Genomic DNA, 144,179 nt, shown 5'->3' on the forward strand with positions numbered 1-144,179 from the left:
AGCGCCTAGAACCGCTCGGCCGCCCCAGCCGGCATAGCTGTCCGTAATTGGGATAGTGTTGCCTGTGCAGGGTATCGTGTACGAAGTGATCTCTCGATTACGTTCCATAAATGTTCGATGGAATGCATCTCTGGCTTTCTGGGTGGCCAGATCATTCACTCGAATTGTCCAGAATTTTCTCCAAAAAATCGTGAACGATTAAGAGTCGATTACATAGCGCACTGTCAACCATAAAAATTCCGTCTTCGTTTTGGAATATAAAGTCCACGAATGACTGCAATTGGTCTCTAAGTACCCGAACATAACCATTTCCATTCATTCATTCGTCCAATCCATGTAAACACAGTGCACATCATTGTCGAGCCACCAGCATCTTGCACAGTGCCTTGTTGACATCTTGGAACCATGGCTTCGTGGGGTCTCTTCCACACTCGAACAATACCATCAGTTATTTACCAACTGGAATCGCGACTCATCTGATCAGGCCACGGTTCGCTAGTCGTACGGGGTCCAACCGATATGGTTATGAGCGCAGGAGAAGAGCCGCAAGCGACGTCGGGCTGTTAGCAAAGGCAATCGCGTCGGTCATCTGCTGCCATACACCATTAACACCGACTTTCGCCGCACTGTCCTAACGCATACGTTCGTCGAACGTGCCACATCCGTTTCTCCGGCTATTTCGTGTAGTGTTGCTTGTCTGTTAGCGCCGACAACGCTACGCAAAACGCCGCCGTTCTCGTTCTTTAAGTGAAGTCTCTGATTTGTCAGTGATAACCCCTGAAATGTGATATTCTCGACATAGTCTTGACGCTGTGGATTTCGGAACATGGAATACCCTAACGATTTCCGAAACAGAATATCCCATACGTCTATCTCTAACTGCCAACAGCCTTGCCGCAGTGGTAACACCGCTCCCCGTCAGATCACCGAAGTTATGCACTGTCGGGCTGGGCTAACACTAGGATGGATTACCATCTGGTCTGCCGAGCGCTGTTGGCCAGCGGGGAGCACTCAGCCCTTGTGAGGCAAACTGAAGAGCTACTTGATTGAGAAGTAGCGGCTCCGGTCTCGTAAAGTGACACACGGTCGGGAGAGCTGTATGCTGACCACATGCTCCTCCATATCCGCATCCAGTGACGCCTATGGGTTCAAATGGTTGAAATGGCTCTGAGCACTATGGGACTTAACTTCTGAGGTCATCAGTCCCCTAGAACTTAGAACTACTTAAACCTAACTAACCCTAAGGACATCACACACATCCATGCCCGAGGCAGGATTCGAACCTGCGACCGCAGCGGTCGCGTGGCTCCAGACTGTAGCGCCTAGAACCGCTCGGCCACTTCGGCCGGACTCGCCTATGGGCTGAGGATGACACGGCGGCCGGTAGGTACTGTTGGGCCTTCCAAGGCGTGTTCTCACGGAGTTCTATTTCCCACTACCATTCGCGTTCAAAGTCTCTTAATTGCCGCTGTGCGGTCGTAATCTCGTCCGACATCTTGACACATCAATCACCCGAGTACAAATGACAGCTCCCCCAGCGCACTGCCCTTTTATACCTCGTGTACGCGATACTACAGCCATCTGTATAAATGCATATTGCTCCCTCATGACGTCTGTCACCTCAACGTATAACGGAATTTCTGGCGAACTTTTGATGAACACTACAATAAAGTAGTCATCACAGAGAATATTTTAAGCAAAAAAATCGATTTTTTGAAATTTTCAAAGATTACCTTCCTTGAATGCGTTAGAAATTTAATTAAAAAATATGTTGAATTAAGAACTGTTATCAGGTTCTTTGTAAACTTCATCTCTGGACAACATTTTCAAGCTTCTTATAAAATATTCTGTTGTTTTCGCATTGGTTACCCTCAGTGTTTCTGTAAATGTAGTTAGGTAATGTAACGTGGCTCAACATGCGTTATTATATGTCGAAACAAGGCCCCGGAAGTAGACAACATTCCATTAGAACTACTGATAGCCTTGGGAGAGCCAGCCCTGACAAAACTCTACCACCTGGTGAGCAAGATTTATGAGACAGCCGAAATACCCTGAGACTTCAAGAAGAATATAATAATTCCAATCGCAAAGAGAGTCAAGGTGGTCCAAAAGTCCGGAAACACCCTCATAAAATTCAAATGGCGTAGCAAATAAGGAAACAGAGTCCCTACACACGAAGAACGGGAAGGGGGAAACTTTATAGGCTATGCCACCAACAAGGTGGCCATCTTGAAAGCTGCCATCTTGGATTCAACTCCAAAATTCCAAATGGGAATGTGATCATGTGAAATATCATAGAGAATTTCACCAGAAAAACAATGCCATTGTTATTTTAAACATAGCTATATTCATTCTCGGGTTATAGCCAGTTACATGTGGCAGCGGTGGGACGCTCGGCAGCAGGTGTGTTATGTGCTGAAGAGACATTACGCCGATGTTACAAAGTCCCGAGAGACCATCAACAGTCATAGGAATGGCTCGATATGTTGTCCATTATGATGAATTGTTAATGCTATCCTCCGAACCCAGTCCTGATGAACTTTGACCAACACATCTGGCTGAATTTGACCACATGCATCAACAATGCGCTGCTTTAGATGATGCAAATCCCGTATTTGCACAGAATAAACCAGAGCTTTGACATGACCCCAAAGATAAAAATCCAAAGGAGTCAAATCTGGTGAACGTGGTGGCCACTCCACAGCACCCCTACGACCAATCCACTTTTGAGGGAACTGCACATCCAGATATGCTCGCACATTGTGCCCATAATGTGGTGGGGCTCCATCATGCTCGAAGAATTCCGGAAATGTCCCGTCCTCCGTTAACAACGAGAGAAACACTTCTTCATCCAATAACCTCAGATAACCGTTGGCTGTTAACGTACCACCAATAAAAAAAGGTCCAACGACTTTGGTACCCTACACACCACACCAAACCATCACTTTCATCACTTTTTGTGAGTCGACCATTTTGGAAGTATCAATCCATTGCGGATTTGTGTCGGACCAGTATCTGTGATTCTGCTTGTTCACTTCACCATTGATAAAGAAGTTGGCTTCATCACTGAACAGCACCTGATAGGGGAAACGTGGGTTTATCTGCAGCTGCTGTGTCACCCATTCTGCGAACTGTACCCGACGGTCTGGGTCATCCTCGTTCAGGTGTTGGAGCAGCTGCATTTTGTACGGGTGCCACTTGTGCTGCGTTAAATTCGCAGTATGGAGGTACGGCTAACCCTACATTCTTGTGACAGGCGACGAGTACTCCCTTGCGGACTCTTGCTAAATGGTGCCAACAAGCTCACTGTTGTTGCTTCATCGGTGGCGGATTTTGGTCTTCCAGCCTTAGGTTTATCTGCGACAGAACCTGTTGCTCGGAATTTGGCCAAAAGCTTGGCAACTGCGCTGTGAGTGATGGGCTGTCTGGTTGGGTGACAACTGTTGAAATCCTCAGCAATGACCCGTGTGATTCTTTCTCGTGATATCAAGATGATTTCAATGCGTTCTTCATGTGCTAAGGACATTTTGTAACCTGTAAATAAGGAAACAATGATTAAAACGTTAGCATGAGTAAATGATACCTAACAGTTAAACACATGTAACATATCAGGCATGGGATAGTCACTTTGCACCGTTTCAGACTCCATTTTATGACTTCTCAGTACGTAATACTCACGCTGCCAAGTGTCCCACTGCTGCCGCAAGTAATTGGCTATAAACCGAGAATAAATAAAGCTATGCTTGAAATAACAACGTCATTGTTTTTATGGCAAAATTCTCTATCTGTTTGACATGTCACATGATCACATCCCCACTCGAAATTTTGGAGTTGAATCCAAGATGGCGGCTTTCAAGATGGCCGCCATATTGGTGACGTAGCCTACTTTTGATCTGAATCTTATCGGGGCGACAGTTATATCTCACGAAGTTCTTTGGAGTGGAGGAGTCACAATTTTGCTGCAGAGGTTGTTTGTGATATTTGTGGTGGAACTTCAGAACTCGCTAAACTCAGACCCTCATGGAGAAACCACATTCTGCTTTAATTGGTGCTATTGCTCTTAGCGAATGCATTGCTAGTAAAGTTTTTTGCATTTATTTACAATTAGTCATTCTAGTTCCCTCGTTTCTTTCATGCAACTGGAGGTTGGTGATATGTAAATGGGTTTGAGCCTCACGGTCTGGACTAGGATATCCTCTCAATCTTTAAGTTATCTGTTACTTTATAATGTATACGTAGCCTCTGTCAGCTCAACGCAAGTCAGTTTATTACTTTGGAAATTCCTGTCGTATATTACCTTCGAGTGTCGTAAATTGACGCGGTTTGATACTTGCCTTGCTTTATGGATCTGAAGACGACGTGTATGGATAGAAATGTATGGATAGATGGGCCAAATATTTCGTTGCCCCCTTGTATTGCTTTATCGTGAAATACGTATGCTGTTAATGAATATTTTCTTGTTCTTTTTGTTGTTATAATGAAGTAACCACCTAACATTTCCATTATACTGGACTATCATATTCCTTTTTTTCATTACTTATACGCCAGTTTTATTTTGTAAAATGTTACCGGCAACCATATCGAAGCTAAAACACAACTCGTCCAGGTGTGAGGAATTTTTCCTCAGATTCCACTTATCCACGGCATTAAGAAGCCTACGACGGGCACTTTGACACAGTTTAGTTGTATTTTTCTCTCCTGATGTCTTGCACTAGTAGCTACGTAGCTAACTCCTTAAGCATCTGTAATTTTGAGCATTACAAATTAAATCGATTAGCAGTGCATCCAGGGACTACGTGCGGTACAGTTCTTTTAAGGCGCGTACACACTGCCAACAAAGGCCAACGAACTGTAGTCAAACTGATTCGTTGGTCGATATTTGCTTACAAGGGAAACTCCACATCGCATCCTGCTCAGATTTAGTGGTAAGATGGCCCAGTGAATAGAGCGCCAAAAACTGAACACTGATCTAGTATAAAAACAGGAAGAAGATGTACTGAAGTGTGAAAAAAGAAGCAAAGTAGAAACAGTGAACGTTCCAAGCTCAAGATACGTAACACCATACGATTTTGAATAGTGAGGGGGTCGTGGTTGTGTGGTTTCGGTGTTGGGCTGCGAAAAGGGGAGATCCATGTTCAAATCTTCCTCGTGCCTCGTGCCCCTCTTTCTTTTTTTTTTTCTTTTCCACAGAATTATGAACTGTCCGTCCAGTCATTGACCCGTCTTTTCGCTGTATTGAAATTTGCGTTTGTGTCGTAGTGTAACGTCCGTTTCCAACAGTGAGGTGTAAGGAAGGGACATCCAGACATATGTACCGCCTACACATTCTACACAAGTACCACACGTTATGACTCTTGCATTCCGTTTTGGAAGTTTTGACTCATGAATTCCTTTGTTGTCACAGTGGTTGTTTTATGTTTCTGTGAGGGGTCTATAAGGCATCTCGCCTGCTCTCACTGTTCATCACATTTACTTGTGACGATAATATATTCTTATGAATAGTATGACTACAGAAGGAGAAGAGACACGTCCATGACTGGGCGAAAAGCGCATAATTATGTGGAAAAAAATGGAGCACGAGGGTGATTTCAAAACGGATTTGCCGCTTTACAGTCCTACACCGAGATCACACAACGACGACTCCGTGGTTGTAGCACATCTTCAGCTTGGGCCGTCCACTGTTTCTATTCTGCTTCATTTTTCACAGTTCAGTACGCCCTGTTTTCGTGCTTGACATGTGTTTAGATTTTGACGGACTACCCATTGGGCCACTATACCACTGAATCTGAGGGGGTGCGATGGCGGCGAGTTTTCCTTGTTAGCAAGGAGGCAAATCGGAGACAACGAAGCGGTTGGCCTCGGTTGCTGTTCGGTCTGCTGGCGGTAGCATCAAAGCGTTGATGGTTTTTCGCCTTGGGAACCCTCTTCTAGTGTGGACGCCGGATCGAATTGCAAGACGGCGTGGTCTCCTGACCTTCACTGCTTACATATTCCGCCCTCACAATCATGTTCCGCACATCAAGACGCTTCATTCGAACCCAAACTTGATAAGATAAAGTCAATTTTGTATGAATTCATGTGAACGATATGAAATTGACAAGTGAGCACACCGTGGTTGAAATACTCGAGGCTGGCGTGCACACATGCATTCCACACACGACGGTCACAGAGGCTTTTAGTTCGGGAGAGCAGCCGCACAACGGGACGCCAGGCCCTTCAGAGGACGACCAAGCCCATGTTGGCCAGTGACTGCCCGTAGCACACAGTGTGGGCCCGAGTGTTCGGCATAAAGGCAAATTCCGCTACATTGTGTGGGAGCGGCCAGCCTACGCATTCTTTACACATAGCAAGCAGTTTCAGAGATTTTCACAGGGAGACAGCAAAAGCCAAACGCCAAAGCTATAGATTTCCGGATTCGTCGCCTTAAACGAAACGTCATTCTCCCGTTTTAGAAGAGCAACGCTGATTGGCAGACGATATTTCTGACGCCTTGAGCTGAAGGAATAATGGAAGAGACCAAAAGATATACCCCTTCACATCTGGCATGGAGAGGCGCGGTTTGTCGCTCTTGGAGCGAGAACACGTAACGAGAGCGTGTGCGCTCGTACGTGTACTCAAGGAGCGAGGAACAAGTCTCTCCTCAGTACTTCACTGGGAGAGCACCTCTGTCGAGAGCAAATCAAAGGGCGACTCTATATTGAGTCCTTGCGATTAAGCGTTGTTCACTGTGTTGACTGACACACTTATTGTGCTGTGTAAATGGACAGAGTTATAGTTAATCGCCTGCGTGCGAATTTTGAGTGTCATCGCGATGGACTGGTTATCTGACCGGTGTACCACGCCAATAGTTAGACTAGGGGCGAATAGGAATCCTTGACTTCATCAAGGCATAGGGAGAGTTTGATTGGCGAAGGTCAATCCAGATAGAACGAGAGTTATCTTATTTGTCAGCAGCGAGCGCCGCAGACAGCAGTCATCGCAGCTTATGGTATTGTGCGCTACAGCTATTGCGAGCCCCATATTTCCTCCACAACAGTACACTTCATTGCATTTCACACGTGACAGCCTCGACCGTACCTAGCAACACTCTAAAGGATAATTATTCAAGTTGAGTAGGCGCGCCTCTCAGCCATTCTGCCAAGGCAACAAGCATCTTAAACTTTGTATAGAAATTTCATTAGCGAATCCTATTTTTGAAAGGTAACTTCACATTCCGAAAAGAACTAGGATATAACTTGTTCAATTCATAACTAAAAATGTCATTGTGATTTCTCAGAATTTTTGCAAAATAAATAATAACTTTCGTTAGTTTCATGTTTTTCTTACACAAACTAGCACCACTCCAGTACCCAAGTGCTCCCCTAGGTACGTAAGAAATTTTGTGAATTTTTCTGTCTTTTCCTTACAGCAGACGACTCCAGAAGATATTTATTGCTGAAAGTTGTTCAGGCATTTCCCTTTAGAACGTTAGGAGCGTCTGTCTGATTTCTGTAGTAGTGTGGGGGGTGGAAATTGCATCTTGCAGGAGCCACAGGGTAAAGGGTACATCTCAGATTAATCCGTTGCGCAGAATAACAGAATAATAAATCAACCCCACACCTCAGAGAATGTTCGCTGGTTCAGTGCCGATTCGCTGTTTCTAGGAAGAGTGTGTATTCGCATTTTTCAGGACAGCCAAAAGTCGCACTTACTATGTTTTATTGACCGGCTTCGCTCTTTAATTTACCGACAGTATCATCAGAAACTCTGGAATTTACAGTTTACATTACAGTAGTTGGCCATCAAGTTAAAGAGCGAAACCGTTCGATAAAACATACTGTGTGTGTTTTGTGACTGTCCTGAAAAACTTAATTTCGACAGTCACTGTTTCCCCTGCAGACAATGCCCGCTCTTACTAAGGGTGTGTTTAAAAATACTGGAGCATGGAGCATTAAAGCTGATAGAGTTTGATCATGAACAGGAATGGGCCGCTACGAATTGCGATTATGAAAGCAAATTGAAAATATTAGAAGCTTGGCGAGAAATTAGTAAGCCGTTAGAAAGAAATGTGAACTACGTAAAAGAGAAAATGGAGTCTTTATTGACATATTTTCGCCTTGAACGGCAAAGAGGAACAAATAACATGGGAACTGATAATTAATCTTTCTGCTGCAGGTATAGCTCTGCTAAAAGAGGTCATCTTTGAAAACTTTTGGGTCTACAAAATTCAATAACAATTCCAAATCTGTAGATTTCATTCGGAAAAAATTCTGAAATAACCCATATTCCATTTCAGCTTTAAGGTAGACATTACTTTTGCCCCTCCACAGAGTTCTCACTTCTTAAAAGAGAGTTCGTCCACTGGTTGAGGAGGAAGAAACTTCCTCATCTTCAAAGTAAATTATAGTCACATCAGTTGTTTCTGTAAAAACTGCACAAAAGAAGATTTCAGGAAATGTAGCATCTTTTTTGTATCAGGAGTACTGATGAAACACGCAAGACCAACTGACGATGGCACAGTTGTTAAGGAATGCTTGCCGGCAGCTAGTGAGTGCTTGTTTTCCATATTTAAAAACAAATTAGATGTAGTATCAACCATCAGAGACATGCCTCCGTCATGCAAAAACTTTTCAGCTGCAGAAATTAATTGTGAAACACTTTCCTCTTACACCGTCAAAACTACCAGACCAACGAAGATCAATGGATCAAGAAGCTGGAAAGTTGTATATGGTAAACCTTACAGCACTGAAGACAATGGAACCTCTTCTAGTTTTCATAATTCCACCTATAAGTTGGATGTAGAAGACACTGTAAGTAAAATGAGCCCTCTTTTCTCTTGTACTGAGACTAAACCTAGGGCGGAAATAATTGATTGCAAAATGACATTTCCTTAAAGTCAGGATTCAATGAAGGTAACTTTTGGAAATTATTAACCATAGAAACCTACTTTAACACTGTAAAAGTGGTAACATCGTATGTTTTATAGTTTTTTTGGATTGGCTTATCTATGTGAGGCAGCGTTCTCAATGATGAACACAGTGAAAAGTAAATAGATTGTGTAAGGTTGGCTCTGACAAATTATTCACCAGATTATAATTACCTTGCCAATGATATACAAATGCAAGTATCTTACTAAACTTGTGTCAACCTTTATAGTGGTGTATATATTAATTTTTTCACTTGTATAGTATCTTGAAAATTGAGTAGCAGGCAACTTTTGATGGGAAGAAAATTACGTTTTATGAGTTTTGTGTAATTAACATGATTAATTTTAGCTGTGGTGTTGATTTGTGCTTAAACCTTTATGAATTTTTAAGTCAGTAGATCTCTAAACGCACTATATTGTATGTAGTAGATCTCTAACCTAAAAATTTTGAGAATCCCTGAATACAACATTTTTACTTTTATGTGATTTTTATCATGCGAAAAATGTTTAACATACGACTGGTGAGAATGTAAGTTTCATTTCTGGCATATTGAGCTCTACACAAAATGCCTGTATTATTGTTTCTACCGAGGCTGTTGAAACTGTAATATTAGACTGTTGAGATTACACTTGTACCACTTGAACACAGACATTATTATACCTGCATCGCACTACGTCAGATGTTAACACGGAGTAAATTATTACTACAGAAAACGTAGGGAAATATACCCGACGCAAACGAGATTAATGTGTATTAAACAAAAAGTGTTACTATTGTTAATGCGACTGTGGGAATGATTCCAAAAAACTTCACGTTGTTGCTTTCCAACTTGTAACCGCATTTTGTGCCATTTATGAAGATATGGGTTTTATCATATTGGTCTATTTGATGTCCTTTCTCTATTTTATTTAATTCGTGGAGATTCCCTTTAATATTTTGGAATGAGTGTACTCTGACGCGAATACAATTTGACTATTGCTGGTTTGGAATAACTTTTTGTGAGATATAGACTGATATTTTCACTGTACCATATTTGAAAATCTCTCTCAGTTTTGAATGCAGCGCTTAACATCTATCATAAATAATATTGTTTACTCCTAATTGCGTGTTTTTTATGTGTGAGTGTGTATGTTACAGCTCATAATGTGGTGTAGCTTATTTTGTGTGTGTAAAGCAATACTGATGTGTGGCGTGAATATATGGCCTACTTTGAAATAGTTTTCGAGTGAAGGGTATGAAGCCAGTAGATTTCTTTTTAAAGTTTTCTGCAGCAATTGGTTTCTTGTTCCTTTCACTTTCATCTATCAGATTGTCTGCAAGAGTGCCATCATACCCACTGGCTTCGGGCATTTGTCAGATACTGCTGAGTTCCACCAGCTGCCCATTTTTATTCAATGATATACTGTTGTCTGAGTGTCAGTGAGTAACCCATAAGCAGCATGCTAGCATGTTACTGTGTGACGAGATGAACTGTCTATGGTGGTGTCAGCAGTTATATCTTACGTGCGGACTCTTTCGATATATTTGTTTTCCTTTTCGATGGTTGAAAAATTCAGGATACTCAAACTACTGTCATATTCTACAGCAACTTTTACATTAGAGCATTAGATTTGTTGTCAAAGTCATCAGCATCAACTTGTACTAACCTATAACAGTACAAGTGCAATAAGAGTGTAATCAGACAAAAAAATTATAATTATTGAATGAGAGCTGTGATCATATGTTGGCGAATCGCATCCTGCTAAACTAAATATCGTTAACAAAATACGACAGAAGAACATAAGTATGTTGTTTACAACACTCGTAAGAAACATATGGATAGCCGCTTCCATATAACTTAGATTAATTCAACAATATTATGTAAAGACATTCCATCCGGGATTTTCCATTGTTAGATTAATTAAAGTTAATTTCTCTGGTACTTACAATTACTTTGTGCCCTTCACTTGCGATAATGGCTTTTCTGCTTTTACTTAACACAGATTAAAAAACACTCTTACATGTCACGACCAGCGGTTTTTTCCGGCTTTCTGGTTTTTCGAGAAAAGCTACAGTTCCTAGCAGACTTGCCGAAGCGTGGAGTATGCTTACTTTGTCGTCGGTCTCCATTAGCTCTCGAAAAGCAGTCGTCGGCAAACGGAGAAGCCTCTTAGGGCTTCAGCACAGCTACAGCTGCGGCGCCTGAAGCAACACAGAATACGAGGCATCCCTCCACCCTTTCTGCCCCCACCCCGTGCTGTTCCCCACCGACAAGATGCTGATGCCACACGGAAGACGGGGCCACTCCATCAACGAAAACGTTCTCCGCTTACGGGCAGATATTCTGTAGAAATTGCGACGGCGCGTTTTCTCCAGCTCCATTCCAACCTCTCCTTGAGCTCACTTAGTCTACTAAGCTCCACAATTCGCTTACTGGTACAATTCAGGTAATATAAATGTAAATGTCGGGTGACTGGGGCCTCCCGTCGGGTAGACCGTTCGCCAGGTTCAAGTCTTTCTATTTGACGCCACTTCGGCGACTTGCGCGTCGATGGGGATAAAATGCTGATGATTAGGACAACACAATACCCAGTCCCTGAGCGGAGAAAATGTTCCACCCCGCCGGGAATCGAACCGGGGCCCTTAGGATTGACATTCTGTTAACGAAAGCAGTAAAACTTTGACAGCACAGAATATGTCCCCATATTGCATTCTCTTGACCGTTAATGCCGTACGTTCCTTCTACACTTTAGGTCAAACTTCACTAGCAAACTGAGGTAAGCTCTTTGGAGACTAATTGTGTTATATTTAGGTTTCCGAGAACATTGTCAGCAGGTCTGTACTAACAACGAGTGTACGTTTTTCCAACGCGCAGCTGTCGGTACAAAAGTTATAAAAGCTACTTTTTCTTAATTCAGTTCACTCAAACTGTACTCGCTCACTCACAATCACCGCCCACGTCGAACCAATGACCTTTCGATCAGAAACCACATTTAAAATCAGTTTGTTTACGTTAAAAATATTCACACGGTGCTCATGAATATACCGGGTGATCAAAAAGTCAGTATAAATTTGAGAACTGAATAAACCACGGAATAATGTAGATAGAGAGGTAAAAATTGAGACACATGCTTGGAATGACATGGGGTTTTATTAGAATAAAAAAAAAACTAAGTTCAAAAAATGTCCGACAGATGGCGCTGGACAGCAAAACGTCAGTGACTGCGCATGAAAATCATGTATAAAAGGAGCTGTAATGAGAGAGAGAATGAGATGCGCCAGCAGTCGCAGCATGTTGACGTTACCTGAAAAGGTGCTTTTAGTGAAGCTGTATTATCAGAATGTGCTAGTTCAGCGCTACGATCCTATCGCCATAGGAAGGGGATTCGAACGGGTAAAGGTCCGTTGACAAATACAGCTGTGGCGAGAATGATTTCGAAGTTCGAAGCCACGGGTTGTTTAGACGATAGACCCCGTAGTGGCCGACCTAGCACAAGGCGTAATGCTGCTGAGACAGTTCAGAAAGAAATGGAGGCTGTAGCGGGTTCGTTTATTTACGGGGAAGTCAGCGCTCGTGCAGTCACACGTCGCACCGGCATTCCATACACTACTGTCTGGTTGGCACTTAGGCGTACCCTCCGATGCTATCCGTACAAAATCCATCGGCATCATTAAATGTTACCTGGCGACTTAGTGAAGCGGAGGGCATTTGCGGTGTGGGCGTTTCAAAAGATGGCGGAAGATGACTGTTGAGTAACGTGTTGTGGACCGACGAAGCTCATTTCACGCTCCGAGGGTCTGTCAACGCCCACAACTGCAGAATTTGGGCTACCGAAAATCCTAGAACTGTCGTGGAAACTCCATTGCACAACGAGAAAGTCACGGTATGGGTTGGATTTACCTCATCTACCGTTATCGGGCCTTTTTTCTTCGAGGAAATGCGTGATACTGGTTTTGTAGCTGCTACCGTGACGGGTGAGAGGTACGCCGAAATGTTACAGAATTGCATCATCCCCAGCCTGGCTGATAAACATCTGCTGGAACGTACGACGTTTATGCAGCATAGCGCTCCACCCCATATTGCTAGATGGGTGAAAGATCTCTTGCGCGCGTCGTTTGGTGATGATTATGTGCTCAGCCGCCACAATTTTGAAATGTGCCCTCTCGACTGAGAAAGTCTTTCAAAGGAAAAATCAACTGTTTTAAAGTTTCGCGTACGCATTTTGTGCCGCCAAGAAGGCACATTCCAACGGCGATGGGATTATATTTTATGCTTGTAAACTGCATGAATTCCTTTTGGAGGAAGCCATTTGCGATCTCAAAAGATAAAAAATGTCAGTAATAATTATTCCCATCGCCATTAAAATTATAACATCTCAGCGTAATGCGTTCTTGTTGTCTGCCCTCACTGTTCAGTGACTCTCGAACGTGAAAGTTTAATTTAGTTATTTATTTATTCGTTCATGTGGCATTTACGAAGACATTCATCATGTAATTTATTAACTAAAATAATGTGATAACTCCATACTGAGTTACAACAATCTTACACCGAAAAAATGAAATTAAACAGTTAGATAATTAATATTTACGTGTTATTCCACGAGCATGCAGTACAACCACAACGACAAGACAAAGAGTAACTAAGTACGGAAGTGATAAGTGAAGTTTAAAACAAGAGCTCGATAAAAACAAAATTATGTTGTCTACGGCAAGTCTCTCAGGCTCGTCTTCTTCAGATATCGAACGATTGACGTTTACTGTTTCTTTTGATTTCAAATACCGCTTATGTAAGAAAGATAATTCTGCTACTAATTTGGTTTTTGTTTAAAAAGTCTGAAAAGCCTGAAAACATTCTTACGGTATTCAGTGAACACATTCTTCCGCGCACCAAAATACACTGGTGTGCAAAACGTAAGGACAAAAGAAACTTTCGGATGATGTGTCACTGCCAAGCAGCATAGTTCGAACATACTTGGGCCATACATAGAAATAAATGCTACAATATAGTACACAAGATAACTGAAATAAATATGTAATGAGGCGAACAAAAAAATGACATTTTCATTCAAAGGTAATAATTCTACTGAAGTAATCGCAATTGATGTTGGTCCGCCAAACGGATGTGTGGTCACTAGACCTCGGACTTTTAAGCTCTAAAAATCTTGAATTCGGTACCTAAAATAGGTTCTATCACTTACAAAAATCATCATCACCACTTAAGACTGATTATGCCTTTCAGCGTTCAGTCTGGAGCATAGTCCCTCTTATAAAATCCCTCCATGATCCCCTATTCAGTGCTAACATTCGTGCCTCTTCAGATGTTAAGCCTATTACTTCAAAATCATTCTTACCCGAATCCAGGTACCTTCTCCTTGGTCTGCCCCGACTCCTCCTACCCTCTACTGCTGACCCCATGTGTCTCTTGGGTAGCCTTGCTTCTCCCATGCGTGTAACATGACCCCACCCTCTAAGCCTGTTCGCCCTGACTGCTACATCTGTAGAGTTCATTCCCAGTTTTTCTTTGATTTCCTCATTGCGGACACCCTCCTGCCATTGTTCCCATCTACTAGTACCTGCAATCATCCTAGCTACTTTCATATCCGTAACCTCAACCTTATTGATAAGGTAACATGAATCCAGCCAGCTTTCGCTCCCATACAACAAAGTTGGTCGAAAGATTGAACGGTGCACAGATAACTTAGTCTTGGTACTGACTTCCTTCTTGCAGAAGAGAGTAGATCGTAGCTGAGCACTCACTGCATTAGCGTTGCTACACCTCGCTTCCAGTTCTTTCACTATGTTGCCATCCTGTGAGAATATGCATCCTAAGTACTTGAAACCGTCCACCTGTTCTAACTTAGTTCATCCTATATGGCACTCAATCCGTTTATATTTCTTTCCCACTGACAATACTTTCGTTTTGGAGATGCTAATCTTCATACCATAGTCCTTACATTTCTGATCTAGCTCTGAAATATTACTCTGCAAACTTTCAATCGAATCTGCCATCACAACTAAGTCATCCGCATATGCAAGACTGCTTATTTTGTCTTCACATATCTTAATCTCACCCAGCCAGTCTATTGTTTTCAACATATGATCCATAAATAATATGAACAACAGTGGAGACAGGTTGCAGCCTTGTCTTACCCCTGAAACTACTCTGAACCATGAACTCAATTTACCGTCAACTCTAACTGCTGCCTGACTATCCATGTAAAGACCTTTAATTGCTTGCAAAAGTTTGCCTCCTATTCCATAATCTCGTAGAACAGACAATAACTTCCTCCTAGGAACCCGGTCATATGCCTTTTCTATATCTATAAAGCATAGATACAATTCCCTGTTCAACTCATAACACTTCTCCATTATTTGTCGTAAGCTAAAGATCTGGTCCTGACAACCTCTAAGAGGCCTAAACTCACACTGATTTTCATCCAATGTCTCCTCAACTAATACTCGCACTTTCCTTTCAACAATACCTGAGAAGATTTTACCCACAACGCTGATTAAAGAGATACCTCTGTAGTTGTTACAATCTTTTCTGTTTCCATGTTTAAAGATTGGTGTGATTACTGCTTTTGTCCAGTCTGATGGAACCTGTCCCGACTCCCAGGCCATTACAATTATCCTGTGTAGCCATTTAAGACCTGACATTCCACTGTACTTGATGAGTTCCGACTTAATTTCATCCACCCCAGCTGCTTTATTGCACTGCAATCTATTGACCATTTTCTCCACTTCCTCAAACGTGATCCTATTTCCATCATCATTCCTATTCCATTTTCACCTACATTGAACAACTCTTCAAAATATTCCCTCCATCTGCCCAAGGCATCCACAGGATTCACCAGCAGTTTTCCTGACCTGTCCAAAATACTTGTCATTTCCTTCTTACCTCCCTTTCGAAGATTGCTAATTACACTCCAGAATGGTTTTCCAGCAGCTTGACCCAATGTCTCCAACCTGTTTCCAAAGTCTTCCCAAGATTTCTTCTTGGATGCTGCAATTATCTGTTTGGCTTTGTTTCTTTCTTCAACATAACTTTCTCTGTCTACCTGAGTTCTAGTATGTAGCCATTTTTTATACGCCTTCTTTTTCCTTTTACAGGCTGCCTTGACTGTGTCATTCCACCAAGCTGTTTGCTTCCTCCTACTTTTACACACTACTGTTCCAAGACATTCTTTAGCCACTTCTAGTACTGTGTCCCTGTACCTTGTCCATTCCTTTTCCAATGACTGTAATTGACTACATTCAACTAACTGGTACCTTTCTGAGATCGCTGTTATGTACTTGTGCCTGATTTCCTTATCCTGAAGTTTCTCCACTCTTATCCTCCTAGCCGGCCGCAGTGGCCGTGCGGTTAAAGGCGCTGCAGTCTGGAACCGCAAGACCGCTACGGTCGCAGGTTCGAATCCTGCCTCGGGCATGGATGTTTGTGATGTCCTTAGGTTAGTTAGGTTTAACTAGTTCTAAGTTCTAGGGGACTAATGACCTCAGCAGTTGAGTCCCATAGTGCTCAGAGCCATTTGAACCATTTTTTTTCTTATCCTCCTACATATGGACCTGACCTCCTGCACTTTCGGCCTCGCAATCCCAATTTCACTGCAGATTAAATAATGATCAGTGTCATCAAAGAATCCCCTGAATACACGTGTGTCCCTCACAGCCTTCCTGAATTCCTGATCTGTTACTATATAGTCAATGACAGATCTGGTTCCCCTGCTTTCCCAAGTATACCGGTGAATGTTCTTATGTTTAAAAAAGGAGTTTGTGATTACTAAGCCCATACTGGCACAGAAATCCAAGAGTTGCTGCCCGTTCCTGTTGGCCTACATATCCTCTCCAAATTTACCCATAACCTTTTCATACCCTTCTGTTCGATTTCCAATCCTGGCGTTAAAATCACCCATGAGCAGAACACTGTCCTTGTCCTTTACTCTAACAACTACATCACTGAGTACCTCATAAAAACTATCCATCTTATCTTGATCAGTCCCTTCACAATGCGAATATACTGACACAATCCTAATTTTCTTGCTAGACACTGTCAAATCTATCCACATCAGTCGTTCGTTTACATACCTTATTGCAACTACGCTGGGTTCCATTTCTTTCCTGATGTAAAGCCCTACACCCAATTGTGCTATTCCTGCTTTGAATCCTGACAAGTATACCTTGTATTCTCCCACATCTTCTTCTTTCTCACCCCTTACCCGAATGTCACTAACAGCTAAAACGTCCAGCCCCATCTTACTTGCAGCCTCTGCCAGCTCTACCTTCTTCCCATTGATATTAATAGCTCCCCATCTCATTACCATTTGTTTGCCAAGTCGTATCTTAGGAGTCCCTGGTTTGTCAGTTAGAGGTGGGACTCCGTCACCTCCAAAGGTCCGAGGCATTTTGCTCTAATTGTTGCCAGCATCATATTTAAAGTTCCAGGGAAGCAGGTTGCTAGCCTTACTTGCCCTGAGTCCCACTGGGTTTTACCCCTACCGGCTGAGGGACCAACCGGTGGATTTGGTAGTCTTTGCCGTATGAGCACAAAGGTGACCACGACTCAGAATATGTCCGAGATGCCCAGCCTTATTCCGAGGTAACTGGTATCCCGACTGTCGGGACCACTTACTTGGCCACTCATACGTTGCCCGTGGTTCATGAACTAGGACATGACTACAGGAACAAACACCATGAACTATTATTAGAATAAAAAAAAAACTAAGTTCAAAAAATGTCCGACAGATGGCGCTGGACAGCAAAACGTCAGTGACTGCGCATGACAATCATGTATAAAAGGAGCTGTAATGAGAGAGAGAATGAGATGCGCCAGCAGTCGCAGCATGTTGACGTTACCTGAAAGGGTGCTTTTAGTGATGCTGTATTATCAGAATGGGGAATGTGCTAGTTCAGCGCTACGATCCTATCGCCATAGGAAGGGGATTCGAACGGGTAAAGGTCCGTTGACAAATACAGCTGTGGCGAGAATGATTTCGAAGTTCGAAGCCACAGGTTGTTTAGACGATAGACCCCGTAGTGGCCGACCTAGCACAAGGCGTAATGCTGCTGAGACTGTTCAGGAAGAAATGGAGGCTGTAGCGGGTTCGTCTATTTACGGGGAAGTCAGCGCTCGTGCAGCCGCACGTCGCACCGGCATTCCATACACTACTGTCTGGTTGGCACTTAGGCGTACCCTCCGATGCTATCCGTACAAAATCCATCGGCATCATTAAATGTTACCTGGCGACTTAGTGAAGCGGAGGGCATTTGCGATGTGGGCGTTTCAAAAGATGGCGGAAGATGACTGTTGAGTAACGTGTTGTGGACCGACGAAGCTCATTTCACGCTCCGAGGGTCTGTCAACGCCCACAACTGCAGAATTTGGGCTACCGAAAATCCTAGAACTGTCGTGGAAACTCCATTGCACGACGAGAAAGTCACGGTATGGGTTGGATTTACCTCATCTACCGTTATCGGGCCTTTTTTCTTCGAGGAAATGCGTGATACTGGTTTTGTAGCTGTTACCGTGACGGGTGAGAGGTACGGCGAGATGTTACAGAATAGCATCATCCCCAGCCTGGCTGATAAACACCTGCTGGAACGTACGATGTTTATGCGACCGTGTGGGCTGCAGATTCCTCGACTTGCGCCATAGGGTGGTGGGGTTTCGGGTTCCGCTGGATAGGTCAGGAGTCCACTACACGCAACAAGCGGCTACACGGGTAGCAGGGGTTGTGTGGCGTGGGCTGGGCGGTTTTTTAGGTTAGATGGCCTTGGGCAAGTACAGAAAGGGCAACAGCCTCAACGGGTGTGGGGCAAAGTCAGGACATGCGGGGACCAAGCAGCAATCGGTATTGTAATTGTCAACTGTCGAAGCTGCGTTGGTAAAGTACCGGAACTTCAAGCGCTGATAGAAAGCACCGAAGCTGAAATCGTTATAGGTACAGAAAGCTGGCTTAAGCCAGAGATAAATTCTGCCGAAATTTTTACAAAGGTACAGACGGTGTTTAGAAAGGATAGATTGCATGCAACCGGTGGTGGAGTGTTCGTCGCTGTTAGTAGTAGTTTATCCTGTAGTGAAGTAGAAGTGGATAGTTCCTGTGAATTATTATGGGTGGAGGTTACACTAAACAACCGAACTAGGTTAATAATTGGCTCCTTTTACCGATCTCCCGACTCAGCAGCATTAGTGGCAGAACAACTGAGAGAAAATTTGGAATACATTTCACATAAATTTTCTCAGCATGTTATAGTCTTAGGTGGAGATTTCAATTTACCAGATATAGACTGGGACACTCAGATGTTTAGGACGGGTGGTAGGGACAGAGCATCGAGTGACATTATACTGAGTGCACTATCCGAAAATTACCTCGAGCAATTAAACAGAGAACCGACTCGTGGAGATAACATCTTGGACCTACTGATAACAAACAGACCCGAACTTTTCGACTCTGTATGTACAGAACAGGGAATCAGTGATCATAAGGCCGTTGCAGCATCCCTGAATATGGAAGTTAATAGGAATATAAAAAAAGGGAGGAAGGTTTATCTGTTTAGCAGGAGTAATAGAAGGCAGATTTCAGACTACCTAACAGATCAAAACGAAAATTTCTGTTCCGACACTGACAATGTTGAGTGTTTATGGAAAAAGTTCAAGGCAATCGTAAAATGCGTTTTAGACAGGTACGTGCCGAGTAAAACTGTGAGGGACGGGAAAAACCCACCGTGGTACAACAACAAAGTTGGAAACTACTGCGAAAGCAAAGAGAGCTCCACTCCAAGTTTAAACGCAGCCAAAACCTCTCAGACAAACAGAAGCTAAACGATGTCAAAGTTAGCGTAAGGAGGGCTATGCGTGAAGCGTTCATTGAATTCGAAAGTAAAATTCTATGTACCGACTTGACAGAAAATCCTAGGAAGTTCTGGTCTTACGTTAAATCAGTAAGTGGCTCGAAACAGCATATCCAGACACTACGGGATGATGATGGCATTGAAACAGAGGATGACACGCGTAAAGCTGAAATACTAAACACCTTTTTCCAAAGCTGTTTCACAGAGGAAGACCGCACTGCAGTTCCTTCTCTAAATCCTCGCACAAACGAAAAAATGGCTGACATCGAAATAAGTGTCCAAGGAATAGAAAAGCAACTGGAATCACTCAATAGAGGAAAGTCCACTGGACCTGACGGGATACCAATTCGATTCTACACAGAGTACGCGAAAGAACTTGCCCCCCTTCTAACAGCCGTGTACCGCAAGTCTCTAGAGGAACGGAGGGTTCCAAATGATTGGAAAAGAGCACAGATAGTCCCAGTCTTCAAGAAGGGTCGTCGAGCAGATGCGCAAAACTATAGACCTATATCTCTTACGTCGATCTCTTGTAGAATTTTAGAACATGTTTTTTGCTCGCGTATCATGTCATTTCTGGAAACCCAGAATCTACTATGTAGGAATCAACATGGATTCCGGAAACAGCGATCGTGTGAGACCCAACTCGCCTTATTTGTTCATGAGACCCAGAAAATATTAGATACAGGCTCCCAGGTAGATGCTATATTTCTTGACTTCCGGAAGGCGTTCGATACAGTTCCGCACTGTCGCCTGATAAACAAAGTAAGAGCCTACGGAATATCAGACCAGCTGTGTGGCTGGATTGAAGAGTTTTTAGCAAACAGAACACAGCATGTTGTTATCAATGGAGAGACGTCTACAGACGTTAAAGTAACCTCTGGCGTGCCACAGGGGAGTGTTATGGGACCATTGCTTTTCACAATATATATAAATGACTTAGTAGATAGTGTCGGAAGTTCCGTGCGGCTTTTCGCGGATGATGCTGTAGTATACAGAGAAGTTGCTGCATTAGAAAATTGTAGCGAAATGCAGGAAGATCTGCGGCGGATAGGCACTTGGTGCAGGGAGTGGCAACTGACCCTTAACATAGACAAATGTAATGTATTGCGAATACATAGAAAGAAGGATCCTTTATTGTATGATTATATGATAGCGGAACAAACACTGGTAGCAGTTACTTCTGTAAAATATCTGGGAGTATGCGTACGGAACGATTTGAAGTGGAATGATCATATAAAATTAATTGTTGGTAAGGCGGGTACCAGGTTGAGATTCATTGGGAGAGTGCTTAGAAAATGTAGTCCATCAACAAAGGAGGTGGCTTACAAAACACTCGTTCGACCTATACTTGAGTATTGCTCATCAGTGTGGGATCCGTACCAGGTCGGGTTGACGGAGGAGATAGAAAAGATCCAAAGAAGAGCGGCGCGTTTCGTCACCGGGTTATTTGGTAACCGTGATAGCGTTACGGAGATGTTTAATAAACTCAAGTGGCAGACTCTGCAAGAGAGGCGCTCTGCATCGCGGTGTAGCTTGCTGTCCAGGTTTCGAGAGGGTGCGTTTCTGGATGAGGTATCGAATATATTGCTTCCCCCTACTTATACCTCCCGAGGAGATCACGAATGTAAAATTAGAGAGATTAGAGCGCGCACGGAGGCTTTCAGACAGTCGTTCTTCCCGCGAACCATACGCGACTGGAACAGGAAAGGGAGGTAATGACAGTGGCACGTAAAGTGCCCTCCGCCACACACCGTTGGGTGGCTTGCGGAGTATCAATGTAGATGTAGATGTAGATAGCGCTCCACCCCATATTGCTAGACGGGTGAAAGATCTCTTGCGCGCGTCGTTTGGTGATGATTGTGTGCTCAGCCGCCACAATTTTGAAATGTGCCCTCTCGACTGAGAAAGTCTTTCAAAGGAAAAATCAACTGTTTTAAAGTTTCGCGTACGCATTTTGTGCCGCCAAGAAGGCACATTCCAACGGCGATGGGATTATATTTTATGCTTGTAAACTGCATGAATTCCTTTTGGAGGAAGCCATTTGCGATCTCAAAAGATAAAAAATGTCAGTAATAATTATTCCCATCGCCATTAAAATTATAACATCTCAGCGTAATGCGTTCTTGTTGTCTGCCCTCACTGTTCAGTGACTCTCGAACGTGAAAGTTTAATTTAGTTATTCATTTATTCGTTCATGTGGCATTTACGAAGACATTCATCATATAATTTATTAACTAAAATCATGTGATAACTCCATACTGAGTTACAACAATCTTACACCGAAAAAATGAAATTAAACAGTTAGATAATTAATATTTACGTGTTATTCCACGAGCATGCAGTACAACCACAACGACAAGACAAAGAGTAACTAAGTACGGAAGTGATAAGTGAAGTTTAAAACAAGAGCTCGATAAAAACAAAATTATGTTGTCTACGGCAAGTCTCTCAGGCTCGTCTTCTTCAGATATCGAACGATTGACGTTTACTGTTTCTTTTGATTTCAAATACCGCTTATGTAAGAAAGATAATTCTGCTACTAATTTGGTTTTTGTTTAAAAAGTCTGAAAAGCCTGAAAACATTCTTACGGTATTCAGTGAACACATTCTTCCGCGCACCAAAATACACTGGTGTGCAAAACGTAAGGACAAAAGAAACTTTCGGATGATGTGTCACTGCCAAGCAGCATAGTTCGAACATACTTGGGCCATGCATAGAAATAAATGCTACAATATAGTACACAGGATAACTGAAATAAATATGTAATGAGGCGAACAAAAAAATGACATTTTCATTCAAAGGTAATAATTCTACTGAAGTAATCGCAATTGATGTTGGTCCGCCAAACGGATGTGTGGTCACTAGACCTCGGACTTTTAAGCTCTAAAAATCTTGAATTCGGTACCTAAAATAGGTTCTATCACTTACAAAAATCATCATCACCACTTAAGACTGATTATGCCTTTCAGCGTTCAGTCTGGAGCATAGTCCCTCTTATAAAATCCCTCCATGATCCCCTATTCAGTGCTAACATTCGTGCCTCTTCAGATGTTAAGCCTATTACTTCAAAATCATTCTTACCCGAATCCAGGTACCTTCTCCTTGGTCTGCCCCGACTCCTCCTACCCTCTACTGCTGACCCCATGAGTCTCTTGGGTAACCTTGCTTCTCCCATGCGTGTAACATGACCCCACCATCTAAGCCTGTTCGCCCTGGCTGCTACATCTATAGAGTTCATTCCCAGTTTTTCTTTGATTTCCTCATTGCGGACACCCTCCTGCCATTGTTCCCTTCTACTAGTACCTGCAATCATCCTAGCTACTTTCATATCCGTAACCTCAACCTTATTGATAAGGTAACATGAATCCACCCAGCTTTCGCTCCCATACAACAAAGTTGGTAGAAAGGTTGAACGGTGCGCAGATAACTTAGTCTGACTTCCTTCTTGCAGAAGAGAGTAGATCGTAGCTGAGCACTCACTGCATTAGCTTTGCTACACCTCGCTTCCAGTTCTTTCACTATGTTGCCATCCTGTGAGAATATGCATCCTAAGTACTTGAAACCGTCCACCTGTTCTAACTTAGTTCATCCTATATGGCACTCAATCCGTTTATATTTCTTTCCCACTGACAATACTTTCGTTTTGGAGATGCTAATCTTCATACCATAGTCCTTACATTTCTGATCTAGCTCTGAAATATTACTCTGCAAACTTTCAATCGAATCTGCCATCACAACTAAGTCATCCGCATATGCAAGACTGCTTATTTTGTCTTCACATATCTTAATCTCACCCAGCCAGTCTATTGTTTTCAACATATGATCCATAAATAATATGAACAACAGTGGAGACAGGTTGCAGCCTTGTCTTACCCCTGAAACTACTCTGAACCATGAACTCAATTTACCGTCAACTCTAACTGCTGCCTGACTATCTATGTAAAGACCTTTAATGCTTGCAAAAGTTTGCCTCCTATTCCATAATCTCGTAGAACAGACAACAACTTCCTCCTAGGAACCCGGTCATACGCCTTTTATAGATCTATAAAGCATAGATACAATTCCCTGTTCCACTCGTAACACTTCTCCATTATTTGCCGTAAGCTAAAGATCTGGTCCTGACAACCTCTAATAGGCCTAACCCACACTGATTTTCATCCAATTTGTCCTCAGCTAATACTCGCACTTTCCTTTCAGCAATACCTGAGAAGATTTTACCCACAACGCTGATTAAAGAGATACCTCTGTAGTTGTTTCAATCTTTTCTGTTTCCATGTTTAAAGATTGGTGTGATTACTGCTTGCGTCCAGTCTGATGGAACCTGTCCCGACTCCCACGTCATTTCAATTATCCTGTGTAGCCATTTAAGACCTGACATACCATTGTATTTGATGAGTTCCGACTTAATTTCATCCACCCCAGCCGCTTTATTGCACTGCAATCAAATTAGCCACATGTCGACCTTGTCTGTCAGTTGTCTCGTCGACAGAGATCCAGATGTATGCATTGCCAATGTCTTCCCCTAGTCCACTCGTAACACTTCTCCATTATTTGCCGTAAGCTAAAGATCTGGTCCTGACAACCTCTAAGTGGCCTAACCCACACTGATTTTCATCCATTTTGTCCTCAACTAATACTCGCACTTTCCTTTCAACAATACCTGAGAAGATTTTTCCCACAACGCTGATTAAAGATATACTTCTGTAATTGTTACGATCTTTTCTGTTTCCATGTTTAAAGATTGGTGTGATTACTGTTTTCGTCCAGTCTGATGGAACCTGTCCCGACTCCCACGCCATTTCAATTAACCTGTGTAGCCATTTAAGACCTGACATACCACTGTATTTGATGAGTTCCGACTCAATTTCATCCACCCCAGCCGCTTTATTGTACTGCAATCAAATTAGCCACATGTCGACCTTGTCTGTCAGGTGTATCGTCGACAGACATCCAAATGTATGCATTGCCTATGTCTTCCCCTATCCTCCTCAATGTATTATCATATAAAGTATCTAAATCTCAGTGTGAATACTGATGGAATGCTGCGGTGACAGTATTTCTCTAGAAAACTTTTGAACTGGCTATTTGGAACCGCACTGAATGGTATGTTTTCTGCAACAGTGGCTCGACACAGGTCAAGATGAAATTCGTTATTGTTTGTTGCATTTGGTTTAGTTACAAACGTTTGTTTCAAGTTTATTTTATTTTTTAAATTTGCCTGGTGTTTAATCCCTGCAACATGCTGACTTAAATGCGACCTCTGTTCAGAACATGCCTACAAACAAAAAGAAGTGAAAAATACTTTCTTGAAGTATTTACGTACGAGATCTCCTTAGCAAAATCAATCTACATTAAGGGTTTAGAAACAACATTTTTGGATTCACATGTGTCCAGCCCAAGTTAACTCGAGAAAAACAGTAGCATCACTGTTCTCTGAGTGGTTGTAGCAGATCAAAGATTAACATTTTACTTACGTCTTTGTTGCAGACATCGCAGTGAATAAACTCTTCTGTCTGTAGAGAAATCAGGAAATTCTTGTAACCACTGACGAATCAGAGATGATTTGGAGCTGACTACCTTCGGCAAGCTTGACTTTCCACAAATACACTGTCGCTGTGAAATATTTCATCACATCCAAGCAGCACGCTGACCGACTGAATGAAGACAGTGCAGGCGTTTTAAACAGGCTGTTCCGACAGGGCAGGAAGGCGCCCGAGGCAGACCACAAGGCTCCTCCGTGCCCTGCCGGCCCATTTGACGGTTCACAGCGAACGAAAAGGGCGGCTTGGTAACGGCCCGGCGTATGCTATCAGCGTCTGACCCGGGTTTGGCGTTCACGCATGCAAACAAACCAGTTATCATTCCATTTCTGTTTTCTAAGTAGCCGGGAAGACCAGAAGAGTACTTTTAGTCATACAAGTTTTATTTGACTGGATTTTTAAAAATTAGATACATCAGGTTCTATCATGAAATTATGTATTTTTAGGATTTTTAAAAATGATGAACAATGAGGTTCTATCGTGAAATTAGGTGTTTTAGGTACTATAAAAGTACAATTTTCGATAAAATATTTGCGTAGTTCTTAGCTGCGAAGACCACGAGAGAATGTTAGTCATAAAAATTTTTATTTAATTGGATTTTTTAAAATTTAGGTACAGTTAGGTACTAACCTGAAATTAGGTATTTGTAGATGCTATAAAACTAGAGTTTTCGGTCATAAATTGGCGTAATTCGTATATGTACCACTTTTATTGCCTTTATTTAAGGAAGAATAAAATAGTTTTTTTACCTAAAGTCCGAGATCTAGTGATCACCAAGAACGGCAGTGCACGCTCATCAATGTGCTCCCATGGTGGCCACAATAGTGGTAAGGAGATATTATGGCAGGGGGCTCCATTCCTCCATTAGCGCGGTTGGCAGCTGCTGGATAGTCGTTGGTACATGTGGATCTCCCCATTCTATGGGAGTTAAGTCGGTGAAATGCGCAGGCCGGTCCATCAGCCGAATAATCTCTCGTTCCAAGATCTCCTCCACCTGGGCTCTTAAATGCGGTCTCTTGTTGTCATACATAAAAATGAATTTATGACCGAATGCGCCACTGAAAAGATGCACGTGGGGAAGCAATCACAATATAGTTGAGTGGTGAGTATACCTGCCCGCATCTCGTGGTCGTGCGGTAGCGTTCTCGCTTCCCACGCCCGGGTTCCCGGGTTCGATTCCCGGCGGGGTCAGAGATTTTCTCTGCCGCGTGATGGCTGGGTGTTGTGTGCTGTCCTTAGGTTAGTTAGGTTTAAGTAGTTCTAAGTTCTAGGGGACTGATGACCACAGATGTTAAGTCCCATAGTGCTCAGAGCCATTTGAACCATTTTTTTAGTGAGTATACCATCTTGAAAGATTCGGAGGTCAGTACCACCAATTCACTTTATGTCTCCCCACACCATAACATATGGACCACCAAAACAATCGTGTTCGACAATGCTGAACGAATCCTCACGTGGAGAGAGGTGGGAACATGTAAGGCAGGCAAGAACACTTGACTATGCTGGACATGCTGTCATTGGCGAGAGGTGGGAACACGTAATGCATATAGGAGCATTTGAGAGAGGACAAGTTGCTCTCTTACCTATTTTTCGTATACAGAAAATTATTAAAGATTTTGTTACAACCTGACACACCTTGAGCAACACTCTAGAAAGTTAATAACCTGAGCAGACGTTGGTGGAGCCTGGTAGGGCACTAAAAGCGTGAGGTATTTTTATGGTTCTTAGCTCGTAGAAATGGGAGTTGAAACCAATTGGTGGCGAGCCTGTCCCTCAGTAAATCTTGACAGACAGGCCCAAAGCCATACAGGGCAGACAGAGCAGCCCCTTGTCGAGACAGGTCTCCAGCAGAACAATGCCGCTATACCTGCATTGGCGCCAGCCGAAGGCTGGGCTGGGGCTGACTGAAGGGATGTGTCTACACAGTGGAGTCATAAACCAGGCATTGTGTACAGAGCCACACGTAATAAAAATTCATAAGTTTTCATGTTCGCCAATACTGGAAATAGGCCTGACCCATTTCCATAGCTAGGACTAATAAGCTTCAAGGCACAGGCGATTTAGATAAACGTCTTTAATATTGTACCTGTTCACTTGTTGCCGCAGGAAGTGATGCGGCTGGTCCCGGCGGAGGTTCGAGTCCTCCTTTGGGCATGTGTGTGTGTGTTTGTCCATAGGATAATTTAGGTTAAGTAGTGTGCAAGCTTAGGGACTGATGACCTCAGCAATTGAGTCCCATAGAATTTAAAAAAAAAAAAAGTGATGCACCTTCAGAGAAAAACATCTTCCCCCTCTGTGTAAACTTTAAAACAGCCAGTAATTGGTGGTTCTTCTTTTCTCGGAGATGCAGGTTTCTTAACTCTTGCCCTGGTTCGACAGGAGTTTGTTCTGTCATGTGGGAAGGGAGATTTAGCGCCTCTAGATTGGCTCAAGACGGCGAGAAGGCCGTGTCGTTCGTGCACTTTGCGAGAAAACGGATTTTTTTTTTTTTTTTTATGAAGAGGTGTGAGGCTCTTGGGTGCTGTACTTTGGTCTGGTAAGAGGACTTCTGGTCGATGCTCTGGCATGTGTGGTTGCTGCTTGAGACCTGTCCTGAGACTGACTGCACTTGTGAGTAGTTTAGACTGGGGAGCCTGTGGTGAAGTTCTTACTGTACTGACAGTGAGACTTCAAACGTCTCGGACTACTTGTTTGCCGAGGGCACACTTATTCGTTTTTGGGTTTACGAGTCTTGTCGTTTGGTGTCCTTGTGCACTCTATCGTAGAAGTGAGCCAAATTGGGCCTTAGTACGACCAGCGAACGGGTGTGTCACACACTGAAATCTACCGTGACTTCACGGCTCTGGTAGAGAGTAAATTGCGATCCGTCTGCCTGATCGCTAGACCGTGAGATTTTTGCATTTCTTTCGTGGCCGCGATCGATTCACAGGTGCCGTCTCACGTCTCGCCTCCACTGCACACATCTCGCCAGCTGCAAGTTGCATCGCTGCATGAAGCAAACAGGGTAACGTACTGCTGCTCCGGCCTCGTCAGAGCACACAGTTGTCAATCGCCACATTTTTTGTCAGAAACTGTATCATGTTGGTTTTTGAAATATTTAAGGTTAGGCTATTTGCAGTGAACCATTTGTGTACTTGAGTAGAGACTGTCATGGCTGTATCCTGCATTGTGGAGTTGGGTCCTTTTATGAGGATACTTGTGTCGTCGGCAAACATTACAATTTTTGTTCTGTTGTTAACTGTGATTGGTAGATCATTAATGTAGATCAGGAAAATTAATGGCCCAAGAATTGAGCCCTGTGGGACAAATTTACATTTCTCTTCTCCTTTTCCTGAACAAATGCTGGTAGCATAAAGAATTGTTCACCTCCATGTTGAGAGCCACAATACAAGCATCCATTAATTTAGTGATCTCAGTTATGGTGTCAGATACGCTCTTGTGAGTGTATAAGTTAATCAATATTTACAATTAATCTGGCCTATCTCAAACACACTCAGTCCTCAGATCTACACTCCTGGAAATGGAAAAAAGAACACATTGACACCGGTGTGTCAGACCCACCATACTTGCTCCGGACACTGCGAGAGGGCTGTACAAGCAATGATCACACGCACGGCACAGCGGACACACCAGGAACCGCGGTGTTGGCCGTCGAATGGCGCTAGCTGCGAAGCATTTGTACACCGCCGCCGTCAGTGTCAGCCAGTTTGCCGTGGCATACGGAGCTTCATCGCAGTCTTTAACACTGGTAGCATGCCGCGACAGCGTGGACGTGAACCGTATGTGCAGTTGACGGACTTTCAGCGAGGGCGTATAGTGGGCATGCGGGAGGCCGGGTGGACGTACCGCCGAATTGCTCAACACGTGGGGCGTGAGGTCTCCACAGTACATCGATGTTGTCGCCAGTGGTCGGCGGAAGGTGCACGTGCCCGTCGACCTGGGACCGGACCGCAGCGACGCACGGATGCACGCCAAGACCGTAGGATCCTACGCAGTGCCGTAGGGGACCGCACCGCCACTTCCCAGCAAATTAGGGACACTGTTGCTCCTGGGGTATCGGCGAGGACCATTCGCAACCGTCTCCATGAAGCTGGGCTACGGTCCCGCACACCGTTAGGCCGTCTTCCGCTCACGCCCCAACATCGTGCAGCCCGCCTCCAGTGGTGTCGCGACAGGCGTGAATGGAGGGACGAATGGAGACGTGTCGTCTTCAGCGATGAGAGTCGCTTCTGCCTTGGTGCCAATGATGGTCGTATGCGTGTTTGGCGCCGTGCAGGTGAGCGCCACAATCAGGACTGCATACGACCGAGGCACACAGGGCCAACACCCGGCATCATGGTGTGGGGAGCGATCTCCTACACTGGCGGTACACCACTGGTGATCGTCGAGGGGACACTGAATAGTGCACGGTACATCCAAACCGTCATCGAACCCATCGTTCTACCATTCCTAGACCGGCAAGGGAACTTGCTGTTCCAACAGGACAATGCACGTCCGCATGTATCCCGTGCCACCCAACGTGCTATAGAAGGTGTAAGTCAACTACCCTGGCCGGCAAGATCTCCGGATGTGTCCCCCATTGAGCATGTTTGGGACTGGATGAAGCATCGTCTCACGCGGTCTGCACGTCCAGCACGAACGCTGGTCCAACTGAGGCGCCAGGTGGAAATGGCATGGCAAGCCGTTCCACAGGACTGCATCCAGCATCTCTACGATCGTCTCGATGGGAGAATAGCAGCCTGCATTGCTGCGAAAGGTGGATATACACTGTACTAGTGCCGACATTGTGCATGCTCAGTTGCCTGTGTCTATGTGCCTGTGGTTCTGTCAGTGTGATCATGTGATGTATCTGACCCCAGGAATGTGTCAATAAAGTTTCCCCTTCCTGGGACAATGAATTCACGGTGTTCTTATTTCAATTTCCAGGAGTGTATGAATCGTACAATTTGTCAAGGCGACATTATGAGGATTACATACTGACAAGACAGACAATATTGAAATACATAACACACTCTGTATGCCATTAAGCGATCATTTAGAGTGCCAGCAGTATGCTGCATGGTCAGATAGTGATTCTGACGGTATGTTTGCCTGCGTTTTCCATTTAGTACCACAGATTTGTTCAGAAAACATGTCTGAATGACATCACACATAATCAGGTTGTAAACATGGTGAAGGCTAGTCACAATCAGTGCAAGCTGAGCTGGCAGTTGAAGGTCACATGTAATGTCATTTCATGGATGTGAAGAATACTACAAGAATAGTACAGGCAAGGCCACAAATGTGCTGCATCCCAATGCCAGTACAGTCATATTGTCTGAAGTGTCAGAATATCACAGCATCTGCCAGGACTAGAGACTTTTTGGTCCCACATTTTTTGTGAGATTGTACACTGTCAGCTTAAAGAGATTTTCCACCTTCAGCAAATTAGATGCATTCCTCTTATGCATAATGCACCATGTATCCTGGCAAACATGATGTCATTCCCAAAACGAGTGGCCTCACGAATTCACTGTTCACACATAACTCGAGATTTAGCTTGGAGAATAATTGTTGCTTTGTGTTAATCTTGCGCAGCCTCAACATGTTACAATCCCTTGAGAAAATATATGTATATGATGATGCCAGTCATCACTAGTGGGATGGCACCATGACTGAAGCACGTATGCAACTGCAAGGTTTCCAAGAGTTACTCTGATGATTGCAATCTGTAGGGATGACATCTTCTGTAGGTTATCAATCAAAATCTGCTCAGCGTCAGATCAATTCAGATTGCGTTATCCACATTTTTAGGGCCAGAGTACTTGACTCACTTCTGCCACCCAGGATCCTTGTCCACTGTGGTTTCAAACTAATTGTTAGTTGTTTACGGTATACAATAAAAACTTGTTTAGCATAAGTTACGTCTGTCTTTGATCTGGGAAAATAAATGCTGTTAGTAAACTAAATTTTGCACACATTCTCAATCATTTTTATATAGTCCAAACAGCGTTACCTTTCACATTGTCGAACACGATTGTTTTGGCAGTACTTGTGTAATGCTGTAGGGAGGCATAATGTTGCGTGGGCGTACTGACCTTCAAATTTTTGAATGCTGTATACTCTTCAGTCAACGTCATTGTGACTCTGTACCCCTTTGCCATGTGCGTCTTCTCAGGGATGCATTCGGATCTGACTTCATTTATACGGGTGGTACGTGCGACCACACCGAAGACCGCAAGTGGAGATGCTCTTGGAACGAGAGGATTTTGGCTTTCAGGTGAGTAATGCTTGAAGCCTTCAATGACCACCATCGCAGAATACTATCGAAACATGTTTCGCAAAATCCAAAGAAATTCTAGTCACATGTGAAGGCTATTAGTGGCACCAAAGTTGATGTCCAGTTACCCACGAGGGGGCGGGAAATGAAACTGAGGGTAGCATGCAAAGGCAAAAAATGCTTAACTCTGTTTTCAAATGCAAAGCAAAACAAAGAAGTATAGCGCCATTTAACTGTCGTACCACTGAAAAAATGAGTGTAAGGGATAATAGTGTCAATATCTTTAAGCAAAAGCTAAAATCGTTAAAACCATCCAGATCAAATATTAACTCTCATGTATATTTTATATCATGCTGGCTGGCACACTGCTTCTCACCTGAATACATGCCTCAACAGTTCACTATAATTTTTAGAGCAACGAGAGATACATCTTTCCCTTGTGAAAACAAGATCACGACTAATCGGCAATTATTCTGCTTTGTCAGTCTACCATTTCCACGGCATTTGACCGAGCGCTTTTCTCACTGAGACTGTTTACGACTAATTAGAGTTGTTGCTGCCTGCGTTTAATTGTGTGCAGTCCCTTGTCACCCCAGGGCCTACGATTATTTCCGAAACCGGGCAAAGAAAACTTGGTAATGGCGCCCTCCACCTCTACCCCCCTTCGAGCGTTTCAGATAGGACATCAAAAATGTTTAAAAAATCGATTTTTCGAAAATATGTTCCTTTTCTAGTGCACATCTTTTTGAGGAGTTTGATATAAAGATATATGTTAGAGGAAATATGAGGCATGTTGTTTGGTCTGAAGTGTGCCAAAGCGCAGATCCACGCCTCTTCACACAGCATTCTTCTGTCACACGTCACTGTATTTCGTTCTGTGGTTTCCAAACGTGTATATTTTGTAATTGAAGGTTTCAAAGTCATATTCAGGAGAGCGCAAATTAAAATGTCCTGCGGTGACCCGCCTGCTCCCAGTAAGCCGTTTGATATCCTACCTCTCTTTAAAAAAGTTCACAATTAATACTGAGCGGGTTTATTTGTGACCGGGAAGATAAGAACTCTTCAGACAATTTACAGCCTTTGTTGCCTATTACCTAACAACTTTCTCTCTTGTGTGACATAATATTAGGTATAGGAAACATAAAAGCAGTAGACCCAAGCGACAAACAAGACAGTACACATTTCAATCCTTAGGCCCCAGCATTGTTTTCCTCTCTCTCTGTCTAGTCTTGCTGTAGCTATGCACGACGCGCTTTTCTTCCTTCAAAAGAATCTATTACATCATCTAAGCTCGTCAAACGTTTTGCTACATGAAAAATCAAAATGTCGCTGTCGATTCTGAAAAAGCTGTTACTACGGATACAAGGCTAATCTGGAAAATAACCACTACAAGAATTTATTGAAGTACAAAAAATGAATTTATTTTAATAAATTTAAATGAATGGTACTATAGGTCTTGTAACATGTATTGACATAATCACCATTCACCTCAATACATTTTGCCACCCTTGGGACGAGTTGTTTGAGTCCTGTGCAATAGACGTCTCCCGCCACCGTTTTCAGCCAGTTCTTCATTTCGATTTTCACCTCGTCATTGTCGGAAAAGTGTTTTCCACGAAGGTGTTCCTTCAATTTAGTGAACAGGTGGCAGTCACTAAGTTCGAGATCGCGGCTGCGAGGGGGGGTGGCTTAAAACATTCGAACCAAATGATGTAAATAACTCTTGTGTTCCGCCGGCCACAGTGGCCGAGCGGTTCTAGGCGCTTCAGTCCGGAACCGCGTTGCTGCTACAGTCGCAGGTTCGAATCCTGCCTCGGGCATGGATCTGTGTGATGTCCTTAGGTTAGTTAGGTTTAAGTAGTTCTAAGTCTAGGGGACAGCTGACCTCAGATGTTAAGTCCCGTAGTGCTTGGAGCCATTTGAATTTTTCTTGTGTTCCATCAGCTGTGTGCGGACGCGCATTGTCATGAAGGAGCCAGGCTTCCGTTTTCAGTATCCAGCGACGTTTGTTTCGTACGGCTCACAATTTCTTGCAGCATTCAATATTTCACCTCTTTCCAGATTATCAACTCCCAGAACCCCTTTTCTGTTCCAAAACACAGACACCGTGATGTTCCTCGCTGTCTGCTGAGTTTTGAATTATTTTTTTTTTTTTTTTTTTTTTTTTTTTTTTTTGCTGAAGGAGAATGAGTATGGCGCCACTGCACTGATTGTCGTTCGCTCTCTGGAGTATGGTGATAAGCCGATGTTTCATCTCCTTCAGTGTAGAGTTGAGAAAAGCCTCGCGAACAGCACTGATTGCTCATTTTATGTGCTTCAGTAAGCATCTTGGGCACCCATCGCGCACACAAATTGCGATAATTTAGTCGATCAGTTACGATTTTCTGAGCAACAGTTCGTGAAATGTTTGAACAAACTGCAAACGAGTCATCAAATTCTAACGGCAATCAGAAAGAAGATGTCCTTCAGTTTTCTGCACCACATCATCCGTCACAACACAGAGCTTCCGCTTCTGCCTTCATTGTGAATTTCCTTCCTTCCTGAATTGAAATTCCGTACCCATTTCGTCACACGCTGCCTTTACATTACGTCCTCTCCATAAACTGAAACAATTTCGCGATGAATCGCAACGGCGTTCATGTCCTTAGCATTTAGATAGCGAATTACAGCGCGCACTTCACACTTGGCGGGAGCCGGCGTGAAAACGCTCATTTGTAACAGTCATCACAACACTAATTGAGGAGATACTGATTGTTGGGAATGCTCGTTCCTTCCGCTGGCTTCCCGCTACACGGAAGTGGTATCAATTTTCCCTACGGACATTCCGTGCTAAAGCTACATGCCTTGTGACCTTAGTTTCCGGATAACCCTTGCAGTACCCAAGACTGGTGTGGTTTGTCGATTTAATTACGTCTATTTTCTCACTGTCTGCTAGATAAAACGAAATAGGCCTTTCTAATATTGCAGCAGTTGTAACGCATGCCAAATAAGCGAGACAAAATTGGTCATTTTTATCTACCTCGTTTACATAAATAACACAACAGAATACAATACACGAAATACCAATATCAAATACCTATTAGGCCTAATACAAGTAAAAAGTTTTATGTTAGGAAGTAGTTTCACATTTCATTCATATGCTCCAGTTTCTTAAGCACGAGATCGAAAAGTAGTAGTTGAACGAAATTTTTATATGAATCTGGAATCGTCATATTCATCCATATAATTTGTGTGATGTCGCCTTTCTTCTCCTTCCTCTTTCTAACAAACAATCTTGTCATCACTGATTCTGTAACTATTCCTGCCATTGTAAAAACTTACTCTCCGGTTAACTTCGCTAGCCCTGCCGCAATCACCAGTTCAGTTACCCCGCGTTTTTTCTCCAGCTAGGCGTTATTATATAAGACGTGGTATTTGGTCTTCATACAACGCGTTCTCCTCTCTATTCCTAGAATAGAATTTAAGCAGTTGCTAACAGTAGTGTAGCAATCTGGCAAAAAAATTATGTCTAAATATCATTTTCTTGGATGCACCGAAAAGATAATATGTCATCTTTCTTACCTGTTATTCCTGTTAGTCGTTTATATCCACTCTGGTAATCAATATATGGATGTCGCTAATAATTATAACAACGCTAATTATTCACACAACCAATCAATCACATAAACAAACAGCGATTGGCATTCACCCGCCCGGATTTATTCGGCTCAGCTCCTGTTGCCCCGTCCCTTTTCTCTGCGGGAAAGTTTTTTGTTTCTAGATGCGACGGGGACTCCCCTGGCAGAGACACCACGTACACTGTGCATGGATTCAAAAATCAACTTATGATTCGTTCAGAGGTCAGCTTAGAAAGTGCTCAAAAATGTTCAAAAAGAAACAGGGATGCATTTCAATATCACATGCACAATCGATGGACCAACGTGCGCTGGATGCTGGGTGCTCTGTGACACACGGTTTTTTTCCTCAAGAATATGAATTTGGCGCCCCATGAAATTGCTGTCCAGGGACAGATGCCCTTTGCCCCCCCCCCCCACTCCCCCCTAGATCCGGGCCTGCCCATTGACGACCACTCATGAACTTTAAATTACTTCTAGTATTTGGCGAAATTATGGACTCGAAAGAAGTCGTAAAAACTTTAAATAACAATGTCTTTAAAAAGCCTTTTATACAGTATGTGATCAACTACCTGATAGCGCAACATTATGTAGGCGAAATCGGGATTCGTTGGCATAAGGGACTAGATGGCAAACAGTTTCTGTTTCTTGCCACCATGGAGGTAGAGCGCTATCATCGTAGTAATAAGAGAGTGTATGTAAAGATGATCCACCCGTCTACATGGAAAAATCACGAAGAAAGGATCTTGTTTCATTAGCTTTTTGAATGGTGGGTACATTTTTTCATTATAAAGTTTTCTGTTGTGGTGAACATGCAGATAGAATAGAGGCGTTGTTATAGCGGTTTTCGAAAGAATGGTTACCCATGGCTGCATGCATGTATCATAATCTACTGTTTCTGATGTATAGGACTGTGTAGTATCTATTTTGTTGGGGCTAGTAGGCGTAATTAGTTTTGAGATCAATTAGCATAGCTATACCAACAAGTCACATCGAACAAGACCAAAAGGAACGCTCCATAATCTCAAAGGCCCAAAGAGTACCCTGAGTACATTTAAGTGACTATGGTATGGTGAAGCACCATGCCCGTGAGTACTCAGGGATGACTGTGGAAACCGATGCCAATCAAGTTCGCCTGTCAACGGTGGTAAAAAGGACAAAAGCTGAAGATGTCCAGACGAGGATGATTCAGTATGGTAATATCAAAGTAAAATCGTACGAAAATTCTGTCCATCTCTTCAAATAAACGAGCACCAAAATCCTAGATTCGTTGTTGATTTAAAGCATTGAACTAATTCTATTTGAATAACCACAGGCAACAGTAATAATTATAAGGAATTCATTATTTATTCATACACTTAAGTGCATACTGTTGTTTATATATTTATGCAGGATTTGCTTTTGTTGTATTATTCCTTCATGAGGATTTTACTTCCTTGAAGAATTTATTCTCTGAAAAGGAGTTTTTGATAGAATAAAATGTTTTTCTTCTAAAATTTTTATTTTCTGCCTAAATATCCCTATCATGTTGTATCAACTAACCCCTGTGGGTACGGCAACTGACTCCCGCATCGCTGGATAGATGGCATTGTTGCGGTCTTTTAGGAAAAATTTTTTAGGGGTTGCCTAAATACGTATTTTATTGACACGTGCAACAAGATTCTGTAGTTAATATTTGAGCTAGACACCGTAATCACCAAAATCTCTACAAGTACCGCACAAAACAAGAAAATCAAAAACCAAAATCATTGCCAACAAGCTCTGGTCTCTCCTATATATAATTTCTTATAATTTTAAGATCCATTCTTCACGTTCACTCTTTATTCAATCCAGCACGCATTATCATCGCGTAAAACTCTGCTGTTAACCAAAAGAGATGAGCAACAGAAACGAATGTTCTGAAATATTTATGATAGCATAAATATCTGACAAAAAGATACTTAGCCAGATCACTTCTATGGCAAGTATGCAACGTCACACTAGTGTATGAGGATATTATTCTTTACGTAGGATTGAATACCTCGAATTTTTCAGGAAATTTATATGACTCATCAAGTTAGATTTCAATGGTGACTTGCTATTATCATTTGAAAGTATTGGCTTACATTCTGCAAGAATCATTGTACTGGAAAAGATAGAACTGCTTTAAAGGTTGCGTCGAATGGTGCGGAAATTGCACAAAATTTCTACCACGCAGTTGCTCATCATCTTTAAGTGCGTTTGCGCTGAACTTTTTTTTATTTCTCCATGTTTGTATACAGCACTACTAGTGTGACCGATCTTACTGGATTTGTGGTTGGCCATTGTTTTATTTGTTTCACTGCATTGCACTTTTGTGGTACAGTTTTCGGAACTTACAGATCCTTGACGCCCTTTCACGATAATAGGTTGATCCCTGGGGCTATTGTACTGCTTCTGACTCTTGCGAAAAGTCCTAAAATTCCAACTGGCCGTCTTCGTAGTCTTCCAGTATGGTTAGTAGTAGTGGGATGCAGTGTCATTCTCTAGGTCTCTTTATTCCGACTGTGCTGTTTACGTTATCTTGTAGTGAATCTATTTTTCTGGTACATTCGTCGAGCTATTTACAATATTAGCATATTCATTTCTTCGTGTAATGTCGTAATGCTGATCAGTAGGTGTGCTTGTGAACTACAGCGGATTTCTATTCGTTGTAAAGCACATGCAGGTACACCCATACGTAAGTAATTATAGTATAAACGATTTACGTGTTGTTTCCACCCGCAGTTTTGTTTCCACGTCGCTGGCAACGGGTTATACAGGGTGTTACAAAAAGGTACGGCCAAACTTTCAGGAAACATTCCTCACACACAAATAAAGAAAATATGTTATGTGGACATGTGTCCGGGAACGCTTACTTTCCATGTTAGAGCTCATTTTATTACTTCTCTTCAAATCACATTAATCATGGAATGGAAACACACAGCAACAGAACGTACCAGCGTGACTTCAAACACTTTGTTACAGGAAATGTTCAAAATGTCCTTCGTTAGCGAGGATACATGCATCCACCCTCCGTCGCATGGAATCCCTGATGCGCTGATGCAGCCATGGAGAATGGCGTTTTGTATCACAGCCGTCCAAAATACGAGCACGAAGAGTCTCTACATTTGGTACCGGGGTTGCGTAGACAAGAGCTTTCAAATGCCCCCATAAATGAAAGTCAAGAGGGTTGAGGTTAGGAGAGCGTGGAGGCCATGGAATTGGTCCGTCTCTACCAATCCATCGGTCACCGAATCTGTTGTTGAGAAGCGTACCAACACTTCGACTGAAATGTGCAGGAGCTCCATCGTGCATGAATCACATGTTGTGTCGTACTTGTTAAGGCACATGTTCTAGCAGCACAGGTAGAGTATCCTGTATGAAATCATGATAACGTGCTCCACTGAGCGTAGGTCGACGAAACTAAAATGAGCTCTAACATGGAAATTAAGCGTTTCCGGACACACGCCCACATAACATCTTTTCTTTTCTTTATGTGTGTGAGGAATGTTTCCTGAAAGTTTGGCCGTACCTTTTTGTAACACCCTGTATACATTGCTGGTGACTACTTTGAAGATCAGTAAAACTTTGAAACACTTATCTATTTTGTACGAGCTCTAAATAAATAGTTGCCACTATTAAAGTTCCAACCCTCGTACATCGAGCGTAATTTTGGAATTCTTGCAAACATGTGGCGCATTTTCCATAGACCACTCGATGTTAAATTAGATTTAGCAGTGTGGCTCCTCCATAACTTCGTGCGTGATCCCGATGGACCAGAGTTTGAGGAACTGTTAACTAGTCAGGGACTGTATGACATGTCACCTTTCTTAGTCCGTGGAGGAAATATTGTGAACAATATCTGAGATGGCTTTTAAAACTACTTCGTTAGCCATATAGGCGAAGTGCCTTGGCAGCTGCGAAAAATCTAATTGCTAGAAACTGTATGTGAACGTTAATGTGTTTAGGCCTCATTGCTCATCTGGCATTGTATTTGTGATGTGGATTGTGCAATTATTACTATGTTAACTCAAACAAGTCATATTGTTGTATTCACTGAACTGATTGGAACTTACAATTAAAATTATCGATCTCAGGAACTTGTACCTTAATAATATTATCATAAATAAATACAATTCGTTTTTGAAGTAGCCACATATGTGTATATAATTGCAATTAAGAATAATATTTTAACTGTATTTTTCGGACCATAGGGAGGAGCGCCTTAAGACGACGATAAGACGCACCCTTAATTTTGTTACGAAAATTTCGAAATACTGTGTAAGTATTTTTTTTATTTTTTAGATTTTCTCGTCAATCGTTCTATAGGGGTGAGTTCATAGATTACACGCTCATCCATTTTGTCCCTTCTGCAGAACGGTACACTTGATACTGGTAAATGCAAAAGAAAAGCGGTGAGGAATGCAGATGTGCTAGAAGGTTACTATGCTCCTACAACTAAATTTCGCTAGTCTTTTATGGTCCGAAAAATAAGGTATTAAATTTGAAAAAAGAATGTACAACTTACCAATTTTGTTTTTCTCATCCATACTCTTCTCACTGAAATCAGGCACAAACTTCGTTATAATTTCTTGCCTCGGATTCGTTTTCACCACTTTCTTGCTATAGTCACCCGCTTTTGACATCCCAAATAGCAGGACGACTTTCTACTTCGCGTATTAAATCTTACATGTTCATTAAACCTAAACTCGTGGCTACAATGTGTACAGTATAATGTGAAATGAATGTTTCACGTCACTGCCTCAGAAATGACTGCCTGTCTGTTGGCAAATCTGCAGCGCTTTGTCTGTGATCTGTGTCCCAGTGCGAAAACTCCAAAGTAATACATGGCTGGCGGTGACAGCTGTGAACCCAGTGACCTTGTCCGTCACATGTGGCGAGTCGCTGCTGGGTCACAGGTGGCTCGGTGAGGCAGTGTACCGGCCCGGTGTGCATGCTCCAGTTCAAATGATGTACCTCTGTCGGTGATCGTCGCTGGTGACCACCAGTGACCCAGAGTGAAACGGGGCTGAGGTCGCCTTTAGACGACTTTCCATGCAATTCACATGTTCATGCGGCTAGTACAATATGAAACATCTTTGAAACTTATTTAATTTCAAAATCTCTGGCGTCTGAGAACGGAAAAAGCTTTTCTCTGAGCGCCTGGTGAGAGCTGATCTGCAGCGTATGCTGGCTGCGCTGCTCCATTTGCTTAGAGCCTGATTTGCACGTTAAAAGCGGTGGCTTCTTTTTCTTTTTCTTTCGGGTTACTATCCCTTGCTGTAGGGGCTTTAATTATAATATTTTTTCTAAACCAGCAAGGTAAAACAGATGCCACTACTTCCACCACATCAAGTGGATGTAGTGCTCACGTACTCACACTGAGCCATGAACACCTCCAAGTTTATCAATGGGGGATAATTGAAAATTATTATAGTTCTGCATTATTCTACTGTGATTTCACATAGTGAAAGGGAGAATGTAAAGATTAAAGAACTCATTTATTTAACAGTTGAAAATTGAACAATTATAGAATCAAATAGGGGTGGGGGAAGAAAGTATTGAGTTCAGCAGCCTGCCCCAACATACGTTCATAATAAGCCACGATGGCAGGAGAAAAAGAATTTTAGGAACTATCGCCGTATTATCAAATGGAGTTCATTTTACTAAAGGAAGAGGTTGCGGTCATGCAACGACCACCACCATGAATCAGCCAAAGACTAAGAAAGATGCTACTGGGGGTGAATCGCTAGGTAGCCTCCTGTACAAACGGAATAAAACCAGCAAGACGCGAAATTATTCATACAGGCGATACTAGATAACTTTGGCTGGCATGTTAACGAAACATGAAGGGGCGCCAGACACTCACCACGTGGTGTAGGACAAAAGGCACAAGTTTTCAAGCTAGGAAGACCTAAATTCTGAGTCACATTTTTCACGGGAGAGTTGAAAGAGCTACTGCCAGACGAAGCGGAAAAGCAAGCATGAATGTATACTCTGTAGTGCCAAGCTACAAGCTACTGTGACTAACCCACACTTCGCGCACATTAAGCCCAACTGCACAAGGAAAACCTACAGTCTTATAACCCGGAAAATTTGCGTAAACAATAATTTAAGGAACGCACATCAGTAAAATGACCTATAAGGTTCCCTCTGAGCTGCAGGGCGCGAAGCTACAGTGTACATCGGCGCTCATGTTCACCGAAACTCTATCTTCTGGAAGCAGCACCTCCAGTCTCACGCTAGAACTGCCCACTGCACGTTTGTCCGCTATCCACCCGCGGAGGGCGGTTGGCGGAAAACTGGCGCGTACCTGAACTGGCCAATCAGAGGGCCGGAATCTCACAGGGAGGCGACTTCGCGACGTTAAAATCGAGCAGAAATAGCAGTTACAAGGTTGGTAAAGCAGGTTGGGGAACTGAGAACAGGAGAAACTTTGGCCACTACTGAACGTTCAAACGACACCACATACTACCCTGCCGATCGGAAAAAAGATGGGAGAAGGGGAAGCCATCATGGCTGCTAGGAAGGCTGCTGCCCTCGCCCATAAATAAAGAAAATTCCTAGCGCCAAGCTCCTCTCACAGATCAGTGTGAGACAAACTGTAAACATCGTCAAATAAATTAGGCAACCCACAGAAATTATTAACAGGGCCTGAATTATTATATTACCGAATACCAGAATGCTGGGATTAGAGCACTGAATTGTGAATGAAGTGCACATCCTTCAAAGGACTTGCCCTGAAATGGGTAATACATAATTGTACTCGTGGCGTAGTGAATTGTACCAGATATATTTCTGAGTCCTGCTCAGTTAAATAGGAGTTGCAATTTGTGGCCTTCACAGTCTGCGAGATAGCCGCCAATACAAGAGTGATCCAGAAAGTGTAGAATAAATTTCTTTTATTTCCATCTGCGGCCACAACATTTTTGGTCCACAGACTATCGGTCTTCCGACTTGCTTTGCTAAGATCTAAATGTAGTAACTGAACGAGCTTCACTAGCCATTAACAGAGACACCACTACACGTTGGGCTTCTGAGGCCAATGTCCTCGCTGACGTTTTTGAGGCCAAATTTACACTGACAGACGACCCTTTTGATCCATATCACTTTTCTTTCGACAAGCAATAGCTCTCTGTTTTCTGGTGGCTGAAAACAACGTGGAGCAGCAATGGGAAGCAGCTACACAGAAAAGGTAGGCCTTTACGTCGGACACCTCGACATCTTGAAAGCAGGAGGCCATGGCCATGGCCATGGCCAGCTCCAAAAGATGCTGCCTGCTGCCACTGAACACCTGGCAGCAATCTGGAAGAATGTAAGAAGGCCAAAGTTATGTATTTATTTTATTTACACGTCAAGTTCCGTAGGACCAAATTGAGGAGCAAATCTCCAAGGTCTTGGAATGGTCTTGGAATGTGTCAGTACATGAAATTACAACATAAAAGTAATAACAGATAAAAATAAAATGTTTATGAACCCAAAGAAAGTCAAGCCATAAGTTTAAGCAAACGCAATCAACAATACAACAATAATCAGCTTAATTTTTCAAGTAACTGCTCGACACAATAGAAGGAGTGATCCATAAGGAAACTCTTTGGTTTCGATTTGGAAGCGCGTGGATTACTACTGGGATTTTTGAATTCTGGTGGTAGCTTACTGTAAATGGATGCAGCAGTATACTGCAGACCTTTCTGCACAAGAGTTAAGGAACTCAAATCCAAATGCGAGTTCAATTTCTGCCAAATGTTAACTGAGTGAAAGCTGCTTATTCTTAGGGATAAGCTAATATTGTTAACAAGAAATGACAGTAAGGAATATATATATATATATATATATATATATATATATATATATATATATATATATACTGAGAGGACAATGTCAAAATATCCAAACTCGACAAGAGGTTCGTGAAATTACAACACTTATTGCCTGAACAGCCCATTTCTGAGCCAAAAACATCCTTTTAGACTGGGTAGAGTTATCCCAAAATAAAATACCATATGACATTAGCGAATGAAAATAAGTAGACTAATTTTCGTGTCGAACGATCACTCACTTCAGATACCGTTCCAATAGTAAAAATGGCAGCATAAAGTGTTGTGGTTGGCAAGAGAGCCAACACCGTTTTACTAAAGGAGGCCGAAATGCACGCGTTTTAGCTTACGCAGGCTGGCGTGAGGTCTGGAACATGACAAGGAAATTAGAATTTAGAAATCGAATGTAGCTGGTGGAATACTTAACTTTAATCCATTAATGATGAACGTCGGTCTTGACGGAACATGATTCACAATATCAATAGTAACTGATAATGGCGCCTTGCTAGGTCGTAGCAAATGACGTAGCTGAAGGCTGTGCTAAACTACCGATCCCCGACCCGTGACTTTGACAAGGGTCATTGTGTAGCAACAAAACGCAGAACGGTAGCAAGGACAGGGTCGGCAGCTGTGGCTGTAGCTACGCGACAAAAATCAATCGGAAACGATGCGACCACGTCATCGGTTTCCGAGTCAATAAACATGCAAGCAAGTTCGGAGGAATCGAATGCTCTATCTTCAGCAACAGGCAAACGGGACAACGCATCGGCGTTTCCGTGCTTAGCAGTGGACCAATACAAGATATCGTAGCGGTACTGCGAGAGGAAAATAGACCAGCGAATGAATTTCTGGGCTGTACGTGAAGGTACAGGCTTGTTCGGATGAAAAAGCGATGTCAAAGGTTTGTGGTCTGTGATGATGGTAAAGTGACAACCATACAAGAAATCATGAAACTTTGTAACACCAAATACGAGAGCCAATGCTTCTTTCTCGATCTGTGAATAATTTATTTGCGCAGACGAGAGCAATTTGGACGCAAAGGCAATAGGGCGATCGTGCGATCCATTTTTGTGCGCAAGCACAGCACCGATCCCGAAATCCGATGCATCCACCATCAACAAAAGGGGCTTCTGGGGATCGAATGGCGTAAGGCAAGTATTGGAAAACAACGCCGATTGCAACTGGCGAAAGGCGCGTACGTATACCGTCGTCCAGACGAACGGAACACCTTTACGGCGTAAGCGATGAAGCGGAGCTGAAATGGAAGAGGCGTGTGGAACATATCGGTGATAATCGTAGATTTTTCCCAGTACACTCTGTAGCTGCTTCAAATTCTGCGGCAAAGGCAAGTCTTGTATGGCACGAAGGTGCGTGGGACTGGGATGTATGCCTTGGGCACTGAGTACATGTCCCAGGTATGGCAAATCACGAGCAAAAAACACACATTTGTCCTTCCGCAAGCGAAGACCATTTTGTCGCAAGGCCTGAAATAATGTTGTGAAATTGGCTAAATGTTCTTCTTCCGTCTTTACGGAGATCACAATATCGTCCAGATAATTTGCTGCGGTAGGGACCGACGCACAAACAGTTTGTAGATATTGCTGAAACAATCCAGGGGCGGATGCACACCCGAATGGCAGTCGTTTGAATTGATACAACCCAAGATGCGTGTTAACCACCAAAACGCGCTGGGAATCTTCGTCCATCGGTATTTGCAAGTACACATCTGCTAGGTCCAACTTCGAAAAATATTTACCCGGGTACAGTTTGTCAAAAAGATCTTCCGGGCGGGGTAAAGGAAAAGTTGCAATCACTAGTTGTGGATTCACTGTTGCCTTGAAGTCCACACAAAGTCTCAATTTGCCTGAAGGTTTTGGCAAAATTACTAAGGGTGATGCCCAGAGAGAAGCCTGCACACGTTCAATTACACCTTGTGATTCCAAATCGTGTAATGTTTTTGCGACCTCATCACGCAACGCGTGGGGAACATTGCGCGATCTGAAAAATTTCAGTTGCACGTTTACTTTCAGTTCCAAATGTGCTTTATAGTTCTTAGCGCAACCAAGGCCCGGTGCAAAAATGTCTGCAAATTCTTCACATAGACGAGAAACACTGTCGGAAGGCACAGTCTGGTTCACTGAGAGGACCTGATTTACTATAGACAAGTTAAACAATTGAAATAAATCGAAACCAAACAAGTTCACTGCAGAAGAAGAAAAAAGGACGTAAAATGACACAAGTTTTGTTTGTCCTTTTTATGTTGCAAGAAGGCTGCACTGTCCTAACACAGGGATCTCTTGACCTGAATAGCTAGTTAACTTAACATTTGCGGCATGCAACGGAGGTGTGCCCAGCAGTTTGTAAGTGTCTTGATTGATCAGTGAAACTGCAGGCCCGGTATCGATCTGGAATGGTATCACTTTGCTGTTAATGTCCAAGCCCACAAAAAGCTTATTGTCCTGCTGACGACAAGAGCGACTGTCTCGTGCAATGTGAACTGACACTGGTACAAAATCACTTGTGACTTGATGGGATTTCCGGCGATGTCGATGCACACTATTTGTGGGACGAACACAGTCACTGTTAGAGAGAGTGGCACTGGGTGGAGTGGAATGAACTACATGAAATTCCATGGGCAAAGTTTCGCGAGCCTGAATATACTTGGTTCGATTCTGATTCCAGCGTGAAGCAAAGGGCCTGAAATGGTTTTGAGCTTCCGATCTGAGCTTTTTCTGGCAAACACTCTGAACATGTCCTTTTTTACTACAATAAAAGCAAATAGCTTGGAGTGCCGGGCAATTCTCACGCGAATGTCTAGTAGCGCACTGCGGGCAGGATTTGAGCACCGCATGTGCTTGCCGGCGCAGCACATGCGGTTGAGAGCCCGGCGGCAGTGGCGTGGCCAGGTTCGATGGCTGTTTACTGCTCCGTGCAGCTCGCCCCGCGGGCCGGTTAACCTGACACATGGCTGGTGAAGTTTCAAATGATTCCTGAGCACACCCAAGTGTGTCCTGCCGATTCAATATGTCCATCACTTGTTGAAGGGAGGGATTGACTAGTTTCAAAATCTGTTCCCATACACGAACATCAGAAACATTCTGTGCAATTGCATCACGTACCATCGTATCTGAATAAGGGAGTCCACATTGACACTCAAAAGCACAATCCCTAGTAAGGCTTTGCAAGGTTGCAACCCACTCCCGATTAGTCTGACCTGCCGTACGTTTTGTGCGAAAGAAGGTATACCGTTTCGTAACTACATTGACTGATTCTTTGAAATATGCATCTAATGCAGACAAAATTTCTTCATAGGACAGAGTTGCTACGTCGCATCGGGGAAATAATTTGACTATCACATGGTACGAGTTCACCCCGACTGATGATAACAAAAAAGGCTGCCGCTCGTTACCTTGAATTCTGTAGGCGGCGAGATGGATCCAAATTAGTGTGACCACTCGGTCCAGCTTTCCAGTGCACCATCAAAAGGTCGAAAAGTTGGTGCAACTGCGTGTTGTGGCTGCGTTAGCGGTGGAGCGGCTGCTGCCGCATCGTTTTGCATCGCACGTTGACCCTGGACGAGTTGTCCAAGGGCATCCAGTAAGGCCTGCGTCTGCTGATTCTGTAAGTGATAAAATTCGGACGTACATCTGGAGACTGTGGCGAAGCCACTACACAAGTAAATCAGGGCAATATCGATAAGATCGCGGTTTTTCCTCGTCGCCAATGTTGTGGTTGGCAAGAGAGCCAACAGCGTTTTACTAAAGGAGGCCGAAATGCACGTGTTTTAGCTCACGCAGGCTGGCGTGAAGTCTGGAACATGACAAGGAAATTAGAATTTAGAAAAACGGACGTAGCTGGTGGAATACTTAACTTTAATCCATTAATGATGAACGTCGGTCTTGATGGTACATGATTCACAATATCAATAGTAACTGATAATGGCGCCTTGCTAGGTCGTAGCAAATGACGTAGCTGAAGGCTATGCTAAACTATCGTCTTAGCAAATGAGAACGTAAGTAGGCAGTGAACCATCGCTAGCAAAGTCGGCTGTACAACTGGGGTGAGTGCTAGGAAGTCTCTCTAGACCTGCCGTGTGGCGGCACTCGGTCTGCAATCACTGATAGTGGCGACACGCGGGTCCGACGTATACTAACGGACCGCGGCCGATTTAACGGCTACCACCTAGCAAATGTGGTGTCTGGCGATGACACCACATAAAGTCCTTGAACAAGATCCTGAATGTAGGCTTTCTACGACAGTTTACTTTCTATCTGAACACCTAGAAATTTGAACTGTTCAGTTTCACTAATCATATGCGCATTCTGTGATTTTACAACGTCAGGTTTTGTTGAATTGTGTGTTAGAAACTGTAAAAACATGATCTTACTGTGATTTCGCGTTAGTGTATTTTCTACAAGCCAAGAACTTATGTTATGAACTGCACTATTTGTAACTGAGCCAATGTTGCACACAACATCCTTCACTGCCAAGCTAGTGTCATCAGCAAACAGAAATATTTTAGAGTTTCCCATAATAAAAAATACCATATCACAGGTGTGGCCCCAATACTGATCCTTGGGGCACCCCTCACTTGACTGTACCCCACATCACAGCCATTCTCAAAACCGTGAGTAATGACCTTTTGCTGTGTGTTGCTAAAGTGAGAGCTGAACCAATTGTGAGCTACTCCCCATATTCCATAATGGTAGTCACCATTTCAAAATGTGGAAAGATCTTCTGCCTCCCAAGAAGCTACCAAATCATCAGCAGTCAGAAAGCTGAGATTTACCTGCGCCGACTACTGCAACAGGTTGCTGTGGAACAGTTGCTTCCTGATGAGTAATTCGGTTTTAGCCGGTGACATGCAATGACACACCAGCTCCTGCACTTTGTGGAGGAGGGTGTGGATACTTTCCACTCTCGTTAGGAAAGAGTAATTCGACGCTGTTCTCCTCGACGCCTCGAGAGCTTTTGATTCAGTCTGTCAGGAAAAGCTCCTATACAAACTCCTCCCTGTGGTGGCGCCCCTGCCACATGTCCATCTTATTCATTCCTACGTGGATGACTGTTCATTAGCTGAGCGCACTGATGCTGTGTTCACAGAGAACCATATTCTTGCTGGCATCCATCGAACTCATGGGGTTGGCTCTTGATCCCCTATTATACACACTGTATAGAGCAGAAGTTCCAAGGATCTCATCTAGCCTTATATGGTATATAAGGTGCTCTACTCACAGAGCATAAACTTTGCCAATCTCATTGAACCTATGTGTTCCTCTGTGGGTATGCAGTGGTGACTAAATTCAACGACTTGAAGACGCAGGCCCTGGTCATCATATGAAGAGCAGTTCCAGCAGCCACAGGGCCAGTGGCCATCAGGGGGAAAGCAGTGTCCTGTGAAGCACTGATAAATACATGAGGATCACCATCAAAAGTCTCCTCACGTGGGGTCAACATGTGGGTGACCTGAACAAGCCAGTGGCAGGATGGTTGTAGTGGCTCTATCCCTTCCTGAATCTGCAATCCTCATTTCAGTCACAATTGAGAGTCTTACTTTATCTGATGCTCATACACGTATCTTGGCGATAGTTTGAGACAATGCTGAGGAGACTCGCATCAAACATCTCCAGAACTGGACACTCTGGTTCGTCCTGCATTTTCCCAATGGCTTCTCAATAAAAGATTTAAAGGTGATCAATTAGCTCCCAACAGCCCCCTGCGAATGGTTTCTGCAGATGGCGCCGTTCTTTTATAAGAAGTCTACCCATTTTCCAAATCGACATATCTGCACACTTCGAATCCACTCACAGTGTTTGAATACTACTCGCTGGTGTCATCTCCTTAGAAACTGAGCTTCCTGGGGGAGTGGGTACTAAAAATCACCATCACCAAGGTGCAACACTACTATGCCAACCACAGAAGGACAACAGCCAACCCTAGAGTTAGAGCAGTAGCTTGAACTCCAGTGCAACCCGGAGAGAAATTCGACGCTCTGTCAAGATTTCATCAGCAGCAATAAGAAACAGCGTCCATTTGAGATTCAAAGGGCGGGTCTGCTTGCGCATCAGGCGCCGAACCCTCTAGTTAAGACTAGCTCCAGCGCATAACAGCCTGAAACCTTACTTCAAAGGCCGACGTTCGTCCACCAGTTCACTACTATACGAATGGTCTTTGAATTTCTTGACGAACGTCTAACAACGAGTTTAGGACGCTGATTCAGAGTGATACTTTTCAGGTATGAGGAATATCTTCAAAATCAGAGGAAAAGATTGAACATAATTTGTTCCGTGATAAACTTCGAACAATCAGTCAGTAGTAGTGTTACTCGCAGCCATCTTGACAGAACTGATACGAAACAAACTTTGCTGCGCGCTACAGCAAATACGGTCCACCAAATATTTACATATCTTCGAGCAAAGAAATATTTAGCACGAAAATTGGAGGAATATTGTTAGCATCGTTCACTGATTGACAGTCACATTAGCTTAGCAAAATTGCAGACAGAAACTGGGTAAGACAAGCGAGAGAGAGAGAGAGAAAAAAAACTGAGAGTAATGAATAAGCGACAGAGGAAATTTGTAGCATTTGACGTAGCTTTTTGGGCAGTAGTGTCTCTAGGTTTAGCAACAGACCGCAGGCCAGCGATTCATCTTGCGATTACGTAGATAATGAAAATAATTTACGCTTTCCTAATAGTAAATTTCACGATCTACATGGTGATTCGTACATCCAGCGACAAAATTTTGGAGTTTGTTCAGGGATCCTTTATGATATTTTTGAATGGTCCTCGGTGAACCTGTAGTGTTTTCAGGAACCTTCTCGTCATTCATCTACGTCTACATTCTGCAAGTTATCTTACTCTGAGTACTGGAGGGTGCATCCAAGGCAGTTATCATTGCCCCCTTTCCGGTTCCGATTACAAATGGAGGAAAATGCTATTAGTAAACTCCACAACAACTCGAATTTCTCCAGTTTTAACACCGTAGCCATTTAGCTCGATGTATGCTGGAGGAAGTAACATGTCTGAGTTTCTTGCGACGTATGCTCTCGGAATTTTAACAGAAATTATCTGCTTGATGTATGATGCTCCTTTTCTGTTCTCAAGAACCTGAGTTATCGTGACGCTCTCGCTCTTAGGAAACGAATACATGACGAAACATGCCACACTTCTCTGCATTGTCTCTATCTCTTCTATTAGTACTGCCTCGTAAAGGCCCTAACAGTCCATCTACACTCACATATCGGTCTAATGTGTGTTCTGTAAGTTGCTTCTTTTCCATTGAATCTCAGCCTGGTGCCTGCTCTTCATACTAATTGTCGTTATTCCACTGTCGCTCTGGACGGTACTCCTAAGTATTTTAGGATTATTATGGTTTCCGGTGATGTATCACTAATGGCGTAATTGAGCAATAGTAGGTATTTCCATCTACTGATTTCCAATACGTTACATTTATTTACGACAATGCTTAATTGCCATATCCTCTGTAAATCGTCCAGCATTTCGCTACAGTTTTCTGTCATCGTAGATATGAAGACGCTGTCGCTACGGTGTTAAACTAGAACTTCTTCGCGGAGGTGCCAAGCATCGCGAGCGAAGAAAAGATTTCCTGTTCAGGCAGCTGAATTATCGCCTTATGAGCTTCCAGCCAACAACGCCCTACGTTTTACGTTTTAATGAGCTACACGTATCAATTTGTTAACTGGATCGTCTAATTATTTGAGAGTACAGCCGCTAAAGGCGTCAGAACATTGTGATAGCACCGCAGAGAAAGGGTAATCTGAGAATCCTGTGAGATAATATGAGAATCTGAAGCCTGAGTATTTTCCTAACCCGTGTTATATGCAGAGGGATGAGAGAAAAAATTCATGCTATATTGAGATACACTACAGTAATGTTTTCCACGTTTTGTCAGCGAAAGACACATTAGATGTCAGCTGTGTATTTTCTCTGTAACTTGATTTCCTTTCCACTTTAAATTCTGTTTCTGATTAATATGTCTCCACTGTGCACCGTTGCAGTCTGAATTATACAAGAGGCGGAACAGACGGAAGGAAAAACGAAACTAAATCAATTTTCCCCGCCTCTCGCTATATCCCTGTAATACTCACACACACACGCCTCTCGCTGCGTCGTTTTAACACACACACATACATACGTGCGCATACAAATGAGTTCCAGTAGTTCAGAGGACGTGTTGAACGCTACACAAAGTGAAAAATAAATGCACGTTGGGAGCAGTCACACTCTGTAGTTCGAACGAAAACATAACGATTTTGAAAGCTGTGCAGAACAAATTAGGATTTATCTGAAAGCCATCTAAAAAAATGCGTTACATATTCTATTTCATATGATAAAAATTGTCACGAAATCAACACAAGCGAAACCCACAGGTACTAACGATGTTTGCACTTATTACAAATGGAAAAGTTCTTATAAACTGTAATGTAGAGAATTAATATTTCTTGATTTTATGCCAGAGAACACATACAGGACGAAGCGGTTAACCGAGTGGATACGAATTCAGGAGGTCGGCATCCGGATTTAGGCCCTTAGTTTGTAACGGTGTTGGGATTATTTACTTTTCATTTTTATTCTTACATCTTTTACTTTTGTCATGCCGTGTTTTGAAGTTTAGTTTGGGTCAGAATGTCCACCTTGATCCATTTTAATCACGACAAGTATTTCGTCTTGAAGTTAATAGATACTGCCCATATCTACATACAGTTCAGCTGAATACAGAGCTATACTACGAAGTTAACTGTGAAGTATCAGTGGATGACAGTTTCGTGAAAACCTTCATAGAAGCAACACATTAAAGTTCAGTGCAGTTACCTTATAAAGTCAAATTCTAGTTATACGTTTGAATTAAATAACAGCGAAATGAAAACTAGATTTCCCGCTTTCATGGCTATCGTAATACCAAAGAACTTAATACACAATTAAACGTCCGTTTCTGGAACGCATTAATGTTGCTCTTTTCACTATATAGCTGTGTACTGCTTCATTTGGATACTTTCCTCTTCAGAACTGCGGCCCCAGTACATATAATTAACCTAGAGACCAATACATCTCACCTTTAGAAATGTAGCCTACAAGTACGTTATATTTAAAATCGATCATCGGTCTCTACTCAACAATCATCTTTTTCCTGCTGTAAACAATAATTGCTTATCGTACAATTTTCTACTTTATTGTGCACCAACACGAAGACACAAGCATACTCGCCTTCTCCAAACCACCAAGTCCGCAATCGCCGAACATTGTATTTCCACAGACCACTCCATGAATTACAACGACACAAAAATTTTGGCCCATACATCAAACTTTTGGAGCTCGATTATCAATGAATCTGTGGAAATAAGATTGTCTGACAACGAGACTCTCATCAATAGAGATAGCGGTTATCAGCTAAACTCTGCTTGGAATCCAGTTATAGAGAAACTTCGTAGTCGACTACAGTGGTACTCACTTGAAGATGGCCAGAAGACTCTGCGCCGAAATATCGTGGCAGGACGTTACTGACATCCGGCAGCTCTCCCGTGTTTTAATGGAACAATCAGTACGCTGGGAAAGCTTTAAACATCATACCTATTTAATCATTGACTTGAAAGTAGAAGACTTTGGTAATAAAGACAATTTGCTGTTACTTTTAACATTTAAAAGTTCTTAAAACTGAGGCTTATAAAGTTTTGCGTAGTTAATGATCATAGTGCTGCCTGCTGTAAATTTTAAAAGGTGAGTCAATTTCTTACAAATTTGTCAGTATTGTGTCTCACTGTAGTAAAAGTCGTGAACTGCATATGTGGAAAATTATCTACTCATTTTTGATAAGCTTTTGTCTCTCTTGTGTATTGGAAGTGCATGTTAATAGTGTAACAGGATACACAGTTTGTCTATTGTGCTTATGCTAGGTAACAAGTAATAGAAAGACCACTGTCTATGAAAACAGTAACTTCTTTTATTCAAAGGATAATGAGAAATAGTTTGCTAGTGAAATACTTTTTCCATATTAGATAGAAAAGTAATTGATAAAAGAGAGACTGAACCTATGTCGAATTTATGATTCTACAGTGAATATTAATAGCAATGTTATTGAGACCAATCATTTTGACTAAGGTAAGTCCTGAAGGTAATAGTGTGCATCGTTATCTGTTATATTTATGCAAATAGTTTGTTCTGCTCTGTCAGCTCCAACCTTAACGTGAACATATGTAGGTGCCAGAGTTTATTGCACTTTCGTGTGACAAAGTATAGGCTGTGTTTGCCCATTGAAGTTACTTATTTTCAGTTTCTTAAACAAGAATGTTACTCATTCTTATGCCTAATTAGGCTGGCGATCGTTTTATTATCATCTGGACACTGTGGATAGGTAAATTATTGTTTGTTACTGTTTAAATATTTACGTAATTCTAACTTTCACTTCCAATAAGCCACCTCCGTTAGGTATATCACAGTCGACACAACTAAATTCCTTTCAGAGGGTAACACTGCTCTGCTTCTTTACACTGCAGTTGCTTTAATAAACATAATTTCATTATACAAACTGCCTCCAGCTTTAAGGTTATGGTATAACAGTAGCAGATGGTTGTGTTATACCACCGATTTCCATATATTCCATACACTGTCTTTAACCCCATAAATTGTTTAAATAAAGAATATTCCACAAATTGTCTAAATTGTTTAAACAATATTCCATGTACTGCAATCGAATTCCTTCCAAACGACCGATCAGCTGAGTCTTTTTCCTGCCCGTTTCCGAGAGGGAGGGTGTGAGATTTACTAGAGTTGTAGGAGTTAATTAATTGATGAATTTAATTAAATAGTTAATGAAATTGATGTCAAAAGTGTACCTGTAGCAGCGATGGGGAGAGGGTGGGTTGAAGGTTTCCTAGGGTGGGGGAGGAGGGGGCAGTGGAACAATAGTTTAAGGACCTGTCAATCAAAAGGAAGGATCCCTTTAGCAGAACAATAGGTTAAGGACCTGTCAATCAAAGGAGAACAATAGATTAAGTACCTGTCAATCATAGGAGAGCAATAGGTTTTCCCCTGAGTGCATGCCTGCAACTGATGTAGGCAACCCACACTAACAAAACACGCTGGTACGAACTTTGTTTCACTACTAACGGTGTTATTCAGAAAAATAATACTTTTTTTGTAGAAATAACACTTTACAAATATCTGTAGCCATTCATCTGACACTCACTCGCCTAGTATATAAAGCTGTACATAGCATGAGGCTGGGGTACATATATGTTGTTTGTAGGTGAAGCTAACGATACCTCCAAAACCATCCTGCGAACTAATTTTTCTGTCTGATGCTGCTCTGAGTTCCCTGTTGTGGGGTGCCAGCTGTTGTGGTTGTGGAGATATGAGTGAAACAGATGCCATCACATTGTATTGATTACCAGAACGTCTTCTGTCTGTTTCACATTGATGTATTTTTGAAGAGAAAAAAATTCGCGACTCTTCTGGAGCTTTTACGAATAATCTGGAATAGTAACGTATGTTCTGGAATGTTCTAGAATATTCTGACACTTATCGGATTGATCTAGACAACTACGGAAACTTGGCGCCACGCGCTCCGGTTGGCTGCCGGACTGCCCTGTTGCCGGATGCTCTGGACAACGCATGACCGCGAATGCTGTGCGTATCACGTTGGGGCAGTGACGGTGCGAGAGACCTTTGTATGTGTGAACCGACAACCATAGCCTGCCTGTCAACCGACGAACGGCAACAGGGCAATCCCATGGCCAATTGGAAAGCGTGGTGCGAAGTTTCCGCAGTTTGAAAGTGGTGTGTTGTCGACATGCACAACATTAGTAATTTTGGTCCCTACTGGCATCAGCTAGGCAGGGTTAAAATTTCGTGACACAATTTTTCTCCACCCTGTATTATAAGATTATCGTGCAGTCCGACCGTCATTAAAGCACAAGGACGAACATTCCATTGTTGCAGTGAGTTTAAAAGAATCAACTTTATCACTCGGACAATCGTACATACAGTGTTTGCGTGTTGAAGAAATGCAAAAACGTATTCGTTTTTGTACGCATGACTAAAACACTAAATGTATTTTATAAGAATATACCTCAAATAGATTTAATGCTATTGCACTAATAAATGTAAAGAAAAAATTGATAATTAAAAAGTTTATATTTCATATAAATGACATGAGTAATTGAGTATGTTTTCGTATGCAGGAAACAAATGGAAAATGTATTCTTCAGCTATGTAGTAATTATATAATAATGGTAACATAATAATGTATACAAAATAAGTCTTCGACGTTATTGGTTTACGTTCCTATTACTGAATGAAATACGAACTGTATACTGTTCGGCTCGAGTTGTTTCAAAGACGAAAGATGAATTAGACATTCCAAACAGCGCAGTTCTTTTGGTGCTAATTATTACTGCACTTTCAAAGTTTCACACAGTTATTACATAATCATATTAAAAGCAGTAAGACGTTCCCACTTGTATATAATTAGATGTAGAAATCCTACGAATAACTGAAGACGCTGGGTGTAAGTGCTGCTTGTAGTTGAAGAGGTTCTAAGATATGAAGTCGTGGAGGGCGGATCATCATACGTCCAGAAGACTGGTGCTACAAAACGAAAGAAAACTTTCACCCAGCAGCCGGTCGGCACGTTGCAGTATATCTGAGCAAACTGTAAGTTTCCCGGGTGTTTGACGATTTATAAACCGTTCCTTGGCTCATTAAGACTTCTGAACTGTATTGATTCAACATAGCGTTTGTAGACAGAATTACTGGAAGACGTTTTCCTGAGATATAGGTTTATTATAATTTCGGTAAATGTTTGTTTATGCGACTCTTGGGTTTTCAGACTGCTGGTGCCACTTCTGAATATAACTAAATCAATGAACACACTATAACGAAAAGGGACCTTGAAATCAGTTTATGATAAACACTGGGTTTATTACGTACTGCGCTTATGAAAACGCCCCTACGTCGATCTGAGGTCCATTCAGAGTACATTAACAAGCACGCTATTCGCATTTTTTTACTTGCTTTAGCCATTGACCTTTTTGATTCCGTTCGGTACCAAGCACAGGGTAAATAGTTCCCATCGCTACTGGGGCCAACGTTTCCATGCCCTGACTCGCACTTGTTCACGTACGCGTACGCTCCTTTTCTGCAAGCGCTGGAAGCTAACCATACTCCCTGAGCAACGTGACACCGTGCCCCCATCCCTCCCCCACCCACTACTTCAAATCTTGATCCAGAAGAGATGGTTAAAGGTATGATTCAGTACATCGTAGCGGTGTCGATACCTGTCATCTTACAAGGCAAAGCATAGCGTATGGACTTGAAACCAAGCAGCGGCGAAACATACACGCAGAAATGGAAACATAAATTTGAGCAAAACTGCTTAAATCTGGATTCACACATCAGAAGCACGCTATGTGTGATTTCATTTGTTTCCAACAACCGTTAAACGAGCTTTGATATAGACTACTGGCCATTAAAATTGCTACAACAAGAAGAAATGCACATGAGAAACGGGTATTCATTAGACAAATATATTATACTATAGCTTACATGTGTTTACATTTTCACGCAATTTGGGTGCATAGATCCTGAGAAATCAGTACCCAGAACAACCACCTCTGGCTGTAATAATGGCCTTAATAAGCCTGGACATTGAGTTAAACAGAGCAAATCAGTACCCAGAACAACCACCTCTGGCTGTAATAACGGCCTTAATAAGCCTGGACATTGAGTTAAACAGAGTTTGGATGGCGTGTACAGGTACAGATGCCCATGCAGATTCAACACGATGCCACAGTTCATCAAGAGTAGTGATGGCGTATTGTGACGAGCCAGTTGCTCGGCCACCATTGACCAGACACTTTCAGTTGCTGAGAGATCTGGAGAATGTGCTGGTCAGGGCAGCAGTCGACCATTTTCTGTATCGAGAAAGGCTCGTACAGGACATGTAACATGCGGTCGTGCGTTATCCTGCTGAAATATAGGGTTTCGCATGGATCGAATGAAGGGTAGAACCACGGGTCGTAACACGTCTGAAATGTAACGTCCACTGTTCAAAGTGCCGTCAGTGCGAACAAGAGGTGACCGAGACGGGTAACCAGTGGCACCCCATACCATCACGCCGGGTGATACGCCAGTATGGCGATGACGAATACACGCTTCCAATGTGCGTTCACCTCGATGTCGCCAAACACGGATGCGACCATCATGATGCTGTAAACAGAACCTGGATTCATCCGTTTCGCCATTCCTGCACCCAGGTTCGTCGTTGAGTACACCATCGCAGACGCTCCTGTCTGTGATGCAGCGTCAAGGGTAACCGCAGCCATAGTCTCCGAGCTGATAGTCCATGCTGCTGCAAACGCCGTCGAACTGTTCGTGCAGATGGTTGTTGTCTAGCAAACGTCGCTATCTGTTGACTCAGGAATCGAGACATGGCTGCACGATCCGTTACAACCATGCGGATAAGATGCTTGTCATCTCGGCTGCTAGTGATACCAGGCCGTTGGGATCCAGCACGGCGTTCCGTATTACCCTCCTGAGTCCACCGATTCCATATTCTGCCCACTGTCATTGGATCTCGATCAATGCGAACAGCAATGTCGCGATACGATAAGCGGCAATCGCGATAGGCTACAATCCGACCTTTATCAAAGTCGGAAACGTGATGGTACGCATTTCTCCCCCTTACACGAGGCATCACAACAACGTTTCACCAGGCAACGCCGATCAGCTGCTGTTTGTGTATGAGAAATCGGTTGGAAACTTTCTTCATGTCAGCACGTTGTAGGTGTCGCCAACGGCGCCAATCTTCTTTGAATGCTGTGAAAAGCTAATCATTTGCATATCACAGCATCTTCCTTCTGTCGGTTAAATTTCGCGTCTGCAGCACGTCATCTTCGTGGTGCAGCGATTTTAATGGCCAGTAGTGTATCTGTAACGTAGGGAAAATCAGATCATGTAAAAGCAACATATGGCAGTTTCTGGAAATGGAGTAAAACAGAAACAAATAATGGAGTAGTACTAGGCGAATTTAAAGGCTACTGGGTCGTTGTCTTTGTCTCGTCATTTCTCATTTCAAACAGCCGCGCGGGTCTGAACCGCCTGCCGTCGAAACAAAGGAGAACACTTTGGAAAGAACAATAGACGCGCCCTTTCCACGAAGTACAGAAACGGCTAAATGGTGAAGAGTAATGTGGCGCAGTGCGTGAATCGCTGGTGGTGGACCGAGCTCTGCGCTGTTGCCGGCGGCGGTGGCTGCTTCGCGCTCCCATTCAGAGAAACCTCGCACTGCGGCTCCCGATAGCTGATGCGGACCGCCTGCGTGGGAGGAAGCCGCCTTTTGTGTTCTGAGGCACCGGCAGAGAGGACAGATTAGGGGCCTCTTGACCTGGGCCCTCCAGCAGAGAAACCTGCAGCGTCACAGATGCTCCCACGGCCTCAGACGAATGCGGCCTGGAAGCGGCACAGCATACAATCTGCTGTCCACGTTCTTCTCTTGTAGCGCAACACTGTGAAGACTGAACACTCGGCGGCCCTCACACAGAAGTCCCGAGTGGCTGGCGTCGTACAACCTGTTTTTGCATCACCATAAATTTTTAGCAAAAAAATGTAAAATTTTCGTTGCATAACTGTATATAATAAACCAAATGTTCCTTGCCGTCACATACAAGATATTATCAGCTTGTCTTCTTGAAAGGACACAAAAACTGCTAGAACCCAAAATCTCAGATTTCCAAGCTGGTTTCAGATCAAACAGATCATGTCCAGAACAAATTTTAAACTTGAAATTGATTACAAGGATGAGACAAATGCGAAGGAAGCCTACAGTATATGTCTTTGTCGACTTTAAAAAGGCATATGATTCAATTCACAGACCCACACTACTTAAAATTCTTGAAGAACAAGGACTGGATAAGAAGACACGGAACATCATAGAGCAGACATTAACAAATACAAAATGCAAAGTGAAATTCATGGGAAAGCTTTCAAAATCATTTGAGATAAAAACTGGGGTTAGACAAGGTGATGGATTATCACCTCTGTTATTTAACTTAGTTCTGGATAGAGTCATGGCAGAATGGGAAAAAGAACTCAAAAAAGAAAAGTACTGGAAACCAATATCACTGGGAACCAAAAAAGATGACCTACAAATCCCCTACTTAGCCTACGCAGACGATCTTGCAATAATGGCAGATTCTAGTGAAATGGCAGTCAAACAGATAGAAACCTTAAAAGAGTGTGCAGGAAAAGTTGGCCTACAAATATCTTTTGAGAAAACGGTGTTTACAACAACAAATCTAGAAATTTCTAAGTTACAAACCAAATATGGAGAAATTAAGAGGGTACCATACTTTAAATATTTAGGAGAGATAATTTCTGAAAAATACTCACAACAAGAAAGAATATTAAAAGCTCGTAGAGGTCTAGGGCTGGTCCAAAACATTTACAATAAAAAATGTCTATCTATAAATACAAAAATTAAACATTATAAGTCGGTAATTAAACCAATAATGCTATATGCCAGCGAAACCTTGACACTTAAAACGAAAACAGATATGGAAAACCTGAAGAAAGAGGAAAGGAAAATCATTAGGAAAATTCTGGGACCAAAATGGACCAAAGAGGGGTATAGATTACAGAAAAATTCTAAAATTGAAGAATATTCTAACATAGAGATAGACATGAGGAAGAGGCGTCTCAAATTCTGTGGCCACATAATGAGACTTCCCGATCACAGACTTACAAAAAAAATAGTAAGATACGTAGCATCCCTTGTTAATGGAGGAGAATGGATCAAAAATGTAAAGAAAGATCTGGAATTAGCCAACATTACTACTGAAGACATGAACAAAAGAAACAATTTCAAACTTAAAGTTGACAAATGGGAGGTCAAACCAGAGACAAAAGCGCCGAGAACTGGAACAAAATGGAGCGAAGAAAGAAAAGCTGAATTCTCGCAAAGAATGAAGACCTGGTGGGCAAACAAGAAGAATAAGAAGCCCCAGAAGTGAACCATCTTTACTTAGCGTCTTCCATGTTGGGAGCTTTACGACTAATAATAATAATAAACCAAATGTCTTCAATGACAGTGGAGTGTCACTTCTGCCAGTAGCATGCATAAGTATTATCAAAAATATACTAAAACGGCCGAAGAACGGTGACCGAGCGGTTCTAGGCGCTTCAGTCCGGAACCGCGCGACTGCTACTGTCGCAGGTTCGAATCCTGCCTCGGGCATGTTTGTGTGTGATGTCCTTAGGTTAGTTAGGTATAAGTAGTTCTAAGTTCTAGGGGATTGATGACCTCAGATGTCCCATAGTGCTCAGAGTTATTTGAACCATTTGAGCTGGAGAAACTCTAAATTAGCAACTGGGAGAATATCAGGATGATTTTCGAAAGGGAAGAATCCACAGAGAAGAGATTTTTAACTTCAAATCAATAATTGAAGAGAACCAGCAAATCTATAATACTATCAGTTTAAAACGGTTCAAAATTCTTTGATGAACGCCTGACTAACACCTAAGTACTGTCCCTTCTCTATCAATGTATGCATCATGGACTAACTTTCACTGTTCTTAGCCAACATTTGAATAACTGCCTTCACACTTGCTACCTTCTTAACAAAATAAATCGAATATAAACTGAACTAATATGTGATAAAATCTAGCGTCTTCGCTTGCAAATAAAAGATAAACCTAAGTTGTCACAGACACAGACTCAATCAGTCATATACAAACAGACACAAACATACAATTACAATACTATTCTTACACATTCAGGCAAGTAAAATATGTTACATATCGATTCAGGTAGAATTAACAATATTAATGTTGATTTGCGAATTTTCCTACGTAAAGTTGTGTTTGACTGTTGTGAAGCCATTGAACTGTCAGTTGAAACTGGCACTTAAATTGCAACATGAAATAGCCATAACGGACTTACTATTGCTGTTTCCGTCATCGTATGAGTCCAGTAAGGCCCTTAGTCAAATACAGCAGCGTAGAAACACAACGGAACCAACCTTTATAGAAAGTTGTATTACCAAGAATCTGAACTTGTTACTGAACGATTTAACAATTCTACTTGAAGGCAACAATGCTTTCCTACATAAATTATACTGTGACGCTAAAGATCTAACAGCGAGTAAAAATCTCAACCTTCACTGTGACACACATGACAGTAAACATTTAGTTTTATTATAAACTTTCTGAATACCTATCGTTGTTCTAATCTACTTTATTCTCAACCATGCTAACATATTGTCTGTCGCATATTATGAAGTTCAGAAATGCGTCAACTTGTCTATTTGTTTTGAAAATGGCTTCACCAGAGATGTGCAGGTTTTTTTCTCCTCATCTGTGATTGTATTAATGGTGCTGGCTGAAGAAGATTGGTATCCTCAGGCTGAGCAAATATTCCGCTGTTCTAGGAAGCTGACGATATGGCGACACATTTCCATTCATTCGTGCAAATTATTAAAAAATGTTGTCCTTCAAATTAGCTGCTCCAAAGAAACGTAGCTGCTCCTAAAAATAATTTGAAGACATAAATGATAACAAATCACTTCAGGTAGGATTTCTAGTTGGGTCTGGTGAGTAGTTATGTAAAACACTTACGCAGGTACTGTACATAGCAATGAGAACCCATACAATCTTTTATTTATATGTCATGATGTCAGTTTATTCTACCTTCCACTTTCAACTAAGCAAGTGCTGGCGACTGGTAATAAATGATTCTGATTTCAAATTCTGATTTCAAATTCTTTTAGCACACTCCACTGTCACTCTAGCCCACGGACTCGTTCTACTTCTCAGTCAAAACAAATAGCTCGAATATTCGTGATGCGCAGTCATTCCTATTGTTCCATATAATAAAAATTATTTGACGAGAGCCCACACAGTTCTTGTCCTTCAGAAGTCATTTCTTCAACTTGATGGTCTTCTGTCACCTACTCTCTTCAAAAAACTTGTCTGTTCTTCGGTCTTCAATTCTTTTCTCTATTCTGTGTTCTCCCTCGTGAGGCGATCTTCTCCAATGAAAGATGAAAAACTCGATTTCATGACTCATTACAAGAATGATGCCCTCGTCCATATCTGACAATCTTTTCTTTACACTCGTCGCTGAACTCTGAAAACCTCTTCCACTGTTTCGATACTTAGACTCTCCACATTAGTCCATCCGACCGTTACCACAAAGAAATTACTTCCCTTCTACCAAATACAACCGTGTCTCCATTAATGAACTGTCCTCTCTATCTAAATTTCATTTTCAGATCCCATCATCAACTGGCTCTTCCTTCTCAGTATAATTACAGACATTACCTTGGACCAACCTATTATATACTAAATCAATATTACATAGGATTTACATTTGAATTTACAGGAAGTACAATAAACACTGGACTCGTGTGTCTTTATATTTATGCCATAATTTAGAATTCGTGAAATACAAATTTTATTGAATATGTGTGAAGTTCATCGCACATGATTGAAAACGTGCTAAGCTAATATTCAATGGAGAAAATATTGGTTTCAAGACAGAATTTCGTTCTGTAGATAGAGAAACAACAGATAATGTATCTAGAGGATGCAGCGTTAATGAAAATTTAGCAAAGGTAATTTGTGAAAATCTAACAAATACGATATCTAAAGCGGAATATATGGGAGAAATGTGTCAGCTACTCGAAATGAAAACTGGTTTTAGATAAGAAACTGCTTGTCACATTCACTATTTAACAGTGTTTCAGGGGACAAAATTAAGAATCTGTAATCGAGAGATAAAAAAAATCACAAAATTCTACGAATACCACCTGGGAAGGGAATAAAATGGAATTAAGGTAAACTGCTTTGGTTTGGCAGACTATTTTGAAGTATTTTCAGAAAATTGACAAACAATTGTTCAAATAAAAATCTAGAATGAATAGCTAATAGAACTCGTCTTAGTCAGCTAACAAAAATTTTCATCATAAACAAAAATGCGTCAAAAATACATAGAACCAGAAAGAGGCAAAAAAAAGGGATTTAGTGAATTCCAATATCTTGCAGAAACCATTTAGCAAAATAGATCAGAAAAATTCGCCATAGATGTAAGAGTTAGCCGGCCGCGGTGGCCGAGCGGTTCTAGGGGCTTCAGTCTGAAACTGCGCTGCTGCTACGGTCGCAAGTTCGAATCCTGCCTCGGGCATCGATGTGTGTGATGTCCTTAGGTTAGTTATTTTTAAGTAGTTCTAAGTCTAGTGGACTGATACCTCAGATGTTAAGTCCCATAGTGCTTAGAGCCATTTGAATCACGTAAGAGTTAATAAAATATTCAAGGACTGTATTCTTTGGTAAAAAATGTCTGCAACAAGAAGAGCATGTCTAGTAATACTACACAACTAAAACGCTATATCAAATTTCTAAGACCAAAATGTTTATATGCACGTAAATTCTTAACATTGAACTATTATCTGGGCAGACTAGAGATACCTGAAAGACGAATTATTAAAAAATAGTGGGTGCAATACAGACTAGACACGTTTGAAAAATGAGACGTAGTAAGGAAGTACAGAAAATAACAGAAGTAATGGCAAAGCTATTGCTACTCTTCTATGGACAAAGGTAGGGAATGAATGGAAAAGGTAAAGAAAAAAATATTTCTGTATACCTGTTGAAAGAAGTCAACTATTACTTGGATTACAGAAATGATAAAAGAATTACAAAGAACCGACATCAAAGAATCAAAAAACACAGAAAGAAACCTTTTCAAGATCAACATAACAAGTTTAGAAATCTTTCATGGCAGAAGAACCAAGAACTCAGGAACAACTTGGACAGAAGCCAAGGAAAAGATAACAAGGGGAAAGATGAGTGAGCACTGGAAAAACAAGAAACAGCAATGTATGAAGAATTGTTACGTGAGCCCAGTTGCTCAGTACGAAGAATAAAAAAAAACTGTTACACGCATTGTGGTGTAATAATGTACTTTGACGGCTAGGAAGCTGTAAGATTTGTCTTAGCGGTCTCCTTCTCCAGAAAACACGTTCCCACGCTGGCAAGCTGCCATTCATCGTCCCTGTGCTCGCAGATTGCAGGCACACTCAAGTGTAAGTACACTCCGCAGATGGTTTAAACTAAACACCAACCTGTGAATTAATAAAATCATTTACCGTACACCAGGAGAGAAGAAATTAATTGACTTTTAGAATATCAGTACTTAACTGCTGCACAGGTTTCAGTGCTATATTTCAAATAATTTCAGAGATATTAAAAATTACCTAAAAATTAACAGCAACATACTGAAACATTGATATGTTTTAATAACTACATCTGAAGACGGCTCAAAGTAAACTTTTTGTAGCGAAATAATTAATTACACAATATTTTGTTAATAGCAGTGTACGTTATGTAGTGTTGTTAGTTTTTAGACAGTAATTACCATAGTTAGTTGTTTGACATTATTATTTTAATTTGTGCCGGTGTTGGAATGAATGAGGGTGTGAATAAACAGTCTAAATGACGTATGAAACTAGAAATTTGTTAATAATTAACTGTGAATGAGCTTGTGAATCATATTGCGTTATGGATATGCATCATGTAAAGTGGTTAGTACAGCTTAAGGATTCTGTCCTTAAGGCTAGTAAAGACGAATTTTCTCAGTTTATTTGATTTTTTCCTCCATGCAGTCCCGATTTTGGTAAAATATTAAAGTAATTTCGGAGCAGGAGATATGTCGAAGAGGAAAATAACCGTGCTATTCGCGAAAAACTATGAAGCTGATTTGGTGTAGTATGTTCCAGACACTCAGAATAAAGAACGATTTGGCGATTGTAGACGAGAGATATTTGCACGCTCTCGCTTCGAGAAACGGCAGCTCAGCTTTATTACGAGAGGAGATATGTTTCCGTGTTTTACAATAGTGTTGTAATTTACTTTTTATGAGGAGTAGAGTGTTCCGGAAAAAGACAATATCTGGCGTAAACAACATATCCGGTAGTTCTGAGAATTTTAGAGAACTTTGTAATTTTCTTCCCATGGGATACGGAACTCCACATCGAAATTCCGAAATTGTAGATTAATGACTACTGGTAACTTCACAGTTTTGAGCGAATATATAAAACTGATAACTAGGGTGTAGACTTTGCAATTGTTCATTGACGGGTAAATGTTGATATTCTTTATCAAGTCGCGAGTTCTACAGTCAGGCTGTCTAGAATTGAGAGAATCTGGTATGGGCATTAACGTGATAGAGTAAACGTTAATACAATTATCCCTGTGTGAGACAAAAAGGTCAATGCCTTCATGGAGAAATGTTTGCGGTTGCCTACGGAACGACGATTGTACCCAAGCGTGCAGCTCTTCCTTCGAAGCAAATTGCCGGTCATGAATGTCTTTTCTTCAGTCCAAAAGTATGTAAGTCGCATGGGGAGAGATAGGGACTGTGTGGAGGACGTATAAAGATTTCGCAGTGAAATTTCTGGAGTGTAGCCGGAACAGCGTTGGCGACATGTGGTCTCGCCCACTGCTCTGCAGACGTTTCGCTGGTCAGCTGTTTATATTTCCTCCATACAGTCTCGATCGGTCTCCGTGCGATTTCCAAAATTTTTGCGTGCTCAAGAAAGACATTCGTGGCCCTAGATTTGTTTCAGACGAAGAATTTCACACTTGGGTACAATCATAGTTCCACAGGAAACCACAAAAGTCTTCCATGAAGGCATTGACCGTCTTGTTTCATAGTGTGTGAAATGTATTTGATGTGTTGGCAGAAGAGCCAACACCGTGTTGCTAGAGGAGGCCGAAATGCACGCGTTTAAGCTCACGCAAAATGGCGTGAGGTCTGGAACAGGACAATGTAATTAATGTAGCCAATAAGGTACGTTGCTGCTGGAATACTTAACTTTAATTCATAATTGGTGTACATCGCTCTTGACGGTACATGTTTTACAATCTCAATATTAACTGGTAATGGTGCCTTGCTAGGTCGTAGCAAATGACGTAGCTGAAGGCTATGCTAACTATCGTCTCGGCAAATGAGAGCGTATTTGTCAGTGAACCATTCCTAGCAAAGTCGGCTGTACAACTGGGGCGAGTGCTAGGACGTCTCACTAGACCTGCCGTGTGGTGGCGCTCGGTCTGCAATCACTGACAGTGGCGACACGCGGGTCCGACGTATACTAACGGACCGCGGCCGATTTAAAGGCTACCACCTAGCAAGTGTGGTGTCTGGCGGTGACACCACAGTATTAACAGCTTTCGCGATTGCTTTAGAAATAATAAACAGTTTACTTACTGAGCCGTGTGGCTCGATCAGCGATATTCCCGCTGCCGGTATGGGTCGTCTTTCTGGCGGTGTGTGGAGAGCGCGCGGTGGCGCCACCTACCGGGCCGATCGGGGAGCGAGGGGCAAGCTCTAGCAAGTAGCGAGGATTTTGCTTTGGGATGCATAGCAAACGCGTCGTTCGCCAAGTCTGGCGAACAGTACAGGTGCCGTGCGAGGCAGCAGGAAGAGCAGATCTAAAAGGGGCTGTTTACCCGGGTGATGGTGACGTAGGAAATATCGCCGGCGTGGAAGCAGTCACTCTATTGGGAATCCGTTGGTGTGTTTCGCTTGCTATAGTCTCCTGGCACCGGTATTTGCGGCGGCTGGCTTCGTCGAACAAGCAAGAGGGTAAGGGCCTTGCTTGTGCTGTAAATTGTGGCCGGAATCGACTGCTGGGCTCAGTGCTGTTGACTTCACTTTCCTGGCCGGCCGTTGCTACTCCTACTGGGTCTGTCCACGAATGTGTTTAATTTCAACTTGCTTAGTACGCAATTTTATAATGAGAGCTGTACGTGATGCGACGGTTAACATTTACAAGGACTTGGAGTGCTGATACATTCTGTTTGTGCATTGCTACTGTCAGTGTTTAACCGTCATTGAAAACAATTTGGCTGGCCCTTGTCTAAGTGCCGCCTGGTTATTGTATTTATATCACACGACGGAGTTAAACTGGTCAGTTGCTACATATGGATAAAATTTTTCCCTGGATATATTTTTCTGTGAATTGTAATAACATTACTGTTACGTTTTTATCTGAAGTAATAGTGTGTCTGAGAGACACGTGTCTAATTCTAAATCAGTAGTTTCATAAATTCTTACGAGATACTGAGAGGCCCGTTGTTATTGTGTGTTTAAATAGTTTGAAACTGATTCTATTAATGAAAGTACAAGAATTCCTTCAATGACAGTATGTGGATATTGTAATTAATTCTGATTTAATCACAAATTAAAGTGTGGCTATTTGCTGTAAGTCACCTTGTGTTTTGCGTCGGGGGGGGGGGGGGGGGGGGGGGAACTCGATGTACCGTTAGCCTGCAAGCTAGTTACTAGCATTTTGATTTCGTTTTATCAAGACTTCTGCTGTTTGTCTTGGTAGCGGGTGCGGGGTCGTGGGTTGTGTCCTGCTTGTACTGTTGTGTATTTTCGAGACCCTTTGCCCGCGCGTGCCGGCTAGCCGTGTATCTAGTTCGCTCGCGGCTTAATGTATAATTGGCCTTACGCACATAAGATAATAGATTTGTACTGCTTAGGTGATGTTCATTAATAGGTTGATTAATGCTACAGATGATGTGCTGTAATTATTGTGTTTCTAGTTACTTAAGGCAGATGTCAGTCTGTTGTACATACCCACTAGTTCTGGGATTAAATTTTAGTAAATTGTTATTCAGGTTGATCATAGTTTTTGAGTAAATACTTCGCTAAATGTGTAATAGACCATAAGTGCTGTGGTTTATGAATGTTTAAATTTTGAAGTAACTAGCTCTCATGTGGTTTTATTTGTTATCTCTCTTGATGAGATTTTCACTCTGCAGCGGAGTGTGCGCTGATATGAAACTTCCTGGCAGATTAAAACTGTGTGCCCGACCGATACTCGAACTCGGGACCTTTGCCTTCCGCGGGCAAGTGCTCTACCATCCGAGCTACCGAAGCACGACTCACGACCGGTACTCACAACTTTACTTTTGTTATCTGTCTTGTTTAAATGTCCCAAATAAATGTTGAGTGCAGCTGTCAGTGGTGATTGCCCGATGTGTCACTTGGTCCAGTCCTACCACCCCACAGCCTTTTGTGCTGAGCTTGTGTCGTTGTGTAAAAGGTTGAATTCTGTGCTGACCCATCACTTACTTTTGCCCATGTATCTCCTTATCATTACATATCTCAAAGATTTAGAACTCTGATACTGAAGCTCAAATGACCATACAATCCTTCAGTCTGTGACAAAGTAATAAACCTATGGTAACAATAATCTGTTTCACAGCAGTTGTAATTGCCTTGGAGCTATAACCAACAAGTAAACATTTCCGTAGAATAACTTTATGTCTATTCAGATCAGCAGAAGTGACGGCCATCTCATCACATAGTAATGTAGCATAAAGAACAGCACATACCAAAACCTTTGTTTGCACCCACATTGCTCAAACTCTTACGGGAATCGGCAAACTGCCGCGAGTAACGAGTATAGAGATTCAAATGGCTCTGAGCACTATAGGACTTAACATCTATGGTCATCAGTCCCCTAGAACTTAGAACTACTTAAACCTAACTAACCTAAGGACAGCACACAACACCCAGTAATGAGTATAGAGGGCAGACGCACTACAAATGTAATGTGTGGACAGTAAGTTGCAAATGTGGGTTTCATGGGTTGCGTGACAGACGTAAGTCCCTGCAGTCGCAGTATCCTCTATGTCCTCTATGGCTCAGTCGGACGTCGGCCTTCGGCTGTGGAGCGGTGCGGTACGTCCCGGCCGCTCAGTGTCGCGTTTACGGGCGTGTTGTTGTTTACCACGCCACCGCAGTAGCGTTGAGTGTCATAATTACGTTCCTGACATCCGATGGCTCTTTCGTATCGAAAGCCACGATCAAGCTGCAGTTTGACACTATGTACTCTAGACGCAATGCCCACGAAGTAGAGAGATTTTTACGCGACGTGATGCATGTTGACCCAAAAGAGCTGCTGGTGATTCACTTATCTATCGTCTCCAGCGTTATCTACCTCAAGTTCACTGTCGATGAGGTCTGTGACAACCTTCTCAGACGATCGACGAAAGGTTACAGGTTCTGCCACTCTGACGGGAACGTGGGTGTGGTAACGCTCGAACGTGCTGGACTGGGAAAACGAAATGTACGCTTGTTTGAGCAACCATTTGAAGTTACAGCTGATTTGGTCACCCTTGCTCTTCGACCCTATGGCACAGACCTCGGCCATACTGCTGTGAGCATGTGGGTGCTATTCTGTCATTCTGCGCAATTGATTAATCTGAGATGTACCCTTTACCCTGTGGCTCCTGCAAGATGCAATTTCCACCCCTACACTACTACAGAAGTCAGACCAGACGCTCCTAACGTTCTAAAGAGAAATGCCTGAAAAGCTTTCAGCAATAAATATCTTCTGAAGTAGTCCGCTGTAAGGAAATAACACAAAAATTCACAAAATTTCTTACGTAACTAGTGGGATACTTGGGTACTGGAGTAGTGCTAGTTAGTGTAAGAAAAACATGAAACTAACGAAAATTATTATTTATTTTTGCAAAAATTCTGAGAAATGACAATGGCACTTTTAGTTATGAACTGGACAAATTATTTCCAGGTTCTTTTCGGAATGTGAAGTTACCTCTTAAGGATAGGATTCGCTAATGAAATTTCTACACAAAGTTTAAGATTGTTATTGACTTGGCAGGATGGCTGACAGCCGCGCCTACTCAACTTGAATAATTATCCGTTAGAATGTTGCTAGGTTGTCACGTGTGAAATGCAGTGAAGTGTATTGTTGTGGAGAAAATATGGGCCTTGCAAGAGCTGTAGCGCGCAATACCGTAAGCTGCGATGACTGCTGTCTGCGCCGCTCGCAGCTGACAAATAAGATAACTCTCATTCTATCTGGATTGACCTTCGCCAATCAAACTCTCCCTACGCCTTGATGAAGTCAAGGACTCCTATTCGCCCCTAGTCTAACTATTGGCATGGTAAACCGGTCAGATAACCAGTCCACCACGATGCCACTCAAAAAATTCGCTCACAGTTGTTTAACTATAACTCTGCCTGTTCACACTGCACAATAAGTGTGGTGGCCAACACAGTGAACAACACTTAATCGCAAGGACTCAATATAGAGTCGCACTCCGATTCACTCTCGACAGAGGTGCTCTCCCAGTGAAGTACTGAGGAGAGACTTGTTCCTCGCGCTTTGAGTATATGTATGAGCGCACACACTCTCGTTACGTGTTCTCGCTCCAAGAGCAACAATGGAACAGCCCCTCTCCACGCCAGATGTAAAGAGGCATATCTTTTGGTTCCTTCTATTACTCCTTAAGCTCAAGGTGTCAGGAATATCATCTGCCAATTAGCATTGCTCTTCTAAAACGGGAGAATGACGTTTCGTTTAAGGCGACCGATCCGGAAATCTGCAGCATCGGCGTTGCTGTCTCCCTGTGAAAATCTCTGAAACTGTGTGCTATGTTTGTAAAGAATGCGTAGGCTCGGCGCTCCCAGGCAATGTAGCGGAATTTGCTTTTAAGCTGAACATGGGGTCGTTCTCCCCTTTCACTCGGGCAAATGCCGTCCGCTCCACGGGCAGTCGCTGTCCAACATAGATAGGCTGAATCGTCCTCTGAAGGGACCGAACTCTCGGCGTGCGGTTTTAGAACTGTATGGCAGACCTCAGCTTTTCAAACTGTTCCATTTGCATCACTAAAATACAGCAACTTAGCATGAACCTTTGTTGCTCATTGTCCCAATTGCATTACCAAACAGGGTCCCTTCCTTTTCCGAAATGAACCAAATATCATTCCATTTCACTGCTTTAATTTAGAAGTGCAGTTAAGGTGTTATAGATGGCTACAATATTTAAATTACACAAGTACAAATTAACAGTGCGAGTTTTGTTACCATATATCAGCCTACCTGTGACTGCAGCTCAGCTTGGTACGTACTACATTTTACTATTGTTAATTGTTCAAAATCATTTAATTCAAGTTCAAAGTTAAATCTCTTATTTCTAAATTGCAGAGATTCAAGTTGCTTTTGAGATGATTTTTGAGGTAGCCCAAGACTAACATTATTTTATTTAATTTCGTAGTGCTTCAGAAACAAAGTTCACTATTAATTCCAGTCACTAAATTAACTTTCAATGTTCTGGTTTTATTAATTCTTTTTGTAAATTAAGTCAGAGTGTAGCGAAATTTATTACTTCCGACAAACATTCAGTTTTCACACAACACCTGTCAACGTTCAGTTGCCACGCTTTCAGTGCTAATTATATGTGCATTAACCTTCCTTTTTCAGATGTTATAGTAGTTGTCCATAGGACTGGCGACCGTAATTTTCCCCAAATCTCAAATATCTAATTAACGCCAGTTAATTGTTAACGTAATGACCACAAATTTGTTTTCTTGATTAACTTTACCATTTTTGAAAATTACATTTCCAACAATTTCATTTGCTTTATTCCTTTCATTTAGACGTAACCCTTCCTCCCTCTTTACTGACACATCAACTGCGGTGATGATTGCCTTTCCCAAATTTCCATTAGGTACACGTGGTTTAATTTTTTACTGTCATTAAGGTTGATAAGAGAGGGGGAGGTTACAACCTTCGAAACTTACCCTGTCCTTAACAGGGTGCGTCAGTTCCGTATTGAATTGCCATGTACCTTCGTATCTCATGATCGCTTCTTGCCGGGCGATAATTATTTACGACGGTCAGCCGAGGACCTGCTCCAGATGTGGACAAGTAGGATATGTGCTTACCGAATGCCTGTAACACCGTCTCGTGCAGGCGCCCTCAGCCGATCAAATTCGACCATTGATAGCGACCTCTATGCCGTTTACGTATATTGCGGCGGCGAGACGGGAGACTCCAGCTGTTTATGACGACCCTTCTATAGTGGTGCAAGCCTTGGAGGCGCCTACAACAGTTCCTGAGGAGCCCCCAGCGTCTTCCAGCACCGATGCCTGGAAGATACACGCCTGGACGATCCAAGGCGCATCACTGCAACGACAAACTGACGGTGCGGTGGAAGTTGACGAATAGGATGGTGCGTCTACCCCTGCCTTGCGCCGGACACACAGGCAACAAAGCGGCATAAGAAACGGCGCTTAACGACCGACACAGTAGAACGGCCCGAGGAAGCAATGATGGATGATGAGGTGCGTCAGCCGATAAACCGATCCGATACGGCCAATAGTAACGTATCACACGGTTCGCTGTCTTCTCCCGCTACCGGTGGGTCCACGTCCCCGGGGATGCAACCCCCGACTACGTCTGTCTCTCGAGATCCTGTGGTATCGACCTCCCTGGGAGATTGGGCGCAGGAGATATAGATGCAGGATGCATTTCAGGAGCCTGACGATACATTTATACCGTTGGCAACGTCTACGTTGACGGCGACAGACGCCTAGGCCAGCATGACCCACAACCGTCGCCGGCCGCTGGTGGCCGAGCGGTTCTGGCGCTACAGTCTGGAACCGCGCGACCGCTACGGTCGCAGGTTCGAATCCTGTCTCGGGCATGGATGTGTGTGTTGTCCTTAGGTTAGTTAGGTAGTTCTAAGTTCTAGGGGACTTATGACCTCAGCAGTTGAGTCCCATAGTGCTCAGAGCCATTTGAACCATTTTTGAACCCACACCCGTCGCTTCTTATCTCTACGCCCTGAAGACTCCCCACCTGTAAGCAGGGACAGCCTCCACGACTTGATGGACCGGGCATACCGCCTCGCCACGACCAATGTCAGCGGCGTTACTTCTGCTCCCAAAACCCGTGTGTTGCAAGATACGTTACGAGCTGTGGATCTGGATGTTGTTTTCTACATCTACATCTACATCTATACTCCGCGAGCCACCTTACGGTGTGTGGCGGAGGGTACTTATTGAACCACTATCTGATCCCCCCTTCCCTGTTCCATTCACGAATTGTGCGTGGGAAGAACGACTGCTTGTAAGTCTCCGTATTTGCTCTAATTTCTCGGATCTTTTCGTTGTGATCATTACGCGAGATATATGTGGGCGGTAGTAATATGTTGCCCATCTCTTCCCGGAATGTGCTCTCTCGTAATTTCGATAATAAACCTCTCCGTATTGCGTAACGCCTTTCTTGAAGTGTCCGCCACTGGAGCTTGTTCAGCATCTCCGTAACGCTCTCGCGCTGACTAAATGTCCCCATGACGAATCGCGCTGCTTTTCGCTGGATCATGTCTATCTCTTCTATTAATCCAACCTGGTAAGGGTCCCATACTGATGAGCAATACTCAAGAATCGGACGAACAAGCGTTTTGTAAGCTACTTCTTTCGTCGATGAGTCACATTTTCTTAGAATTCTTCCTATGAATCTCAACCTGGCGCCTGCTTTTCCCACTATTTGTTTTATGTGATCATTCCACTTCAGATCGCTCCGGATAGTAACTCCTAAGTATTTTACGGTCGTTACCGCTTCCAATGATTTACCACCTATGGCATAATCGTACTGGGATGGATTTCTGCCCCTATGTATGCGCATTATATTACATTTATCTACGTTTAGGGAAAGCTGCCAGCTGTCGCACCATGCATTAATCCTATGGAGGTCCTCCTGGAGTACGTACGAGTCTTCTGATGTTGCTACTTTCTTGTAGACAACCGTGTCATCTGCAAATAGCCTCACGGAGCTACCGATGTTGTCAACTAAGTCATTTATGTATATTGTAAACAATAAAGGTCCTATCACGCTTCCCTGCGGTACTCCCGAAATTACCTCTACATCTGCAGATTTTGAACCGTTAAGAATGACATGTTGTGTTCTTTCTTCTAGGAAATCCTGAATCCAATCACAAACCTGGTCCGATATTCCGTAAGCTCGTATTTTTTTCACTAAACGTAAGTGCGGAACCGTATCAAATGCCTTCCTGAAGTCCAGGAATACGGCATCAATCTGCTCGCCAGTGTCTACGGCACTGTGAATTTCTTGGGCAAATAGGGCGAGCTGAGTTTCACATGATCTCTGTTTGCGGAATCCATGTTGGTTATGATGAAGGAGATTTGTATTATCTAAGAACGTCATAATACGAGAACACAAAACATGTTCCATTATTCTACAACAGATTGACGTAAGCGAAATAGGCCTATAATTATTCGCATCTGATTTATGACCCTTCTTGAAAATGGGAACGACCTGCGCTTTCTTCCAGTCGCTAGGTACTTTACGTTCTTCCAGCGATCTACGATAAATTGCTGATAGAAAGGGGGCAAGTTCTTTAGCATAATCACTGTAGAATCTTAAGGGTATCTCGTCTGGTCCGGATGCTTTTCCGCTACTAAGTGATAGCAGTTGTTTTTCAATTCCGATTTATTTCAATATTTTCCATTTTGGCGTCCGTGCGACGGCTGAAGTCAGGGACCGTGTTACGATTTTCCGCAGTGAAACAGTTTCGGAACACTGAATTCAGTATTTCTGCCTTTCTTCGGTCGTCCTCTGTTTCGGTGCCATCGTGGTCAACGAGTGACTGAATAGGGGATTTAGATCCGCTTACCGATTTTACATATGACCAAAACTTTTTAGGGGTCTTGTTTAGATTGTTTGCCAATGTTTTATGTTCGAATTCGTTGAATGCTTCTCCCATTGCTCTCTTTACGCTCTTTTTCGCTTCGTTCAGCTTTTCCTTATCAGCTATGATTCGACTACTCTTAAACCTATGATGAAGCTTTCTTTGTTTCCGTAGTACCTTTCGTACATGATTGTTATACCACGGTGGATCTTTCCCCTCGCTTTGGACCTTAGAAGTCCGATCAGGATTCTGTAGCGATACCTACGGATATAACGCTTACGCTATGCTTTTCAGATGTGAGCCGTGGAGGTACAGCAATTCTGCTGAGGGAAGAAATTATGGCAACTGATATATCCTATTTACCGTCGGCCCAGGGGTCGCACTCGCGGTTGGTACAGTTCGTCTGGTGAATCTGTATGCTCCTTCCGGTACCGATACAAAGAGAGAACGCCGCACCTTTTTTGACGAAGACATAGCACTACTCTTCCAGGGCAATGCCGACCACTTGGTAGTAGACGAAGATATCAGTTGTGTGCTCAGACCATCCGATCAGATGCTGTACTGTACCACCTGCCCGGCACTTCAGTTGCTTGTAAAGGACTTGGCTTTGTCGGACACTTGGGTCATACAACACGGAGACCGAAAGGCATACACCTACTTTACTAGTCATTCCGCGAGCCGTTTGGATCGAGTCTGCATCACACGCGGCCTGCGATCGTCAGTTGTTCACGCTGAGATGTGGCCTGCAGCATTCACGGACCACCTAGCATAAGTGTCTACTCTCACCCTCCCCTGCCAACGCGGCCGACGAAGTAGAGGTCCGTGGCGCCTCAATGTGGCCCTTCTTGATGAGGTAAGTTGCAGACGCGAAGTTGAGTCCACATGGAGCAGATGCCGCCGGCGATTACCCGCCTACGGTTCCATACTTCAGTGGTGATTACTGTGTGTCAAGCCCACCTCGTGACCAACATTAGTCTGTTATGGAAGAGAGAGAGCGCGCTGGCATAACGTGACCACTGATTTCTACTACACTGATGTCCGCTAATTGGCTGTGCAACTGCCGTCGCCGGAAGACAATCGGCAGAGCACCACGTCAAGGCACCATTGCTATGTATCACCGCCATACGTCTCGCAAGAGTGCGGGTGCGGGCGAGGACAATTGATGATATTAGAGGAGAACGACCTTCCCTCCACCATATCATTCAAGATAGGAGAAGACGCAAGAGGCAACTCATTACAGAGGTCGAGACGGAGGATGTACGACGAGCTGACACTCAAATAGGCATCGTTCGAGCATTCACAGTCATATACACTTCTCTACGAGCGAGAGTAAAACATGGATGCAGGAGTCAGGGAAGTCCTATCCGACCTGCTCGTCTCTCGGAACCCGAAAGATGATGCTACGCTCTTGTCGCAGGTGACTTTGGAAGAACTACGAGAGGCTATACTGCGCAGTGGTCCCAACAAAACGCCAGGCCCTGACGGACTCCCTCTTGAATTTTACAAAAGGTTTTTTGATCTTATGGGACCAATGTGGGTCAGGACGTACAGAGAATTCCTGAACCCCGATTTTCAAGTACCATCTGAAATCACTGAATGCTTCTTGATTCCGCTACCCAAACCCGGAGGAGGTTCTCGCCCACTTGATTTTCGACCACTGACAGGACTAAACACCGACTATAAGCTGTTGACACGCGTCCTCCGTGAGAGGTTCAGATCTACGGTAATGGCGGCCAGTCACACTGACCAAACCTGCCTCGGAGGCGACACTTAAGTGTTTACGACTTTAAGCACCTATAGAGACGTGGTGGCGCTGATGCAAACATGCCGTCTCCACGGCGCTCTTGTTGCGCTGGGTTTTGGCCATGCTTTCGATCGCGTCGAATATGGTTTTCTGCTTGCAGTTATGGAACACATCGGTATCCCACGCATGACGACACCTGTTGTGCTTCGTTTGATCCATGGGGCGATCACGACACCTGTTGTGCTTCGTTTGATCCATGGGGCGATCACGTGAATTACGGTAAGCGGATATTTGTCCGTCCCCTTCTGTATCAACAGGGCCTTCAGACAGGGTTGTCCTCTTTCTGCCAAGTTATTCGCCATTGTGCTCGAACCAGCTCTTCATGGACTGAGGAGACGCTTGGAAGGACAGCCTCCGCTCCGTGAGCTTTCGTTGTGGTGCACACGCCGATGGTGTGATGTTCTTAGTACGGACTGGTGACGAAATACAAACGGCGCTTTCCTGGCTCCAACAGCATGGGGCGGTGACAGGCAGTGCGATAAACCTCCGGTAATTACACAACATGGAGGTGGGACGAGGTATGCCTGCAGAACTGGATGTACCCCTGACAAATGTCCCAATGCTCAAATGTTTAGGGATATCGCTCCAGCGACAAAAACAACGTACGGCGGCCTTTAAGTATCGTAGGGTCTTACTACGACTCCACATAGAGGCTAGCCTCGATAAATCCAGATCGTTGGAAATTTTGCTGCGCGCTCAATACTCAATGTGTACATAGCTTCTCACCTTAATCATTACGCCAACGTATTACCGATGACAGACATGATGGCTTCCAGGATACAAGCAGTGTTTGGATACGTGGTGAACGCTGGTACCGTTTTTAAGATTCGTTTTGTTACTCTTACTTTACCCTTCCACAAAGGAGGTGTTGGACTCACTCACGTCAAGCACAGAGCGTTGGCGCTGTACCTTCGCTCAATGCTGCGACGCTGGCTTTCACCAACAGACAGCCTTCCTGGCCCACACACCCTGTGCCCACCGGTACCTGTTGGACATTTATCGCCCTCGCTGTCACATATTAGCACTTTTTCGTGGAGCACGGCTATATGTTTGGGGTTATACCGGAGACACGGAATCCGACAGTAAAGAGATTATAGTCTTGTTCAAATAACCTACGGATTTGCTGCCGGGTGACGTCGTCGACCACCGCCGATATTTCGACAGGAGCACACCCTGCCATTCTCAAGGCAGAAATGCAAGAAGGAAGCAACGTGCAAGGGAATTTTTATAGGAAGCCTGCTCACACTGACTTGTATCTGCGAGCTGATAGTTGTCACCATCCAGCTCAGCGTGAAGGAGTACTTCGTGCCTTGGTTCACAGGGCCCACTTTATCTCCGACCCCGAAAGTTTGGCAGCTGAGCTATCACATCTCGAAGTCACCTTTCGTCAGAATGGTCATAGTGAGAGGCAGATCAAACGTACTTTGCGCTATCAGCCTTCTGTGCAACGGGTGAGTGACGATAGCAACGAAGTGGCACCTAAGTCTACGGCCTTTTTGCCTTACGCAGGAAGCATTTCCAACAGGATTGGCCGTATTTTGCGGAAATATGATGTGAAATGTTTTTTCGACCATCTCCTAAGATTAAGGCCCTGTTGGCGTCCGTAAAAGATTATCTTGGTTTGCGTAAGGCTGGTGTCTATCGTATTCCTTGCGATTGTGGCATGTCATTTATTGGTCAGACAATGAGGACTGCGGAAGACCGGTGTATTGAACATAAGCGTCACACACGCTTACAACAGCCGAGCAAATCCGCTATTGCACAAGATTGCCTTGACACCGGTCATCCTATGGAATACAACAACACGGAGAGTCTGGCTTGCACGTCCAGCTATTGGGATAGTGTTATTAAGGAAGCTGTTGAAATCAAACTATCAAGCAACCTTATAAAGAGAGATGGTGGATTTTGTTTAAATGCTGCTGGAAATCCGGCTCTGTCTCTCATCAAAAAACAGAGGGACAGAATTGGTGCCACCTCAACTGTTGATTAATAGTGCATGGGGGCTTAATTAAATATAAGATTGAAAATATTTTTAGTTTTTAGTAGCTGTATGTCCGATTACGCTGTGTCTCGTAATCGGTTTGCCCTGACTAGTATTATTACGCTATCTGACTGCAAAGAACAACAACAAGAATGAAATGAAATTTTTCGTTAACACAATTAATTAATTAAGTCCCCAGCAACTATAAAACCTACAAAACCCAAGCACAAATGTAATTGTTCTGTGTGTGGGAGTGCGACTCAACGTAGACATCTGGCACGGTTCTTCTTCAACAAGACAAGAATTTTTAAATACCAATTATACTGACGTGATAAAAGAAAATTAGAAATACGATAATTGCGTAAGGAAAGCAGAATTACACTCTAATACAAGAACACACGCCAGATGCTTTGTTGACTGAACCTGTAATGACGCATTATTTAGGATACTGAAATTAAAAACAAACGGAGTTAGTTACCTCATTTATATTGATGAAAATCACTCTAATCCTTACATTATATCTCAACCAGAACTCTCCAATATCACATCTCAGCAAGCACTGCCTAATAGCACATCTCAACAAACACTCTCTGCTACAACATCTCAGCACAGACTTCCACGAGACCTCGACAGGCACTGACTACTACGAGCTCTCTCCAGGCACTGACTTCTACGAGCTCTCGACAAGCACTGTGGAGGCGGCTTAATAATACTCTTTGGCGCAATCTCTGGCGCAGTGGCTCAGTGTAGCCACCTTTCAATAGTCACTATCAATATTTCTGGTGTTGATTGTCTTTGGTTGTGTGTTGACTCTGCGGTTACTTGCTCTGGGTGTGGTATCTTTCTTGTAACTCCTCTGTGAACCGAGGTATTAAATTCCCTTGCACATTGCTTCCTCGTTGCGTTTGTGCCCTGTGAATGGGAGGGTGTGCTCCTGTCGAAATATCGGCGGTGGTCGACGACGTCAACCGGCAGCAAACCCGTAAGTTATTTGAACATTCAATTCGCCGGGAAAAGTTAAAGTCTCATATTATAGTGTTCTCCAACGCTGGAATCCGGCTAACGACATTGTGCGACGCAACCCCACAGTCGACTGGACGCGCGTTTGGGGAGCCATCCACGCGCCCTTCCTGTCAACTTTAGTGCGGTAGACGTGACATGTGATCACTAACTAGAAATTTCCGACCCGACGAAGGCTGCATGCCATTCACCTACCTGACGACCCCATGTGGCCCCGTTGCGCGACGGTAGACACGGACGAACACAGACTGAACTGTAGTCCCGCACGCAATTGCTGGAAACTGATCCGCCAGATACTGGCTTTCCTGCTACGCCGCCCCTATGTTTCGATTGTGCACCTGGACCTCTTTCATCCCGACGCTGTCTATTTCCCGATGACCAGGATGAATGCGGTCAACTGGGTACAAGGAATAACGATACACTACATGTACCGCGACGGCGAGAAGGAAGTCCTCGGTTTGTGGCAGTACAAGATCGACGAATTCCTGGCCTTAACGAACAGAACGGAATACCGGAACCGTTTTGCGAACTATTTGGGATCGTCATTCACCGACCACCTCCCAACTGGGGGGGGGGGGGGGGGGGGGGGGGGGGGGGGTGCCGGGTGTGAGAAGAAAATGACTTGCAGAAGTGATGTTTCCACGATTCCCCTACGGTAACAGAAGCAGCCTCTGACTGTGTGCAGCGGTCCCGGACGCTCCGAAGGTTGATTACTGATAATGTCCATTGCAATGACAACCGCCTGTTACTGGCCGCCCGCTTCGATAAGGTGATCCCAGCGCGCAAGATAGCCCTTTTTAGTTCACATTACCGGCATAATTTTTGGCGTACGGCTCCCTTGTTTTTGTTACTTCTTACACACAAAACAGTACATAAATAAAAATAAATAAATAAAAGTAGGATAGAGCGTCTGCGATGTAAGCAGAAGATCCCGGTTTCGAGTCCCGGTCGGGGCACACATTTTCAACCGTCCCCGTTGACATTTATCAACGCCTGAAAGCAGCTAATGGTATTGATTCATTGTAATTTCATTATTATTTTTATGTTGAACTGAAGCCTCATACAAATTTTCACTTTTCTAAGTCTAATATTTAGCGCCTTCAATTTTTCTTAAAACCGTGGATTCCGACCAAAATATTGCTTTAATCACGTTGAGAGTTGTACCAGTTAATTTTGACATACACCTGCGCATTATGACGAGTTTCTGGCTTCCTAGCTTTATCATTTAGCGACTCTTTATGTTTTTCTTAAAACAGGGTATTTAGGTAAAAATATTGACCTAATAAATCTGAGACTTGACAGTTTAAACATTATTACGCTAAAGCATATGTTGACAAAGTTTGAAGAAGCACCTTTACCTTTTAATTTCATTCTGAATTATGGTGTAATACTCGTGTGCTAGGCACGGACGTGTTACGGTGACGAGACTCTGTATCTCTCAAATGACACAGCGCTTGTTTCGCCACAGCTTCCGGAAAGACAATCTCCACTACTTACAAATTAACAATGTTGAGGCTTGACTTCAAAGAAATACTATCGACAGCAACTGAGAGATTTATACCAAATAAATTAACAATCGATGGAGCTGATCCCCCATGGTACACAAAATAGGTCAGAATACAGTTGCACAAACAACGAAAACAGCGTTCCAAAACGAACGCAAAAGACCCCAAGATTGGCGATCTTCTACAAAAACTCAAAATTTAGAGCGGACTTCAATGCGAGATGCTGATAATAGTTTCCATAACGAAACGCCGTCTCGAAACCTGGCAGAAAATTCAAAGAGATTCCGGTCGTATGCAGTGAAAAACTGCTTTTAATAAACATTTTAAATACAAGAACACACTTGACAATCCGAGAAAACATGCAGCATGTCTTATTAAATAAAACAGTTAACTAGTGAAAAACTGCGAATATCTTCTAGCGGCAAGACGCAATCAATGCGCTTTCTGCGCGATAGCAATGGAAATACTGTCGATAACAGTGTTGCTACAACAGAGTTACTAAACGCAGACTTCCGAAATTTATTAACCAAAGAAGCCGAAGTAAATATTCCAGAATTCGAATCAAGAACAGCAGCCAACATGACTAACTTGGAAGTAAATATCCTTGAGGTAGTGAAGCAGTTTAAATCACTTAATAAAAGCAAGTTTTCCTGTCCAGACACTATACCAATTAAATTCCTTTCAGGATATACTGATGCAATAGCTCCATACTCAACAATCATATACAACAGCTCGCTCGACGAGAGATCCATTCACTAACACTGGAAAGTTGCACGGGTCACACCAATATTCAAGAGGGCAATAGGGGTAATCCACTAAATTACAGGCCCGTATCATTAACGTCGATGTGCAACAGGATTTTGGAATATATGTTTTGTTCCAACACTATGAATTACCTCGAAGGCAACGGTTTATTGACACCCAGCACGGGTTTAGGAAACATCGTTCTTGTTCAACACAACTGGCTCATTACTCACACGAAGTGCTGAGTGCTATCAACAAGGGATTTCAAATTGCTTCCGTACCTCTCGATTTCCAGAAGGCTTTTGACACTGTACTTCACCAGCGGTTTGTAATCAAATTGCGCGCATATGGAATCACGTCTCAGGTATGCGACTGGGTTCGTGATTTCCTTTCAGAGGGCACATTTCGTAGTAGTTGACGGAAAGTCATCGTGTCAAACAGGAGTGATTTCAGGAGTTCCCCAAGGTAGTGTTACAGGCCTTCTGCTGTTCCTTATCTATAGAAACGATTTAGGAGACCATCTGAACATCTGTCTTAGGTCGTTTGCACAAGATGCTGTCGTTTATCGTCTAGTAAAGTCATCAGAACATCAAAATAAATTGCAAAACGATTTGTAATAGATATCTGTACGGTGCGAAAATTGGCAGCTGACCCTCAAAAATGAGAAATGTGAGGTCATCCACAGAGTTCTGAAAGGGATCCATTAAAATTTTGTCACACGATAAATCTATCAGATCTAAAGACCGTAAATTCAACTAAATACCTAGGAATTACAATTACGAATAACTTAAATTAGAAAGAGCACATAGAAATCGTTTGAGGAAGGCGATCCAAAGACTGCGATTCATTATCAGGACTCTTGCTAAGCTTGTCCATCCTCTTTTGGAGTGCTGCTGGGTGGTGTGGGATCCTTACCAGATTGGATTAACCGTGTACGTCAAGAAACTTCAAAGAAGGGCAGCACGTTTTGTGTTATCGAGAAATAGAGGAAACTGTGTCACGAACATAGTACAGGATTTGGAAGACATCATTAAAAGCAAAGGCATTTCTCGTTGCAACTGAATCTTCTCACGAAATTTCAAACATCAACTTTCTCCTATGAATGCGAAAATATTTTGTTGACGCCGACCTACATAATAAAATAAGAGAAATTAGAGCTAGCATGGAAATATTTAGGTGGTCGTTTTTTCGGCGCACTGTTCGATAGTGGAATAATAGAGAATGATGAACTTACTGTCGGCCACTTAAGTGTGATTACAGAATGTTACACTGAATGAATGCTTTCTTTTTACAAATGCCATAGTTATTTCCACAAACACATGTTTCTCTGAAAAAACTAATACATTTTAAGAATTTTCATAACTATGTGCTAATTTCATATTTGATGCGTTGTTGATAATTATGTTTCATTACCATAACTACTATGTACTTCCGTTTCTTTGTAAATGAGTTCTTAATTCAAATGGGCGCAAACTGTTGTAGTCCTGTCTTCCTCGGTTGCGTGTAATATTACGGTATGTTGATAATTTTTGCTTTTGGACCGTCTAACTGCAACAGAATGAAACACAATTTTCGTGACACACGCTTTTCGCCTTAATTCTCGGCAGTGCATCTTTAGTGGCCAGGTTCCGCGGAAGATTTTCCACATTTTGTGTTTTTGTTACATTTTTGGCTCTGTTCCTATTCTTATAATTGCCACTTAGGTTTTTTGTTTTCCACACTTCATAGCACTAGGAACTGAACACTTGTTTGATGCTATGTTTTGGTTTGTTATCATTATCAATATCAAAACACAACACAAACCAAAACATTGCATCAAACATGTGTTCAGTTTCTAGTCTGTGAAGTATGGAAAACAAAGAAACCACAAATGGCAATTATAAGAATAGGAACAGCGCCAAAAATTGAACAAAAACACATGTATAAAATCGTCCACGGACTCTTCCACTGAAGATTCCTTGCAAAGAATGAAGGCGAAACGCATATCACAGGAAAATTGTGTAATTCAGTTGTAGTTAGACATAATACGACGAAAACTGATTTAATGAACTTCGAATGCCATATCGGAAATTTGTCCTTTGGAAGACTAATGGCTTTGTGTGTAACCAATTTCATAAATATACTGATACAATGAGTTTTTTACAAATATTAACTAAATCTATGTATGTGGGCATGAAACTGTGAAGTTTTGATTTCTGTACGTTCTTCTTTTGGTAATTCAGGCATCGTATGAGAACTTGTAACCAACATTGCAAAATCTTTAAGTGTAGGGGTGGCTGGCTGAAAGTGTGGAGATCTTTTCGACTTCGATATCAAATTTCTTGTACTATTGTTCAGTTAAGAGGTCACCATAGCTACTATGTATTTTATCTGAAATTTTGAGTTTTTTAAGTTTTTAGCTTTTATAGTCCCCGTGGCTAAAGTTTTGTGTTTTTCGTTGGTTAAAACAAGTAAATTTTGTTACTGTCCAAAATTCTAGATCCTCGTATCTTGGAAAACTTAGTAAGGGGATGTAAGTTCCTACGTCTTAAATCGTGCACTTACTCGTCTCTGGCTGACCGGAGCTCACAGCCGGTGCAAGAAGGCCCTATTATCGGAGTACAGGAGCGGTTTTGACACATGCCACCTAGGCGCGTGGCAGATGGTTGGAGGAAGTCTGCAGAATGATTCATGGACGAACGCGGTGTGCCCAGTCACGCTTCAGGGCGCTAAAGCAGCCGCGAATATTAGTAATTATTCATTCACATTAGTTTTGTACAATGCAAGACAGCGTATAATATTTTACAGCTACAGGACTGTATCAGCGGAGCAATGGCATACTCGAGTGAGGTTGTAGAATCGTGTAAATGCTAATGTGCTGTGAGTGAACGTTAGACATCTTTTGGACTTATGGTATGGACTTAAAGTACAGTACATGTAGTGTCTAGTACAAGCAGCTCTGATTTCAAGACACCTTTCTCATCATTTCTTTGTGTGTTGCTGCAGCAGTTGTGTGGAATAGTAAGAGTAGGAATTTGGTGGCGCATGTGTCACTTAGGCACACGATTAGGAACTACACTGCCGTGACATAGGTACCTTGGGAGTAAGGCTACCTGTCAATGTTATCGAGTCCGGTACCAAACCAAAGTGACAACTAACTGATGATCAGTTTTTTAAGAACCAATAGTAATGTAAAAACCGCTGAGGGGCTTTACAAATGTTCAAGGCAACTAACAAGGGGAGGCCGCCAGTTGTGAAATTCAGATTCAATTCATACTGCGCATGATAAAAGCTCATGGCCAGAGGTGTAATGTGGCAAAGCAATAAGATGCACTTCTCAGCCGTTGTCGAGAAAATCGACAGTTAAAATAAACCGTTGCGGTGAAATACTCTCAACGATTAATAATTATCGACAGCGTCGTGGCGCAGCGGTAAGCGCTCGGGTTCGTAATCCGAAGGTCGCCGGATCGAATCTCGCGCCATGCAATTTTTTTTTTTTTTTAGTAATTGTTTTTTGTTATTCAAATGTGTCTATACACACACACACACACACACAGATATATATATATATATATATATATATAATTCCCGACAATCAGTTGCAACAATTATGCATATAATAAGTTGTTGAAGGTCGTTTGTCGTGGAAAGACTGGCGACTTCGAATGTTTTCCGCAAACAAAGTTGTATTCCACGAATGTTATTAATTGTCTTCATAATGTTAACCACGTATAGTTAACGGAAGACGTAGAAACGATATTCCGAAACGAATACGTATAGCGTAAGTCAAACGTTCGAATTAGAACAGAAACCCCACGAACACAAATTTGCTGTGGCAGGTATGAAATATAAGCTCCGTTACTCGCTCGTTACACTTGAAGGACAGATGTTGAATGGGCCTAAACGAGCCGCCGCATAAAAGCGTAGTTGCCTGCTAACTTCGAAAGAAGGTAGATGCGGTCCCTTGTGCAACTTATAACATCGTCGAAAATCAGTGCGGACGTGAGAGCTTTGGTACACACTGTTAAACAAACGGAAAAATGGAGGCGGTACAATTGGAGAGCGATCCGCCTTCACCAAAATGCATAAGCAATTCATTAATAGTTTATATATATATATATATATATATATATATATATATATATATATATATATATTTGAATTACAAAAAACTAATAATAAAAAAAAATGTTGCATGGCGGGAGATTCGATCCGGCGATCGACCTTCCGATTACAAACCCGAGCGCTTACCGCTGCGCCACGACGCTGTATAAAGCTATTAACCGTAGAGAGCATTACACCGCAACGGTTTCTTTTAACTGTCGATTTTCTCGACAACGGCTGAGAAGTGCATCTTGGTGCTTTGCCACATTACACCTCTGGCCATGAGCTTTTATTATACGCAGTATGAATCGATTCTGAATTTCACAATTGGCGGCCTCCCCTTGTAAGATTTTAAAATCAACAAAGGGTTTCAACTGACCCACTGCTGCTACTTTAACTTTTCATGGTGATGACCTCACCCTAATTTTTTGAAAACAAAAAGATCTGTAAAAATAAAGGGTAACTGTACTGTAACAGGCAGAAGTAGCTATCAAACGAAAGTTAGTTCACTAGCCCCATGTTGCAGGTCTAGGTACCCACACGTGATTTCCGGAATGACAATGCAATCAGAAGACACAAATTCAAAAGTAAGACTGATGTACTACTTACAGTATTTTCTTCATTCAAGAATAGACAAGATGTCAGAACTCGCGATGTATAAAGATAATTGGAATGTAGAGTACAAGTCTACCCCCACGTTTCTCAGTGTCGATGGGAAACACGCGTTTCAGCTGAGAATCCATCTAATCTATTCTCTTTCGAGAGCTTCGTTAAATCTGAGATCCATCACTGAAGCTAGAGTGGTCCTTCAGAAATATGTAAACAGCTTTTAAATATTCACGAACTTTGTGACAGAATGCTGGACGGTCATTTCATTAAGCAGACAAAATTTAAGACATGAATTTACTGTCGAGAGTCGATTGTTTTCCGCCAGTAATGAGTATTTTAGGTGAATACAAATATATTAATTTTAAATTACGTACAGTATTGTGATACGCATTTCTCAGTTTCTACACTGCAGATGGAATACACAGCACATGAAATTTACTAATGATAAATAATAGTAACAAGTGAAATCTGTTTGTGGGTTTTGTGTAGTAGATGGAATTTTCGTTGATATTAGGCATCAGACTGGAAAACTTGGATTCCTGGATCCTTTAATGATTTAGGTGACTTTGAAACATATCAATAAACAGCACACCGACTACAAATTCTACTCTGAGTGATATACAGCAAAGGAAACATGGTCTAATTTTGGAGATGAAGTAGATTCTCTCTGGTTCACAAACCTCCATTTAATTTCGGTGGTTTTCCTTATTTATTTTATATGAATACGAGGATAATTCCTTCTTGTTAATTTTACAATTAAATATTGCATTTCTGTTTCGAAACAGCCTACGACTCTACTTCGTTGATGCCTTTAACAACACTCTCAATACGGGGGAAGTAGTTTTGTATGTCCTCGTAAGAAAAGCAGCCTATGGTTGTCACTTGGCACTGTGAATGTGTAGAGGCCTAGAAGTTGTTACTTTTATTATTTTTATTATATTTATATCTTTTGCTTATGTTGAGTCATGTCTTGGCACTAATGTTAAATCAAAATCCTAGCTTGGCATATTTACGAAAGCTTTTGCTGCCTGTAGTCAATCGTATAATACAAACCAATGTACCGTGAAACAGAATGTGAACGGTAGAGTATCACTGAACAGCATTTATGTTAAGACACAATGTCATCTAACATGATACACTTTATTTCAGTACAGTTACTTTAAAACCATTAGTCAAAAATAATAATTTCTTTAAGTCACAGGATCAAAATTAACTAAGGCTTCCTAAACAGTATTCGTCATTCCGAGGCTATTCTACTGCCGAAGAACCTAATAAAATTACAATGAATGGCTGTTTATGAAGCATGTCACATTTAAATTTTCTCTGATTACCTGTTTAATGCTTCACATTGTAACACTTCATTTCTACAATGGGTGCCAAAGAGGAGCTGTCTGTCCATCCATGGTCTGTTCGCGCCACCGGTGCGTCACCACCATGTGAAGAGCTTCCATTAGGTGAGCCGTCCTGGCATTACTCCCCCTTGATTCATACTGCTTCTCTTACAATCCTGTTAGGCTTTTCTTCAAGTGATTCCTAGGGTGACTAGCTGCAGTAAAGCAACGTGTTTACCTAGGTTTCCTCTATAATGTGTGTGTTTGCGTGTGTATGTGTGTGTGTGTGTGTGTGTGTGTGTGTGTGTGTGTGTGTGTGTGCATGTGTGTATGACAGAGACAGAGAGAGAGAGAGAGAGAGAGAGAGAGAGCTCCTCTCTATTGTTTCATTCAAATAAAGAGCATCTTTGCTTACAACTAGGTGTAACTGAAAATATTGGCTATGGTAGCCCAACGACGTACTCTTCGCTAATCGGAGAAATAATCTTCTGGTACCTGTTTATCAATGACAGATTTGTTATTATTGTGTATAGTGACATCGCTAGGGAGGACTTATTCCTTCTAAGATACCGTCAGTACCCGTTAAATTACACAAGAACCACCTCATAAAGTAAGAAAAGAAATCCACATTGCCTGTGAATTATTTTATCATAATAGTTGTATGAATTAACTTCACTTACACAACATCTTCGCCAGTTACTCCTCCCAACAAAGCCTACTGTAATGCTAGTACTTATAACCAAGACAAGGACCAGTACATCATCCAGTAAATCAGTTACATTTTCAGTTGGTGACCAGTCATGAAAGTACAATTGTTTTCTGCTTTGACTAGTTGATTTTCATAAGGGGCGATCAAGAAGTTTTCGTTCATAGGCCGTACAGTCCAGAATCGGTATGCCAATCAGGCGAAAAGGCCTTGAGCACTGAAGTAATCATCCCGCTGTCAGACCAGGTTATTAAAGATACCCGTCTGATAAAACACAATGTCCTGCTCTGTGAAGAAGTCCTTAACTGCCCGCTGCACATTCTCGCATCCTTGCCCACAACTGTTGTTTTCGATACTCATGCTGCGCCAAGAAAATTATCCATTTTGCACTGGATGCTACTCGTGTTTGTCCTTCAGCAGCCAAGAGAAGAACAAAGCACGATAGTCCTGCTTGGACCCACTTGGGAATAACGTCACCATTGTCCACGTTTGCACATTTACTGTATGCACGTCGGAAAGTCACAGTGTCGTACTAATCCCTTGCGTACACGTCTGTGTAAAATTACCTACATCGGAGTCGCGCTACATTGCACATACGATGCAACAAGGCCCTTAAAGGGAAATCGTTTCATCGCCAATTATATTACTTTAGCCGGCCACAGTGACCGAGCGGTTCTAGGCGCTTCAGTCTGGAACCACGCAGCTGCTGCAGTCGCAGGTTCGAATCCTGCTTTGGGCATGGATGTGTGTGATATCCTTAGGTTAGTTAGGTTTAAGTAGTTCTAAGTCTATGGGACTGATGACCTCAGATGCTAAGTCCCATAGTGCTTAGAGCCATTTGAACCATTTTTTTTTTTTTTGACCATATGAAACAGATAGTGGGATAAGCAGACACCAGACTCAGATTGATCGGAAGAATCTTAAGGAAATGTAACTCATCCACGAAAGAAGTGGCTTATAAGGCGCTTGTTCGCCTGATTCATGAGTATTGTTCGTCTATCTAGGATCCCTGTCAGGTACGATTGATAAAGTAGATAGAGAAGATCCAACGAAGAGGAGCGTTTTTCATCACGGGATCGTTTAGCTGGCGAGAGAGCGTTACGTAGATGTTAAATAAGCTCCACTGGCAGACGTTACAAGAGAGGCGTTGCGCATCACGAAGAGATTTACTTTTGAAATTTCGAGACAGCACTTTTCAGGAGGAGTCGGACAATATATTACTTCCCCCCACATAAATCTCGCGTATTGACCACGAGGAGAAAATTCGAGAAATTGGAGCCAATACAGAGCCTTACCGTAATCATTCTTCCCACGCGCTATTCGCGAGTGGAACAGGGCTCGAGAGATCAGATAGTGGTACCGAATGTACTCTCCACCACGCACCATTAGATGGCTTGTGGAGTATGATGTAGATGCAGATGTAGACGTAGATGTAGCTGCCACCTTGAAAATGGGCATGTTAAAGCATTACAATGACACGAACACATTGGGCAAGATATTGCAAATGCAATCCATAAAGTTCTTTTTAAACAGAACACTCGCGAGGAATAAGCACGAAACTATGAACTATGAAAAGGATTTCGTTGAAAATCTAGTGCTCACGGATTACAAAGGTTATAACTAGACAAAAATTTGTCTTGCTCACAAATGAGAAGTAAAACGAAAGAAAGTTTATCTCTCTTCACAAATGTAATAGGAACGATGATTGACCTTTCTGACGGAAAAAATGTTCATAGATTGCAGTCAACAGATTATCTTCAGGTCGTCCAAAGCAAACCGTGCTTCAGCTCATTTCACTTGTTTGACGGTTTTCAATCGTTGGTTTGGCCCTTCATCATCACCCCCATAGGACCACCACTTACCTGAATTCAGTAATGTACACTTAGTAAAACCTCTGTGTTAACGTTGCTGATGTTGTGTAGGTTGGACAGTCAGCTTTCTATTATATTCGCCTTTCTGCTAAACTTTATTATTGCTGCATTATTCTCACAATTTTTGCAGGATTCAAGGCTATCCCATATGGGTGGCCTAACAGCGAATGATGTTAGTTTTGCCACGCTTGCCTCAATAAGTGACTGTCACATCTACTGTGCAAAATTAAATAGCCATCTTTGGAATTAAGGGGTTCTTTCTATAAAATAAGTTTGCTTAGGCCTAGGAAGAAAAAGGTTACGTTTTTTGTATGGAATCGAACCTTCACCTCTTTATGTACAAAATCTACAGGTTGACAATTCAGATACAGAGCCACATAGCGAACAGATTTCTGTCAAAGGTGCATGTGGCGTACATGTAGCTAATAACAGTGTATTTTATTTCCAGAAAAGATTTTTGTGTTTTCTTACAATAGGCCTAGAATAAAGACAGGATCATTTTTGCAAAATATTTCCAGTAATACTTCCTCCTCTGCGTGTTATCTACATAAATCGGATTTATTTTATTTCACTCGTGCCAGTGCTATACCGAATTTAAGTTGCGATTATCCTTCCCCATTTTGTGTGCTGATAAATCTATATATTACTTTTCTGTCAGGCAGGTCACGTTCATGTAAGTGCAAATGTCTTCTTCATTCACATTTTTATCAAGTTTGACGTTACGTACTGGCATGAGAAAAAACATCGCAAACTAAAGACAAAACACTGGAAGCTTATAGAACTCGGAGCCACTTGGTACGGTATTTTCAGACGTAAGTATAATATTTTTTTAGATTTCCCTACGAATCTCTCTGGGTCCACTTTCTACTAGTCAGTATCCATTACATGTTCTGTCTTATTCAAACGATATTGAATTTATGCGTCAGTCTGTGTGGCCAGGTATAATGGAAGATCGGTTTCGAACATAAGTTTCCTCGCTATTTGTGTGTGTGTGAGGGGGCGGGGAGGGGAGGGGGGTATACCTGTTGCTGGGTACGCCTTTGCTGCAGCACATGGCAGGTGCCTGATGATCCAGCCACACGCTACACATCGTTGTCCTGCGGGTTGCCGCCCTGTCAGACGCCTGCAGCCGACACAGCTCAGCTTCACTGCGACATCCGCAGCAGTAACGAGGGCTCTACGATCGTCAGACACGCCTGTCACGTGACTCCGGTCAATTTTCTGGTAATCCTACGCCGGGTAGCCTTTATAGGACCGCCACCTGCTGCTTTCCGCCGATGCGAAATGGAGTGTGAATCTGGTATCAACTATAAACAAGAAGTTCCTATTCATCCAGTTGTATCATCATTCACTGCTCCAGCTTACAAACTAGCAAGTAAACTAGATGCCGTAATTAAGAATTAAACTAAACTCCGCCCAACGGTACCGACCGGCCGCCGTGTCATCCTCAGCCCACAGGCGTCACCGGATGTGGATATGGAGGGGCATGTAGGCAGCATCTACCACGCCCAGGGGTACAACTGGTGGGGGACCCTTAAACTGGAGTCTCTTTGACCGTGTGGCTTGTCCACGCATTTTCTGCTCCACACTGCTGCTGGCTTGCCTGAAATTTAGTATACACTCCTGGAAATTGAAATAAGAACACCGTGAATTCATTGTCCCAGGAACGGGAAACTTTATTGACACATTCCTGGGGTCAGATACATCACATGATCACACTGACAGAACCACAGGCACATAGACACAGGCAACAGAGCATGCACAATGTCGGCACTAGTACAGTGTATATCCACCTTTCGCAGCAATGCAGGCTGCTATTCTCCCATGGAGACGATCGTAGAGATGCTGGATGTAGTCCTGTGGAACGGCTTGCCATGCCATTTCCACCTGGCGCCTCAGTTGGACCAGCGTTCGTGCTGGACGTGCAGGCCGCGTGAGACGACGCTTCATCCAGTCCCAAACATGCTCAATGGGGGACAGATCCGGAGATCTTGCTGGCCAGGGTAGTTGACTTACACCTTCTAGAGCACGTTGGGTGGCACGGGATACATGCGGACGTGCATTGTCCTGTTGGAACAGCAAGTTCCCTTGCCGGTCTAGGAATGGTAGAACGATGGGTTCGATGACGGTTTGGATGTACCGTGCACTATTCAGTGTCCCCTCGACGATCACCAGTGGTGTACAGCCAGTGTAGGAGATCGCTCCCCACACCATGATGCCGGGTGTTGGCCCTGTGTGCCTCGGTCGTATGCAGTCCTGATTGTGGCGCTCACCTGCACGGCGCCAAACACGCATACGACCATCATTGGCACCAAGGCAGAAGCGACTCTCATCGCTGAAGACGACACGTCTCCATTCGTCTCTCCATTCACGCCTGTCGCGACACCACTGGAGGCGGGCTGCACGATGTTGGGGCGTGAGCGGAAGACGGCCTAACGGTGTGCGGGACCGTAGCCCAGCTTCATGGAGACGGTTGCGAATGGTCCTCGCCGATACCCCAGGAGCAACAGTGTCCCTAATTTGCTGGGAAGTGGCGGTGCGGTCCCCTACGGCACTGCGTAGGATCCTACGGTCTTGGCGTGCATCCGTGCGTCGCTGCGGTCCGGTCCCAGGTCGACGGGCACGTGCACCTTCCGCCGACCACTGGCGACAACATCGATGTACTGTGGAGACCTCACGCCCCACGTGTTGAGCAATTCGGCGGTACGTCCACCCGGCCTCCCGCATGCCCACTATACGCCCTCGCTCAAAGTCCGTCAACTGCACATACGGTTCACGTCCACGCTGTCGCGGCATGCTACCAGTGTTAAAAGACTGCGATGGAGCTCCGTATGCCACGGCAAACTGGCTGACACTGACGGCGGCGGTGCACAAATGCTGCGCAGCTAGCGCCATTCGACGGCCAACACCGCGGTTCCTGGTGTGTCCGCTGTGCCGTGCGTGTGATCATTGCTTGTACAGCCCTCTCGCAGTGTCCGGAGCAAGTATGGTGGGTCCGACACACCGGTGTCAATGTGTTCTTTTTTCCATTTCCAGAAGTGTATAAATATTCAAGCGGGCTTAGGGGAGCCACTCAACACTGAACACAACACTGTCCTACGTCTGGTATGAATAATTATGTTCTGACTCGATAAGAAACTGGCAGGTTGCACTGTTTACACTCTAAGTCGTAAGTGTTGATACCAAGGAACATTCTTGCTGATTTGATGAGAGGTCATCATTATCATTCCCTTATTACTGCACAGTATTCTTGTCTGTCACTATTGTACTTCACGCCGTCGTATTTCACAGTCTTATTCTGGCCGAACCTTCGGCGATAGACGCACAGGCAATAATGACGATTATCTGTCCACAGTTATCACTTATACGGGCGTACGCCTGACCGACACGACATGGGTGATTGTTGATGATACGGAATCCGAATGGCTAAACGAAAGTTCTTAATGCTCGTCACGTACACACAGATATCTGGTACCATTCCTTCTTGACACTTATAATAATAAAACACTGTTCATAAAGTTAAAATACAGTTCACAGTTCTCACTTGTACGAGGGTGCGCGTAACTGCCGCGGGGCGCCTGATTGTTGATGACGCGGAAACGCGATAACGAACGCAAGTTCTCACGCTCGCTACAAGACACTAGTGCTTGATTACTCTCCTTTGTGGTCAACTATTTTACTGATTCAAATTAGTTCATTCTCGGATACCGAACACGGCGAGGATGATTGATGTTGTACGGTACGACACGCAAACGGGCGGATACTCAAATGCGCTATCGGCGTCGCACTTCACAGTTATAGCACTTGCAGCCATACTTGAACTTCCATAATAATGCCTTTCCATGCAGAGCTACACACAATACAACACAGCAGCTTCGTGTACCGCGCTCGTCTCTGCAAAATGCCGCCGCTTGCAATGATACTCCGCAACCAAACCAGCGATATGACAATACGCCTACAAGCACTCCGCTCTCCCGGCCGTATGTCAGTTTCCGAGACCGGAGCCGCAACTTCTCAGTCAAGTATCTCCTCAGTTTGTCTCACCCACAAGGCTGAATGCACCCCGCTTGCCAACAGCGCTCGGCAGACCGGATGGTCACCTATCCAAGTGCTAGCCCAGCCCGACAGCACTTAACATCGGTGATCTGACGGGAACGGGTTGGCTGCCTTAATTAAGACCAAGACTAAATTCAAACCAAAGCAAGGCATTTCAAATTCTGTGGACCTTGTGAATAAGATAAAAGGTATATCTGTCTCACACAGTGATAAATTAGTATCCTTTGATGTCTCCAGTTTGTTTTCCGACATAGCAGTAGTGGAATGCATTGATATTCTGACAGAGCTTATGTACGAGTCTAATGTCAATCCTGTAGAATTGAATGATTTGAGACTAGCCACTCAGGCATGCTTGGCACAGAACTATTTCCAGTCCCAAGGGACTCTTTGTAAACAGTTAGGTGGCTTAGCTATGGGTTCCCCTCTTAGTCCACTGTTGGCTGAAATATTTATGGACCATTTTCAACAACATTTTCTGTAAAAAGAACCTTTGAGTGCAAATATCAAATACTGGTTTAGATATGTGGATGATGTCCTGTTTATGTGGACTGGTATTTGTACTATGCGACAGCTCAACACATTTTTGTAAAACCTAAAGGGTTAACACAAAAATATTCAGTTCATAATGGAGATTGGCAATAAATCCGTAAACTTGTTAGATCTCACCAGACACGTTATTTCAAAATTTATAGAAAAACTACAACTACAGACACAGTAATACCTTCTTGCTCAAACACCCCATAGCTCACAAACATACAGCTTTCCACTCAATGATATACCGTCTCGTATACGTCCCCATGGCCACAGATTATTTTAAAGCAGAGTTAGATACAATAAAATTTATTGCCTAAGCCAGTAGCTACAGTCCAGTCCTTATTGACCACATCTTGCATAGGAAACAAAAACGAAAAATTATACCACTCCTCTATGCCCCACCTGCTTCTCCATCCACTGTCTGTGACAAATGGTGTACATTACGATACCTAGGAGAGGCATCACAAGATTGTAGCCAAAGCCCATAAAGCCTGCAAGTTTGGCCTTCCTACTGTGTTAAGAACACGACAGTCCAGTGTATTTTCAATAGTATGGATAAGATCCAGTTATTAGCCAACAGTGGGGCACATAAAATTACCTGTTCTGATTGTTACAAGTTTCACATTGGTCAGTCAGGCAGAGACATATCAGCTAGGCTGGCTGAACACGAACGCAGCTGGAGGTTGCAGAATTCAGACTCCGCATTTTCTGAGCATGTACTGTGTGAGGGTCACAACTACCAGCCAGTGTCCCATGTATTTCAATTAGCAAACAAAGGCCATAAACTCAACCTGGTGGAAGCCCTGGAAATTAACAAACATCCAGCTCACAGTGCAGATCTAATCCTAAATGACCAGACACAGATCAACACTTGCTCTCTCCTAAATTTCACATAATCACCTCTGTTTTTCTTTAGTTCCCACACTGTCTGTTCCTATATGTTCCCATTTTAGTATATTCATGAAGTTCTTATATTTTGTCGTAATGGTCTATGTAATCCATATAAACTGTAGTTTCAATTGTTAAGGCTTTCTTCTAACTGGTACTTGTATTACTTTCCATGTTTAATGCCTCTTGTAGTTCTCATCAAACATTGTTTTTATTTACTTTGATTCATTTGTTTGATGCAAACTGTTACATAGTCACAGTTTTGAGTATAATGTTAATGATTTTCCTGTATGATTCTTCTGTATTTGTGTATTGTTCAGCCTTTTTCAGCCTTTTAAAATGCAGTACCACCACACTCTCAAAGATTGCATTTGCAGTATGTTCCTCACATTTCCCCATTTTCCTGCATTTATTCATTTATGTTTATCTTACTGATATTGCTTAAGTTCCTTATATATTTTGTAGTTACATTGATAATTCTTTCTTCCTTTAATTGGTCTGTGTATCACTCTCCATGTTTTACACATCCTGAAGTAACCTCGTCAAGTAATTATTTTATTAGTTTTGTTTGTTATTAGAAACTGTTATGTCGCATGCTGTTTCCGATTTTGTGTTGAAGTTTTTTCCTGTCCACTCTATTTACTGTTCAGTTTTTTAGTTTTTAGAGTGCATTACCACCACACTGTGTGGAACAAAGGCAAACTAGTGCTTTTCATTTATGAGCATAAACATTTTTTTCCAACTTCATCTTACCTGTTACCATAAAAAAATCAGAAAAATGTCAGATCAGAATAGTATACGAAAGGGAAAGGATTTCAAAAAAATTGACAAATTGACTATTAACAACGATCGAATCAGCTAACGATTAACAAGATCACATGTTTTCACTGACGAATTCCGAAGTTTATTTATGTGAAACAAGAATAAACACAGCACTTAGCCTCATAAGATTGTTCTGCAAACAAAACTTGACTGACCTTGATTTTGCCGTTGACTGCATACATTAACAACTTCTTTTGAGACCAGAATTTTTTATCATCGTAATCCTAAGCCCTACAAAACCAGCGCCACGAGAACACACTTTTTCACTAAACGCCACTCTTTTCTTCTGTTTGCTAATGTCATTAATTCTCAATTTCAGCAACGCACACAGAAATATCCTTATTCCCTACGGTGCCCAACGAACAGAGAAAGCGCCACAGGTACATCCATTTGTACTGCACACAGACATTAGTTACTGGCAGGTTTACTCTCTGGGTAAACCTGTTACGTGAAGTTGTTGATATACACAGAAAATATAAAAAGTCATTTACATAGGAAATTCCATTAATACAACTTATACTTTACAGTTCGTGATTCACATTTACATTCATGTAGCACACATTTTTCATTGGTGAGCCATAACATTATGATCAGGGCCCATCACAGGATATAATGCTGTGGTGGTGTTGTGGTCATGCAAAGCGGTAATGAAAGCATAAGGAACAGTCAAATGAAAACGGGACAGATGTAAAAAGTAAGTAAACTCTTCATTATTTCAAAAGTAATCGCCATAACTTTTAATTCATTTACCCCACTGTGACACAAAATGTTTGCCTCTTGATACAATAATTTATCAACAGCCGTATGTATGGTAGAAATTTATTTTATGAACTTCTTATATGCAACCAGTTTCGGCATTACATTGAAGCCATCTTCAGGCCCCACACGTCGCTATACACTGAAGGAGCCATGTAACGGGATCTGTGAATAAAATCGCTATGCAAAAGCTCTTGGTGGCCAGGCGACACAGACTGTGTGGACAATGAGGTGTGGGGCCTGAAGATGGCATCAATGTAATACCGATACTGGTTGCATATAAGAAGTTAATAAAATAAATTTCTACAATACATACGGCTGTTGGTAAATTATTGTATCAATAAATACATGCCAGCCATTGTCCCTCAGTCCATAATGGATAAACAAAGACAAAATGTTTGCAGTTGCCTAGGGGACCAATATTGTACTGAGGCATGCACCTACTCGTGCGAAGCAAATAGGACGGCCACGAATGTCTTTCTTCAGGGCTCCACAAATATGGAAGTCGCATAATGAGAGAGCAGGACTGTGTGAAGGATGTATAGGGGCTTCCCAGCGAATCTTCTGCAGCATGGGACAAAAGGGGTAAGGACACTATGAGGCTCTCTGGCCGAGTGCTGCTTTCAATAAGACCTGATCTTCTGGAAATAATTTATCCCACGCAAGGACATGTGCATGTGACATACTGCGGTCACAGTACATAGCACACATGCCGTCACAATTTTCACTTCCCGACACTCCTTCCGTGTTCAAAAACCACTCTACACACTACACACAATTCTATGCACCGACTTGACAGAAAATCCTAGGAAGTTCTGGTCTTACGTTAAATCAGTAAGTGGATCGAAACAACACATCCAGACACTCTGGGACGATAATGGCATTGAAACAGAGAATGACGCGCGTAAAGCTGAAATACTAAACAGCTTTTTCCAAAGCTGTTTCACTGAGGAAGACTGCACTGCAGTTCCTTCTCTAAATCCTCGCACGAACGAAAAAATGGCTAACATCGAAATAAGTGTCCAAGGAATAGAAAAGCAACTGAAATCACTCAACAGAGGAAAGTCCACTGGACCTGACGAGATACCAATTCGATTCTACACAGAGTACGCGAAAGAACTTGCCCCCCTTCTAACAGCCGTGTATCGCAAGTCTCTAGAGGAACGGAAGGTTCCAAATGATTGGAAAAGAGCACAGGTAGTCCCAGTCTTCAAGAACGGTCGTCGAGCAGATGCGCAAAACTATAGGCCTACTCTGACATCGATCTGTTGTAGACTTTTAGAACATGTTTTTTGCTCGCGTATCATGTCATCTCTGGAAACCCAAAATCTACTCTGTATGAATCAACATGGATTCCGGAAACAGCGATCGTGCGAGGCCCAGCTCGCTTTATTTGTTCATGAGACCCAGAAAATATTAGATACAGTATCCCAGGTGGATACCATTTTCCTTGACTTCCGGAAGGGTTCGATACAGTTCCGCACTGCTTCCTGATAAACAAAGTAAGAGCCTACAGAATATCAGACCAGCTATGTGGCTAGATTGAAGAGTTATTAGCAAACAGAACTCAGCATGTTGTTCTCAATGGAGAGACGCCTACAGACGTTAAAGTAACCTCTGGCGTGCCACAGGGGAGTGTTATGGGAACATTGTTTTTCACAATATATATAATTGAGCTAGTAGATAGTGTCGGAAACTCCTTGCGGCTTTTCGCGGATGATGCTGTAGTATAAAGGGAAGTTGCAGCATTAGAAAATTGCAGCGAAATGCAGGAAGATCTGCAGCGGATAGGCACTTGGTGCAGGGAGTGGCAACTGACCGTTAACATAGAAAGAAGGATCCTTTGTTGTATGATTATATGATAACGGAACAAACACTGGTAGCAGTTATTTCTGTAAAATATCTGGGAGTATGCGTACGGAACAATTTGAAGTGGAATGATCATATGAAATTAATTGTTGGTAAGGCGGGTGTCGGGTTGAGATTCATTGGGAGAGTCCTTAGAAAATGTAGTCCATCAACAAAGAAGGTGGCTTACAAAACACTCGTTTGACCTATACTTGAGTATTGCTCATCAGTGTGGGATCCGTACCAGGTCGGGTTGACAGAGGAGATAGAGAAGATCCAAAGAAGAGCGGCGCGTTTCGTCACAGGGTTATTTGGTAACCGTGATAGCGTTACGGAGATGTTTAGCAAACTCAAGTGGCAGACTCTGCAAGAGAGGCGCTCTGCATCGCGGTGTAGCTTGCTGTCCAGGTTTCGAGAGGGTGCGTTTCTGGATGAGGTATCGAATATATTGCTTCCCCCTACTTATACCTCCCGAGGAGATCACGAATGTAAAATTAGAGAGATTCGAGCGCGCACGGAGGCTTTCCGGCAATCGTTCTTCCCGCGAACCATACGCGACTGGAACAGGAAAGGGAGGTAATGACAGTGGCACGTAAAGTGCCCTCCGCCACACACCGTTGGGTGGCTTGCGGAGTGCAAATGTAGATGTAGATGTACACTTCACTGTTCCTCTTTCCCGATCTCCAAAGTTGGAAGGACACACAACTGGTTGACCTCTCGTCGAGCACGTCCAACAAATAAATGGCGCAGTGGTGGACGACCGCGCTATTCCTGATACCCATTAGAGAGCACTACTGTACACACACCTATCAGTGTTTCCAACGTCCGAGCCATGTCCTTTATAAAGTGTCACATTGTCATTTGGCTGTTCCAAAAAATACACTTCAGTATTTCTCAGCGACGTTCAGTACATGCAAGGGATAAAAAGTTCACTTTAACATTGGCACGGAAATTGGGATATATTGAGATACGGGACATGGGCCTCAATTACCGCGTACATCACTAACGCTCCATACGAACTCGCCCTAGCGGTCCCGCTCTCCTAAACGACGATACTGGGTGTAGCAGTAGTCTCCAAAGACCGCGGCCGCGCTGGAATTACTGTAGTTCGTGGCGGGCTATACAGACTGCTCTGGCGGACTCCATGGTGCAACCCTGTTAGGACATACATCGCAATCGCTATTGTAAGGTGGGTTTCTCCAGGCACAGGTTATGTTCTGATGTGACCACTGATTCTTCCGCATGCATTCTTTTAGACAGTGGTGTATTCACTTACTGAGTATGTGTCCGTGCGTTTCATGTATGGATTGGCGAAAAGCAGCGCTGTAGAAGCTTCTCTTTTGTACTGCAAACGACATCCAGACCGACAGTGCCCTGACAGGAAAACATTCCAAGAAACCTGCCGCCACTTATGTGAGCATGGTGGTTTCACACCTTCACCTGGAACGACAGAACGGCCACGACGCACCACGCCTGCAGCTGAGAACGCTATTTTTGCTGCCGTAGAACATAATCCGTACGTAGCACTTGGCGCTTAGGTAGTCAGCTGTATGCCAATTACTTTAAAAGCCCAAAACCCGCCCGAGCTCTGGGACTTTAATACATAATTACAGCAATTTTTGTTACAGAGTATTTTCGTGGATAAGGAGAAGCTTTAAAAACCTAACTTCTACACGGCATCAGCTAATGGCACCGCAGTAATTACTCAGCAGTTACTTTAGTTGGAAGAGATGAAACTGAGCAGTAACAATACAAACTGAGGATGATTGCAGCCGTATGCTAATAGACCAATGGCTGCAAATTAAAGTAATTAATTATCTTTTTCAATAAGTTCATCACCACTTAAGATAACTCAGTAAAGTCTAAATCACATGAAACAGCTTTAAAGCACCATTAACAGAACGCATAATAATGAAATTTCTGTGTTTCAAGTACAGTCACCACATCTGCTGATAAATATAACATACGAAATTCTCATAAAGTGAGAAACACTAAAGCAATTGAAGCACTTGTAATGAACAAAGTTTCATAAAGAGTGTTCGGAAATTACCGCTACAAACTTCTAGGACCCGTAGAGAAGAATCGGTGTCAGTCCTACAGCCGTTTGAAAACGTATTTGCTAGATAGATATGCAACAGGGTAGTCATAGTGGGAGGGGAGAGGGCGGGCGTTACGTTAGATCAAATAGTTGTAGCACGAAAACTGTACGTTTCCGGACATAGGTCCCAATTCAGAATAGTATTTACTAGCTCCCCTCTACTATTCCTAGAAGTTTGTAACGGGAATTTCCTAACACCCTGTAGACTTTCAGATGCACACCTTCGTTCAACCTCATAAATAACTTTCCACCAACCGAACTAAAGGCGCTTAGCATCCACCGTATACCACTTTTTGCTAGCCAAACAATGTCGCCGGCCAGAGCAGTTACAGCGGCCGACTCAACTCCTCGCAATGTGGAGATTTCTTTGTACCGAGCACCCACCATGGAAATCCGTACGCTACGATTGGCAACATTTCACGCTGAGAAGGTACCCTTTCACAGACATAGCTTCCAGACATCACATTTCCAACACTGATGTCATTAAATATGTATGTCGACACATTGCTCGATCTCCATTGCTGTATAGCATAAGTACAGCGTGTCCCACTCAAACCTCATTGATTTTAAGGACCCAGGAGATAGAAACCACAGTAGATACGACAGTGAAAAGTGCACCACATTGTAGAGCATCTCAAAGAACGTATATTCCCGCGTCAAAGTGCCAAGCATCGTCGCCAGAGTGCAGCATGGTCGCATGAAGTGAAAATGGCGACTCCATAGCAGCGTTCACCAATGCGGCGGAGCTCCATCTTGTTGGAAAATGATGTTGGGTTGCAAGTTTTGTATCTGAGGGTACACAAACTGCTCCAACATGTCCAGATACACTGACCCATTCACTGTTTGTTCCGCAAAGAAGACCAGTCCAAAAATCCTGTCGTACATTAGCCCACACCAGATGTTTACTTTAGAGCTACCACGAACATGTTCAATGATAACGTGCGGATTTTGCGAACCCCAAATCCAAACATTATACCTATTGACCCTTCCTGATAGATGAACGGTTGCCTCATCTGAGAATAAGCATCTTTCCAGGAAGCTGGCATCCATATCAATACGCTGCAACATATCCGCAGCAAATTGTTGTCGGCGTGGTTTATCGTTCAGCGTCAGAAGTTGCAGAATTTGCACTTTGTAAGCACACATACGAAGACGCTGGTGAAGTACACGATGAAATGTTGATCGAGGTACATCAGGTTGCCTAGATGCTTGACGAATTGACGTACATGGGCTTCTGAGAAATGTTTGTCTGATGTTCTCCACTGTCTCTTCTGAAACTCCGTAACATGCATCGCCAGAATGTTTCAGAACACTTGCTGTTGCCAGAAACGTCCTATACCATTCCTTAATTGTTTTCACATCAGGTGGATCACATTCATACACACGACGATAATTTCTTTGCACAGTAATCGGTGATTTCGTTTCTACAAACCACACTACTGCTTCCGCGTGCTGCTGTGGAGTCGCCATTTTCACTTCAAGCGACCATGCTGCACTCTGGCGACGATACTTGGCACTTCTGACACAGGAATATAAATTCTTTGAGATGCTCTACAGCGCGGTGCATTTTCACTGTCGAATCAACTGTAGTTTTTCTCTCCTGGGTCCTTGAAATCAGGGAGGTTTGAGTGGGACACCCGGTATTAATGTACACCTCGGCAGTACCTCTTCTAGAGCCTGCCGTAAACTCAGATTCGAGTGAAACACTGCAAGCCACTCGGTGTGTAAACCGTGACATTCACCTGCCCGTGCCTCACCTGTCGTTCTGCTGCTCTTTACTTTCCTCCTTAAGGCTTCGGCGCTAACCACTCGTCAGCCCGCGGCGAGCGATATATCTCGGGCGGAAAGCAAAACTCCTTGGAATCGAATCTCAGTTTTACAATAGACACTTACAAGGGTGAAAACAAGGTAGTGACGGATCACGGCACAGGTGGATGCTAGCAAATGGCGTCAAATGGCTCTGAGCACTACGGGACTTAACATCTGAGGTCATCAGTCCCCTAGAACTTAGAACTACTTAAACCTAACTAACCTAAGGACATCACACACATCCATGCCCGAGGCAGGATTCGAACCTGCGACCGTAGCGGTCGCGCGGTCCCAGACTGAAGCGCCTTTAACCGCGTGGCCACAATGGCCGGCGGATGCTAGCAGATCATCATGATTGACTGATTTCAATTTATTGATTGTCCACATACACTACTGTCCATTAAAATTGCTACACCACGAAGAACACGTGCTACAGACGCGAAATTTAACCGACAGGAAGTAGATGCTGTGATATGCAAATGATTAGCTTTTCAGAGCATTCACACAAGGTTGGCGCCGGTGGCGACACCTACAGCATGCTGATATGAGGAAAGTTTCCAACCGATTTCTCAAACACAAACAGCAGTTGACCGGCGTTGCCTGGTGAAACGTTGTTGTGATGCCTCGTGTAAGTGGGAGAAATGTGTACCATCACGTTTCCGACTTAGATAAAAGTCGGATTGTAGCCTATCGCGATTGCGGTTTATCGTATCGCGACATTGCTGCTCGCGTTGGTCGAGATCCAATGACTGTTAGCAGAATATGGAATCGGTGGGTTCAGGTGGGTAATACGGAACGCCGAGCTGGATCCCAACGGCCTCGTATCACTAGCAGTCGAGATGACAGGCATCTTATCCCCATGGCTGTAACGGATCGTGCAGCCACGTCTCGATCCCTGAGTCAACAGGTGGGGACGTTTGCAAGACAACAATCATCTGCACGAACAGTTCGACGACGTTTTGCAGCAGCATGGACTATCAGCTCGGAGACCACGGCTGCGGTTGCCCTTGACGCTGCATCACAGACAGGAGCGCTTGCGATGGTGTACTCAACGACGAACCTGGGTACACCAATGGCAAAACGTCATTGTCTCGGATGATGGTCGCATCCGTGTTTGGCGACATAGCGGTGAACGCACATTGGAAGCGTGTATTCGTCATCGCCAAACTGGCGTATCACCCGGCGTCATGGTATGGGGTGCCATTGGTTACACATCTCGGTCACCTCTTGTTCGCACTGACGGTACTTTGAACAGTGGACGTTATAATTTAGACGTGTTGCGACCCGTGGCTCTACCCTTCATTCGATCCCTGCGAAACCCTACATTTCAGCTGCATAATGCACGACTGCATGTTCCAGGTCCTGTACGGGCCTTTTTAGATATAGAAAATGTTCGACTGCTACCCTGGCCAGCACATTCTTCAGATTTCTCACCAACTGAAAACGTCTGGTCAATGGTGACAGAGCAACTGGCTCGTCACAATACGCCAGTCACTACTCTACATGAACTGTGGTATCGTGCTGAAGCTGTATGGGCAGCTGTACCTGTATACGCCATCCAAGCTCTGTTTTACTCAATGCCCAGTCGTATCAAGGCCGTTATTACGGCCAGAGGTGGTTGTTCTGGGTACTGATTTCTCAGGATCTATCCACCCAAATTGAGTGAAAATGTAATCACATGTCAGTTCTAGTATAATATATTTGTCCAATGAAAACCCGTTTATCATCTGCATTCCTTCGTGGTGTAGCAATTTTAATGGCCTTCATTGGACATTTCCACTCTCAATAGTTTGCACCAAAGTATATTATATAATAATAGCATTTGGCAGAGAGATTCGCTTTCTTATACACCTATAATTGCTTCATTCTTTATGAATGGACCTGTTCGCACTCCTCTGCCCAGGCGGCTTACCATTTTTGGTTGTTCAGCACCATTCATCCCTTTTGGTATCTCTGATGTTTGTAAACCACGACATTGAAAAATGGCTCTAAGCACTATGGAACTTAACATCTGAGGTCATCAGTCCCTTAGACTTGGAACTACTTAAATCTAACTAACCTAAGGACATCCTTGCCCGAGGCAGGATTCGAACCTGCGACTGTAGCAGCAGCGCGGTTCCGGACTGTAGCGCATAGATCCACGACATTGTGTTTGTGAGTTGAAAAAGTCAGGTTTCTCACCTGTAAGTAGTTTATGTGGAATTTGTTAAGTTACTTTACTGTCCAGTGTTATTCTAATGATTTTGCGCTCTTTCTTCACCAGCTCTTCAACTGACTCCTTTATTTCCACTCAGGAAAAAGGGTTAGGCTGCACACAAAACTACTGTGCACAAAACTGTTGTAGACAGTGAGTTTTTACTGCACTGTGATATGTTGTAGAACAGTATTCTATCTGAGTGACTATTATATTCTCAGTAAATCTCAATTTGAATTTTGAGAAGAGTTGCTGAACTGAGAATGCAATTTACACGTTCACCCACCAGATTTTACAAGCATTAAATAACAAAATTGCACCGTTTGGTATTTTCTGCGACGTAACTAACGCATTTGACTGTGTGAGTCACTGTGTTCCCCTAGATAAATTAAGCTTTTATGCAACTGACAGTGTAGGCAATCAATGGTTAATATCACATCTGACTAAACGAACTGTACTTTGCCTTACGGGATGCTATAACGTGACAGCGGACAACATTACTATGCCCACACTAAAAGTACTGATCTGTCATTTTGTACACTGTTTCGGAAAATAAATACCTTGCTAGGTGACTACGAAGTGTCAGTGTATCTTCTATACCGTAGACCAAAAAGACAACCCCCCTCCTGGTCCAAACGGAGTGACTACTAAGGTAAAATGCGTTTCCGAACAGCAAAGGCCCTGAGACATCCAACAATCACTCAAAGCTTCTTTATTTAGTAGACAACAAGCGGGTTGCCTCCAGCTTTTCTTTTAGCGCCGTGTGATTTGTTTCTCTGTAGTCTATCACACTCGGCAAGACACACACCTCGGAACACTAAAAAACAGGATTTAGCACTAGCTCAAGATAGAGCAACATTAGACAATTCGCGCAACGGACTATCTATATATACGATTCAGGATCTGGGTTCTTTATACTTTTATTAAACTCTGTCGTAATGCTACGTATTAGTCAAAGTACAGTAGTATAGCCACACAAGCAAGTATGTGCTGTTTATTCACAGTATAAAAAATTCCAAAACTAATTTACCTATTAGCTCCCTAAACTTTAAGATTATTACACATTTAATGTAAGTATTATTGACTAATCAGCCGTCTTTCTTTTATGCACCTTAAAATACCAATGTACTCTTCACTTGACGTGTATTGTTGGTTCCACTGGCTCGTGGAAGGATAATATGATCTCCTCATCCAGTACGTGCCGTATACTTCAGCAAAATAAAAATCCCCCCACCGGACCGACCCTTTCCGCTTATTTATCGACGTAGTTTGTTACGACTGCTAATCAGAGCTCTCACGAACACACCACAGTAGTATCGTTTCCAGGTCACATTTCGTAAGTAATTAAAAAGAATGATTGCTTTCACTGCCTTATATGTGGCACGCAAAAATAATAACCGTTTAGTCACAGGTTACTCGCCCTTCCCAAGAGAATACATTTTCTCAATGTTAAAATCCAATTTATTTCTTTGAATGAAATAAATACGCCATTTTTTAGCACAGATGTCTGCGACTACCTCACTGATTATTTCTCCTTTGGTTTTAATGTAATTTTTCTCAGTGTTCTGCCATAAAGAGTTACTCCAGTCTTTAATGGGTTTATTTTAGGAGTAAGGTATGGGTAGGTAGGGAAATCAATTTTAATTTTGTTTAGAGCACGGGTTTGCTTCATTTCCAACGAACAACCACAGGTTTATTCGATATAAAGCAGCACTACTACTGGGTCCTTAACGAAGATTTGGGGCGAGTGTTCTCCTAATATTTCCCTACACAGAATCGCAGTTATAAGAAAGACGCCGGCCGCGGTGGCCGTGCGGTTCTGGCGCTGCAGTCCGGAACCGCGGGACTGCTATGGTCGCAGGTTCGAATCCTGCCTCGGGCATGGATGTGTGTGATGTCCTTAGGTTAGTTAGGTTTAAGTAGTTCTAAGTTCTAGGGGACTTATGACCTAAGATGTCGAGTCCCATAGTGCTGAGAGGCATAAGAAAGGCGCCACAACCGCATCCCTGAAATTAACTACATGAAATTATAGATGCTCACACAAAAAAAAATTCAGCCTCTTCTGCCGTTTGCTAGCAAAAGCTACCGACGTCTCAATAATCTGAACTGGCTCCGCTGGATCACTCGCCAATCCTTAAGTGCTTAAGAGAGTGTTCCACGATGACTTTCACTCCTAAGGGTATCTCCCAATACTATTCAGTATTATTAGTCTCTCGTCCGAGGTCGACTTCCTATCACCAATAACTGTGCCTTCGACTTCTAAAATTGAACAAGGCTGACCGAAAAAAACACCATCAGTTAATAGTGTGGAGCATTTCAGTAACTTCCAGTCGCGGACCACTTTTTGTCCCGACCATATCAGTCACAAAATCCCTCTAAAATATTGACATTAGCAACAAATCGGCAATCAACCGATTTGCATCACTAGACGGCTACCCTGGTCGCATACAATCGAGTAAGCCACGAACCAAGACGCTATCAATTCAAATTACCCACTACGTAATTGCTCCAGCACACACTATGCTTCGCTAAATCTTATCATCGGTCAAGAACCGCAATTCTTACCGATATTATGATCGGAATTGTTTCATCAGCAAATATATGAATAAAATCTCATCAATGCCGTGCTAAAAGTCGAACTCCACAACACCGGAGGCTAACTACCAATCACTCCTGTAAATCGACCTCGGTGCTACAAAAATTTTCTTAGGCTCCTTTTTAATGGCTTTTCCGCAATCTAGAGCTCACTAATAGCCGTAGTTATACATTACATTAGTATCGACATTTTGGCACAAGCCGAGGCGACGAACAACCTTGTAAGGTACCAAATTTCCATTATAGAATGCAGAAAGTTGTACTTAGTAATTCAATCAATGTCACAGGGTAGATTCTTCTGACTGGGTAGAAATCATGTATGTGTTTCCTCAAGGCTCTGTCTGAGGTCTGTTATTGTTCCTCATGTGTGTAAGCGATCTTCCGTCTAATATACAAGTAGAATTAGTTCTTTTTGCAGGCAACATCGTAAACTGGTTTTCTGCAAATGGTCTCACTCTCAGTTTCAAAAAGACTCAACATATTCAGTTTTGTCCATCTAGAGGTACTACATGAATGGTGAATGTAACACATGGTGAGGAAATAATAAATAATGACTCAAACTTCAAAATGTTTAGGTGTTCATATTGATGAGAATTTAAAATGAAAAAAGCACATGCTGTAATCCCTAAAACAACTTAGTCCAGCCACATTTTCACTTAGAATCATTGAAAATATTTGGGAGAGACAAATAAGTCAGTCGACATATTTTACATATTTTCATTCAATAACGTCAAATGGAATAATGTTCTGGAGTAATTCGTCTATAAGAAAGAAATTCTTCGCTGCTCAAAAACGTTCTGTAATAATAATACCTGGTGCTCCCCCACGGTCATCTTGTAGACTTCAGTTTGAGGAGTTAGGCATGCTGACAGCATATTTTTTTCCCTCGGGAAATTTGTTATAAATAATACACTCCATTTCAAATGGAACAATGATGTACGTAATTACAATACCAGAAGAAAAAAAACATTCATTACTCCAAATTAATGCTGTCTTTAGCATAAAAACACAATGCTGCAACCAAAATTTTTGGTCACTGACCGACTGAGATAAATTGTCTGACAACAGGAAAGTATAATTTGAAAAAAAAACTGCAAAAGTTTCTTCTTGACAGCTCCTTGTAGCCCGTAGAAGAATTTGTGTTATTCTAACGCACAAAGGTGGTGGGTAGGAATTACTAATTCACATCTGTATATTAAACAAATGACCACCTTGTAGTCATATATACAAACTAATTTGGTATTTGAGTGACTCGTTCCACATCATTACGACTAATGGGGAAAATAATCCATGGAGCATGAAACTAGCTGACTAACCAACTAACCGACAATATTTCGGAGTTTAGTTAGGTTTATTTTGTTTCGTGTTGTAAGGTACCCGTGGTCTTCAGTGGCTCGATGCAGAACAATAATTTAATTATGATTCACGTAGTTTCTTGCTTCAGTTACCTCAGTTTCTGTGAAATGCCTTCACAACAGCGTAAAACCTATCATATACTATCAGAAAAACGTACAATGCAAAATATGGAGTAATACAACAACCCTCGCATATAACTGTGATGTGGTTGTCGCAGCAACAGTTCAGCATGGCATAGTGGTGCTCCTCTTCTACTGTATTTAGTGAATACGTATGAGAGTCGCATAGCGGCCGGCGCATCATCAGTAAACGTATCGACACTGTAGTGTGTTACTGCTACCGTACAGCTAATACTGCCGCAAATGCAAGCCAGAGACAGAACTGCGCAGTACTAAATAAATGCGAGATTGAAAGAGAAAAGTGAAATCGGTATTACTGTTATCAAACGAGACACACAACTCATACCGTCGATATTTTCATGTTGTGAAGATATTTTCATTGTACTACAAATACAAAGATGAATGAGATTAATAAAACAAACGAAATATTATTGCTCTGTAACGAGAGTATGTATCCCTTGTACCAAAATACGCAGGAAATATCCCTGGACAAAATCCGATTTTTTCTCATTGGACCTCGGGATCACATTGTACGGAGCTATTCAAAAAGAAGGAACATATTTCAAATATTTACGGTCTTCAAACTACAAAAAATAGAAACATGGTTCCAATGTTCCTGGAAAGAGAAAAGTTCAAATTTTTATACATTCAATGTGAGCACCTTGTGTTACTGGACAAATACCAAAAAGGTGGCTCATTCCCTGCCACCCACGAAGCACTTGGTCTCTGTTTATCGAATACACAGCTTCAACAATGCGATGCCGCAGACTTTCAAGAGTGTCAGGCATGAGGGGAGGAGGTGGGAGGGTGGATGAAAAACGCGACCTTTTACGTAACTTCAGAGATAAAAGTCACAGGGTGTGAAGTCTGGAGACCTAGGAGGACACCGGCGATGAAGTTCATCTTCTGCCCTCCCTCTTCCAATCCAACGTCCCGGAATAGTGTCATTCAGGTGACGTCGGACGTGCTTAGAGAAATAAGGCGAGGCATCCTCTTGCATGAAGATGAAGTCATCTGAATCAACTTCAGGTTGAGAAAATAACCAGTTCTGAAGCACATCTGGATACGTTTGTCCTGTTTCAGTTTTCTCCATCAAAGAGAAAGCAACAGCGCCGATGCGGCCGTGATTCGGAGCTCTACCCGGACTGTTCAAGCTTTAAACTGTTGTCTGTCTAGGAACGTTGGAATTGTGGTGCTACCTTTCGTAATATGAAAGACATAAATGTTCGAAATATGTTCCTTCTTTTTGAATAGACTTCTACTAAAGACGTAAGTTGATGTTCCGGAATAGGAACTTCTTGCTGTGGATTGTCTCTGACGTTTGGTTTATTACGAGGGCTGTCCAGAAAGTAAGTTACGATCTGTCGCGAAACGGAAACCACAGTGAAAACCAGAAACATTTTATTTGCAACAGTTAGGTACACCTTCCACCTACTTCTCTATATAGTCGCCGCTCCAACTTCGAGTTTTGTCGTAGTGTTGTATCAACTTTCCAATATCCTCGTCGTAGAAAGCAGCCGCCTGTGCTTTCGGCCAGTTATCTGCACTGGTCTGCAGCTCGTCGTCTGTGGAAAAATTTTGTCTTCATAGCCAGCGGTTCTTGCCAGCAGAGATGAGACTCAGGGGACGCCAGTTACGGACTGTATTGTGGGTGATCAATCACTTCTCGTTGGAAACACTGCAGGAGCGTCTTCATTTCCCCTGCAATGTACGGCCGAGAAATTGGCATGAAGAAGGAACTGCTCGACAGTTGTGTTATGTGGGCTGCATGACGCAGGCGAAATCTCTAACCGGGCCCTCATGCTTAGAGGGAGACATGATTCCCGACGCATCTTTACGTGCTCACTGTTCACTCAAAACTGAAAAGAGCGTCGCGACACGATTGACGGGCATACTAGAGACACTGACCAACACATCTGTGCGAAGCTTTACCGGATTTTCCCAGTGGTTTCCATTTCGCGGCCGATCGTAAATGGTTCAAATGGCTCTGAGCACTACGGGACTTAACAGCTATGGTCATCAGTCCCCTAGAACTTAGAACTACTTAAACCTAACTAACCTAAAGACATCACACAACACCCAGTCATCACGAGGCAGAGAAAATCCCTGACCCCACCGGGAATCGAACCCGGGCGCGGGAAGCGAGAACGCTACCGCACGACCACGAGCTGCGGACCCCGGCCGATCGTAACTTACTTTCTGGACAGCCCTCGTATTTACTTTATATTTTGCATTTTTTTCTAGACGTCGTTCAGGATCTATAAGTGTGAAAGAGGGAAATTCCTGTGTTCGTGGAGTGTCGAGGAATCAGTTAAGTGCGTGTATCTCATTGTACGAATTACACTGGATCTCTCATGAAAAAGTGAACATATCTCAGATGTTTGTCTCATGGGTCGTAGGGGTGAGTGCCGAACGCTAAAGACAATTCAAATAAACCGCGACCTTTTAGGGCGAAGGCGAAATAATACAGTGAGAACTGAGGCAGGTGGTCGAAGCTGTCTGCACTGGAGCAGGAGCAAAACGCAAGAGAAAGTTTCGCACGGATTTCCATGCAGGCAAGCATAAGAGGTAGTCGAGTGGCTTCCCATCCACGCTTCTGATTGGATATTCAAAGGATGCTTCTCTATCCTGCATCCTTTTGCTGACAATGTAGGGAACTCTGACTTTCGTCCAACAATTCAACACTCATACAGACGGCATACAGTCGGCACATGAATCCGGCTGCAACGTTTAAACGAGGAACGTAAAGCATGTTGCAGATTATGAAATTCTAGGAGTCCATGGTGAGACTGGCAGCCGAAGTAATACACAATCTCGAATTTTTTGTTGGTACGAGGAGTGGTTATCATAACTTTGTATCACCACGGGAATCAAGCTGCGACCGCGAAACTTTGCATTAGCCTTTCACTACGTATTCACCCTCCAATGAGATACAGTTTTCCTACACTAGTTTGCTTGTTGGGGAACGTAGTTGTAATAGTCAACATTTTGGCTGTTTAGGAAACGTTCTGCCTCGAAACTCACCATATTGATATTCTGGAAATCCCCCTCATGCAATGGTTCCTTCATCCGAGATAATAGGAAGTAATCACAGAGTGCCGTGTCATGAGAATACAGGCGACGAGTCAAAATTTGATCGGTCAAGAAAGCACCAACTATGACAGACTGTCGTGCAGAATGAGCTGGGGCATTGCCGTGCAACAAAGACGAGTCCTTCGACAGCTTTCTGCCACTCTTCGTCTTAACAGCCTCTCGGCAGGAGATAACATGCTCCTCTGTCTTTTAGCCTCTTTACACTTTGTTGGAACCGTGCTGTGGTAGTCCCACCATCACCTTGCCGGATTAAGAACTGGACTTCACGTTTTTCAGTGTGCTGATGAATCCATATGTTTACACAGCTTGTTTTGATCCTTTGTCAGACGGCCATAGTGATACATGCAGCACTTATGTGTGCTGATTATGTGTACAGGGTTATTACAAATGATTGAAGCGATTTCACAGCTCTACAGTAACTTTATTATTTGAGACATTTTCACAATGCTTTGCACACACATACAAAAACTCAAAAAGTTTTTCTAGGCATTCACAAACGTTCGATATGTGCCCCTTTAGTGGTTCTGCAGACATCAAGCCGATAATCAAGTTCCTCCCACACTCGGCGCAGCATGTCCCCATCAATAAGTTCGAAAGCATCGTTGATGCGAGCTCGCAGTTCTGGCACGTTTCTTGGTAGAGGGGGTTTAAACACTGAATCTTTCACATAACCCCACAGAAAGAAATCGCATGGGGTTAGGTCGGGAGAGCGTGGAGGGCATGACATGAATTGCTGATCATGATCTCCACCACGACCGATCGATCGGTTTTCCAATCTCCTGTTTAAGAAATACCGAACATCATGATGGAAGTGCGGTGGAGCACCATCCTGTTGAAAGATGTAGTCGGCGCTGTCGGTCTCCAGTTGTGGCATGAGCCAATTTTCCAGCATGTCCAGATACACGTGTCCTGTAACCTTTTTTTTCGCAGAAGAAAAAGGGGCCGTAAACTTCAAACCGTGAGATTGCACAAAACATGTTAACTTTTGGTGAATTGCAAATTTGCTGCACGAATGCGTGAGGATTCTCTACCTCCCAGATTCGCACATTGTGTCTGTTCACTTCACCATTAAGAAAAAATGTTGCTTCATCACTGAAAACAAGTTTCGCACTGAACGCATCCTCTTCCATGAGCTGTTGCAACCGCGCCGAAAATTCAAAGCGTTTGACTTTGTCATCGGGTGTCAGGGCTTGTAGCAATTGTAAACGGTAAGGCTTCTGCTTTATCCTTTTCCGTACGATTTTACAAACTGTCGGCTGTGGTACGTTTAGCTCCCTGCTTGCTTTATTCGTCAACTTCCGCGGGCTACGCGTGAAACTTGCCCGCACGCGTTCAACCGTTTCTTCGCTCACTGCAGGCCGACCCGTTGATTTCCCCTTACAGAGGCATCCAGAAGCTTTAAACTGCGCATACCATCGCCGAATGGAGTTAGCAGTTGGTGGATCTTTGTTGAACTTCGTCCTGAAGTGTCGTTGCACTGTTATGACTGACTGATGTGAGTGCATTTCAAGCACGACATACGCTTTCTCGGCTCCTGTCGCCATTTTGTTCAGCCGAACAAAACTTTATGAGTTTTTCTACGTATCTGTAGTGTGTCGTGACCACATGTCGATGATTGGAGCTACAGTGAATTTATGAAATCGCTTCAATCATTTGTAATAGCCCTGTATATTGAAGTCGCCTGGATTAGCATGAAACAGCTACAAGTTTCTTCGCTATTCGAACCTAGTTGACTACACTGGTTTTGCCTCAAATTGTGTTATACTCTGAGCTGACAAGTCATGGGATAGCGACATGCACATATACAGTACTGCATATACAAGCTGTAAAACTGTGGTGCATAGGCGAGGCTATCATATGTACTCAGGTGATTCGAGTGGAAAGATTTCCGATGTGATCACGGCCACACGACGGGACTTACAGTCTTTGAACGCGGAATGGTAGTTGAGCTAGACGCATGGAAAACTCAATTTCGCAAATCGTTACATAATTCAGCATGCAGTTAGAACACCCTCAATGACACTGTAGCGAGAAGGAAGTACTTCTCTGGGCAATATCACTAACCTGGTGTCTTGCTGCTTCGGTAAGTCCCTCGTAGCACAGTAGTAGCGCTCAGTCGCCAGGTTCCATGTAGGTGGTGATTCTACTGAAGTGGAGTGCTTAAAATGGTTCAAATGGCTCTGAGTACTATGGGACTTAACATCTGTGGTCATCAGTCCCCTAGAACTTAGAACTACTTAAATCTAACTGACCTTAAGGACATCACACACACTCATGCCCGAGGCAGGATTCGAACCTGCGACCTGAGCGGTCGCTCGGCTCCAGACTGCAGCGCCTAGAACCGCACGACCACTCCGGCCGGCTCATTGTCCAGATTATTTATTTCTTAGTGTTGGGATTTTATTTTCCGTCAGTGTATAATATACAGGGTGAGTCACCTAACGTTACCGCTGGATATATTTCGTAAACCACATCAAATACTGACGAACCGATTCCACAGACCGAACGTGAGGAGAGGGGCTAGTGTAATTGTTTAATACAAACCATACAAAAATGCACAGAAGTATGTTTTTTAACACAAACCTACGTTTTTTTAAAATGGAACCCCGTTAGTTTTGTTAGCACATCTGAACATATAAACAAATACGTCATCAGTGCCGTTTGTTGCATTGTAAAATGTTAATTACATCCGGAGATATTGTAACCTAAAATTGACGCTTGAGTACCACTCCTCCGCTGTTCGATCGTGTGTATCGGAGAGCACTGCAACATACATAGCGTTTCTACAGAATGATCTGCCAACATTGCTCGAAAATGTCCCACTGGAAACGCGTCAACGTATGTGGTATCAGCGTGATGGTGCACCTGCTCATTCCGCAATTAACACTAGGCTGACCCTTGACAGGGTGTTCGACGGGCGTTTCATAGGACGTGGAGGACGCATAAATTGGCCAGCCCGTTCTCCTAATCTTACACCTCTGGACTTCTTTCTGTGGGGTACGTTAAAGGTGAATGTGTACCGTGATGTGCCAACAACCCCAGAGGATATGAAACAACGTATTGTGGCAGCCTGCGGCGACATTACACCAGATGTGCTGCGGCGTGTACGACATTCATTACGCCAGAGATTGCAATTGTGTGCAGCACATGATGGCCACCACATTGAACATCAATTGGCCTGACATGTCGGGACACACTCTATTCCACTCCGTAATTGAAAACGGAAACCACGTGTGTACGTGTACCTCACCCCTCATGGTAATGTACATGTGCGTCAGTGAAAAAGACCAATAAAAAGGTGTTAGCATGTGGACGTAATGTGCTGTTCCAGTCTCTTCTGTACCTAGGGTTCATCACCGTTCCCTTTGGATCCCTACGTAATTCGCTGCTCTCCGATACACACGATCGAACAGCGGAGGAGTGGTACTCAAGCGTCAACTTTAGGTTACAATATCTCCGAATGTAATTAACATTTTACAATGCAAAAAACGGCAGTGATTATGTATTTGTTTATATGTTCAGATGTGCTAACAAAACTAACGGGGTTCCATTTAAAAAAACGTAGGTTTCTGTTAAAAAACATATTTCCGTGCATTTTTTTATGGTTTGTATTAACCAGTTACACTAGCCCCTCTCCTCACGTTCGGTCTGTGGAATCGATTCATCAGTATTTGATGTGGTTTACGAAATATATCCAGCGGTAACGTTAGGTGACTCACCCTGTATATATATATATATATATATATATATATATATATATATATATATATATATCCAAACTTTCAGCCAATGGGCGTTCAGATCGCTGTTGCTAGGCGGATCTGACGTCACGTTTGCGGACATTGTGACGGAACTTTGTCCCGGAACCCTGTCTCAGATTGTAAGATCCTACTCCCAAATAGTCGGATCTTGTCCCTACTAAGGTTGCACAACATTGCTTCCTATCATTTCATCACTAATGCTCCTTGCTGGCGCTTAATTATTAAATGTACATGTAGCCTGGCTGCTACTGATGCTTAATTGTCAGATGTACATGTAGCCTGGCTGCTACTGAGCATTCCCGATTGCGTAAATGTGCGTAATACTTGACTTAAACACGTGAAGGGAATGCATATATGCGTTACACAGTGTCAAAAGTGTGCCCAAAACACTTTCCAGGCATTATATCTCACCGCGGACAATGCTGTGACCGACTGCGTTCGCTTAACGACCGAGAGCAGCAGCGTTTGCGTAGGGTGGTCGGTGGTAACAGACAAGCAACACTGCGTGGGTCCTGTGGTCCACTGAACCGATAATTGACTGGAAATAGTTATGTTCGGCTACTTGGAGACCGTTTGCAGCCATTCATGAACTTCATTTACCCAAACAAAGATGGAATTTTTATGAATGACAATGCACCATGAACCCTGACCGATAGGTGAGGGACATAACCGAGAGATCAGTTCGTCCACAAAATCCTGAGCCGGCAACACTTTCACAACTATGGACAGCATGGCTCAATACTTCTGCAGAGGACTTGTTAAGTCCACGCTACGTCCACTTGTTGCACTACGCCACCCAAAAGAAGGTGCGACACTATATTAGGAGGTATCCCATGGCTTTTGATTGTAAGCTACCGCTTCTGCTTTGCTCTTTTCTGTTGATGGTTAAGCCTCCGAGCCGAACGTATAAGTGAAAAATTTTGCACAACGGATTTTATAACGCTAATTTGTCGCCCTGACACTCATACGCTCTCCAGAAGGGTAAGCTTATTCTTTGCGCTATATGTGACATCAACTAGTCGTATGCATATCAGGTTGGTTTCTAACCATATCCTCAGTATGTGTTAGAATGTTCAGATGTGCTGACCTACAAACACTGCCCCCACCAGGTGGTTGCAAACATGAAATATACAAATAAGGAGATAATAAAATGACAAAGGAAAGTACTAGCTATGAAATGATACACTCAGTAGTGTTAAATTCTTTACTCTTCTGCAATCTACTCTATGCAAGATTACACAGAACGAGCAACATTTCAGTTCTGCCTATTCACATTTGGTAATCGCTCTGTCTGTCACTGTCCTGTGATATATATTCGCGGTCGTTAATTCAAGCGCGGAATACTGACATCAGCTATGGCAATTGCAATTATATTTAGAACTACACTCGCTTCTAGCAACGTGAAGCCTCAGCATAGAACGAAAAAGACACGTGATCAGAAATTTACTTTACTTCCCTAACCGCCGTTGCGAATGTACGACCACTACAGTGATCTGACGCTTATCACTGCGAAGGTTCTCGCCTCAGCGAGATAACATAAATTCTGCCTCACCAAAAGCTTCCGTAGGCACCTCCACGGCTGCCGTGGAACACCAGACGACCCTCAGGCTCTCGCTAAAAGTACTCTGTCCCAGTAACGAGGTCGCACACCTCGCCAGGACCAACCTCTCTCCTCGACTCCCCAGGAACAAGTGTTTCTCAGTCGCTACCCTGTTTCGTAGCTCCTGTTCTTTTTTCTTCCCCCCCCCCCCCCCCCTTTAATGTGCGTGGCCAATCATGGTGCTGGAAGGCATTCGTTTCCGAGCGCCGACCAATCTCATTTTTGCAACCGACCGAAGCTTCTAGAAGCTTGCAGACTGTTCCAGAAGCTTCCGCTCCGGCCGTTGGGAAATACACCTACACGCCGCCACGCCTTTTGTGAGCGAGCCCCAGTGTCTTCTCCTTGTCGTCGGCCACGTGGCTCCCGCTAAGCCGCGGTCCACCCGCCTGGGGTTTCCAGGAGCTTACGGGCGCTGTTGTTTTCAGCTCTCAGGCCAGCCAGCCTCGCTTGTGTCTTTCCCGTTCCCATGCCAGCCTTCCGTCTCCGTCCGCTTCACTATCGCCTAACGTGCAGATATTCTGCTATAAATTAAGATCCCTTGCCGATGTCAGTATCGTTAATGGTTTCCTGTCTCGATGTTTATACTATTAAAGGGTCTTCTTTCCGGAGTGGTAGTTGTAATGTCGCTCAAAATGATGCCACCTTACATGTTCCCTCGGGGTATGATAGTACCTGTTGCCGTACATCTCCACTTTATCACTGTGCTACGCCATTTTGTTCTGCCTTCCTTAGCGGCATGGTGCAGTACACTGCTTCAGGGATACTAATATATGCCAGACATGTAACTACAAACAAACAAACAGAGTATCAGTTACGTAAATGAGCCGTGCGTGCGTTAGTGCTGGTACCTATCGCTCATTAAAATTCTCTGCAATTCTTATCATAGCGACGGGTTCGCTGGCATCCCGCCAGAGGCAGCTTGGCCTCTCGCCGAGCGGATTTAGCCGCACACTCGCTTTCTGTGGGGAGTTCTTGTTACTGTTCCACATGACAAGCTGGGTTATTCACCGAGTGCGGAGGTCCGGTTCGTCATGTTGCGGATGGTGATATGTGATTGTGAAACGTGTTCATACGACGTTCTAGGACTTATTACTTCCCGCTGCCTTCGCTGTCGCGTGTTTGTGGCTTCACACTCAGCATGTTCCCCATTTCTACTGCTTCGGTTTGTGGATTCCTAACTTCCAATATTTACTATAAAGCCAAGGATCAGCTAGAACTAAAACCTTGTTTACATGCAACAAAAGTAGCGGTTGTGATTCGCGGAAACCCCCGTCCTTTGAAAGAGGCCTTGTTGTAGAAATTTGATTTGGGTTCTCGCAGATAACGCTGTCTAGTTTTGATTAGTGACTATCACATTACCTCAATGTAGATCAGTATTGCGTGTTACCAGATCAGGCCCAAGTTACTCCTAACCCCACTTGTGAAAAGCAATACCTTGCCAATTTGAAACTCATTTACTATTTGGTGCAATAATGGCTAAATATAAAAAGAATTCATCATTTTAATTAATTTAATTAAAGTTTCCTTTTCAAATGCCCTGTGTTAAAACTACTGTGAATCAATCTTTTGAATTTTTTGTCCCCTTTTAAGCATTCCTGTGTTAAATTGCTACAATTATTTTTTATTTAATTTAGGATTACTCAGCTGAGCCACAGCGACTAATGGGTAAAAGTCCAGGTACTTTTATATGTAGTACCTTAATATACACACATCAGTGTGTTGGTTACACTTTTTCTGCATCTAACAGCCTTCCGACAAATACGTCAAAAACTTTACAAGCTGATGTTTCCTACTGTTTCCTACACAGTCATAGCTACACCACTAAGTGGATTATCCCTGTCAGTGTTGACTAATCTTCTTGCGCCCATGTGTTCACACTTTTTTGACCTGCTGCACGGGGGAAAATAAGCATTAATGCCCTCCTCTTACCACGTGTACTTACAGGTATAATGAACCTAAAGACATACTACTCGTAATAATTATAATTATTAGTTTGCAAATATTTCAGCTGAACTACGTTCTTCGCAGCAATCCTGCAAAACCGCCGATTCTTTGTTAACTTTCAAGAGCAGAGCACTGGATGGAGATTACGGAAAAACGATCTTCCCAAAGGAAGCGTGTTGGCTCCAGTTCTATTCAACATGTATACAAATGACCAACTCACAGGCGCCAACACCAGGATTCTTTGTATGCTGATGACTAGGCGCTGGGTTATATGCATTTGCATGTTGCAAATGCATTTGCATATTTGGCTCTTTTTCACTTATTATTGCATATTTATCTAAAAACTAGTGACGATGAATATTTTCACTCTATATTTACAATATTTTAAAAATTTAGACGGGCTACTTCTAGCTCGACCCAGTTTTGATGTCTCACAGATTGACCACGAGCTAGAACTACGTGCAAAAGCTGATCGAGAGGCCTAGCGAAATCATTATAGAAGAGGAACAGGAACAAGCAGACAGAGCCAATGCTCCTGCCCCCGCGCCCGCGGTTAATCCCCTCCGCTGTCATACCCTACGCGTCGGCAACAATTAAATTTAACTACACAAGCTTTTGGTCGCACGTCCATTGTTTCAGTTTAACTTTCTATTTACTTTTACACAGTTTAACGCGTGTACCACGTGCAACGTGTAACGTGTTGTGCGCCATGCCGCCCGAAGAAAGAAACGTCGTTACGTTGATAGCTGATCATCCTGGAACATTTGCATGTGACGGAATTGTTTTATATTGTCGAGTTTGCGAGAAAAACGTTTCGTGCAAAAAAAGTTTCAAATAGACCAGTATGTCAAGACAAGTCCTCATATCGCAGGAATGCAGAAGAAAGGACCACGACAACAGCTTTTGACAACAGAAAGTGCAGTAGCAGGTAACCAAAAAACTCGCTTCAACATGTATTTATGTGAAGCATTATTTGCAAGCAATATTCCTCTTCACAGACCTAAAAACCCTATCCTCAAAGGCTTCCTGCGCAAATATTTCTTAAATAAAAATATACCAGATGAATCAACATTGGGTAAACATTACTCACCGACAATTTACTTAAATGTTCTGGAAGAAATACGCAATGAACTCGAGGACAGATTTGTCTGGCTTTCAGTTGACGAAACTACAGACACTTGTGGCCGTTACATTGCAAATTTAGTTGTTGGTGCTTTAAAAGAAGAGCCTTCCTATTCCTATTTAGCGACCTGCAGAGAACTTGAAATAGCAAATCATTCTTCGATCGCCAGATTTCTAAATGAGGGTATTAGAAAAATATTTCCAGAATCTTCTGTAGATAAAGGGGTGTTTGTGTTTATTTCAGATGCTGCTCCCTATATGATCAAAGCAGGAAAAGCCCTCCAAGTATTTTATCCCAATTTGATTAATGTGACGTGATTTGCTCATGGTGTACACCGCCTTGCTGAAGAAGTACGTTCCACGTTTGTGAATGTAAATAAACTGATTTCATCCACAAAGAAAGTGTTTCTAAAGGCTGCTGCTCGCATAAAGACCTACAACGAAAAACTACCAAATGTCCCTTTACCTCCCGAACTCGTTGGAATACGTGGATCGAAGCTGTGTTGTCTTACAGTGAATATCTCAAGGACATTAGAGGGATAGTAAACGACTTCGATAGTGCAGAGGCCTTGGCGGTTTGCCAGTGCAAGGAAGCTTTTAATGATTCCGGTATTAAAGAAGACATTTCTGTGACTAGCACTCATTTTTCCCACACACCTGCATGTATTAAAAAATTAAAAACTCAAGATTTGGCATTGAATGAATCTATTGAGTTAATGAATAAAATTATTCTAGTGAACTCCTCACTGCCGGAGGTATTTCCAAGAAAACTTAAAGAAAAGTTTGAAAACATTTGAAACATTAACCCAGGCTTCGAATCGTTGCGCCAAATTGATAGTTTTATTAATGGGACGGGTGAACTTTTACCAGAAACAGTTAGTGCCAACATAGCACCCAGATTCAAATACTACCCAGTTACCTCAGTTGATGTAGAACGGTGCTTTTCTACTTATAAAAATGTTTTGAGTGAAGACACAATCTTACTACCGAAAATTCGGAACAGTACTTGGTCGTTTATGTTTACAATAGTAGAAAAAATGTAAAATAAACTGTAATGATGCTTTGGTCCAATAGTAGTAATTAAAAGTTATTGATGTTCAAAAAATTCTGATTGTCTGTTGCTTTTTAAAAAAATATTACGGAGTTTTTGAACGTGCCCCTCTGTGTGCGATACATCTCGAAGCAGGTCCTGCACATATCGATTGTTTCACTGTAGCTCAGTCGCGTCGCATCCGCTTGTTACTAACAACAATAGCAAAGAAGGAACAATTCTTGGAGCACGGTATGCGTCTCAGTATGCAAATTTTTAGAAAATAATCCCAGTAAGCCCCCTTCCGAACCTCTACCAGCAAGTATTCAGAAAATGTTGTCAACGTTCTAAGTGTACCGAATTTTCGCGCGGTCTGCGCTCTTCCTCGTAATTGATATGCACAGGTTCGACTTCGAGATATAATGCACGCAGTAATTACCAGGTTTTTTTTAATTATTTGATCTTGCATGTTTCAACACTTTTCATGCATTTTAAGCATTTTTCATGCATATTAGCGTGCGTAAGTTTTTATGATCCTTATAATCCGGTCTCTACTGATGACCTTACTCTTGCCACTCAGAGCTCAGACTTTGAGTCAGTAGAGAACACACTCACGAATGCCCTTGGAGATATATTAAGATACTACAGCACAAATTAGCTTAAACCAAATCCGTCAAAGACTCAAGTGTATGCCTTACATTTGTGAAATGGGGAAGCCAATCGTAGGTTGAGAGTATCGTCAGGAGTTGAGTTACAGCACTGCTACACTCAAAAATATCTAGGAGCGACGCTGGACAGAGCTCTTACTTTCAGGAGACACTACATGAATTGCAAGTTGAAAGTTTCCACCAGGATCATCTGTTAAGAAGATTGGACGGATCACAGCGGGACAGTCAACCAAAAACCATTAGAACCTCTGCACTTACATTAGCCTGTTCTGCAGAAGAGTACTTGGTACAATCCATCACATGCAAAACAGGCAGACGAAGCTGTCAACAATTCCTGTCGAATGGATTTACCACCTAGCAGGAATGGAAGCACCTCACATTCGAAAAGAAATTGCGGTGAATAAGGAACGAATGAAACTGGAACGAGAAATACCCATCCCCTGTATGGGCATAAACCCCATTCCCAGCGATAGAAGTCAAGGAAGAGTTTCCTTAGAACATCAAAGGTACTTACTACCACTGCTGAAAATGCCAGCGTGCAACTTTGGAGAAATAATACTTCCCTTTCCTCAGATTGGAAATGAGTTTCTGAAACACCGCCTCCAGGACATGATGAAGAATGGATAACCTGGAAGCCCTTGAACAGGCTGAGATTGGGAGTGGGTACATCAAGGTTCTATTTAGGAATATGGGGTACAGTACAGAAATCCATATTAAGTATGATTGTGGAAAGTCCAGACTGTCCACCACACGCTTCAGTGTCGACTGCGTCCAGCCCCCTGTATTGCAGAAGAAGTCCAGCAAGCGACAGAAAATGGACCGGAAGTGGCCAAATTTTGGTCAAACACTGTATGATGTATTAACTGTGCACATATATATGTTTCTGTCACGAGAATATAAAAAATTTAGCGTGCAAATGAAGTAAATTATAATGTAATATTGTTCAGTAGACACTCCTCAGTCACCAATATAAATATCTGTACCCATTGTACACTGTATAAAAATTTATATTGTTCACAGTTAATGCCTGAAAGGATATTATGAGAGACATAGACATGCGATCTGTAATCCATTTCTTGTGGCTAAGGAGTTTTAATTTTTGCTCTTTGTATGTTTGGGAGTATAAACTAATCCGAGCTAGACAAAGGGTCCAAGTGATGTCTGGGCTAGGCTCAAGCTGATTACCTTCTGTTATTGCCTGATTATTAACCACAAGCTGATTACCTTCTGTTATTGCCTGATTATTAACCAATAGTATTTGTTTCAGTTCTTTGAACTGTGCTTCATATTGTCACAGCTTTCAGTCTTTATGTATGAACTGAGCAATTTATTAACACATCTACTGAATCACGAACAACTGTTGTGAAACTTGCAAGCCCTGTCAATATTTATTCTCTCACTGTTTACGGGATTTGTGACTCATATACGCAAAAGCTTAAGATTTTCCATAAATGTTTAAAAGAATCATTTGATGTATGATTCTGATTGTGTGATTCATTAATAGCTTTATGGTGCTCTTATAATTCTTGTTTTGTAAGAAGACAAAATAATCATGTGTTAACTGAAATATTATCTTCCCCAGGAATTCATTAGCTCATTACTGTCAGTATTGTCCAAATTCCGCTGAGTCGAATATATGCTGCAGAAATTTTTCTTCCTTCTGGGCGTATTGAGTTCAGCACCATACGACTCCCAATTCCATGCTACTTACCATCTGAATAATTTCAATTTTTTGATTACACTTGTACGAATCTTCATATGTTTTTGGTAGGCAAAGCAATTATGAAAACCCATGATAACGAATCTCAAAATAGCTGCTAGCCAGTCTGCAACATTGTGTATGCGAAGTGTAACAGGTTTACCCTGCGTACAGAGGGAACGCGAGAAGAGGAACACTTTGCTAGGGAAACCCACAGAGAAATTCCGGGACGTTCCACTGCGGCCATCCATCAGGCGTAGAATTGGCCGCCCCGCTGCCATCAAACTGTGGCGGCCCTCCGTCTTGTTGAAAAATTGCTCACAGCTTATTGTTTAGGGTATGCGAGAACAACTGCGCCTCTAACAAATGGCATTGTGTGCGATGCACCATTGTGTTTCAGGCTGTTGCACACACAAAGGCCCCACAGTCCACTGTATTGCGTAATCTATTGAATTATTTTACATCAAAACTAAACTTCTAGTATCACTTGAAATTCCATTATCTAGCAGTCGCTCAGCGGTTTGGAACATTTACAGCAAATGCTATAACATTGTTACTGTCATGTACTTCTTCTAAAGGATCGATGTTAAGACCCCTCTGCTGGGATCGTATTCAGGATCTTCTGGTTTCCACTGTTGACTGACAAAATAATACGTCAACAATCAGTGGACACCACAATATCCTGAAGAAGATCTCAGCAGAGGCGTCTAAACGTCGATGATTTATAAGAAATATGACGCGGACAAAAAACACAAAAGATGTCAACTTATGTGGCATTATTATTAACTGCAGAAGTAATTCGGAAGTTCAGCTACCTTCTTCAGTCCAAAACGCATTATTAAAAGTACAAGTACGCCACTTTTGTGTTAACTGCTTTGTGTTAATACTACTTAACAAAGAATTAACCTCAAAAATATCTTTGAAACTATAGCAAATTTTTTATAGATGGTATCATAAGCAGGACAATTATACGGGCAACTTTGCGACTTCACATTGCTTCACAACAAAAAGAAAAAGAGCCATACAAATTACAGATATTCCCCATATTTGACGTAGATTTCAAGATAGGTCAAAATACACACTTGGAATTAAAACTTCCAACAATTGTAAGTAAAAGTTCAAAATACTTAAACAAAATTGCCATAGCCAAATTCTTAAAACTATTTTTGCTTTACCTGATACATTCCACATGGATCAGTAGTGGGTTAAAATTACTGGTCCCAATTTAATTTTATGTTTTGTGGGAAGTGTAAAGCAATTCCTGTCCGTAGTGATGCAAAGGAACACTTTGCACACAGATCAAAGGCAAGAATTCTGAACCTTCTGCCCGGTATTTTGACGTTTCCTTCTGAACATGGCAATTAAGCCTGGTAATCAAGCTGAAAAAATGTAACACCACTTCCACTCACGTAAGCAAAGTTGCCGTTTAGTACCGAGATATTATATATGATACTCAAAAGTTTAGAGGTTGTAAATCCGTTATAACATTAATTTATAAGCTAGCTAACAATTAAGGAATATCTGTACAGCCTTTATAATTTATTAAAACATTTAAAAGCTCTTGTAATTAGAAAAAGATATGTATTTACCTTTATTTCACATAGACATGCTTTGCAGTTGCAGAATCCAAAGTTTGCAGTCATTGCTGCCCCCTCAAGGTGCTTGGCAGAAGGTTGAAAAAGCGAGCTGTGGCAAGTGCGATGTGTACCACAGGCCAGAAAGGTTCAGCTGAGTATGCGCCAGAGGAAAAAAATAGAACCTGGAGAGACGTATGATATCTCGAGACTGAAGAGGCTACGGACACGAAAATGGGAAGGATATGGTTCGAAATAAAAACTATTGTAAAACAGTATTATTGATTCCAAAGAAACTGTAGACATTTCACCAAAGCAATCGCGCATGTTTCAAAAGAACTGAGGAAAGGTAAACCAGAAGTAATGTTCTGGAAAGAAAAATCCCTACTACCGACCTATCAAAAATGAAAATAAGGAAGCAATAAACCCAGTTACCGGATCGATACAATCTATCCAGTATAATATGCAAGCTGTTTCAAATTTCCAGGGTGAAACTTTCAGCGGAGTGTGCGCTGATATGAAACTTCCTGGCAGATTAAAACTGTGTGCCGGACCGAGACTCAAACTCGGGATCTTTAGCGGGAAAGTGCCAGCCTTACTGGCGGAAGTAAAGCTATGAAGACAGGTTGTGAGTTGTGCATGGGTAGCTCAACTGAGAGAGTTAGCTATTCTCTGTAATAAAAAAAACTGAGTTAATGGATCACCGATGAACTTGAGCTAGCATCATGGGACAAAAAAGAAGAGTTGGTAGAGCACTTGCACACATTTTTAATCTGCCAGGAAGTTTCATTTTACCACTTGGTGGTATAGAAGTATTCAAAAAAACATTCTTCATAATGTACACTAATAAGCCAAAACATTATGACCACAGCCCACCGACGTTGGAACCCAACTGGTGGCGTTACTGACACGTGACGCGGTAACAAAAGTATGTAGGCGGAGCAGACACGGTAGGGGGATCACCCAAGCGAAGATACAGGCTGCATATGGAGAAATAATCCACCGAGATAAGTGACTCTGACAAAGCGCAGATTACTACACTACTGGCCATTAAAATTGCTACACCAAGAAGAAATGCGGATGATAAACGGGTATTCATTGGACAAATATATTACACTAGAGATGACACGTGATTACATTTTCATGCAATTTGGGTGCATAGATCCTGAGAAATCAGTACCCAGAACAACGACACCTGGTCGTAACAACAGCCTTGATACGACTGGGCATTGAGTAAAACACAGCTCGGATGGCGTCTACAGGTACAGCTGCTCAAGCAGCTTCAACACGATACCACAGTTCATCAAGATTAGTGACTGGCGTATTGTGACGAGCCAGTTGGTTGGCCACCATTGACCAGACGTTTTCAGTTGGTGAGAGATCTGGAGAATGTGCTGGCCAAGGCAGCAGTCCCATTTTCTGTATCCAGAAAGGCCCGTACGGGACCTGCAACATGCGGTCGTCCATTATGCAGCTGAAATGTAGGGTTTCGCAGGGATCGAATGAAGGGTAGAGCCACGGGTCGTAACACATCTGAAATGTAACGTCCACTGTTCAAAGTTCCGTCAATGCGAACAAGAGGTGACCGAGATGTGTAACCAATGGCACCCCATACCATCACGCCGGGTGATATGCCATTATGGCGATGACGAATACACGCTTCCAATGTGCGTTCACCGCGATGTCGCCAAACACGGATGCGACTATCATGATGCTGTGAACAGAACCTGGATTCATCCAAGACAATGACGTTTTGCCATTCGTGCACCCAGGTTCGTCGTTGAGTACACCATCGCAGGCGCTCCTGTCTGTGATGCAGCGTCAAGGGTAACCGCACACATGGTCTCCGAGGTGATAGTCCATGCTGCTGCAAACGTCGTCTAACTGTTCGTGTAGATGGTTGTTGTCTTGCAAACATCCCCATCTGTTGACTCAGGGATCGAGACGGGGCTGCACGATCCGTTACAGCCATGTGGATAAGATGCTGTCATCTCGACTGCCAGTGATTCGAGGCCGTCGGGATCCAGCACGGCGTTCCGTATTACCTCCTGAACCCACCGATTCCATATTCTGCTAACAGCCATTGGATCTCGACCAACGCGAGCAGCAATGTCGCGATACGATAAACCGCAATCGCGATAGGCTACAACCCAACTTTTATCAAAGTCGGAAGCGTGATGGTACGCATTTCTCCTCCTTACACGAGGCATCACAACAGCGTTTCACCAGGCAACGCCGGTCAACTGCTGTTTGTGTATGAGAAATCGGTTGGAAACTTTCCTCATGTCAGCACGTTGTAGGTGTCGCCACCGGCGCCAACCTTGTGTGAATGCTCTGAAAAGCTAATCATTTGCATATAACAGCATCTTCTTCCCGTCGGTTAAATTTCGCGTCTGTAGCACGTCATCCTCATGGTGTAGCAATTTTAATGGCCAGTAGTGTCTTACGCAGAGCCTGTGAACAAGTTTCTCGAAAATCTGGTCCAATTTTCACGTGTTACAGGCGTGACTATGTACGGAAATAGTTAGAAGGACAGGGAAACTACCATTAGGCGCTAGATGGTTGGCCATCCACGACTCTTCACAGAACCTGGGATTCAGAGGCTTGACTGCTCTGTGAAGTAGGACAGATGGCGATCTCTGGCATCTCTGTGAAAGAGCACAATGCTGGTGCACTCGGAAGTATATCGCAGCACACCGTTTATCGTACGTTGTTGAACATGAAGCTCGGCAGCAGAGCCGTTACGCGTTGAAATGTTGACCTGACGTCGTCGTCGTTGCTATTGCAATGGGCACAGGACCATCGAGATTCGACCGTCGATCAATGAAATCGTTTCGGCTCTTCGGGTGAATCGCATTTTTGCTACACTAGGTCGATTGTCTTCTCCACAAAAGCCGTAATTGAAGTGAACCGCAGCTCGAAACGTGCAGCGCGCCACGGACGCAGGTTGGTGGGAGCAGTATTATGCTATGGGAAACATTCGCCTGTACTTGCACTGGACCCCTGGTAGTAATCGAAGACACGCTGACAACAGCAAACCACCTGCCTACCTTCATGGTTGATGTCTTCCCCGTTGAAACTTCCTGCCAGATTAAAACTGCGTGCTGGACCGAGACTCGAACTCAGGACCTAGTCAAAGGTCCCGAGTTCGAGTCTCGTCCGGCACACAGTTTTAATCAGCCAGGAAATTTCATATCAGCGCACACTCCGCAGCAGAGTGAAAATCTCATTCTGGTCTTCCCCGATGATGATGGTGTCATCTTTCAGCCAGAACTGCGTTACAGTGGTTTGAGGAGCATTATAGTGAACTCACGTTGATGTCTCGGCGACCAAACTCGCTTAATGTAAATCCTACTTAACCCATTTTATTTTATTCCATTTACACGTCGAGTTTCGTAGGACCAAATTGAGGAGCAAATCTCCAACGTCATGGAACGTGTCAGTATATGAAATAAGAACAATAAAGTAATAAAAGGTAAAAATAAAATGTTTATGAACCCGAAAAAAGTCAAGCCATAAGTTTACATAAACGCAATCAACAATATAATATGAGAATCAGCTTAATTTTTCAAGGAGCTCCTCGACAGATTAGAAGGAGTAACCCACGTGTAAACTCTTCAGTTTCGATTTGAAAGCGCGTGGATTACTGCTAAGATTTTTGAATTCTAGTGGTAGCTTATTGAAAATGGATGCAGCAGTATACTGCATACCTTTCTGTACAAGAGTTACGGAAGTCCGATCCAAATGCAGGTTTGATTTCTGCCGAGTATTAACTGAGTGAAAGCTGCTTATTCTTGGGAATAAGTTAATATTGTTGACAAGAAATGGCAGTAAGGAATATATTTCTTGAGAGGCCAATGTCAAAATACCCAGACTCGTGAACAGGAGTCGACAAGAGTTTCGTGAACTTACCTCACTTATTGCCAGGACCGCGCGTTTCTGAGCCAAAAAAAAAATCTTTTTAGAATGTGAAGAGTTACCCCAAAATATAATACCATACGAGATAAGCGAATGAAAATAAACGAAGTAGACTATTTTTCGTGTCGAACGTTCACTCACTTCGGATACTGTTCGAATAGTAAAAATAGTAGCATTAACTCTTTGAACAAGATCCAGAACGAAGGTTTTCCACGACAGTTTACTATCTAAATGAACACCTAGAAATTTGAGCTGTTCAGTTTCACTAATTATATGCCCACTCTGAGAAATTAAAACGTCAGGTCTTGTTGAATTGTGTGTTAGAAACTGTAAAAACTGAGTCTTACTGTGATTTAGCGTTAGCTTATTTTCTACAAGCCATGAACTTATGTCATGAACTGCACTATTTGAAACAGAGCCCATGTTGCACAAAACATCCTTTATAACCAAGCTAGTGTCATCAAGAAAACAGAAATATTTTAGGGTTACTCGTAATACTAGAGGGCATATCATTTATATAAATAAGGAACAGGAGTGGGCCCAACACTGATCCCTGGGGCAGCCTCCACTTGACAGTACCCCACTCTGACCCCAAATCACAGCCATTCCCAAAACTGTGAATAATGACCTTTTGCTGTCTGTTGCTAAAGTAAGAATTGAACCAATTGTGAGCTACTCCCCGAATTCCGTAATGGTCCAACTTCGGGAGCAATATTCTGTGATCAATACAATCAAACGCCTTAGTTAAATCAAAAAAATATGCCTAGCATTCGAAACCTTTTGTTTAACCCATCTAGTACCTCACAGAGAAACGAGAATATAGCATTTTCTGTTGTTAAACGACTTCTAAAGCCGAACTGTACATTTGATATAAAATGATCAATTATCCTTACATTCTAAACATTCAGCGTGGTGTCTGTTTGTTCTATATCGTGTCTCCCTGCCACTTTCGCGCAACGACGCTCTGAGCGTGTTTTTTAGGGAATTGACTAGTTTGAACCTGGGACCTGTTGCTGGTAAGGAGACGCCAGACCACACATGACATGTAGAATTCAGAAGAGTTCAGTGAGATTAGCGATGATATAACCAAATACTTAATGATTTCAGCGTCAGCTCCACTGCACTCCCTGTAAAAGAATCTTAATACTAACTAAATTTAGTGGAAGGGGTTCAAGGCTTTCCTATTTTTAATTAGCTGGTAAAACAACGTCGAAAAAGCAGTTAAGTTTACCATTGGAAATTTTACTCTACTCACAAAACATTGCTTATAAATTGCACTATTGATAAAAGGAAATGTTTTAATACAGGATGATAAAAACCAACTGCGTTCAACAAAAATGTGAACGAATATTCCCTGAATGGGTTTCCAAGTTGTACAGTGGATCGAAGGATGACCTATGCCATATCACATCTATAATCTAGGTTTAAATTAAGTTTCACAAAAGAGAAAACTATCAAAATGGTCTACAGTGACCCTAAATTATCTTTAATTACTTATCTAACTTGTCATAAATTACAGTGGCTGATGTGGCTTCTCAATAGCTATATAACAGAAAAATCATCGCGTTTCAGATTTTCACTTCAAGTGGCAAATGTGAACACCATGAGCTTTAATTGACGATCGACACTAGTAATACGTAAAGGGGATGTAACAGATGAGACTTCTGCAGTTATGAGTGAAGCCTTATGTGCTCAAAAATGCGGCATCGCATGCGTTCATTACCTTGTCGGTGTTCGTCAGGGGGCGGCGGCCGGCGCAGCTCCGTCCAGCTCGCCCTCTCGGAAGCAACTCTCTTCTAACTTCTCTTTACTACAATTTACCGAAGTTGGTTTAAAAAAAAACTATCTGACTGTGTTTTCATCCGACCAATCAGGGTCTCAATGTTAACCTTAAGCTCTGCCTACAAAAATTCTGTCTATCCAATGAGAAACGTTATACTTTTCGTGGTGGGGCAATGTTTTTAAAGTTTACAACGTAACAGAGACGCGAAAAAGTCTCACGCTAAAACTTGCGGGTGGTGTAGCCCTTTTTGTGTTATCGTAAGATCTATACTGTTCTTCTGGAGGGCTCTATCTTTTAACATGGGCTGGGGGGTGGTCCTAACGTAACAGAGACGCGAAAAAGTCTCACGCTAAAACTTGCGGGTGGTGTAGCCCTTTTTGTGTTATCGTAAGATCTATACTGTTCTTCTGGAGGGCTCTATCTTTTAACATGGGCTGGGGGGTGGTCCTAACGTAACAGAGACGCGAAAAAGTCTCACGCTAAAACTTGCGGGTGGTGTAGCCCTTTTTGTGTTATCGTAAGATCTATACTGTTCTTCTGGAGGGCTCTATCTTTTAACATGGGCTGGGGGGTGGTCCTAACGTAACAGAGACGCGAAAAAGTCTCACGCTAAAACTTGCGGGTGGTGTAGCCCTTTTTGTGTTATCGTAAGATCTATACTGTTCTTCTGGAGGGCTCTATCTTTTAACATGGGCTGGGGGGTGGTCCTAACGTAACAGAGACGCGAAAAAGTCTCACGCTAAAACTTGCGGGTGGTGTAGCCCTTTTTGTGTTATCGTAAGATCTATACTGTTCTTCTGGAGGGCTCTATCTTTTAACATGGGCTGGGGGGTGGTCCTAACGTAACAGAGACGCGAAAAAGTCTCACGCTAAAACTTGCGGGTGGTGTAGCCCTTTTTGTGTTATCGTAAGATCTATACTGTTCTTCTGGAGGGCTCTATCTTTTAACATGGGCTGGGGGGTGGTCCTAACGTAACAGAGACGCGAAAAAGTCTCACGCTAAAACTTGCGGGTGGTGTGGTCCTAGCAGTTAGCTGGCGACGTGGGTGTCCGTCCGTCCTTTATCGTAGGGCCTTCCAGCTTAACACGGTTCTGCTCTCGGCTTCTGTTCTCGTTTCTCCCCTCGAAACTGCGTCTGTCTCACGGTGGGAAGGTATGACATGCATTTAGGCATTCTTGTGTTAGTCTGTGGTATTCCATTTGCTCACTCGTTACTCGTATTACTTTGGTTAATTTAATGTCACGATTTATTCGGAGCTATGTGACATACTACTAGACTTGCTTATCATGTCAGGGTTTTCGTGGAAGGTGTTGGATTTGCCTGACACCTTACAACATACACAATCTTTTCAATAACTTTAGCAAACACTGATGCTATCGGGCGCCATCGCAGCGTACGCAAATCGGCAGCCCGTTATTTACGCGAATTACATGACCTGTACGTAGACATCTAATGCCACATGCCTCCACAAACCTATCATCAAACTGTCGGATCCATGATGCACAGAATTAGTGACGTATTACGTCCCAAAGACGGACAGACAAGCTATTTAGTAGATGGTCATAATGTTTTGGATCATCATGCCAAGTTTGTGTGGGTTATAGAGATGTCGCTGTTAGAATGTAACGCAAACAACCACTCACTGAAAGCGTTAAGCAAGAGCAATGATTAGGTTCGAAGTTTATTCTCATAATTTTCACCTCCGACGTAAACGCACTTTAGATTTCACAACGACAGATGTGGCCCCTCTGCAGGCCGCGGTGGCCGTGCGGTTTTGGCGCTGCAGTCCGGAACCGTGGGACTGCTATGGTCGCAGGTTCGAATCCTGCCTCGGGCATGGGTGTGTGTGATGTCCTTAGGTTAGTTAGGTTTAAGTAGTTCTAAGTTCTAGAGGACTTATGACCTAAGATGTTGAGTCCCATAGTGCTCAGAGCCATTTGAACCATTTTTTTGTGGCCCCTCTGCGAGGCCTTATGTTATGAGGGCATCACTGTTCATAACCTGAACGATCAATTCGTTACTTGTGTTCACTTTTTCTTTGTAAACTTCGCCTTTCAGTCATCCCCACACAAGAATCTGCTGTGAGAGGGTCCAAGGACTTTCGTAGCTAACAAACGTGACCATTTTTGCCGATCCATCCTCCGTGGGATATTAGATTTAGATGTGTCGTATGTCAACTAGAATGTGCAAGGGCCTCTGCATTCGAGGGACATATCTATCCTTGAACGCTAAAGAACCATCTTTTGATGATGCCGTTTTCAAGAAAGTGTAGATACATAAGGCGATGCGATAACTCAACAGGTTCAACCAACTACTGGTCTATCACAGCACAGCTCATATTTATGAGGAAGTGTTCTTGAAAACGTGGCTCCACAAAGGTATGTTGGTTCTCAGAGCGCCATCGATATGAATCAAGAGTGTTATTAATGCCATCACAAGCGGTTTCGTCAATAAACACTATTAACAAGGTTAATTAGCTATTTGCAACCAGCCAACGACAAAATTTCAATCACCTACATTCATCTCCTTCTCGAAAGCGTTGAATCTGCTGTAAACGATACGGATAAATTGTACGTGCTTGACATTCTTCACCTATGGGGGCGATCTTGATTAATACGAAAACAGAAGCAAAAAATTTCATACAGATAAAATTGCTATTTTTCAGCATTTCTTTAGCTTACGGGTTTCAGCAAACTAAGCTGACATCTTCGAGTCAGTAAAGCATAAATTGTAGTTATAGGCACTTATGGTTCATATACAAGGCAGTGTGATACATTTTTCTACAACAAGAATCTAAAGTATCTGAATGAAAACTGAGATTCTAAGGTAAACAGCAAAGATATTACGATCAGTCACCAGGTGGCACAGTAGTAGTGACAGGTAGAATACATCTACCATACACTGAGATGACAAAAGTCATGCGATACTTTTAAATCGTATAGGGTTCAAAAATGGATCAAATGGCTCTGAGCACTATGGGACTTAACTTCTGAGGTCAACAGTACCCTAGAACTTAGAACTACTTAAACCTAACTAACCTAAGGACATCACACACATCCATGCCCGAGGCAGGATTCGAACCTGCGACCGCAGCGGTCGCGTGGTTCCAGACTGTAGTGCCTAGAAGCGCTCGGCCACTCCGGCCGGCTAAATCGTATTGGGCATCCTGTTGCTCGGAGTAGCGCAGCACCTCGACGTGTCATGGACTCAACAAGTCGTTGGAAGTTCTACGTCACCTGAGACATTTTGAGACACGCTGCGAACGTGTTGCCGGTGCAGTGTTTTCTGCACGTACTGACCTCTCGATTATGTCCCATAAATCTTCGATGGGATTCATACCGGGCGATCTGGGCGGCAAATCATTTACTCGAATTGTTCAGAATGTCTTCTAACCAATCAAGAAGAACTCTTTCCCAGAGACGCGACATCATTGTTTCGGAACATGAAGTCCATGAATGGCTGAAAATTGTCTCCAGGAAGCCGAACACAACCATTTCCAGTCAATGATCAGTTCAGTTGGACTAGAGGTCACAGTCCATTCCATGTAAACACAGCCCACACCATTATGGAGCCATGACTAGCTTGCACAGTGCCTAGTTGATAACTTGGGTTGATGGCTTCGTGAGACTGCACCCTCTCTAATCCTACCATTAGCTCATACCTACTGAAATGGGGACTCATCTGAGCAGGCCCCGGTTTCCAGTGGTCACGAGTCCAGGGGAGGCGCTGCAGGAGATGTTATGCTGTTAGGAAAGGCACTCGTGTTAGTCGTTGGCTGCTGTAGACCATTAATGCCACATTTCGACACACTGTCCTAACGGATCCGTCCGTCGTACGTCCCACATTGATTTCTGAGGTTATTTGACGCACCGTTGCTTGTCTATTAGCACTGACAACTCCGCTGCCCTCTGTCGTTAAGCGAAGGCCGTGTGCCATAGCGTTGCCGTGATGGGGTATACTTGGCACACTCTTTACACTGTGGCTCTCGGTATATTAAATACCGTAACATTTTCCGAAATGGATTGTCCCATGCGTCTAGTTCCAACTACCATTCGGCGTTCTAATTCTGTTAATCGCTGATGTGAAACACCTGAGTAGAAATGACAGCTCCGCCAATTCGCTGCCCTTTTATATCTTGTGAACGCGATACTGCCTCCATGTCTACACGACTTTCGTCACCTCCGTGTATAACAAGAAGTAATCCAAATCACTCATGTTGCAGGCTGTACGTATGTATTATCCATTACATTCTTGTGCTTCGTACTCTGGTACTTGTTGAAATTATGCGTGTGTTTGTTGAAGTACTACGTTCTGCGAACTGAGCGACTAGCGAAATATTTTCAAATGAAAAAGAAAGAAGCGCACTAGAGTCTTCATCTACACCTGGAAGTACACCGCGCAAACCACTGAACGGAGCTTGGCGGAGAGTATCTTGTACCAGTATTAGCAATTTTCTGTCCTGTTCCACTCCACTACTGATCACAGGAAAAATTGTCTCGCTTGCAAGCTCTTTTCCCTGTTCCATCGAAACGGTTTTCACAATGACGACGACGTCTTTCTACCGTTGATCTGCAATTACGTTCTCTAAGAATCTCAGTTTCGTATAGACTAAAATGTCAACTTGTAACCTCCCGCTCACTTATCGACCTTAATGACAGTGAAAAATTAAACCGCGTGTACCTAATGGAAATTTGGGAAAAGCAATCGTCACCGAAGTTAATCTGTCGGTAAAGAGGGAGGAAAGGGTTACATCTAAATGAAAGGAAAAATGCAAATGAAACTGGTGGTAATTAATTTCGAAAAGGGGTAAAGTTAATAAAGAAAGTAAATGTGCGGCCGTTACGTTGACAATTAACTAGCGGTAATTAGATATTTGAGATTTGGGGGAAATTACGGTCGCCAGTCCTATGGACAATTACTATAGTAACTGAAAAAGAAGGGTTATTACACATATAATTAGCACTAGAAGCGTGGCAACTGAAGGTTGACACGTGTAGTGTGAAAACTGAAAGTTTGTCAGAAGTAATAAATTTCGCTACACTCTGACATAATTTAGCAAAAGAATTAATAAAACTGGAAAACTGAAAGTTAATTTAGTGACAGAAATTAATAGTGAGCTTTGTTTCTGAAGCACATCGAAATTCAGTAAAATACGGTTAGTCTTGGGCTACCTCAACAATCATTTCAAAAGCTACTTGAATCTACGCAATTTAGAAATAAGAAACTTTGAACTTGAATTAAATGATTCTGAACAATTAACAATAGTAAAATTTAGTACCTATCAAGCTGAGCTGCAGTCACAGGTAAGCTAAAATATGGTAACAAAACACGCACTCTTAATTTGTGCTCGTGTAATCTAAATATTGTAGCCAGCTATGAATACTTTAACTGAACCTTGAAATTAAAACAGTGAAATGGAATGATATTACTTTAATGCTGGCGTATGAATTTCAACGACACTCGGGTTCATTCCGGAAAAGGAAGGGACACTGCTTGGTAATGCAATTGGGACAATAAGCAACAAAGGTTTATGCTAAGTTGCTGTATTTTTTGTGATGCAACAGTTTTAAAAGCTGAGGTCTGCCATATAGTTCTAAAACTTTACGTGCTACCAGTCTTCCTTGTTGGTTGATTGAAGGTTTGAAGTCGTCGATCGAGGAGGTGGTGACAGTCACTCATTGTCGGCCGTCGCTGTTGCAGAAGCTGGATGTTGGCGCGCCTTCTCGACACGGTCTCCAGCCGAAACGGGCTCTTGATGTGTGCCAGCTAATGCTTCCCGTCCGCGACACCGTGTCAGAAACTATCATAGCAAGTCGAGCGCAATTATATGCTGCCAAACCCCGAAAGCGCGGCAACTCGCGGGAGCGTCACACAACACACCTGCTCCACTGCACCACCCCAGCCAGACTCCCTCTGCTCTGCCCTCCCTCCACGCGGCAGAGTGGAGATCCTAAACACTTTGGTTCTCCACACGACCTATCGATGTATTCGTTCGACAGCATAGTTTTCCCTAGGCAAGACCCAGCGTAAAAATACAAATAATATTTACAAAACAAACCAATTATACATCGACATAGATGCATATAACAATTACAATATGTTAAGACACAGACATGTCATATATTCAGGTAACAAAATAAGGAAAAAAGTTATAGTACAATAGATGGAAATAGGAGGATATGCATTTCCGGCGTTACAAACTGGCCTGCAATTCATGAATGAAAGAATAGCGCTGTTAAAAGAAGTTTACGGATACCAGACACTGAATGCTCAGCCCTATTTCCATTGTACGTGAGGCTGGATTCTTCCTACACGTCAGTCAGGCGTCATGAAGCTGGCGTAGTGAAACACCGAAACTGGTTACATAAGTCAAATAAAAGACGAAACGTACATGGCTGAAGGTGTTTTTTTCGTTTGACATTTTACGCTGTACAGCCAAAGTCCTTAAAACATCCTACAGAAGGATCGACTTACAGAGTTTTCGCATGGACTATGTCGACATGACACCAAACATGTTAATACATTGGCCTCATATTCAGAAGGATGGATGTTCAAATCCCTGTCCGGCTTGTAACACTTATATCGATTAGAAGTAGGTTTATATAATGTAAATGTGTATCTGCAATTATGAAGTGTGTATTCTGTGTTATATTAACTCCTTGATCTGTAGCAAGAAAATCAGAGATTTTTTTATGTAGATATGAAAAAATCAAAAGGATATGTTAAAATGATAAATTATTATAATATGAGAATGTTCATAAAAAGAAAATGTTTATTGAAAGCTGGTTCACGCTTAGGGTACTTGTATTTGTAACATGTCTACATCTACGTCTACATCTACATCCATAATCCGCAAGCCACCTGACGGTGTGTGGCGGAGGGTACTTTGAGTACCTCTATCGGTTCTCCCTTCTACTCCAGTCTCGTATTGTCGGTATACTTCTGTGTGGGCTCTAATCTCTCTGATTTTATCCTCATGGTCTCTTTGCGAGATATACGTAGGAGGGAGCAATATACTGCTTCTATCAACCCTATCTGGTACGGATCCCACACTGGTGAGCAATATTCAAGCAGTGGGCGAACAAGTGTACTGTAACCTACTTCCTTTGTTTTCGGATTGCATTTCCTTAGGATTCTTCCAATGAATCTCAGACTGGCATCTGCTTTACCGACGATCATCTTTATATGATCATTCCATTTTAAATCACTCCTAATGCCTACTCCCAGATAATTTATGGAAGTAACTGCTTCCAGTTGCTGACCTGCTATATTGTTGCTAAATGATAAAGGATGTTTCTTTCTATATATTCGCAGCACATTACACTTGTCTACATTGAGATTCAGTTGCTATTCCCTGCAACATGCGTCAATTCGTTGCAGATCCTCCTGCATTTCAGTACAATTTTCCATTGTTAGAACCTCTCTATTACTACACATCGTCCGCAAAAAGCCTCAGTGAACTTCCGATGTTATCCACAAGGTCATTTATGCATATTGTGAATAGCAACGGTCCTACGACACTCCCCTGCGGCACACCTGAAATCACTCTTACTTCAGAAGATTTCTCTGCATTGAGAATGACATGCTACGTTCTGTTTTCTAGGAACTCTTCAATCCAATCACACAATTGGTCTGATAGTCCATATGCTCTTACTTTGTTCATTAAACGACTGTGGGGAACTGTATGGAACGCCTTGCGGAAGTCAAGAAACACTGCATCTACCTGGGAATCCGTGTCTATGGCCCTCTGAATCTCCTGGACGAATAGTGCGAGCTGGGTTTCACACGATCATCTTTTTCGAAACCCATGCTGACTGATTCCTACAGAGTAGATTTCTAGTCTCCAGAAAAGTCATTATATTCGAACATAATATGTGTTCCAAAATTCTACAACTGATCGACGTTAGGGAATAGGTCTATAGTTCTGCACATCTGTTCGACGTCCCTTCTTGAAAACGGGGATGACCTGTGCCCTTTTCCAATCCTTTGGAACGCTACGCTCTTCTAGAGACCTACTGTACACCGTTGCAAGAAGGGGGGCAAGTTCCTTCGCGTACTCTGTGTAAAATCGAACTGGTATCCCATCAGGTCCAACGGCCTTTCCTCTTTTGAGCGATTTTAATTGTTTTTCTATCCCTCTGTCATCTATTTCGATATCTACCATTTTGTCATCTGTGCAACAATCTAGAGAAGGAACTACAGTGCAGTCTTCCTCTGTGAAACAGCTTTGGAAAAAGACATTTAGTATTTCGATCTTTAGTCTGTCATCCTCTGTTTCAGAACCATTTTGGTCACAGAGTGTCTGGACATTTTGTTTTGATCCACCTACCGCTTTGACATAAGACCAAAATTTCTTAGAATTTTCTGGCAAGTCAGTACATAGAACTTTACTTTCGAATTCATTGAACACCTCTCGCACAGCCCTCCTCACACTGCATTTCGCTTCGCGTAATTTTTGTTTGTCTGCAAGGCTTTGGCTATATGTTTGTTTACTGAGAAGTACTCTTTGCTTTCGCAGCAGTTTTCTAACTCGGTTGTTGTACCACGGTGGCTCTTTGCCATCTCTTAGGATCTTTCTTGGCACATACTTATCTAATGCATATTGTACGATGGTTTTGAAATTAGTCCACTGATCTACAATACTATCTGTACTTGAGACAAAACTTTTTTGTTGAGCCGTGAAGTTCTCTGCTTTTTTTCACTTTTGCTAAACAGAAAAATCTTCCTACCTTTTTTAATGTTTGTATTTACGGCTGAAATCATCGATGCAGTAACCGCTTTATGATCGTTGATTCCCTGTTCTACGTTAACTGTTTCAAATAGTTCAGGTCTGTTTGTCACCAGGAGGTCTAATATGTTATCGCCACGTGTCGGTTCTATGATTAACTACTCAAGGTAGTTTTCAGATAATGCGCTTTAAAAAAATTTCACTGGATTCTTTGTCCCTGGCACCCGTTATAAACGTTTGAGTCTGCCAGTCTATATCCGGCAAATTAAAATCTCCACGCAGAACTATAACATGGTCGGGAAAACTACTCGAAATATTTTCCAAATTTTCCTTCAGGTGCTCTGCCACAACAGCTGCTGAGCCAGGTGGCCTATAGAGACATCCAATTACCATGTTTGAGCCTGCTTTAACCGTGACCTTCACCCAAATTACACTCCTAGAAATTGAAATAAGAACACCGTGGATTCATTGTCCCAGGAAGGGGAAACTTTATTGACACATTCCTGGGGTCAGATACATCACATGATCACACTGACAGAACCACAGGCACATAGACACAGGCAACAGAGCATGCACAATGTCGGCACTAGTACAGTGTATATCCACCTTTCGCAGCAATGCAGGCTGCTATTCTCCCATGGAGACGATCGTAGAGATGCTGGATGTAGTCCTGTGGAACGGCTTGCCATGCCATTTCCACCTGGCGCCTCAGTTGGACCAGCGTTCGTGCTGGACGTGCAGACCGCGTGAGACGACGCTTCATCCAGTCCCAAACATGCTCAATGGGGGACAGATCCGGAGATCTTGCTGGCCAGGGTAGTTGACTTACACCTTCTAGAGCACGTTGGGTGGCATGGGATACATGCGGACGTGCATTGTCCTGTTGAAACAGCAAGTTCCCTTGCCGGTCTAGGAATGGTAGAACGATGGGTTCGATGACGGTTTGGATGTACCGTGCACTATTCAGTGTCCCCTCGACGATCACCAGTGGTGTACGGCCAGTGTAGGAGATCGCTCCCCACACCATGATGCCGGGTGTTGGCCCTGTGTGCCTCGGTCGTATGCAGTCCTGATTGTGGCGCTCACCTGCACGGCGCCAAACACGCATACGACCATCATTGCCACCAAGGCAGAAGCGACTCTCATCTCTGAAGACGACACGTCTCCATTCGTCCCTCCATTCACGCCTGTCGCGACACCACTGGAGGCGGGCTGCACGATGTTGGGGCGTGAGCGGAAGACGGCCTAACGGTGTGCGGGACCGTAGCCCAGCTTCATGGAGACGGTTGCGAATGGTCCTCGCCGATACCCCAGGAGCAACAGTGTCCCTAATTTGCTGGGAAGTGGCGGTGCGGTCCCCTACGGCACTGCGTAGGATCCTACGGTCTTGGCGTGCATCCGTGCGTCGCTGCGGTCCGGTCCCAGGTCGACGGGCACGTGCACCTTCCGCCGACCACTGGCGACAACATCGATGTACTGTGGAGACCTCACGCCCCACGTGTTGAGCAATTCGGCGGTACGTCCACCCGGCCTGCCGCATGCCCACTATACGCCCTCGCTCAAAGTCCGTCAACTGCACATACGGTTCACGTCCACGCTGTCGCGGCATGCTACCAGTGTTAAAGACTGCGATGGAGCTCCGTATGCCACGGCAAACTGGCTGACACTGACGGCGGCGGTGCACAAATGCTGCGCAGCTAGCGCCATTCGACGGCCAACACCGCGGTTCCTGGTGTGTCCGCTGTGCCGTGCGTGTGATCATTGCTTGTACAGCCCTCTCGCAGTGTCCGGAGCAAGTATGGTGGGTCTGACACACCGGTGTCAATGTGTTCTTTTTTCCATTTCCAGGAGTGTATTTCACATTTCGGATCTCCGTCAATTTCCTTCGATACTATTCCACTTTGTATCGCTTCTAACACGCCTCCCCCTTCACTGTCCAGCCTGTCTCTGCGTTATACATTCCAATCTGAGTTATAATTTCATTACTGTTTACATCTGGTTTCAGCCAACTTTCTGTCCCTAGTAATATGTGGGCATTGTTTATTAATGAGAGCAGTTCTGAGACCTTCCTATAGACGGTCCTGCAGTTTACTATTACCACATTAATATTGTCATTCCCTGTTGCATTTTGCCTATTACTACCCCGTCGCGTCTCAGGAGGCGTCTTGTCGGGCCTAGGGAGGGAATTCTATAACCTAAAAAACCCACATGAGCACTCCACACGTACTCCGCTACCCTTGTAGCCGCTTCCTGTGTGTAGTGCACGCCTGACCGGTTCAAGGGGACCCTACATTTTCCACCCGATAGCGGAGGTCGAGAAATTTGCACCCCAGATCTCCGCAGAATCGTCTGAGCCTCTGGTTTAAGCCTTCCACTCGACTCCAAACCAGAGGACCGCGATCGTTTCTGGGAACGATACTACAAATAGTTAGCTCAGATTCTACCCCGCAAGCGAGGCTTTCTGCCTTCACCAACTCCGCCAACCGCCTGTATGAACTGAGGATGACCTCTGAACCCAGACGGCAGGAGTCATTGGTGCCGGCATGAGCAATAATCTGCAGTCGGGTGCACCCAGTGCTCTCTATCGCCGCCGGCAGGGCCTCCTCCACATCTCGGATGAGACCCCCCGGCAAGCAGACAGGGTGAACACTGGCCTTCTTCCCCGACCTTTCCGCTGTTTCCCTAAGGGGCTCCATCACCCGCCTAACTTTGGAGCTCCCAATCACTAATAAACCCCTCCCCCCGTGTGCCTGCTCGTACCTTGCTGAAGGAGCGACCACATGTCCACTCACAGGCAGAGCGGGCGATGCCACACGGCCAGCCTCCACATTGACCCTCCGCCTCGTGCGCCGCGAACGCCGCTGAACCCGCTGTACTGAAGTCCCTCCACAACTGAGCGGCTCATTTGTGTGAACGGCAAATAGTATGTGGCCAGCCGTAGCACGGTACACTTCGACTTTGCTAAGAGAGGCAATTGTAAGCTGCTTTACAAGGGATTTGTCTCGGATGTGGATCTGGCTATTATTTGATATTCTCGGCATAAAGGAAGGGTTCTAATATGTTGAAAATCCGACGCCAAGAAGAGATTTTATAGAGCATTCAAACATCAAGAGCCGTGAGTACATTTAGCCGCCATGTCACTTGCCACCAATCTTCACCACTGCTTCACTAACTTCATACATTCACTAATGTGAATGGGCATTAACGAGTTAATTTGTGTCTTATTTTAATAAAATTCGTGTCCGGAACCATATTTTCTATCCTGATCACGAACCTATACACATAAGTGCTACTATAACCGAGTATCCTGATTTAAATGAACAATTCTTGCATTCAAGTATTTAAAAGTGATTTTTTGTCCAATGTAAAAGGAGTAGTAAAAATTAAAGCTAAAACCACAAAAGTGAAGTTGGATAGGCTTTTGCTAAAGTATGCTTAGTTTATTACAAAATATAGTTTTCTAGGATTAGAGTGAAAGATTGTGCAAATATTATTGTCTAGAATATCTGTTTCACAGGTGATAAAAAGGCAAATGAGTTAAGATCGTTCTCAAAATTAGTGTCATTTTGATTCCTCTCATGAATGGTTTCTTTTTTGAAGTTAATTAAGCAGAGTGTTGTATTTTATTGTCTTGCAAAGTAAATTATGAACTACTCCAATTGAAGTGAATGATTAGCTTTTTGAATTAGTCTTCCCTACTGTAACAGTCAAAGAGCGTTGACTAGTGAAACTATACTAGTTTATGGGTCCTTATCGTATTCTCCACCTAGTAGGAAAAAAATGAGCTATTACTGTTGCTAAGGAAAACTGATGTGTGTAGATGAGCTTAAACAGTGTATTTATGATACTATCCATCTGTATTTGTTTTTTGTTTTTTTTCATGTCAGTTAAGATAAAAAGCCCTCATGTCCAAATTTAGTTCTGCACTTCATGCTGTTACATTACAGTTTCTGATTAAGTAATGCTGTTAAGTATAGCTCTCATTAGTATGAGCTTGATGCAAATTTACTTCCTATAATT

The sequence above is a fragment of the Schistocerca americana genome, chromosome 3 (assembly GCF_021461395.2).
Source record: "Schistocerca americana isolate TAMUIC-IGC-003095 chromosome 3, iqSchAmer2.1, whole genome shotgun sequence".
Lineage (NCBI taxonomy): Eukaryota > Metazoa > Arthropoda > Insecta > Orthoptera > Acrididae > Schistocerca > Schistocerca americana.